General features: G+C 38.3%; 10 protein-coding genes across 20 annotated transcripts; 5 read left to right on the forward strand and 5 right to left on the reverse strand.

The window, feature by feature from the left end:
- Nucleotides 1-3,660: 3,660 nt before the first annotated feature.
- snap47 (synaptosome associated protein 47) lies at nt 3,661-10,083 on the reverse strand. 4 transcript variants are annotated; one of them, XM_026374300.1, is made up of 5 exons: nt 10,025-10,083; nt 8,708-9,229; nt 8,059-8,567; nt 7,606-7,730; nt 3,661-5,116 (listed from the first exon to the last, which is right to left on the reverse strand). In XM_026374300.1, exons 2-5 carry the CDS (start codon nt 9,202-9,204, stop codon nt 4,970-4,972), a joined length of 1,278 nt encoding a protein of 425 aa, XP_026230085.1. In that variant the 5' UTR covers nt 9,205-9,229; nt 10,025-10,083; the 3' UTR covers nt 3,661-4,969. The 4 variants fall into 4 exon arrangements, with proteins under 4 accessions (XP_026230085.1, XP_026230084.1, XP_033182338.1 ...); XM_026374299.1 differs by lacking the exon at nt 10,025-10,083 and adding an exon at nt 9,545-9,575; XM_033326447.1 differs by lacking the exon at nt 10,025-10,083 and adding an exon at nt 9,548-9,570.
- jmjd4 (jumonji domain containing 4) lies at nt 10,031-12,046 on the forward strand. The gene is made up of 6 exons (XM_026374297.2): nt 10,031-10,305; nt 10,412-10,577; nt 10,678-10,803; nt 10,888-11,155; nt 11,265-11,411; nt 11,551-12,046. Exons 1-6 carry the CDS (start codon nt 10,053-10,055, stop codon nt 11,884-11,886), a joined length of 1,296 nt encoding a protein of 431 aa, XP_026230082.1. The 5' UTR covers nt 10,031-10,052; the 3' UTR covers nt 11,887-12,046.
- Nucleotides 12,047-12,089: 43 nt separating this feature from the next.
- Nucleotides 12,090-14,467, reverse strand: iba57 (iron-sulfur cluster assembly factor IBA57). Its single transcript, XM_026374301.1, has 3 exons — nt 13,954-14,467; nt 12,951-13,303; nt 12,090-12,815 (listed from the first exon to the last, which is right to left on the reverse strand). Exons 1-3 carry the CDS (start codon nt 14,301-14,303, stop codon nt 12,424-12,426), a joined length of 1,095 nt encoding a protein of 364 aa, XP_026230086.1. The 5' UTR covers nt 14,304-14,467; the 3' UTR covers nt 12,090-12,423.
- Nucleotides 14,468-15,598: 1,131 nt separating this feature from the next.
- On the reverse strand, nt 15,599-20,535 carry cx47.1 (connexin 47.1). The gene is made up of 2 exons (XM_026373663.1): nt 20,106-20,535; nt 15,599-17,945 (listed from the first exon to the last, which is right to left on the reverse strand). The coding sequence occupies exon 2, from the start codon at nt 17,914-17,916 to the stop codon at nt 16,660-16,662; it is 1,257 nt and encodes a 418-aa protein (XP_026229448.1). The 5' UTR covers nt 17,917-17,945; nt 20,106-20,535; the 3' UTR covers nt 15,599-16,659.
- A 7,870-nt stretch (nt 20,536-28,405) lies between these two features.
- Nucleotides 28,406-32,865, reverse strand: LOC113172295 (5-beta-cholestane-3-alpha,7-alpha-diol 12-alpha-hydroxylase). Of its 2 annotated transcripts, XM_026375199.2 has the most exons (3): nt 32,787-32,865; nt 32,155-32,300; nt 28,406-30,635 (listed from the first exon to the last, which is right to left on the reverse strand). In XM_026375199.2, the coding sequence occupies exon 3, from the start codon at nt 30,502-30,504 to the stop codon at nt 28,972-28,974; it is 1,533 nt and encodes a 510-aa protein (XP_026230984.1). In that variant the 5' UTR covers nt 30,505-30,635; nt 32,155-32,300; nt 32,787-32,865; the 3' UTR covers nt 28,406-28,971. The 2 variants fall into 2 exon arrangements, with proteins under 2 accessions (XP_026230984.1, XP_026230985.1); XM_026375200.2 differs by lacking the exon at nt 32,787-32,865 and having other exon boundaries at nt 32,155-32,309.
- Nucleotides 32,866-33,694: 829 nt separating this feature from the next.
- On the forward strand, nt 33,695-35,587 carry higd1a (HIG1 hypoxia inducible domain family, member 1A). Its single transcript, XM_026375201.1, has 4 exons — nt 33,695-33,843; nt 34,263-34,337; nt 34,521-34,655; nt 34,844-35,587. Exons 2-4 carry the CDS (start codon nt 34,268-34,270, stop codon nt 34,915-34,917), a joined length of 279 nt encoding a protein of 92 aa, XP_026230986.1. The 5' UTR covers nt 33,695-33,843; nt 34,263-34,267; the 3' UTR covers nt 34,918-35,587.
- A 3,256-nt stretch (nt 35,588-38,843) lies between these two features.
- Nucleotides 38,844-46,218, forward strand: ccdc13 (coiled-coil domain containing 13). Of its 7 annotated transcripts, none has more exons than XM_026373689.1 (16): nt 38,844-38,883; nt 38,994-39,096; nt 39,398-39,579; nt 39,756-39,904; nt 39,982-40,124; nt 40,280-40,357; nt 40,449-40,562; nt 40,646-40,750; nt 40,830-41,000; nt 41,090-41,266; nt 41,579-41,779; nt 41,956-42,056; nt 42,319-42,381; nt 42,502-42,630; nt 43,474-43,584; nt 43,748-46,218. In XM_026373689.1, exons 3-16 carry the CDS (start codon nt 39,401-39,403, stop codon nt 43,842-43,844), a joined length of 1,818 nt encoding a protein of 605 aa, XP_026229474.1. In that variant the 5' UTR covers nt 38,844-38,883; nt 38,994-39,096; nt 39,398-39,400; the 3' UTR covers nt 43,845-46,218. The 7 variants fall into 7 exon arrangements, 6 of the variants coding, with proteins under 6 accessions (XP_026229474.1, XP_026229469.1, XP_026229471.1 ...); XR_003299700.1 differs by lacking the exon at nt 38,844-38,883 and having other exon boundaries at nt 38,915-39,096; nt 43,748-45,342; nt 46,004-46,218; XM_026373684.1 differs by lacking the exon at nt 38,844-38,883 and having other exon boundaries at nt 38,915-39,096.
- A 5,285-nt stretch (nt 46,219-51,503) lies between these two features.
- On the forward strand, nt 51,504-62,690 carry tmie (transmembrane inner ear). Its single transcript, XM_026375268.1, has 4 exons — nt 51,504-51,614; nt 55,430-55,547; nt 57,152-57,301; nt 62,395-62,690. The coding sequence occupies exons 1-4, from the start codon at nt 51,504-51,506 to the stop codon at nt 62,688-62,690; spliced, it is 675 nt and encodes a 224-aa protein (XP_026231053.1).
- A 126-nt stretch (nt 62,691-62,816) lies between these two features.
- On the reverse strand, nt 62,817-102,097 carry pth1r (parathyroid hormone 1 receptor). The gene is made up of 13 exons (XM_026375361.1): nt 100,929-102,097; nt 82,254-82,356; nt 76,659-76,769; nt 76,299-76,417; nt 74,649-74,743; nt 72,827-73,013; nt 69,374-69,527; nt 68,908-68,968; nt 67,629-67,695; nt 67,419-67,513; nt 66,879-67,020; nt 66,508-66,549; nt 62,817-66,423 (listed from the first exon to the last, which is right to left on the reverse strand). The coding sequence occupies exons 1-13, from the start codon at nt 100,995-100,997 to the stop codon at nt 66,067-66,069; spliced, it is 1,602 nt and encodes a 533-aa protein (XP_026231146.1). The 5' UTR covers nt 100,998-102,097; the 3' UTR covers nt 62,817-66,066.
- A 10,246-nt stretch (nt 102,098-112,343) lies between these two features.
- Nucleotides 112,344-115,320, forward strand: myl13 (myosin, light chain 13). Its single transcript, XM_026373640.2, has 5 exons — nt 112,344-112,526; nt 114,077-114,104; nt 114,500-114,649; nt 114,886-115,059; nt 115,155-115,320. Exons 1-5 carry the CDS (start codon nt 112,419-112,421, stop codon nt 115,259-115,261), a joined length of 567 nt encoding a protein of 188 aa, XP_026229425.1. The 5' UTR covers nt 112,344-112,418; the 3' UTR covers nt 115,262-115,320.
- Nucleotides 115,321-121,639: the final 6,319 nt, after the last annotated feature.

Consider the following 121,639-nt stretch of genomic DNA (forward strand, 5'->3'; position numbering starts at 1 on the left):
CATCCTTAACTTTAATCAAACCACCAGCCCTGCAGGCTGCACGCTAGTGCAACAACCTCCGCGTGATACATTTTTTTTTCCTATTCTTTTTTTTCAGCTCATGTGATCCAAAGTCATTATAACATAGCAGGTTCCAAGAGGATTTAATGTAAAAATATAAATCCATAGTCTGTCTGCGACTAGCTGGGGGTCTATGCAGTGTGGCATCAGCCGGGTGGGTAATTTATTGTGGGACCTAAGTGTTTCCATTTGCAGTAAGAGCCACTAAAAACAGACTTGCAGAGAGTTTCTGGGGGGCCCACTTGTAAAAGCAGTGATGCGGTTTGAGGTGGTTCATGGCCTGACAACCTGTTTGGGGACATGCACTGTATAGATGGGGTTTTAATGAATTCATAATCCATAGTCATCATAAAAGGGCTCATTTGTGCTCATATACCTTACACAGAGTATGATGCACCTTTAAAGGAGCTTTCCCAAAGAAAATAATAAAAGACCTGCAAAGAATTGTTTTTAGAGTAGAGCAGCCATTTAATTTCTGGAGAAAAAACTAAAAAACATATTTATTATTTAAATAAATGTTGGCATTTGACTCTAAATATACATATACAGACATTAACAAGTGTTAACATCTTCTATCTGACCTAACACAATGTAGATCCAATAATACTGTCCTTACAAGAGGTGCAAAGGTCAGAATGGAATGAATTCTTGTAGTTAATGAATGAAAGCTCACCATCAGCAACTTACTGCTGCCCTCTACTGAATCCAGTGAGCACGCATTGTGAACGGGAATATTATTTATGGAATATTTTCCCACCTCATGGTCAGCAGGACCATCAATTTAAACTGTGTGTTTTTGTAGGTAAGTAGGTATTCCTACACAATGACAGATTTGACAGAAACCAATGAGTCAGCATATAAATGTATAGGAATAAGTCATTATGAACGGTTTGTGTATCGTATCACTTCAAGTAATAATCATGGTGAGGTAGCCAGTTAAACAGTGGAAGCATTTCAGCAGAGTTCAGGTAGATTAAAATGTGGGGTTTTCACCTGGAGTTGATTTGAGACTGATACTACTGTCTAAAACCACATTCCAGTTTGGTTTGGCTGTGTCGTTGTTAACTCTGTCGCCCAGAAATGAGAAAAGTTTGTGAAACAAAAGCCAGAAAACCAAAGTGCGTCTCAAGACCAAAGAAAACATAACAATAAGTGCAAGAGTGCATGATATCATCATGCAGCTCAGCAGCTGGGAAAGTACCACATTAACAGCCACGGAGGGCAAATTCATGCTGTGATAAAAACCAAAGAAAGATCTGAACCCAAACAATGTATGTGATAACACAAACACTGAAATAAAGTAAAGTCAAATGTCCCATATTTACAGGTAAGAGTCTGTGGAGCGAGCTTTATCTTTACTCACAACTGAAAAGAATAACCAAGGAGAAGAGAATGATGATGATGATGTTGAGTGTCATATCACTTTCTTTGGAAACCACATGTACACCCCCTTGTTGGACCCAAGCACCTTCTTTCTAGGAACGTTTTTTCCCAGTTCTAACATTAACCAGCAGGCCTTATTTCCTGAAACCAGAAACTCCCTCAGCAAAAGGAAACACAGCAACACCTGCACTAGTAAGAGACTGGCCAGGACGTGAGTCAAGACTCAGGACATTAGACTCAGACAGTCTAATAGCGTACTAGAAGTGAAATCTCTCTTATACTTTACTTATATTTTCTAGGCCTGCTCTGCATCAACCATTACTTACAAATTAAAGTTATAAACAGTATAACCGATGAAGGGCTCAACACACTGATAAAAAACACATGACCTACATAAATGCACAAAGTTGAAAAGATAGTTACTGCATTATTTACATGATGCAAAATGGTGCAAAATGATTTAAAGTTTCATATATGTTACAGAAACAGCTGAAAAACACATCCCCGGGAATGATGACTCCAGCCTATTTGTACTGCAATCACATGGCTCCATATATTGTGCCTTTTTAGCCCACAGTCTTGGATTGCCTTTTTCCAACAAGAGTTGATTGATTGGCCATCAATGGAGACACGCTCCTTGAATGAGTGTGCTTGCCGCAGAAATATCGAGTAAACAGACTTGGAAGTCAAGGCCAGCAAAATCCCTTGTGTCTCCATCCCATCCGTTAGCAAGGCAAAGCCAGATCTCATGTATCTGTGGTCAGACGAGACCGCCACCACTTCCTCGTATTGCAAGGCTGCTACAAAACCACGCCAATGTGTGCTCCGCTTCCCTAAACTTTTTTAAGGGTTGGAATTCACACAACCATGTGGTGTGCTTCTGGAGTTTGGGAATTCCAAAATCTCATTGTGTATCACTCACGTCAACAGAAATAAACAGCTCAGAGTGAAAACAATTTCAACCCTGCCGGGTGAACTTATTGTAATGGCACAAACAGACTTTTTTTCATCTTGTGTGCTTCCAGTCTCACATCTTTCATGGTGGGCTGTGTTTAATAGAAGTGATAAGTTCACGCTAACTGAGACCAGACTGTTGATTGAGGCTGTCGGTCTTCTTTCAAATCCCTTTATGTCATGCGTCTTCCTGATTCCTAATTGAGCGCTCAGCCACTTGCCAAACCAAACCTGCTCCACTGTTGACATGAAGGAGTCCCCCCTTTTGGTGAAAGCAGCCCGACAGGGGTGGTCAGCTCGTGCCAACAGTCTTGGTGCCAACGGGATGTTATAACAGCAGAGGGAACAAAGTGAGCAACTTCCACACAACAGCATGAACGGCCACTGAAACAGTAATTAACATCCGTTTCTAATTTGCACATTTTGATAATTCTCTGTTTCGACTGGTCACATAGGAGCGCACTATGATGGGCGTTGCCTGTTGACTTTTTGTTAAGGAATAAAGCCTGGTTTGAATTCAGGAAACTCATTTCACTGGCTCTGGATTGTTCCAAACAACTAAACCTAATTTGCTTTCCAGTTAATAAATTATGTTGTTTCGTTGGTTTTAATGGTCATTTTATGCCAAGTTATTATACCCAAGCGTTCTAAGGATTCTAAGTCAATTACTTGTACAAAATCTTCAGCTCGCCTTTTAAAATATTTCCAAGGTACTCATCTCAATGGTGTTAACTGTTAATAAAAGCCTTATTATATTATTTTTAGGGGCTAACAATTCTTAACGAGTGATCCACATTATGTACAGTTGTTATGTACAGTTAAGGATTATGTACTGCCATTTATCTACAATTTATCTTGCAAAACATATGTGCAGAACAGTTAAGCTTATTGTACAAACAGCAGATACAGTACTTTCCAAAGCCTCTTTGAAAAAAAAAGTTGTTGGGAATTGCTTCTGTTAGTTTCTGATTATGGAAACACTTTAAAAGGTAGCTACCTGCAGTTTTGTGAGACGACTGCTGCTGTTTACCACAGCCCTTTGTTTCAGGGGATTAATATATTCCTTACACTAAGGTTCGAGTATAGTGGAACACATGACAAGTGCAGTTGGAAATGCTAATGAGAGAAATCAACCAAAACAATGAGCTCAAAGATTATAGAAATGTTCACAGAGTTAAGGGGGAAGAACAAAGTTAGGTGATAATTGTCTGTGGGTTGAACGAAGCCTATTGTGAATACCTGTACATTAACAATTTGACTGAATGATTATTAAATACCCATCGTGTTGCTTAATTTATTCAAGTTCAACTAACCACTAATTACAAGTTCACATTAATAACAAATCACAACAACAGTACATAATTACTATGTAAGTCAATTCTTTACAGATAATGCAGACTCTGAACCATATCAATTTAAAACAAGGCCTATACAGTACATATACAGTGGTAGATATCTGTAATATTTAAAAACAGAGCAACGTAGTGTTTTGAGTTCTCAAGAGTCCAGGAGCTTAGTCACACATTTAGAGACTTCTGCTACATATTGATAACAATGAGACACTTTGAATTGCTGCAGTACAAAGCAGCAATATTGAGACATGCAACATTAAGCCACAGATGTGCCACTTGTCCACAGAGGACAGGGACATTATCAAAAACACAGATATTAGTGTAATGATGTTGGCAAATTTTATCTGTCAGTCAGTTACTTGAACTATTAGAAGTGATTTTACTGTCTTAGTTAAACACCTTTAGAAGTAGCATGCAGTTTGTTTGAATTACTTCGCTACAAGTGTTGTCATTGTTTTCAGGGTCTGGGAAACTGTACAGTTTTCAGTGTCTCCTCTAATACACGCGGAGTCAGCTTATTATTTTTTTTCCCCTTTCAACTTCACTGGGAGGGAAGGACATGCACTGAGGATTCATGCTATTTTCCCAAATCCCAGTCAGGTGTCACAAGCGATTGTTGGGAGTGACCTGTGCACTGATAAGAATGTGATCCCTCACTGGCTTCCCACCTCGAACAATCCCAAAAGGGTACGACAGTCAGAGCCAAGCCGAAAGCACCAGTATCTGGTGGTGAATCTGAGTGAGCTTCCTCTATGACAATAAGATGCCCGTTATGATTATACATGTTCACCCATTGGACCATTTTTAGACTACATCTTCCCTTTAGACTAAAGTTAAAAGAATCAGTGGTTGAGGAAATATGTTCCCATACTTCAACTCCAAAAGTAAGAAAACAGAAATGTGTTACTCATATAATTAATGCCAATATATATCTGCTCAATGCAGTAGGCTGCACATTCAAAGTCATTATCACCTACGTGCAAATATCATGAACTTTGGTGATAATCTTTAAAGCTAAGTTAACATATCCGTACTTCCCATCAATCACTCACACTGACAGTTGAATCCATGTTATTATATCACCAAACGCAGCAAATAACCTGTTTATAATTACGCAGGTGCCTTTTGCAGTATACTCAAACTATACATATCCAATGGGGACAAAGAGAAAGCTTACAGTGAATTTCTCAGGACCACGTTCATCTGGTCGACTGTCTGAGCTACAGCAGCCTTTTCATACGGCAGGTGTGTTTTTCTATGTGCATGGTGGCTCGGTCCGTGGAGCTTGTCAGGACGTCCAGTACTTCATCCTGCCGTTCCAGCTCCGTCTCTGCCTCGAGGGCAAGGTTCTTCAGCTGCATCAGCATCTACGCACACACATACACAACCAAATGAGTGCACGCTTGTGGAGAATTTATACACGAGCCTCCAGTGAACAAGAACAACTAAGGAGCAAGACACAAATAAAAGAAGATTGAATATTAAAAACTCACAGAAAACTGAGCAGTTGCAGTGGACCACATGTGGAGAGGTGTGAAGATGGGGTCAGTGAGTTAGAGCGAATGTGTGATAGTGAAATAACAACAGATAAAACTGAGAATTTCATTGATTTCATTTTTTCTCTCACATTTGACTATGAATAAAAACACTGTTGTTTAACATCTGCAGATCACATACAATTCAACACCAACCATGATGCAATAACAGCTACTCACACAGCAGATATAAGGTTTTATATAATGTGGTCCTGTATATGAAACTTGAGAAAATATTGAGAGAGAAGTCTTGGCTTGCCTCTTGGGATAACTGATATCATACAATACTGTTTGTTTTCTACTTTCTGAAGGTTTAAGGAATACTGCAACAGTATCTCCATGGCCCCAAAAACTGTGTATGTTATGGTTGATGGAACAACTTAAATACGCTGCAATGTGCCAAGCAAAACCTAATAAACACTCACTCCAAACCCCACCACCATGGTTTCTAAACTAATATTATGTTATGCTACATATGCTCTCACACACACTCACTGACATTATGTCAGTTTTCACTGGCTGTTACATGCAGACATTGCAAATGAGCATAGAAATGACTCCAGACAGCAGTTTGAAAAACAGATAGTATGTCAATACACACTGAGGAGCAACCGTATTTACTGACTAAGGTCTCTGACTTTACTATTTCAGCTAGAAGAACATGACCCAATCACGTCTTAAAGTTAACATTAACAAGAGTGTTGGTGTGTCATAGAAAAACAGAAAACTAATATTTTTAGCTGCTGCTTATACAATGGCTAGAGGGCTTAAGTCATGTAGAAACCCCAAAATTAAACATTTAGGCTGCAACTAATAGAAAAATATATGACTTAAAATTCCTACTGTCTTGTGCATTAGTGAGGTAACTTCAGGACTGTGTTAAGAGACAAACTATACTTGAAATACAAAAAAATTCTTTATCATTCTTAGGTAAACCAGTTTAAAACATTAACAAGTAGGAATTTCCAACCTCAAACAATAATAATTGTATAAAAATGCTGGGACAAAGGGGAGTATTTGCTAACGCACTTAGGTCAGGACATTAAACTGAGTGACCCACAAGTTTCCCCACTACAGATTCTAATCTTCACATGAATTACATTAAGAGCAGGGTGTGTACAGAAGCGTAGCATTTACTCAAAATCGGCGGCCTTTGAAGTCGGAACCATTATCAGCGGTAGAAAATATGCCATTTATGAACGTAATAGACAAGCTGTATGACTCCCCTAATGCTGTTACTGCTATGATATGATTTGTTTGAAAAATGATTACACAGACAGAAACAAACGTAAACCACGGTACATATTATGATATTATGTACAATAATTAACTACATATTAGACATGAAGTCTTGACAATGCCTCACTTAATATGATTTATGCAGTGTACCGGAAAAATAATGAAGTAGGGCTTTTAAGTAACTAATTAAATTTAAAAACTGAAACTAAAGTGGATACAATCTGCAGTTTATGCCAATCATACTTAATTAACTCAACCTCATTGTTGGCTTCAACTTGTGACTGGTGACTATTTATGTGTTTATCTGAGATGTTCTAACTTCTGAGTGTTTACATCATTTTCTGTCTGCCCTTCTATCAGCTAAGCCATCATACATACTTGGCTACATGTAGTATACACTAAGCAAATGAAGCTAATGAAGACTGTAGTCAGTAATTTGTCATCCAGTTTGTCTGTGATGTGTCTCTAAGCACAGTATACAAAAACAAAAGTAGTCTGACCGATGTTTTCCATGAAATGCAACCTGCAATAATGTGTGTCACACACACACACACACACACACACGCACGCACGCACGCACGCACGCACGCACGCACACACACACACACACACACACACACACACACACACACACACACACACACACACACACACAGGCACAAATTGTCTGAATCATATGGCTGAATTTGCGTCATAGTGTAGTTGCTGCCGCCATATCTATAACAGTTTTCTGTGTTGCAAAGTTCTGAATAGAAAGACACTGTACAGTCTGACCAAATGACTGACCATGTTTCTCTTCCTCCATCTTAAAACCAGATGGACTTTGGTTTGTGGTCTCACCAAATAACATTTTAAACACACAGGATGAAAAATAAAAATCATTATGATGAATGGCAGTTTGGAATGTAGCTATCAGAGTAAATGTTACCATGACAGCTGCCAAGTTTAATCTGTTGCCTGCACACACAGACATGGAATTTGTATTACCTGCCATGTATATACAAGTATAAAAAATACAACTGTGACAATAGTCACACACTTGCACAAGCAATGGGATTACAACTTGTCCAATTAGACCTCACCTGTTTAAGTTCCTGGGCCTCAGCCTGACTGACAGATGGCTGGAGAACATGCACCTGCAACTGGGACAGCTCTCCTGCTGGGACCTCCAGTGGGAGCTCTATATCTTGGCACTTCTGCAGCAAACCTGACTCCATGGGTGGAGATGGTGAAAAAGTGCAGAGCGCATATGTTGTTTATGAGAAAACCAGACAGTAAACTTAGAGCACAGCAACTGAGGCAATCAGGGTGAAGTGACTCATCAAAATACATTTCTGTCAAGGAGAGACACCAATAACCATTTCCAAAAGTCATGTGGATGAAATGTTTTTACACGTGGCTGCACATTTAGAAATATACTGAGGTGGAAACATAGAGCTCTAGTGCCACTTAGTGGTCAACTTTATAGTGAGCATGGAAATGACAGTTTATACAAGACTAAAGTGAATTGAAATTGAATTCATTTTGTTCCTTACCTTCATTCCAGTTTGTCCCTTCTTTTTCACATGGAGATGAAACTGGAGTTGCCTTAAAAGCACCGTATTCACTTGTGAACTCCACCTTCTTTTTGTACTGCATCTCTAATACCGACATTGCCTCTGGCATCTTAGCAGACAGGAACCTGAAGCATATATCTGGCCTCCCTATAAACCGCTGCCTAACAGTGATCTCATAAGGACTGTGCACCCGAATTTCATCTATTTCATTACGTTCGAAACGATGAAGAAGCTGGCAGTTTGTGTCTCGCACTTCCAATGAGGACACCAGCACCAACAAGCATCCAGGTTTCAAGTCTGAGTCTCCACCTTTGGACACCACAGCTGGGATGCTTGTGAGCACTTTATTTTTACCAGAGCCCCTGCCAGCTGAAGCAGCAGCAGCAGCTGCAGCTCTTGCAGCATCCTCAGCCTTGGCTTCCTGTTGAGTCTTCCAAGGGAGTTTACCAAAGGGCCACCAGGGGGGAGACTCAAGCTCTGACAAAAGTCTGCAACAGGATAGACAAGGACAGTCATCAACGGTAAGTAAAGCTGTTTTTAATTGTAAATTACTGTGACATAAGCTGAACACAAGATGTCTGAATAATAACCAAACTAAATATAATCCATTTAACAAATAGATTATTACTTATCAGCCACGCCCAGGTCAGAGTCAATCTTCTCCAGTCCCTGCATCATGTTATCAAACTGCTCTCCTTGGTGACTCAGGACTCTGCCAGTGTCCTCCAGTCTTCTCTGGGCTCCTGCAACCAGGTTGATCAACTCTCTGCCTTTAGAGGGTTGAGACTCTGCCCCTCGTGCCTCTGAGCTGGGGGACAGAAGGCGCTCCCTCCAGAAATGTTCCAGCACATTATAAACCACCACTCGGTTCGGTTTCAGGGAACCAAACCAGTGTTTGGTGTTGCCCTCTTCAAGCACTGTGAGGGTGCTGAAGATGAAGCTGGATGACTCCATCTTGATCTCCATGATCCGGGAGAGGGGGAAGCTGACAAGACTCTCCTTGGTCTGGCTGGAGACAAAGCGAACCGTGGTCCTGGTGAGGGACAGGGTGCCATTTTCCCAACGCTTCTCACTGTTGATGTAATAGGAGCCCGGCCAGCTGTGGATGGGGACGTCCCGGTTCATTTTAGAGGAAGATACACTGATTCACCTGGAAGAAGGATAACATCATGTACACACACGTACAGTACAAATACACACAGTAGCTTTGATTTACTTTTACAGAACAAGGACGCTGTATTGACTGATGTATTTGTCCTGATGATTGAAATACTTTCTTAAGAGTGTAATACAGGCAGCAGATGAGCTCTGGTAGCTTTTAGCTGTTTTTATACTCAACAAACCGCTTTACAAGTGTGTCATTATGTCAAAAACCCTTTTAGCTTGTTATATTTGTCCCGGTTAAATTAGATCCGTCCCACACCACATTAATTAACATAATTTTGTTTAGCTGAGCATTAGTTACCACCTAGTCCTCAGTAACGACGGCGATGTTTATTACGGAAGTGACGTCACGAAAGAGTGCGACAGTTTTTGGTGTCCGACTGGAAAATTCTGCTCTCAACAAAAAAAAAAAAAAAAAAGCTGTCGCGACAATTTATTTTTTTAAGGAGTCTTTTTTTCTTGGACAAGATGCTTTTAGAATTAGATAAGACACCGTGCTGTATTAGCATTAAACTACTTGAGACGCTAACGTAGACAAACGTGTCGATAAACAGTAACGACATCATGTGTGCACCGTTGAGGAACCACAAACTGCTTCGCGATGGAGACGTGCAGCGACATGTTACCTAAAAATAGAAGAAATAGGTTCTAGCATGATGCTTTTCAGCCAGTTCGGTTTGGGTTTTGACGGCAAACGCGAAAATATGTGTGCTATGTAGTGTGAAATTTCCTAACACACGTCCGTTTCTTCAGTCCAGACGCTGACAGCTAAGGTCGCTACCTGGTTAGCCGAGGTCCAGTTTCCCATCATGGACAGAGAGGCGTACCGTAACTGCTGCAGCCTGGCCAAAATACCGAGGCAGACGTATGAGCAGTTTTGGTCTTCGCATTTTGTAGATTACATAGATAAGGAGCTGAGCTATTCCAAGTTTTTCAAGAAATACTTGCTTCCCAATCACCCGTGTATGTTTTCAAGACGGTTTACAGAAGATTGGAACTGTAGAAAACAGTGGGTGACTGAGGAAGGAAAGCCTAATTTCCAGAAGCTGCTGCAGGAGTTTGGTAAACATGCCTGTTACTAATGTGTTACCCAACTACACTACATCCTTATGCAGGTGCTGCAATGACTGTCCGTCTTGTGATCTAATGTATTAATTCCTTATCACAGCCGAGACACCTGTTCCTGTTGCAAACTGCAATGCAAAGGAGTACAATGCAAACCCTAAACAGGTTATGCCTTTCAAGGAATTTATTCACTACTGGAAGGAATACATCCAAAATGGGCACTCATCACCTAGAGGATGCCTCTATCTGAAAGACTGGCACATGTCAAGGTGCAGGATTAATATCGATTGATCTAAAAATATGTTTATATGGTATAACATACACAACATGTAACAATCCAAGGTATAAATGTATGTAATTATTCTACAGGGACTCTCCAGAACATCACGTCTACACCACACCAGTCTATTTTTCCTCTGACTGGCTTAATGAATACTGGGATACACTTGAGGTGGATGACTACCGGTTTGTCTACATGGGACCTAAAGGCTCATGGTATGAATAATTCATTACAATAATGATAAAGCCAAATAAAGATGAAAGACATTTTCTTATAATCAGATTTTTCCCACCCACTAGGACCCCGTTCCATGCTGATGTGTTCCGCTCGTACAGTTGGTCAGCAAACATCTGTGGGAGGAAGAAATGGCTCCTGTATCCCCCGGGCCAGGAGGAGTTTTTACGAGACACTCATGGCAACCTCCCGTATGATGTAACGTCAGCAGAACTTCGAGACAGAGGCCTTTATCCACACTTTGAAGAAGCCTGTCAACCTCTTGAGATTATTCAAGAGGCAGGGGAAATAATTTTTGTGCCCAGTGGCTGGCATCATCAAGTTTATAATCTGGTAAGAACTGTAGAGGAAGTGATATCAGAGTGGTAGAGTTAGAGCTAAATTATATATCAACTTATGTACTGTGTTATTGTTACAGTGAAATATAATATTTTTGTTACAGGAGGACACAATCTCCATTAATCACAACTGGTTGAATGGCTGCAACATTGACATCATGTGGCAGTTCCTTCAGAATGAGCTGTCATCTGTTCAAAAAGAGATAGACGAGTGGAGAAACACGATGGATTCATGGCATCAGCACTGCCAGGTACTTTGCAGATAAGACTGTTGCAGACTGTTTCTGTTGCAGAAAATACATTTTATTGTCCAAAAAACATGCCAACATGCTAAAAATATATATTATGACGATGACACACTGTTGTGTGTGTGTGTGTGTTTACTTTCAGGTCATTATGAAGGCCTGCTCTGGTATTGACTATGGGGAATTTGCCTCTTTCCTGAAAATCATTGCTGATAACCGAATGGCTTTCCTGAATGCTTGCTCCTCTGGGGATTCCTCAGATTACCCACAACATCTCTCCGAGACCCTCACCACACTTGGACCTTACCATGCCGCATTTGATCTACAGAGAGTGGCTCACATAATTGAATGTCTACTCTGCAATGAGGACTTTAAGCGACTTGACCATTCAGCAATGACTTTGCAGCCAGACACAATGTTACAGCAAATTCGAGACACCATACAATCCACCAGAGGGCAGCATCTCCTTTACCAAGAATAAGATGTCTCATGTAATTATCACCTGGATTTAGCTTGAAAAGAGAAGTGCCAATTTGTACGAAGCAAAAAAGATGATGATAAGGTTGTTGCTACACTTTTATTTGAGATTGATTGTCTCATGTTGTTTGTGAATGTCTAGAATTTGTTTTTGCACTTAAGGCTGAAATGGCTGAATTAAAAAAAAAAAAAAAAACACAAGTTGAGTGGGTTTTTGTATTGCTACTTTGCATATTTATTCAACAAGCACCAGTACTGTATCACAATTGATATATCCTGCTGTATAGTGCTGTTATAGATCTGTTAAACAACATAAATTCTGATCTAAATGGAACTTTACAAGTAGAGGAAGAATCACCTTAAAATGTTTTCTTACTGGTTTTACTGCAAACAACACAAAACTACTCACAGATATGGATTGGTGCCACACGGGTATTAAGCAATGACAGAGTAACAGACTGTACTTTAGGGTTCTGTCAAAGAGAAGTCTGTCACATGTGATGTGTGTCACGCTTTAGGCAGCTGTAAAACATCCTCCTTTTTAGGTGGTATTTGTGTCTTTGGGCCACCAATCTGGAACAGATGCCTCAAGTGTCACAGTGCGATCATCAGAAGATTTAAACGTCAACTCCTCTTTGGCATGTGCCATGCGGATTAGGCTCAGACCCAGCTCTCCTACCCCAGCTCGGTGCTTCCCAGCTGGCTTGCCCGACTGCGTTTGCAGTGCGACTCCTTCCTCAAGGTCTTGGACTGGAGATGACAAGCGTACGGGCATCAGGCGTTTTCGAACCACTCCAGTGTGATGGGTCCTGGCTGTGAGCTCCTGGCCAATGTAACAGCCCTTGCTAAAGCTGATGCCCTGCATGTAGACAAGATTTGACTCTAGTGGTAGTGCCACCCCGGGAGGAAGATCCTTCACTCCCTCAGGAAGTCCTAGACAACAATGTCAGCAGAGGAAACCAAACTTTTCACAAAATCCAAAGAGAACATGTTCATAGAAATTCATGCTTCTCATGCCATTTATCTTCTAAGACAAATGCGATGTACACTGTGACTGACTGGTCTTACCTATTGCATAGCGATGTCTATGATACTCTTCTGTGTCACCTCTCTCACATGATGCAATGATATCCACGGGGTCAACTTGGCTGTTTGACACCAATCTCCAACCCATTTCTTGAGTTCGTGGATCAGCCTCAAATACCAGAGCCTTTTCAGGGGAGGAAAGCTCAGGTTTACTGGATTGTTCTTGACCTATCTTTTTTTGTTTTGGGAACACCGCCCACACAGAGAGCTCTGGACAGGGTGTAATGTTGGCCTTTCTGCGGATCTTGTACATCTTCAGATGCCTCAGCACCGAGTCCCTAATTGTGGTGTCACACTCCAGGAAAACGCCGTGTTCTGCATCATCTTCTTTCAGACTAAAAGGAAATGTAGACGTCATATTAATAGCTAGGATGTCAATTAGAAATAAACAAGTTGAAAAGATAATTAGATGAAAAAAGAAAACACAGTTTTAAACACTGAAAGAAAACTAGTTATTTGATTGTTTATGGCTCAAATCCAACAGTGTTGACAACTTGCCACTATGAAATTGATCAAAATAAGCTAAAAATAACAATTAATCTGACTTAGAGTACTAGCTTAAAAGGCACAAGGCAGGGTTGTGACTATTGCCATCAAATGAACAGATGCTTCAAAACCACCACAGTATTACACCAGAATTATCTTAATATGTGAAGTTGTGTTATATTTGTTTTACTAGTTTAAGTGTAAATAAGAAAAACTAACCAACCACATAGCCCTAACCCTTACGAACACCATCACACTAATTGGTGAAATGTTCTTTTTCTTTTTTAAATGTATGTTTTCATTCACAGGTTCAGTGTTATTTGACTTTTCTAAAAGTTCCTCAGACAAAGACACCTAAACTTGAAGAGGGTGACAGACTCGCCTCCCATTTCTCGGGCTAACACTGCAGCAGCTGCATCACAGAGATAAGCAGGGAGTCACACCCCTACAGTATGTTTACTGCAAACATGTAGTAATAAGATAGTACAACGTATATTACCTGTACAGCAGGATATCATACAGTGTTCTTCCCTGGACATTTAGCATGTGTGAGTACATGGCTCTGAGGCCAGGCTCCTTCAGCAGCCCCATGTCGTTGGTTATAATCCCCTGAAGAAACGCACTTGTGTCTTGTCCCTGGATTTGAAACAGGGTCCTGTGAGGAAGATGATAACACACAAACTGTGGCGGGACAGCTGCACGGTGAGCCGTGTCCTCACTGTACCTCTTGACCCCGGAGAGAAACGTTGCGCACCGACACCGACCGGTGTATTTTCCGGCGTAAACACCGAGACAGCCGCTGGACGTGAACGCCCCCCTGACCAAACACCAAGCCCCCATGTTGTACATGTCCTACGAGCGTCGGACGTGTCACAGCTAAATGTCTATTCGAGCTGTTTTCGATCAGTGGATCAACACAGCTGACTCCTGCAGCGAGGGCTCCATTTTGAAATCCCACAATGCACCGCTCGATAATATTGGACCACGTGTGTTGTGGCTGTTGTTGAGAGGTGCGTCACTATATCTGACACCTACTGCACAATGTGCACTTCTAAATATCAACTTTAAACTATGCATGTGACTTTTTACTATATTTTGCCGTAACAATAAATAAAAGTCAATAAAGACTTTATAAATAAACTTTGGTGTAGATACCAGAATAGTCTAAGAAAACTACAAACAGTGTAGACAAGGATACCCCAAGCATTCTAACAATTAGAAAATATTTTGTTAACAATTAATAAACACATTAATAACCTTTAATAATGTGTGTGTGAAAATGTTACTGTACCTTTACTAATAATACCTTTAATACTGTTGTACTTGTTTTACTGTTTTCATAGTTAGATCGGTTATGGATCATAACAAGAACCTTTATATAAACGAAGGGAGAAGACTGGTTTTCTGTCATTCATGAATGTTATTCAAGGTATAATACGTGAACTGAAAATTACGAGATTCTGCCTTATTGAGTACTGGGTATGGTGAGATGTCTACTTATCGTACTGATAAGTAAATTAGATAATAGATTATGTTGCTTTATAATAAACCAAGAGATCTTGCACTCATCCAGTGCTGTCACAACAGTAATACTGTCACTTCTATCATTAAAACATGTTAATGTTTGTGGCTCTGTTTTTTGACTTATTCCAATGAAGGTTTGGTTTGACACCCGACACCTGGTGCCAAAGATAGTGGAATGGGTGTTTGTCTCTACCCCTAATCAAGTCACCCTAATAAAAGCATGTGTTATTATATTTGTTATATTTCACTTTTTATTGTTGCAGCTTGTTCTGGAAAAGTGCTGCTTTTATACTTTTACCCTGTTATGGTGTTTTTCTATATTAGAAATCATAAACGCTGTGTGGATTTTTAGATTGTAAAACTTACCACAGATTTAAAACACATTTACTGTGGTTAGTCAGAAGGATCTCTACATGTATTTTCCAAAGCATGAAATACAACTTAATCGGTTTGTATTAAATCCTTTGATTGAAAAAGCACTATAACTTCAAAACAGGGAATTAGACTTCGATAAATGATTTGTGAAACTTTGGTAGCAGTTCCAGAAATACACTTTTGATATTCACAACAGAACTAAGAAACAGGCAGTAACTATTACGCAAGAAAACTGAGGTTTCAAACAAGTTTATTTCTCCATGAATAAAATACTAGAACAGTCTTTAAACATTTGAGGCACTTTGAATTATGGCAACAGTGAAGGCAGGATTAAATATTACTCTGAAACCAATTTTATAAGCGCACTGCTTCAATGACAGACAAATGAAAACACTCATCTTCAGGACAACATGCCTAAATATAAGATAAATGTAAGCTAATTGAGAAGCAAAGGATGGGATTTCTACTGTAGCCTATGTGTACTTTATTTTCCCAGTTGTAAAGCATGCAACATCTGCTTAAGATTGCAGATTGAAGTCCATATTTACTGCAGGAAGTAATCAGGTTCTCTTATTCACTTACCTCTTCTCCTCCAAATGCATGAACTGCAAGGCTTTGGGAAATATAGAATAGATACAGGCTTTGCACGCAATGACCGAAGATCATCACACTGAGCACGTTAACCAGAAAAGCCTAGAGTGACACAGCCCTGTTTCATTATCTTTATCAAAATATTTCACATTTAATCTGCTTCCAGCAACACTCATCCTTTATACATCCAAAAATACTTCCCCAAGTACAGTATTAAGTGTTCATCTTTCCAACAACAATCATCATTCTTCAGAAACTGACTCACTGTGCATTCTTACATAGCATTTTAAAAATTTGGATTGTGGGTACAATCAATTACTTTCAAAGTTAAATTTCCTTCAAATGAATCCAGTTCAGTGGCAGTCAAGGGTAGATCAGATAAATAGCTCGAAGCAGTCTGTTTATACTTTGACTTTTTAGCTGGAATTAGAGATGTGTAACTAAGTAAACACATGTTAACCATGTCCAAAAGCTATATGCAAGCACAAAATGACACAATACAGTAACAAAGAAGATTCATGATACTGGATTTGATACTTTCCTCATGTATGTTTTCTTTTCTAATCCCCAGAACTAAGTCTAATAGTGTAAGGTACTACTTCACTTGATGTGATTGAAATGTTAGTGTGCAAAGGGTAATAGTCCAGCAGTGTCACAGTGCAGTCCTGGAGTCTTTTAAAGTTTTTACTTTTAATTTATTAAAGTAGTTTTATCTCTAAATCCAAACAGAGGTCTTTCCGTTTTTTACAATGGTTGCGGCCTTCTCTGTGGCTGATTTCGGCCTTGCTCCTTGTTTCTCCTGGACTGTATTGACTCGGTTTTGCTCTGCCATAGTTCCCCCAGATACGGGACTACTGGTTCTGGAGGTTTGCTGGTTATTTTTGGTTTGATATGTTTGAAATGCCATATCAAGCTGCTCCTGGGCAACCCTCAGGTGACGGTGCAGGCTTGCCAGATCAGAGGGGATGTTCTCATCCGGGCTGGTGCAGTGCTGCTCCTGGGCCACATTGGCCATGTTCTGCTCGTGGGTGATGAGGCTGTTGGGAATCCTGCTAGGTTTGTCTGTCTTCATCACAAGGTTGTACCCTGGAGGGGAGGCTGGGATGTTGCGAGAGAATGGGTAACCGTAGGGTGTCCGTTGGCCTCGGTTCCTCTTCATGCGAAGAGTATCCCGAAAAGTGCCAATGCCCAAGTGAAGCATCTCACACACGTTAAGCACGAGACAGAGACAGCTTACCACATACATGATGAGGAGAAAGATTGTTTTCTCTGTGGGCCTTGAGATGAAACAGTCCACTCTGTGTGGACAGGGAGCCCTGTTGCATACATAGGATGGGCTAACTCGAAAACCATAAAGGAGATACTGTCCTGCAAGGAAGGCAATTTCAAAAATAGCTCGTGACATGAGTTGAAGAACATAGATTCTCATCAGTCCTTCTTGCATAATTCTTCTGCGGCCATCGTGTTTTTTGGGGTCTTTGCTAGTGGTGCTTACTGGTTCAGGCTTGGCCTCCTGCACTTCCAGTGTTTCCTCATAGATCATAGGCTCAGCATCATCATCTTCCTCCTCCTCTAAGACGTCCTCCAGATGGTGGCTTTCTCTCCATCTCGAGTGAGGAGGTGGCTTTTTTCGGAGCCTTTGATGCTTCCTGCGATCCTCCTCTGACGTTCGGGCTATCTTATGGATTGCATAACCCATGTACATGATAGAAGGAGTGGATATCATGATGATCTGGAAGACCCAGAAGCGAACGTGCGAGAGCGGAGCGAAGGCATCGTAGCACACGTTGTCACAACCCGGCTGCTTGGTGTTGCAGGTGAACTTGGTCTGTTCATCCGAGTAGATGGACTCACCTCCAACTGCTGTGAGCACAATGCGGAAGATGATGAGCACAGTCAGCCACACTTTCCCCACAAAGGTAGAGTGGTTGTGGATCTCTTCCAGGAGACGAGTGAGAAAGCTCCAGCTCATATTGCTCTTCCAAGCTTTTCAACTACAATCTGTAAAGGCAGGAAAAAGAATGGATCAAGATCTCACTGGGGGATCATTAAATTCAGTCACATTGGGTATTACTTTTTTTGTAGTAGTGTTTTAAACATATCTATTACTATTTTACTGTTGTATTCCTAATAGCAAACCCATGTGCTGGTTTTGTTGTACGAGTTTCCCAAATCATATTATTACATCGTCATCTCTTGTTTTATTCAACTTTCAACTTTCACTTAATAACCCAAAGCTATTTAATTTGCTAGCATAGTATTTACATTTACTGAAAACACTGATTTTTGTTTTATTATCATTTCTTATTTTCTTATTTTTTTATTGAGAAACCTACTAATGGTTTTATCTCTAACTCAGTATCGTCCTAAAGCCAACATATGATTTTTATTATCTTGCGTGGCTGTTGTTATTTTGTTTGAGGCTTGTCTTGGTTTTAATTAGCTATCAACTTTACTTTTGAAATAGCTCAGGCTGTTACGGTTCTTCTTGATGTGGATGAGACATTCACTTTCAAATGACTGCACAGCTGAAAACAAACAAAGACTTGTGTTGATTCATGCCAGCAAGTAGAGTGATGTCATTCAATCACTCTGTCCAATCTCCAATCAAACAGACTGAAATACTTTAGTTTGTGAAAGGGTTGAAATGGCAAAAATAGCAAAGGGAAGATTAAAAGAAAAAGAGAAAAACCCTTCATCAACCATGCACGAACCCACCAGCGACAACAGTCATTTTGATTGTAGCTTTGACCCAAGAACACGCTGAACACTACAGAGGTTGACAGATTGAATACACAAAATGAAACTGACAGAACTAATGTACGAAAAGCTCATTCTGGTACCAGAGTGTGCTCCACTTCAGTAACAGAATGTACCCTGTGCGCCTTAACATGTGACTCCAAGAGACACGCATAGGACAACAGATGAACATGAAACGCCACAGCCTCATACTCCTCTCACAGTCAGTCACAACTGACACTGTGAGGTGAATGAAGCTGGGATGAGGCGACAGTGCAGCACTTCTGTCCCTTCATTCATGGGGCAGAGCGTCAGAGTTCATGTTGATCTCGTGACTGCGGCACTGTGTTCCCTGGTGTGGATGTGCCATCTCTCCCGCCATCTGAGTGAACAGGAGAGGCTTGTTACTCTGCCATCAGGCCTCCCCTCCAGATCCAGCACTGCTGACACAGGGGAGGGGTACGGCCACATGGAGGCAGATGGCACCTATGGTGGGCAACTCATTCTGCCCCAGGATGACATGACAGGAGGGCTGTTTCACTTAGGATTCACACTGAAGTTTGAGTTAATCTGCAATAGCATCAACCATGTTCGAACAACAACACTTAAAGGACCTCGCATTGTGTCGGATGATTATGTTGATTATTTGCTATGATACTCATGCTCATATGATGTAATTTTAACAGGGTCACCCTTGAAAAAGAGATAAGAGATTTCTAATTAAAGGAAGACTTGCCTGATGTGTCAAATAAGGAGTGGATTTCATTTAATTATTGCACATGTAAAGCTTAATTTACATACAACTAAATTTAAATATTATTATATATAGTTATAGTTGCATGTAAATTACATTTAAATTAAATACAAAATGTAAACATTTAGACAAAGCAATGCTAGAGATTATATTAGACTCGTGATGTTTTTCCTTAAACTACTGTTCTATACTGTTAAGTATTTGAATTATGATCTTTTCAAAATAGGGAAAATATATACATGTAAATACTTTGAAATACAGCCTCATTTACAATATTAGATAGAGTGGTAGATAGTGTAAATATAAAATATATAAATCATATATATACTTTTTTTTATATTCCACAAATTAGAGAAACTTTTTAACACAGATATATTACACATGAGCGTAAGGTCAGATTTTAAATCAGATACCTTATCATCAATGCTGGTGCAGTCTAATGTATTAATGTATTTTACATTATTTAACTTTCATCTTACATTGTATTTGATATTCTGCCTCTATAGAGGAATAGATCTGTAAGTCTCCGTAACTTGGTTAAGACATCAGACCTCACAAACACCCCACATTTTGACTGATGCAAATCTTTATCCATGATTATTTGTCAGACGTTGAACAGAAACTATCATACAGTTTTATCTAGAAGAAAGTAATTCAGTGAAACCCACCTGGAAAAGTTGCACATGCATTTCCCATCCTGAAGGACTCCTCTGCCCTCTCAACAAATCTCATCCACGCAATACTGGTTCCATCTTAATGTCCTGGCCTTTTTCCGCCTTATTGATAACTTCAAAAAAATGAAAAAAAAAAAAAGCAACAGTGACAAAACTAATTACTCCAGACTTTCTTTTTTATCCTGTTTTCCCACTGTGAGCAGAAGTGAAGTCTCGCTGCTGTGAATGCCTCACATTCTGGCTCATGTCTGGTTTCTATTACACCAGCCTTCTGCCCAAGAAGGAAGTATAAAAAACAGAGAGGCAGAAAAAAATCCTCCTCTGGCAAATGACCCTCATCCAAGGGTTCAGACTTGAGGATATTGTACTGCAGATTGAAATGAACACCCAGCTGAGGGTGCGCATTAATCGCAACGCAGTCAACCCCCCGTCCTCCCCTATGCTCATGTGCAACATTTGTAACACAGATGATGAGGTTCTTTCTCTCTCTCTCTGTCTCTCTTTCTCCTACTTTGTCTTTCTCGCTCTCCCTCCGTGTCTCCATCTACGTGCCTCGGCTTGTTGCAGGTTAATGTTTTCGAGCCTCACAGCCATTTACAAAGCAACAGCAGCCGTTCAGTCTGAAAAATGTACACATGAATGATCACATCGTGCTAGACGCACTTTTGGAAAAATACAAAAGCTAATCTAAAACATCCACACCTCTTCCTGAATCTCTCGCCCTATCTGTCACACACTCTTAGACTCATTCACACACACATAAACCACGATGAATGCACATTAGCAACCTCTATATAATCTGACAATTATGAGAAAACACCTTTGGGAAGTCAAAGCCAGGGATTTTGAGGACAGGAGTGTCACAGAGACATAAACCACCTTGCCTCAGCACAGATCCGCTACAATGGAACCAGCAGGTACGCTCAGTCATATCCAGTGTCATAATATTTAGATCTTCCACCCAGGCAGATGGCCAGATAACAGAGCGGTGGACAGGTTGCACTCTGCACTCCGGCTACATGTCTTTTCCTACTTGATGTTTATACTCGGAGCTTTCACCTCGGCCTGTTGAGCGCAGTAGCGTGTTGTTGCTTCAGGTATGTAATGGATTGTTTCCCATGATGGTAACAACAGCTGTATGTGGACACATGTCTCCCTCTGTTTCTCTCTGTCATACATACGTTTCATTAAATCGTCTTAGTCTGAAATGACACGGTGAAGTACAAATAGGCAGGTATTCCACTCAAAGGAATTTCTCCATGTCTTTATCCAATGTGCCAAACCCTGGTGTGAAGTTGAAGTTGTGAACTACTTTTAATAGAGGACAGATAAATAGGTTAGTGTCTGGCTTGCATTAATGAAATGTGTCTGGTCATTGTCACGGTTACTGTATTATTGTAGTGCTTCTTTCACAAGGCCCTCAATAACCCTTAATTATGACCTGTATACAGATATAAAGCAAGAGTAACGTTCAGCAACATCAGCAAGTGCACAATGAATCAGATCACACTTTCAACTCAGTCACTTTAATAAAAACTAAATATATGTGTGTTTATATATATGTATACACATAGTTTTAGTACATTGTAAGAATATTATTTGTTGTCTAATACATGTCAGAAGGGAGATGTTTTTCCGTTTGAATCTCTTTCTGATTGAGTAATTTACTAAAGAAAGCTCTGGGAGCCAGCCATCTGGGCCTGTAGGACCCATCCTCCACAGGCCTTTGCCTTTAAGGCTCCCCTCTCCGTCTGAAAGAGTAGATGTGGCGTAGCAAGCACCCCTGGTGGAGCAAAAAAGGGGATGCTGCTGGAATGACTAGAGCAGTTTGGAGTTTGGACATGTGCTTTCCCTAAGGGACAGATAAGCACGTGTTTTTAAGTTGCGATGCATTCCTCTCCTTCCAAAATCTTCCCATCTCATCTAAAAGACGCAGATGGCCCAGTCAAGTGAGCATAAGAGTGATTTCAACTCAAAGTCAATTAGAGTTTATGTTCCTCGACAGTTGGTAGAACTCCTGCCTGTGGTTGTGATTCATAATTAGTATCCTAGTTGGATTAAATAGAACATCTTCGATGCCAATAAACACATCTCTTCTAGGGTTTCCCCTCAAAAGGAACCATTACTTTCTCTCTGTTTTTAATGAACCCCACACTATACAAGAAAAAATAAAGGAAAACCCTGTAGAATTGCAAAATCATTATTGAACAAAATGGGCATAAGATTTCACTTTACATAGGGATGTTCATTACACTCTTCTTTCATAATGAATGACACAATTATGTAACAATGCAAATTTTCTACAGCTGGCACACTTGGAAATATACATCTATATTTTTTCAATACAATTATTTTTTTAATTAGCATTCAAATATAAAAGTGCATTCAAATATTTAAATTGCTCAGTTTTTTAAAGCAAAACGAGAAAAAAAGTGCAAATGCCTCAAGAGACAAACCAATGTCTTCTCTTGAACATGGTGTCCCTGTGTCCTCGGACAATTCGGGCTATTCTAGCTTTGGGAAACTGTGGTTCATGTTGATAAATATTGATTGGACATCCCAGAGCCATGAAAATATTACAGTATTCCCCTGTAAGACATTGGTTGACATTGCTCTTGGAACAAGGACTGGCATCATGTGACAGCCGGTTCACAATGTTTAATATTCATTAGGTCACAGTTATATTTAGTATCATATGTAAAATGTAGATTTGGCTTTTTTTCTCCAGGTGTAGTAGCATCTGTGAGATTTTAACAACATAAAAAACTAATCGGGCAGCTTCCAAATCAATACATTGGCACACATGAAGACCCAGTTAATTTTTTTTAGTCCCAGACAGTTTCACCTTCAAGAGGTCACTGGGAGCTCTGAGGGTTTGCAGCTTTGCAGTGATGCAACGAGGAGGAGTGAACATCTCGACAACTCTCCTTGGCCGCCACCAATGTCATCACAAGAGTTTTATCCTCATGTATTCGCTGAATAAAGTTGATGCGAGCAGACTGGGGGCTGTGGAGGTCTGCGTTTATGTAACAGATCAAACTCCACCATGTGACTTGAATGTGCCCCCCCTTAGAGAAAAGAATGACACAAGACACTAGAGCAAAAACATGCAACTTGGTGCTCGGACTCCTCCTCTCTCCCATCTCTCCTACCACTATCATTAAACTGTTCTTACCGAGCTGTGGGGGGTTATCCCACAGGCAGCCTGAGAGTGGTGGCAGTCCCATCTCATTTGTTCATTTTTCTTCCAGTTTCTCAGCCGAGCCTATCCTACCCCAGGGGTGAGCGCGTCCCGTGCCAGTTTTGCTAAGGCTGGACTCCACTGAAGCAACTGAGATGAAAAGCCTCGAGGTGGATGCCGACAACTTCCCTCAGCCACGACTCTGTATCTCCCACTTATGAGCAAAGCAACTTGTCTCAAGTGTGCATTACACAGTTTTAACACTCACAAAACAATGGCAACATATTGACTTTATTAATGGATGTGAGGTCTAATGGTAACATATTCCACACCACAGCTGTACACACAGGTTTTAGTGTTACACCTCTGTGCACATATGCATATTGCCTGTTGTCATCACTCAGTCTAAGCATCACAAAAATAAACACAGAGGACAGCAGAGATGGAATGGCAAGATTTGTTGGATAGCTTTGGAAAAGCTTTCATTTGAGCCAAACTGTGATGAATATTTGTAACCAAGCAAATTTTGAGAGAATTTAGTACTTTGACTGTTGCACGTTGGATTTTTTTGCTGTTATTGTACACGTTGTACACACCAGAACAGAACACAGTACATGTCAATTAGGCATCTCTTTATATATATAAATTATAATATATATATATATATATATATATATATATATATATATATATATATATATAGAGAGAGAGAGAGAGAGAGAGAGAGAGAGAGAGAGAGAGAGAGAGAGAGAGAGAGAGACAGATATATATATATATATATATATATATATATTGATATATAGTAGGTTTCTTTCCTCTTGCTGATGAGTCAAACACACTTAGTTTAAATTTGAACAAAAGCTCAAAGAGTCCCTGAAATTCACATCTTGGAACAATGACCGATAATAATCCACTCACTGGCTGATGAAGTCTTTCATCAGGGCAGTCAAATCCAACACACAACCACATATCCAGATAAACAAAACAATGCTTGAAGGGCTGCAGGATCCTAATCTTTGGCATTATCTTGCTCTAACTTGCCATGTCATGGCCTGATCGGAGGCAGGCCCGGAGCAGCAGTAGACCTAGCCAGGGTCATGTGGACTACCACAGATATGTTTACTGCAGCTCCTCCTTTTTTCCCACATGCCTTAGTGCCTTTGCCCTTCTCCAACTCAGTGAACTCCAGACACTGGAAGCCGTGCTGCAGGACACTCAATGATATAAGCAATATAACCCCTCTTTTTGTCATACACTTATGCAACAAAAAAGCTCGGATCAAAGCCGTGCAAAATGTTGACTGTGTTAACAAACACACTGTTAACTAGCACAGTATATAGAGACATTTTTACTGAGCCTGTGAAAACCAAAGGGAACCTACTGAGCAAAAGGTATTAGCCAGAATAAATAAATAAATAACCTTCAAGGTCAGTGATGATGATGTGATTTATGTATCTAGTCCAATATTTTTGTATTAAATTGAAAAAGAACTTGCTATTTAATACATATTAATCAAGCTTTACTCAAGTGCATACATTAGTCTACAGCGTCTCTACTGTTCTCACTGGTTGTTTTTAGCCACCAGATGGTGATCATGTATTCTCTTAACACAGTCTTCATGAACTTAAATAACATATAGGAAATATGACAGTCTGAGGTGAATGACCCTTCCAGATTGATTATGCCAGACTATCGCTGATAATGGGATCAGTGACCTAGCTGACACAGATCTTAACTGTAGCATGAACATCACAGTTCAGTCCTTTACAATACTACTATTGTAGGGCATTTATGATGTCTGAGTCATGAGTATGGAGACATATTCTGACACAGGTGGTCTTTTTGAGAGTGTGGTACAGAAATCTTAACAACTAAAGATATAGCTAGAAATGGCAGCAGCTACACTTTAACAATTCATTTCACATGTTGGCAGCATACAAAACAGTAGGTGTCAGGACTGCTTTCCTGTTAAAATACCTTAGTCTGTATCAGTGAAATTAACTATTTTATATCCATTTGTAACTCCAAGCTTTTCTCCTGTTTTATAGCATGTAAAACAATGACTTGTTATGTTGTTCAATAATCCATCTTTACCCACATAAAATGCGAAGCCCTAACAGACTGAGAGAACAGTAACCTTATTAGGAACTAAATGTTCCACCGTGCTGCTGTCCACAGGTGGATGAACACACTCTCTCTGTACTCTAGCTGAACCCTCTGTAAGTCGTACGTGCAGATAAAGCCAACAGTTACACGCTACAAACACCTTCAGCAACACCGAAAGGCTCCACGTACCTGTCCATGTGGGTGAAGTCGAAGCATATTCTAAAGTATGTATGTTTCACTGTGGTGCATCCTGGGCAGAGGTCCAGAGGCATCGTTTCACTGCTCAGACTTAGAAGCAGGATGAGAGAGACAATGGGTCATTTTTCTTCAAAACCCCTCACCACCAAGTACAGGCAGGACACTCAGGAGACCAGTATCCTGCCAAAGGCCCCATTGTTCTCCCTTCCATCCGCCTCCATTGCCACGATCACAGACTGTTTATTTATTTTATCCTGGATTAATTCCTACTAGCGCTCATTCATCCAGAAATGTCCAGCGATGTAGTGATGTATCTTTTCGTGTAGCTGTCAGATGTAAGAGATAAAGTGAGATGTTAAATCACTGGTGTGGACATCACAGGGAATTTATTATTATTATATTATTTATAATTTTAAGTCAACAGAGACACCAGAAAATCTTCTTTATTCATCACACATCTTACCTGAGACACAGGTCTAAGGACACTAGTTATCATTGGTTTTATAACTTGCAAAGCTACTGAGGCAGGGTTCATCTAACTTTCTGTGAATTAAATTTTAATTGATTTAATCTTACACTTTTTATGCAGATGTCAAACACTTTAAATAGCTGATGTGTATGAAACGTGCTGACATGACTTGATTCACCAATGGGGAGTAAAAGTAAAAGTTCATGTCCTTGAATGTTGGAGGTCATGTACTAGAGTAACACGTGTAAACAAATCAAACATGGGAACATTTGTGAGACTGGAGCTTATTTGTTAATTTACAATAGACATTTCACAATACAGTATTGTCTAGATAGGATTTAACCCCTTCTGTATCTACTGACTCATTAGTCACATTCATCAAACATATGCTGACCATTAGTTATATGAATAGACATTTTTATGTTGGTGCCAAAGTCGTTTCCTTACAGAGAGAAGCAGGTAGTAAGTAGGGTGAGAGTCCTGATTACACAATGCACATGAATTTATTCCACGTTGTCAACGGAGAATCAAACACTTTATTAAAAGTGAATTATAGTATACGAAGAGTGAGGACTTTGCACTGCCACATTGCAAAAGTAACTGTAGCCACGACATCAGCCTTGCTCAATGTTTCCAGCAAATCTCATCAACTTTTACAACTTTTAGTTTATTATAAATCTGGTTCCTAATTGGAGCAGTGCCCACCAAGCTCATAGGTTAACTTAGCTTTTATCAAACATTGTGTTTCTTTTTTAGCTTTTTATTTTCCATCCATGGTGAATGGTGTTTCTTTTTTTTTTTTGTGCAAAAAGTGAAATTGTGCAATAAACAGATTTGCAACCCAGTTACACAAAATTATATGATCTTGTGGTACAACATGTGTGTGTTATGGTTGGGTTCAGGCACTCACAGTACCGGGTTAAAGCTGGGCAATTTAGACCAACGTGATCTTTCTCTAACCCTGACCAAAGTCTTCTCAACCACACACCGAACTCGGGTCCATGTTTTGTCAGTCCTGTACATTGTAGACACTTCGTCTACCTCAACCACCTCATAGTAACTCATTTTCCCTTTATAGTTGTATAGTTTTATTAAAATCAAATCATTAAATTAAATGCATCTGAAAACAAGCATTTTTTGATTATATTATATTAAATATATATAAACTGAACAAGAAGTTCAGTTTTCATGTCTCAACATCCAGTTCATATAATTATGTTTGCTACAAAAACATAATACAGTTTCAGCTAAGTTGAATAGGAATGTATTTCTCAACCAGGTCCCCCTTTAACCTAATTAAATACAGGTAAACACGTTTATTGGTAAAACTTAAACTTTGTTATTTGTTTAATGACAGGTTTATTGACCTGTCTGTGTGCGTGCCAGTTCCTGACAAGTGATACATCTCGACAAGTCATGGATTGCACCAGTTTAACCTCCTTTGAAAGAGGACCAGATGAAATCAGACCCTGTCCCCTCATTTCAGATTCTCAGTTGGACATGTCAGCACCATAAAACAAGTGAAGTGTAGAAGTGAAATAACATCAGACTTGCAGAAGGTCTGGCACCTTCTTTCTAATCTTAGAAAAAATAAAGAAATGATAATATGTTGTTGAAAGTATTATTCATTTTCTTCAAAGTACTGATTGACACAATAATCAATTTGCACAAACTGTGTGAGATTTATGCAGCCAGCATAACAACACACAGTAAATCATTCAGATATACCAGTAACCATTGATTAGTTGTTCATTTTTGTAGCGGGACTGTTAAAAGGAAGTTACTGATCTTATCGCATGCTGCATAACATAATCAAAAGAGTTATTAACGTGACACGGAGATAGAGGTGTGACAGAACTTGTACTTATTCGTTTTCTTCTTGTTCTTTCTTTTTTTTTTAAAATCAGTTTTTCCTTTAGCAATAAAATAGAATAGCATACAGTAACCCAGCTCATTGATTATCACACTGCAAAGATAAGGATTTTGATTGCTCCTGATTGCTTCAGTGAGTTCAAACTGAGAGGTTGAAATGTGAGTGAAAATGTGGTGTTAAGGTTTAAGAAATGATGCAACAAAGGGAATCCAGATGTTTCCAATTCAAACAAACCAGCCTCCTAGACTCCACCTACCAACTAACTGCAGGAAACGCTGCAGAGCAGAATAGGAAAGCCTGTCTAATAGGGACCATCACAAAATAGAAACACAAAGGCAGTGCTGTCTTTACTGCAGGTTTATTGTTGTGAAGCACATTTTGTTTTTTTTTTTGGTTCCTGGAGTGCAAAAAAAAAAAAAAAACAACTAAATGTTTGCACAAAATCTTACATCAAATAAAATAATAGTGATAAAAAAAAAGGTCAAATCAATTGATCAAACAACTAGACCTCAAATAGTAGAGATAGTGTAATGTATTATCATACAGTGATCTACGTGATAAGCAGGTCTAGTTTTTCACCAGGGAGATAAATGTACAATCCAAATGCATTTTGCACACAGGTTATTGAACAATTACATTGTAAAGAAATATGTATGTTACACTTATATAGATTTATGCAATAAAGAATATTGTATTTTGTGTCAAATCCAGTCTCATTAAATCTAGTTAAAGAAGTGTAAGTCTAGTGACTTTCTAACCATAAACATGACTGAAGCACAAGATAACACCTGTTAGATTACACAAACAAAGGATGGATTTATGTATTTATGCAATATATATGAATAAATGAAATATACATCTATCTACTACTATCATGACAACCAGATAACAGATTGACATCCTAAACAATACATTGCATAAAAGCTTACAAATTAAAATTTATAACAATATGTCTGTAGAGCATTAACAATACAACTGAATGTGGCTCTTTTGTTTTATCGGCTCTCCTTAAATAGCTTCCAAAACACTCTGTTTAATATCTGAGGCGGTATCGAAATGGAACATCTTTTTGGGGCTGCATTGTTCCAAAGCCCCATCGCCTGAAGTCAATTTCAGGTATCTTCTCATCAGGATTCTTCAGCTCAAACTCAAAGTAGACCAACATGAGGAACGCAAACTGTTTGAGTTCATTGGTGGCAAAGAAGCGGCCAGGACACATGGAGACCCCGGCGCCCCAGGGCATGTTATAGTACTTCAACTTCTTCCCTGCTTTGTAAAACTCTGTTTTCTTTTTACCATCTGGATTCAGAAAGCGGTCATATTTGAAGGACTGTGGGTCAGGGTGGATCTCTGGGTCAATGTGAACAACGTAGGGGAACATTGCCATTCTGTCGCCCTTGCGAATGAAGTATTCACGCCCATCAGCCATCTTCAGGGTCATATCCTGGAGCACTGCTCTGGTGAGAAGAGGTGCAGCAGTGAGGCGGAGTGTCTCATCTATAGCGCTGTCAAGGACCGGTGTCTTTGTCAGCATTTCGCGAGTGAGGTTGATCAAAGGGCCACCACGTTGGACTTCCTGTCCAGACTCCCTCAGAACCTTATCTACCTCTTCCTTTACTGCTTTCATGGCTTCTGGGTGTTTCATGAGATAGAGGAGCAGCCAGAATGAAGAGGGGCCTGTGTTGCCCTGTGACGCCCAGAGAAGCACAAACATGTACTTGTTTATCATGGAGTCTTTCATCCCCATCTCCACTCTGGCTTGGTGCATGTCCCACACCCAGCGACTGATGTTGTCCTTGGTCTTCATGTTCTGCACTGACAGAAAATTCCAGAAGAATTTCATTAGCCTCTCAGCTTCTGACTTTTGCCTTGGAGAGAGGATCCCATAGGCCAGGTTGGGGAAGAGTTGGTCATACTTACGAAACTCGTAAAATAAAGCTTCTGATTCAGTTCTGTCTTTCTCTTTGGCTTTTTCCTCACTTTCCCGTGAGTTGTGTGGCACGTTGCCATACAGAGATAAGTAGCCAGCCCTAAAAACAATATTGTAACAGTACATGAACAGTCCGTCATCTATCCAGTCCCTTTGATCTGCAGCGGAGCTGATGTTATGCAACATCAGGTTCTGCAAATTACTCATCATGGCTTGTGTCATTACCTCCAGACCATCCCCCTTCAGATGCTTATTGCTGGAGGTCTGAAGAATGTGGTGTTCATCCTGTACAGCTACATAGCCAAACACTCTGCGCACCAGATGTACAGCAAACTTAGAGAAGTCCAGTTTCTCTCGACTTTCTTTAACAAATGCCCCAAATGACTCAGGATCCTGAAGGAAAGTTATGTAAAACCCTCCGAGCTGCACTGTGAATACATCACCATGCTTTTGCTTCATCCTCTCAAGGAACTTTAATGTGTCCCTGCGAAATTCAAAGACATGGCCCAGCCATGGAATGAGACCTTTATCCAAAGGGGGTTCTCCTGGAAGCCGCTGTCGAAACACCCCAAGAAGATACAACGCTCCTATGAGAGCGGCAAGAAAGGCAAGAAGGATCGGCAGCAGCAGTCCCATGATGGATTGCTTGGAGCACCACTCTGTGACTTAGAGGTAAAGTCGACATCCTGTATAACAGACAGACTTTTGCTCCTCCCTGTGCTTGTGGGATTGGTTGCAGCATTCTGGGAAAATCGTAACTGTTTTCACTGCAGTAACAGTAAAAAAAAGCAAAAGATAAAATTCAGACACACCCCCAAGGATTTGCAGTAATTAATCAGTTTAGTTTCCTTTTCTTTGCAAATCTCTTAGAGAAAGCAGAAGTGTACGGCATGTTTCCCCTTGCAGTTAAATTACTACCATACGGAGAACTGATATATTGCCTCTCAAGTAACTCGGAAACTGTACTGTGGAAAAAGTTCACAGTCTAGAGAAAAATTTAATTAGGAGACACTTTTGCTGTGTAACTCTAACAAGTCAAGCATGTTTGTTTCTGAAAGGAAAATAATTAACCACAAATATGCTCACAGTTTAGCACATTAGGTCTTGCATCATTCAAATATTTACAACCAGTTCCTTGTAATCAAATTATGATAGAAAGCATGAATAATGTAAGTGAGTTACACTTGTGTCACACAGTGCGTTATCACTTCTGGTAGAAGAAGCACACTCACAGTTTGATTAAATCTGACTCACAAAAGGTCAGCAAGTTCTGCACTTTCCAGTTTGTGTTTAGAGCTCAAAAATAAAACAATCTAATACTTTTGCAGCCCCCAAAGTTGTAAAAGAATGCTACGTGCATGCAGCAATATGTTTTAGGTTAGAATAAGTAATAAGTAAGTATAAGTAATAATAAACTTATTTAACTTCAATTTATAGAAGAAATGAAACTAATTCAATTATTTTAGACAAACATGAACAGGATTTAAAAGCAGCAAATGAAGCAAAAGTTATAGTAAAATATATAAATAAAAATCAACGTGATTGTCTGAATAGTGTGTTATTGCCTGGACAAGTGGCGCCACCTACAGGATCTTACTAAAACTGTAAGAAGAGTTGGTGCAAGTTACAAGGTCTGATAAATTACTTAAATTGTTAAATGTCACTGAATAAATATGTACCTACAAATGTTGACATTGATATGCCTTATTAGCAGTGGGAGCAATCAGTTGAAGATACCACCATGCTGGTTCTGACCACCTTCTATACTGTTGTCTGTCCTCTCCACACAACAAACACACATAATTTTTCTTTATGAGGACGTTTGTGTGAACATATAAGGAAAAACAATGTAGGAGTCATTGCGTCCTTAATGTTAAGTAATTTGAACAAATTAACTTGAGGGTTACATTATTCACACTTATCTTATTCTTGTGATTCGTTTTGCTGTTAAGAGCAAAAACATTTTTTAAAACCTATTAAATGAAAAGTATAGATTTGATCTAATATTTTACCCAAAGTAGGCATGTCTGTCTAAAACTACTATAAACCTTCATTGTTTGTATCATAGCTTTACTATGTACAGGCCATACAGGAGGAATGACCTGAGGAACCTGCTTAACAAGAGAAATCCAATCAAGATCCAGCATAGTGAATATAAACATTGACACATAGGGTAAATATTATTGCATGTGATCAAACTGATATATTACTTTGAACATTTTTTATATATACCCAATCTATTTTACATATTTATTTTTACATCAAATTGCAAACACAACATCTTACTTTACTTTTCACCACTGGGTGGAGATGTCTTCTTTCTTCACAGCACGGCTGCATCCCTCTGCTGGTATTGACTCAGCCAGTTTCCTTTTTTAGGAGTACTTTGAATTTCAGCATTATGTTCTGGTCAGTGCCCATGGCACTGAAAACTGAAATGGAGTAAAAAAACGAAGTAAAATGTTAACTTAACAGCAATGTTTACTTCACCTGGTCAGAGAACAATGATTAACAGGAGTGTTAAAATAAGTTATGGACTGTATAGACCCATTAGTATTCAACAAAATGAAAATAAATTAATTGTGTTCTGCTGTCTGGAAGATAAGTAATGGTGGTTTATCTGTTTATATGAATCTACAGTCTGTACAAGGGCCTGGTGTATGGTCAGTGGACACTGATAGTCCATAATTACATAAAGGAAATGCCACAATCTCATTATTGCTTCAAAGCTGTTTTGATGTTGGCCCTCGGGAACAGAAACACTCACATATGCGTGGCGAGCTGCTTTTATTCTGCCAAGTTACTTCTTTAAAATCACACATAAGCAAGATTATCCAGAGCTCAAGTTTTGATCTGTTAAAACAGATCCTGTTTTTTTTCTTTTCCAACCATTGTTGCTTCTACCTGGTTGAACTCACCTGATCCAGGTAATCAGCAGGACAGAGGCTCTGGAGGACCAGGGTTAGCCAGCCCTGCTACAGGACAATAGAATAGAGTTCATACTGCTAATTATGCTGGTGCTTCAATAGTAATATTCTCCATAATAACGATGAGTATAATAATAATAAAAACGACAAAACAATGTCAATAATATAAAATCCAAATTTAAATTTAAAGTTATTCAAAAGTGGGTGGTAAACCTAAATTTGTGTGTCCTCAACTCTCATTACTGTTATAATTATATTATTATTAATAAAGTGCTAATTCTTCATATTATTAATTTTATTCTAATGCTGCCATGGTTACTGCACGTTAGCAAGAAATTCCATCTCAGAGAGTCGCGGGTGAAGCAAGATGATTCACCTCCACCTGCCACCTCCCTCAGATTACATAAGTCATATTGCGTCATTTTAATACGTTTGCACGCTGATAGTTAAACACTGACGCTGAGATGAACACTGCTGGCTGTCACATAAAGAGCGAGAAGCAACGTGCGATATTTAGAGTTTGAACTGCAACGTGACGACAACATTAGCATTCTCGCTTTCATTGTCAAACACTAATCGCTCTTGGAGTCCGATTATCATCTCACATTCGTTTCCTAATCTCTGCTGTTGCTGTACAGTAAGAGTGAATTGTATAACCGGTGCTGCGTTCACAACACATCGGAGAAATTAAAATCGCGCTTTGTGATTTAATAACATTAACTTTATTTGGAACAATACGTAGCCTACTGTTACAAGTGACAGCTCCCGGCTGAGTTCACATGAGGGCTAGATATAACAGAAGCCATAACTTAAAAAAAAAAACTGGAGCTCGTTTTCGAGGCGCATGTCATGGCTAACATGTTCTCCTACGATGTGAACACAACTGTGAAAAACTGCTGATGTCATACCTGCGTGCGCTGGTACTGACGTCACGGGTCGTGCCGGGTCTGTACTTACTTCCTCCCTTCATTACGAACCATCTGCGACTGAAGCCTCACAGTTTCTTTCTTTAGCAGGCAGTTGACTCTCAGACACCATCCTTAAACAGGTAAGATGAAATCTACTACGACGTAATGGAAATGGAAATGTTGCGCAACATCAGCGTTAAAACTGAATGCTCTCCTGGGATTGTTTTATATTCTCTCTAATGCTCTTTGGCCCTTGATCAAAATAACCACTTCAGCAGGCCCGGTCTCTAATTTGTGTTTCATCACGGCATAATGTTTATTGTGTGCTGTAACAAGCAGGAGAAGTAGAGTTAGGAAGGGCTGTGAAAGGATGCCCTTCATGCGTAACCTCTAAGCAGTTCATGTGGCTTTAACATTAGCTTTGAACAGCTAGCAGCTTGAACAGCATTCAAAACAAAAATGGCTCCCCTCCTGCGATCATCACGTTGTTTTGGAAATGCCATTACCTGTGCGAATAAATGTTTTAATAATTATTATTATTTATTTGTTTTTTTTTTAGTCAGGATGTCTGCTTATGATCAGAATGAGTCCAAGTTCATAAGAAAGGCAAAGGAGAATCCATTTGTCCCACTGGGTGAGTGAGTGCACTGTGTTCCCCACATCACATAATGAAGAAAGAGTTGACTCAATTTAAGTTCTGTTATCTGTTTCTGTTATCTAAAATCCATATTTGTTTTTGCCAAACCCACAATTACAGCCTGATTGTGATGCAGCAAGTCATCCATGCTAATTGATGTGTCTGTTTTGCTGTTTGAAGGGATGGCTGGATTCTTTGCCATTGTTGGGTACAGGCTGATGAAAATGAAAAGCCGGGGAGACACAAAAATGTCGGTGCATCTCATCCACATGCGTGTGGCCGCTCAGGGCTTTGTGGTCGGAGCCATGACTCTTGGTGGGTGGTGTCCAGTTTTTCTTTTTTTTATTGACAGGCTGGAGGTTTGTGTGTGTTGAACAAGTCACAGGTGTTTAGGGCTAAAACTATTGCCGCTGTATTTTGCATGGTTAGATTAATACAAGAGCGTGCAGCCATTTTTAAATTGCTGCCATGCAACTTATTGCTCTGTTTCTTTTGTTTTTTAGGAGTGGTGTATTCAATGTACAGACAGTACTTTGGGAAACCCACAGAAGAACAGAAAGCGGTGGAGCACAAGTGACCTTGGATTCTTACACCAATATTTTATCTTCCTTAATATCGCCTCATATTAAGGTGTGTGTGTAGAGAATTTATATTTGCAGATGTGTAATGTCTCTAAATGTACTGTAGCACATAATTTCAAAACCGTCAAGCTACTTCTAGGTCTAACAAACACCAATGGCAGGTACTCTGGCCACTTCTTCTTATCAACTGATGTCATTTTATTTGCCAAATCAAATATTTGTGTACCTTGGCTTGTCTTTTTGAAATGGGCATCCTAGGGCATATGGGCCATCTCAAGCAAGGCTTTCACAACACTTGGATAACAGACAAGGCATGACTTCATTTTCTTATTATTTTAACAATGAGAACACAGTTGGTTCATTCATTAGGTTTGTACAAATTAATTGCAAAGTTCTAGTCCTTTGTCACAATATTGTGATGCACAGGTGTCCAGTATTTCATCACCGCAACTTCACAAGTATTTAAGGGACATAAACCAACTGAGCTATAGCTACAGACTGTAAAGTAACCTATAGAATATTATCATATAGCCTACATTGTGATATACTTTATTAGATGTTTCGCTAAGTTATTCACAAAGTTGAGATGATTTAAAACTTTTGTGCAAGAACATGTCCTTTTGAAAATGTTTATTTTGTCCTTTTGAAAATAAATATGACCAGTTCCGAAATTGTGTCACATTTGTTTTTTGGAACGTTTCAGGGTTGCATTAAAATATATATATGTTATATATATTATATTATAGTCTTTTGTACCATGCACTGACTGCTAGTTTACTTACTAAGTTCTTCTACTGCAGCTAAAATGAATGCAGTTTAACAGAACAGTCCACAGGTCTGTGTAAATAAGAAACATTTGCCAGTACAAGAATTCATACATCATTAAATACAGATTATAAAGTTTTCTAAACAAAACTGAACATTACTGCATTCATAAAGCTGAGATTTATTACAGGATAATTTACTTTCACCACCTAATGAGATGCTAGTTGGTGCATTAATGTGCAATAAGAAATAATAATATATGTTAAATCAAACCTTACTTCTACCTCTAGATAAATGGAAGACATTTACTCCTCCCTTTATAGTACCTTGGCATGTGTCTTAGCAATAAAACAATTTTACAATTTTGAACATTACCCTTCTACTCCTATCAAATAAAACTGCTCTGTAACTGATACATCAATGTTTAATGCATTTAAATACTGTCATACTGTCCCACCCTAAACCAGTACAATCCAGTGAACATGTTAAATCTGTTTGACAAGATGCTCCAAAATGCTGTGTCACCGTTACTTTTAATAAGTGCTTCTCACAACAGAGAACACCAGTAGATTCAGTACATATTATGTAACTTGCATGTAGTGCCTCAGGTTACTTGGTGCACCACGCAAAAATGCAAGTACAGACACCACGACACGTAGCTCTCTAATTAGTATAAACAACACCACAGATCAGTGTATGTAAGCATGACTTTGCAACTATTCTCGAGGTTTGGGAACATGCAGAGGTAACTGTCGAGGGTGTTTTGGAAATGGAGTTCATTTGTTCATTTGAGAGTTGCTACTACTCAGGAGAACAGAAAAATCAAAAAGGCCCAGATTTATTGCACGCACACTAAAGAGACATCAGTGTTCTCAGGGTTTCTAGATGCAATGCTTATATAATGTTTCAGAAAAAAAGAACCCCCTGAAAAGACTATAATAAGAAAAACTATAATAAGAAATCCTATTCTTCTAAACAATGGACTTGACCTGGATAATTACTGCAGTGACTAATATGTTTCAACTGACTACCTTGATGCACCTAATGAGCAGGTTTCTTCACCCAGTAGATTTGATGGATATAATAAAAACTTGGGGGGTGACTTATGTTGGTTCTGATTTAATGTCAGCAGTAGGATACTTCAGTATAAAACTGCATGATGGTGAGGTGATGCGGCTTCACATTAGTCTGAGATTGTAACCAACAGGTTTCTACTAAAATGGTGTGATGGCTCTGTAATAGACACAAAGGTCTGTCTTAATTTATCTGACCTCAAATATCGACCCTCAACTTTCCCTCCACAGTGTGAAATAAGCAACTTTGGGAACCGGTGTTACCCACCCAGAATGACCAACAAGTAGCTCATCCTGTCAGACTTGTCTGATGAACCTGATCTACCCAAGCAACAACAATATTTATTATCTAGTCATGATGACACGTGTGTGAGAACCACCAGGAACTGACTGTCGTCCTCGGGAGCGCACACACTCTGGCAAACATGCATCTTTCAGTTTGTGCGCGTCTACAGCTGCTTTTTAGGATCAAAGTGATAAAAATAGACGCAGCATGTTTTCCCACGGTAATGGAAAAGCGTATTTTGTGTAACTTTGGGCTCTGAAGAAATTGCAAAAACAAAAAGAAACCGCTGCAGTTTAGAGGTCATTAAAAAAAAAAAAGAAAACTTGGAATGAGATGTGAAAAACAAAGTCATTGTTGGCTCTGCACGTGCACGTTGTGCATGCCCTGTTTTGTCTAAGCTAAGTGCACACACCTACTCTGCTGTTTGTGCACATTTTAGCATTGCTGTGTTAAAGTGAAACAACAGCTGCATGTGACTATGTTTATTCTTGTTGGTACAAGTGACATGAAGGGACCTTTACCTACAGACCAAACCACCTGCATGCTCTCCAGCAGCTTTTTGGCAACGAGAAAATAGAATATTACTGCTTATACTGGTCCTATAGCGTTATTCTTTAACTGAAGAGAAGGACTAGATAGTTTATATATTATTTTAAATATAACACCCAGCTACTGAAGCTGGTAAAGTGGATTAGATATTTCATAATTGTATAAATATAGCCCACAGGAGTGAACTTTTAAACTGTCAAACTGAAGAAGAAAAAAGCTGTAAATCAGTAAAATCCCTTTCTGGTGAACTTCATTTTACTATTTCTATTTGTTTTACCTGGTACAATGGATAAGATGGTCAAAAATATTAAAAATATAACCAACAAAAGTTAAATAAATATAATCTGATGCAGGGAAAAACACTATACAACTTTGTATAATGCTGCTCAGAGGTCCTGGCAAGTTCATGAGCAGCAAAGTGCAAAAAAGCACACTGACTTATTATGATGAACGCAAAGGAGAACATTATTTTATATGTAGTGTCTGTCTGTAATGTAAGAGTCTAGATTCAGACATGCATACGTCATAAACATCATGGCGTAGGGAACCTTTACAAAGGTAGAAATGCATGTGCTGTCTCTGAAACTGCTTTGATGATGGCGCAGTTATCTCATTCATAACTAAACTGCTTAATCAAACAAGTCAATCACATTAATATCATGGCTTCTTATGTATCTCATTCTTATCTTATCATCAGATTCTGGCAGTCGCATTTTGGCACCTGGACAACTTCCGGGGTGAAAAAAAGATCTGGGATCGATTAATTAAGGGAGTTATGATGTGCCCATTTCCTGAGTTATCACAATACCTCTATTTATTACTTCTGGTAGAGGAAGAAAAGCTGTTTGTGGAGTGTTTCTCCGCCTTGTGGTCATATTGCTCAATGACAAAGGGTTGTCTTTGATTGCCATTAAAGAAAAAATAATGGGTCCTAAAGCTGTTGTTAAAGTGATATATTTTGCCAAGCATCCTTTCCACCTAATACATCACAAAGTGTGTCAGGAAAATCCCGACAACAATTAATATTATATATGTTTATTTATTTGTCAAGATGTCTCGCACCTTTTGACTTTCTTCTCCATAACTTACAACGTTTAATCCTCTAAAAGCATTAGCCAAATTAGAAAAAAAAATTTATGTGTAACACAAAAGTCCCATTCTTCAATTTAAGTGACGCTCGGCCATGACTGAACGTAGACATCGAGACTTCGTTCATAATCTCGCGAGATCTCGTCCTGAGTGCCGTTGCTGTGGATACAGGAGCGTCGCAGTTAAGGAAGCTGCTCCAGGTCTTCACACTTGTTGTCATTTAGCGTGATGCCGTGCAAAAAAAACTCCCTAATTTATTTACAGATGTGGTATTTGGATAAATGACAGGTGAAGTATTTTCTCTTTACAGCCTTGACGTAGTAGGGACAAGGGCTGGAGTTGTGAGAGTGTACTCTTTCAAGGCAAACACACGATCGGAAACGTCAACGTTATCTTGCTCTGGTAAATTTACAGTAAGTGTGTTTGTGTGTTGAGACTTAGTGTATTGTTATATTCTGTAAAAGTTTAAAGGTTACATCGTTAAGTGCCTTGAGATGACTTTTGTTGTGATTTGGCTGCATAGAAAAGAACTGAATTGAATAGATTTGGGTGTAATTGACGTATAAACAGCCTGCTAGCTACTTTATGAGGAGGGTGATTTGTATTGCTCCTGTTTCCACCATGTTGAGCACAAAGTTAGGACCTTTTTTTAAAGAAGCTGGCTTTTGAAAAAATAGATATGGTGAATACTTTCTTCTTGTATGTATGTAATAGATCATGGAGCATGATGATGGACTGAATGATTTGCGGCTTCAGTTTCAAGCTCTGCAAAAGCAACAGGAGAAGAGAAAACTGGAAAGAAAAAAGCAGAAAGATCCAGATAAGCATAATGACAGTGCTGAAGATGATTTGGGATTATCTAAACAAGGCCTTCTGGTAGACAATCCTGAAGACAGGTGAGAAATGTGTTGTTCTCAGTGACTTAAATTGAGAAAAACTAATATAAAGAGGGAAATATGAATCATCAATCATTAGAATCAATTTTACATAAATAATCTTGTTGAACAAAAGACAATGGTGGTTTTAACTTGCAACGACTCATTTAATCATTTCTCGTCTTATTTATCTGAAGACTGCTGCAGAATGAGAATCAGATTTTGCTAGACCAGCTGAGAGAGCTAAAGGATGAAAATGGTCGTCTCTTCAAACTTCTGAGCGAAAAGGATTTTGAAATTAAACACTTGAGGAAGAAAAGAGAACAAGAAAGACTGGCCTTAGCAGGTACTATATAACACGAAAATTGCCCTGAAGTGCTATATAAACCAGCTCCCTCACGACTCCTCCACTCATCTGTTCAGGTACATCGGGCTTGGCAGGAGATGTAGCAGCCACAAAGATAGTTGAGTTGTCTAAGAAGAATAGAGAACTAACTGTTGAAGTCGAGCGAGAAAAGGTTAAGTCCAAGCAAAGCAGCAACAGGATCAAAGAGCTTGAGAAAGAGGTAACAACATTTTGAGAAATGTAATTTACTTTGATGCAGGTTCATCATTTCAGCATGTGATAATTAGTTTTGAAGTATACATTGTTTAAGCACATGTTTCTTATATTTGTGGAATAATATAACCTATTTCATTAATTTTGTCATTCTTTCTATAGCTGCAGTCAGCTTTGGTGTACTCACCACATGGGCATGATGGAAAGTCACAGCATAAGAGGTCATCTGAGGACAGTGAGGTAATTATTGATGTGAAAATCGTCCTCAAGGCTATTTGTTTTTATTTTTATAACTTGAACTGATGACAACTCAGTCTGTTCACAAACACAGGAAAGTCCACTGGTGAAATCGCTGCATGAGAAATTATCTGCTGCCCAGCTGAAAGTGACTGAGTATCGCAATCAGGTTCAGTCTATAAAACAGGAGTTGAAAGTAGCTCAGAAGGTAGTAACTTTCTTTTTTCATGCTCACACCTAATCATCTGTGACCTATGTATTCTAAAATATGAACTACTGCTGCTGTTGCAGGTTTTGATCAGTGAGGTAGGAGAGGAAGTCAACCTACAGCAACTATTGAGCAGCCCAGGAGGCTTTAGAGGTCGTTCTCAGCAGATACTGGCTCTTCAGACAAGGGTAAGCTGAATTAAAGTGACAGAGTTCTTATAGAGTTAATAAATTCAGCATAAAAAAAGAATTTAGCTTTGGACAACAGGTGCGGGACCTTGAGCAGCAGCTCATCCAAACAACTCAGCGAAGACAGTCAAGTGTCCTAAGTGTAGAGGAAGAGTTCCTGGGCATGGGGGGGCTTCAGAAAACCCCTCCTCGTGATAGGAACGTCAGCTATATTCGCAGCATTGAGAAAGAGAAAAGGGAAGCATTTGAGGTATGTATGCATTCATTTAAAATGGTGTTTACCTCATTGAAATGTCATTGTAATTATAAATGCCCTGCTCTTTATCCCCAACTGCTCAGAGGATGTCAGCTGACTATGAGGCCATCCTAAAAGACCATGAGGATGTGAAGAAAAAACTGGAAGCTGCTAAAGCCAGAAACAAATCTCTGTCTGCTGAAATGAAAACTCTGAAGGTCCAGATTTCTACCCTACTGGAAAAGGGGAAACATGATGATGAGCTTGTGGATGCTCTGCTGGTAAGGACTTAATTAATAATAAAGACATATTGTATCTGCTTTTATATCAGGAAATAAGACATTGTACATTTTACAGCACATCTTTATGTAACAGTAGAAACGTGTATTATTGTTGCTCTGCTCTGTGAACAAATAACATGATTAAAACTTATTGACAGTTTTTGTTTTTCTTAATCACATTGTAAGTTAAATTAAGGTAAAAAAAACAAGAAAGGTTCTTTTGTGATGAGACCATGCTGACACTATTACTGACACTATTACTGTGTTGTTCTCACATCAATACTTGTTCCTAATTTAATCTTCTTCTGTCAGAAACAGCAGACCCAGATGCAGGAGGTGTTGAGGCGGCTCAGCCAACAGCAGAACATACAGAGCAAGGAGAACCAGCAGAGCCCCAGACAACAGCTAAGCAGGGAGTCTTCAGAGAACAGTGTTCTCATCCAGAGTCTTAAGAAGGTGGTTGCTGAGAAGGAGGCAAAAATCAAACAGCTAGAAGAGGAACTTTCTCTTAAGGTAATAGAAGCAAACATACAGTTACATTTTACTTCTTAGCAAACAGTATTAAACTGTATCAACTGTAAAAGTTATGTAATGCTGGATCATTCACTCAATACCTTCGTATAGTGTCACAGATTCACTGTACTGGCTTATCTGCTGTACCATTAAAAAGCTGTTTACACCCCATACAGGAAGATGGCGTGGAAAGACAGTCCAGCCTAAAGACAACCATTGGCAGTTCAGGATTTCCCCCTGAAGAGGGAGACATTACCAAGCAAACAAGGTCTTCAGGGTACGTATGCTAATGATAATCATGCTGAATGATCATTTGATTATAAATGTTTGTAGTTTGCTTTAATGGAATTAGTCATTAAAACTGCAGATCTTGTATTTAAATCTTTAATAATCATCTCTGCTGTTACAATAACACCGTGTTCTAAGACTTATTGTCTGGCAAAAACAGGGTTAATAATTAACTTTTTATAATGAGGATATTCATGTAGTTTGATGTCACACAGCTTTATTAGTGTGTTCTGTCACAAATCCTTTTCCAGTTCAATTTCTAAATTTGGTCATAAACTGGTGCTGCCTGCTGTGGGAAGTAGTATAGAATTCAAGTAAGTGGACATAGAGCTGCTCTAACTTTATCCTGATATAATGTTAGTCATTTATTTATGTGCAGCTGTGAAGTAAATAAAAACAAAAATAGTTTTAATGTTATATCTTTATATTCTCAGGAGTTCGAGTACTTCATGTCCACAGTGTTCAGCTGACGTCAGTGCACTCATGACCCAGTGTAATGAATATAAAATCCTCAGTGAGGAGAAGGACAGACTTCTTGAGCGGGTCAACATCCTACAGACAAAGTAATATACACAATATATTATTTTTTGTTATTGCCATTGTTTTGCTGTAGATGTTTTTTATGTTTTTTTTATTGCTCCTCATTTTCTCAGTGTTGGTTGAATTCACATCTTGGAGAAATGGGAATCTAAAGATATCACTTTGTCTGTAGCTCAGGTTTTATTGATTCTGACAAGAAAAACAGGTAAACTTTATACTTAGTTAGTATCATATAATTTCAGTGTTGTCAGTGGCTTGTAAAACTTTGCCACAACACGAGCATTATGGCACTTTAGTATGAGATAAGGCAGTACACTCAGAGTTTGTTTGCAGTTATAGTTTGCAGTGCTTTAGTGATTCACACAAGGAGCACTGGATCTTTTAGGATTTTTGACATGATTTGCAATTCTGAGATTTTTGTGCATCACAATAATCAAAATCTCCTTTTCTCAAAAGCTGTGAGGGAACACTACATAAAACATTCTGTTACTTTGAAGTCCATTTTACATGCCGGTGTTAAGGCCATGGACACCTATTATTGCTCTCTGAACATTAAGTGTTTCCACGAGTTCTTATTGTTAATTTTTTTTTAAGTTATTTAGTTATTTATTTAAAAGATCTTGACTAAAGGATGCATTTCCCAGGTTATTTTTTAGTTTTCATGCTAAACTCTGTTATTACAACATTTTACTACTGCTAAAATTCTAAACCAAACATTACATGTATTAGGAGTCAAAGAGAACTAACTCAAAGCTGAACAGTAATTCAGTTATTGTGTACATATTTATGTATCTGTATCCATCTGAAGCTTCATTAGTCTATCTGTATAGTGTTGCTCAGTGATTTCCTTTGTTTGAATCTTCCAGAGAGAAAGAATTGAACCACAGGTGTTTAGAGGCAGAACAGAAGTACCAGGAGGAGCGCCGCAGGACAGTAAACCTGGAGCTGCAGCTGGAGAAGACAAATTTAGATTCAAAGTAAACATTGTGCAAGCAACAAGGGTAGAACTGGTGTACCAAGTCTTAGTGACAGCATCATCTGACACTGTCAAGCACATTTCTGTGTTTGCTTTTTTTTTTAAAAATGCTCTGACCTATCTGTTCCTCCCTTATCTGTCTGTTTGTGGCTGTCACAACTCAGTCCCTCAGGAGCAGTACCCAACATCACTAGTGGACAGGAACCTAAGCAACAGGAACTTTCCACACACAAACATCATCTTTTACAACAAGTTGGATGACATTTGTAAACATTTCATTTCTAACTCCGACAGCACTGTGGGTGTCTTGAACAGGTTCCGAAGATAAGTAAGATTTTTGTTTTTCCAACTGTAGGTTTTACACCAGCTGACAGAAATAATGATGCACCGCAGCAGAAACACTGCCTATGGACAGCGCTTGTTCTAACCGTCATGGGAGGGCTGAATGTTCATATTGCTCTTAAATGTAGTCTCCTGGATGGTCACTCAGCTGGAGGTAACAGACGTGCCGAGGGCACCACTAAAGAGCACTCTCCACCACGAACCTGCAGCTCTGCAGTGACGAGATGAGAGAAGTCAAGCATGTTTTCCTGCAGGGTCTGTGACAGCCGAGACAAGACACTAACCAGGGGAACTGGCTGGTCCCTGCTCAACCTCACGTCCAACTGAACCCCACCTTCTCCTGTCACATGTGACGAACAGCAGCCTGCAGGAAACAGGCTGTCTTCTTCTGCCACACAAACCCTATTTGGATCTCTGTCTTTTTCTCCGATTGGACCTTCAAAGAGTTTGTGCATTTGGGTGACCTCAGTTTAGCCACTTGATTACTTTGAGTAAAAGAACTTTCAGCTTTACCCTGATGGCATCAGACAAGTGTTCCCACTGATTGCAGAAATGTTTGACGTTAATAGGATCTCTCCCCCCTGGTTTTGTATCTGGTCTGCTTGTTTTATAAATGTCACTGTCACACTTTATTAAATCAATGTATGTCTTTTTGTCCACTAGCAACCTTAAGTGCAGTCCAGGTGTAGAGAGAAAACAAATGTCTGTTTTTGAAAAATGGTTTTATAAATGAATGACAAATCCAATTCAATCAATGAAGATGGAACAAAATCTTCACCAAAATGTTTTGAATATATTGTTTACCTTCATAGCTTTAACCAAGCTTGCAGTTATGTTTGGCATCAAATGGTTGTACATAAATGTGTGGTAGCAAACACCTCAGTTAAGCTCCCAAAAGTGTTAATATTCCTTCTAAATATTACTGCTAATCATTTCTGACTTGAAACCAGCTATGTGGGAATAGTGGTTGAAAATGAATTCAAACCCATGTTGCACCAACTCACACTGTAATCTTCCATATATTCCCCAGAGCATGTCACACATATGTACAGCATTTGATCTTAGACTACTCATTCAGTGGTTGTGTGGATATGCATTGATTGGTGGGAGGGGCCCCATATTCATACTAAGGTCCAAGTTATTTTCTTCCTATGTAGCCAAAAGGATTTCAGCAGTAACCTCCCTCCTTCTCCTTCCTCTCCACATCACGCTTAATTTAAAACCATGGCTGAGTTAGTGTGCTGCTTCAAATACCGCACTGTGTCTTCCAGGACCCTGTGGGAGATTGGCAGGTCCCCATTGGACTGAGCGAGAAAGTGCCACAAGACAAAAATATCAGAGTTTGGACATGATGAAGAAAGCCTTTATGCTCGTAGTTACAAAAAACAGCTTGTGTTGAATACCTCCTGGATAGAAGGTGAGGCACTCTTTAATGTAAGAGAGGGAGATGTGTCAATGGAGGAACAGAGGAGATACCATAAGCCTTATGTGTACATGACCTGCACTTTGACAAATATGTATCAAATGCAGCAATGTGCGTCAGAAAGGATGTTGGTGGAGCAAATACTTGTCACGGTCCATACCTGCATCCGATTCCAGGGAAAATGTTTAACTTAATAATTTCTTATTTTAATTTGCCGTAACACAGCTTCTCATAAAAAACAAGTCAGATGTAAGCATATAGTGTGGAATATTTTTCCAGTTTAATCTGAAGTTAGTTTTTTTTTTGTAAACATGCGGTACTTGATAGAAACAAGGCCAATATTTAATTGAATTCAAATTTATTGCTGTTTAACACTCATGTCACTAATATCCAGTGTCATTAATAATTAATATGACTTCTCCTGTTGACCTCGGCCATTAAAGAGTGTCATCACTTTCAAATAAATTACACTTCACCAAACAATTTTAATATTGTTTTATGTAGCTGTATTACGCAGAAAGGTGTAGATTTATTCCAAAATGCCCAATAACCCACCAAACCAAACACAAACTTATGTAAACACAGCATACGTAAACAGCCTGACCTATTTGTCATTCCAGGTTTGAATGACTCCTTTCTCCGTCCTTCTCCTCAGAGGTATTCCCTCGTTCTGGACCAATGCTTCCTGCAGACCATTGACTGCATCCAGAAACTAAAGTAAATAGTGGAGCTGTGAACGCAGAGGTTAAAGTTAGACATCGCTATATGAGGGATCTGTGAACTTTACTCAGGCCAGAAAACGGTTTGTGCCTCTATGAGTCCATTCATCTTGTGGTACCTCTCATTTACATGTAATGGAAAGAAAATAAACAGTGGAATCCTAATGTGCTCATTTACAGTAAGGAGAACTACAATAATAACCTTTTACCTTTACTAAGACAGTGGTGAAGCAATGCTGTCAGCTAATTTGCATTGCTGAAATCAAATCAAATGCAACAAGATGAGTAAAATTGCTTCCGACATTGATATCTAAAATTAAGTATGGAGGCGTTCACAACAGTCATCCATAATTTATAGTGATGTGTGGATGATGCGAGCTCTGCCTACAGATTATCTGATCTTGATTTTGATCTGTGCCTCTTGGCCTCTTGTTTAAAACTTTTGAAGTTGTGTTTGGTCATTTTCTTATCTGTGCTTGTAGTTTCCCAATACATATGTTCTGGTGCAGCGAGGCACCATGTCAATATTGCATGCCATTTTTCTTCAGTAGTTTTGGGAAATTTTGTTTATTTTAGTAAGTTTAAATACGAGTGAATTCACTAGATGGCAGTGTGGTTAATCATGTACTGCTTATCAACCACTTTTGTTATGCATTGATGCAACTTAGAGCTGGAAATTGTAATTACACACACATTTTTTCATATGCATAATCTGCTATGAACAGCAGTGCGCATATACGTACACATGCATGTATTCAATGCAGCACACGTTAATTGCCATTATAATGGCCCCATTGTAATGCAGTAGCTCTGTCCTTACAGAGATCTGTATTTAGCAAAGCAGAAATAGATATATATTGTTCTATACATCAATGTAATATAATAGATATCTAATATACAGTATATATCCTCACAGTACAGCATTACTGACACTGTAAGATGTTTAGTATAAAGGCACAGAGAGTTAAGTCAGTCTGAGATGGTGACAGCTTTACTTAGAAAACCTGTAGACAAAATGTACCCCACAGTCTATGCCCCTCACGCACTGCCACTAAAGACTGATTTTCTTCCCCAATCACTGTAGTAACCTAGCTGTCAGTCTTGACTCGTGACTTGCCCTCATCTCACCCCCCACTCCCAATAGTCGAACAGTTTTCACACTCTAAATTGAATTGCTCTTCATGTTCTGTCAAACTCGGAAACAATCGATTTCGTTTTTCAACATTCTGCCTCACAGCTGAATAAAAGAAAAAGCTGCTTTGTTCTAATTGAATATCCAGACTGGTGACATTGTTCCAACGTTAACATACCTAAAAACATTAACGAAGAAAGACAGACAGAATGTATTGATTCATACAACGTATATATTTCTTTATAGCTAACATGAAATGAAAATGTTCTAGAGTTGGAAATATGAACCATCAGATGTATCATGTGTTTGCATTATCACTGGTGCAAATATCCCTAATACTGCAGCAAGCTGACATATAAAATCTTTGTCGCTGACTGCAGCTGCAAGAGGAGCAGTAACAGGGAGTTAAGTTAAGGAAGTTTCTACAAGCATGCCAAGACAATGGAACTGACATTTTGCTCACAAGTGCTATCATGTGCTGCCCTCTGGAGATGTGTGCATGAGCACTACTGATCACAGGCTGCTGATTTTTGTATTTTCATCTTTATCTGATAGTTCACAGTAGAGAGAGATGGAAATAATTGGGAAAAACAAAAGTGGATGGCATGCCAGCTGAGCCACCATGTTGCCCCAGGAGGTTGTCTGTTGCTGCACCCTGAAGAAGCTTAGTCATTCCTGCCTATATTTCTCCTGTAACTGCTTCCTAAAAAATAAACACAGAATGTAGTTCAGCAAAAGAAATCATCATATAGATACATTACACATTTCCAGCACATAGCAGGCATCAATGACAATAAGTGTTTCTCCTATCATCCAGACTTTAGCGCTGTGGATGGTCATAGAATGAAAAAGTCACTCAGGGTTGGAGGAGGCCTTTTGGCTCTGTGTATTGCATTCAGACAAGTAATTTGACTTCAAGTGACTCTAAATTGCCCATGCTGTAGGTGTGAATCTCTATTGGTGAGTTTCCACTGCAGGAACTTTAAGCTACAATTTCCCGTAACTAAAGTATTCCTTTGAGTAGAATTATGCTCCAATATGCTCCAATATGCATTGTGAAGGAGTGCTGTCCGTGCCTCAGGTGCAGTCAAACTCACAGAACAACACTGCTTTTTAACAAAATTCTGTTTGATAAGTATGTTTCGCAGCAGTTTTATTCATTCTAATCTCTTGTCTTGTATAACTGCACTGGAAAAAGTCAGATGAACTGATGAATATAATACAAATCATAAGCCTAATTTATTTATTAAACAAGGTAATTTTCCTCACCTGATATGAAGTGTTTACCACACACATAAGTGGATGAGTACAGAGTCCCATCATTTACATAAAGTATCCACTTTTCATCTGATCCAGTGGGCAAATGTTGCCTATTTTTCAATTTCAGATTTAACCAGGAACATGCTATAGCTTAAATTGCAAATTGTAGTTTTAATTAAACCATAACCTGGAGTTTCACCTCTAGCATGACCACGTCCTTTATAAGGAGAAACGGTTTAGATAATGGCCTTCGCTGCTAACATTAATATTTTATTTTAAAATAAATTACTTGTTATATTCAGCTGGTCTAGTGTGCCAGCCATATAATATTAGCCTACCTACTCTAGTAATTGTCGGCACCTGATTATAATACTGATTTTTGTTTATGGTCACAATAAAGTTTGGACTTTAAACCCATAGATATAGAAATATTATATTATATTCTATATTTCCTTGGTTCCATTTGGTTTCTTTGGTAAGCTAAAATTACAGTTTTAATTAAGAAACACCTCGGAATACAAAGTGTAATAAGCACAGCACCTCACTAACACCTGTGTCTCTATCACTAGTTATTGTGACTTTTAAGGAAAAAATTTAAGGAATAATTTAATTAAAGGAAATTTTGTTTATTGTAAAAAGGCTACATGGCTAGAGCCATGTAACAAATTCCAGCCAGAATTTACAAGCTGGTTTAATAATTAAGTACCATTGTCCCATTTGTGCAGTTATTTTATGATTCATACAGTTTTTTGTTCTCATTTTTTGCATTCTGTGATCGAGGGGGAATCATAAGTACATGGTAATGATACTACATTAAATAAGGTGGCGCACTCACTCAAACATTTCATTAAATGAGTGGGTTCACGAGGTGCTTCACATTTAAAATATTCCAGTTATATAAGGTGGCATGATTGACCTTGGCAAAAACAGACTGTAATAATTGTGATCAGAGGGGGGTGAATTGGCTACCTATGGTCTTCAAACTTATTCTGATTAATACAATATTATTAATAAAATGTCAAGACAAAACATTGTGATCCGACATTGCTGTTTCCTGACACTCCAATTTATTGCATTGTTAACTACCATATAACAAAAACAGAAAGCCAAGCTGAATAACAACACAATTACACAGATGTTTCTCAAATACCACCAGGTTGACTGAGAGATTTAATGACAAAAACTCAAGAAATGATGCTTTCTGCACGATTGCTAGAGTAAACAATACTGCAAAATGCCACCCACTGGACATGATCTAGCTGATGAAGCACATATATAGTGATTGCATTTAACACCCCTGATAATAGCCAATCACTAGGACCTATTTCTGAATGAGGCTGAGGAGAAGAGTTCTCATTATCATCGAAAACCCTCAGGATGAGGCTGCAGGCTGCTAGCATACGTTCCTATTAATCATCATCAGGGAAGTCACATTTGAGTATTCTTCATACTGCATACTAAGTTTATGTTCCTCAATCAATACACACAATGCATAGTGGCCTAGTTTCTATGGTGATTAATGGGTGTTTCCTAGTGTCCTTTTCTGGAAGGAAAATCACTGAACACAAGACATGTCATCAGTGTTAATTAAAGCCTCACCCAGGATCAAAATAAAGGTTGAGCAAATATAACTATAATAGAATATAAATAAATAAATAGAAATATAAATAGAATTCCTTTTTAAAAGGCCTTTTAGACCTACCCAGAGACATGAAGATGATGCTTGTAAGAAGCATCTCTCTGCAGTATGCTTAAGTAATTATTTTTTTTTACAATTGTTTAACTGATGGCCTTATGTAATCTGTAAAGTTTGAATATTTCTAACTATATAAGACACAGTATAACATGTGATGGGACTGAAAACAAAAAGTCAGACTGGCAATATGTCCTGTTGAGTAATGAAAGTGCAACACAGTAATAAATAAATATATAAATGAAAAGCCAGGAAGCATCTAGCCTGGAGCTGGACAAATGTAACATTTGCCTATCTTTACTTTCCACAGCCTCAAGTGAATCCTAATTGTGCTGTTGGATGTGTAGGACATAAAAGCTCCCCTGACAAAGGAATAATCATCTTAATAATATATTCATATTAATAATGTCTTATTGCTGTATCTACAGCTTATTTCTCTAGTTTCCAAGTAGCCATTTATGTGATGTTAGTGCTTCACTCCAGTGTTTTCTGTGGTATTTTCATTTTATATAGGGAAGAGGAAAATAATATTGTCATTGTTCCTATTGTGCTTTTGTATCAAATGGATACAGTGTTGAGTGATTTACACATTGACATTTCATAAGATATGGTGTAAGTGTTTAGAAAGTTATGCATTGTTATAATTTAAATCACAAGCAGCAACATACTGTACATATAAATATATTATACAGCCACATTGCCATGACCAGTTTAGTTTAAAGAATTGTACCATGCAAATTTACACCCGTATTACTCATATTTGAGCATATGTAGCTGTATTCAAGCATCTTCTTTAGGTAAGTGCAAATTGAAAACGGCGGTTCATCATCTTGCTATTCATATTCAAGGGCTGTAGGATTTTTTTTACACTCCAGCCTTTTGAGGTAATAAAGTTGGTGACGCTCACACCCATGTGCTTCACTGTCCTGCGCAGGCCAGCTATGTGGTTAACTGTACTGCCCATCCCCCCACTATGTGTTAACTCCCTGTCCCCGGCAGGATGAGCTGGCTGTAAACCACACCAGGTCTATTAATTAATTAATGTACCCTAACTGCGGGGCTGGCTCCCTTGTTGTAGTGAAGCAGTTTTCAGCTGGCTGCAGTGGTGTCCGCTGGTGTCTTTGGATTGTTGCAGCACTGTGGTAGAAAGGCAAAAGATAGAGGAGCATAGAAGCAGACAAGTGGGGATGGGAGGAAGCCATCAGCATCATAGTCACCATTAATCACACTGGGACATTGTGGTCCTGTTTGGTATACGGCGCCAGTGAAGGCAGGGAGGCAGACAGAGAAAGAGAAAGAGGAAGAGGGAGAGAGGGGGCAGGGTGGCCGCAGGAAGACAGAGGGGTAAAGAATGGTTGGGGATCAGCCCATGTGTCCACCTCAGCTCCTACTGCAGGGCTGGGGAGCAGTGCTGCTGACTCAGTGCTTGTCCTCTGTGTCCTCTCAGATCCCGGATCCTGAGGTAAGAGCCCGATACATCATCATGCCTTCCACAGGTTCTTCTCGGGAATCCTGAGGTTGGATGTTTGCAGGTGTCATTTCAATTGGAGCTTTTACTGTATGTAATCCATGTTTATTGTTTGGTCTCGAGAGCTGTTGCTTTATTTGCCTTACTTGACAAGGTGCGACTAATGCTGAAACCTGATATGTTATATGGATATATCTTACATAAACAGCCAAGCCACATGTTTGTAAATCGCTGCCAACAGGACTATGAATGTCCTGGTATGGCAATTAGTTTTTTTGTGCTCTTGGGAGAATAGAAGAGGGTTACAGGGTTGCAGAAAACAAGACTATTACTGTGACTCTGCCTGCAAAAACAAGGTAATGAAGTAATTATGCTTCATTTATGCTTAAAATAGACAATTGACTCGGTACACTGAAGAAACATGACTAAAACATTTCTTTATAATGATACAAGAAATTACTAACAACAAGCTGTTTCAAAAAACTTTGCTTTGCTGCAAACACTTGAACTAGAAAGTTAGAGAAACTTCCAGACACAAATTCATAGAAACTCAGTAACTAACATAGAGAAGTAAAAGAGAGAGGCTCTATTTTGTGACAGAATATTGTTAAAGTAAATATGATTTTAATACTAGGCAAAATCTATAATTTCAGCATTTGCAGGTGTCAGACACACCTGAGTGCTTGGGTGACATCGATTTTGCTTTCATGTGTCTGTGGTGCATGTGGTGGTTTTGTCTTGGCATAAAAAAACAAACATTGTCTTCAAATATAAGAAAATATAATTTAAACACAGGGGACATAACAATTTGTATGAACCCTCTTTTAGGCACAAACATCAGTGTTAGAGATTTTTGTTTCAGCTGTAGATCATGGCCCTACCAACAGAATAATAACCCAAACACATCTTTCCAAGAATAGATAAGAAGAAAACATTGGACCATTTTGTAGTGGCCTTGCAGAAGTCTGATTAAGAGCTGCACAAAGCACTGAATCCAATGATTACCTCAAAAAGGATGTGCTACAAAATATTAAGGGATTTCAATACTTTGTCCATGTTTTTTCATTTATTTATTGTATTATTTCATACACGTTACATGAAGAAACAAAAGCAATGTGTCTGTTTCATTTCTTATTTATTCTTTATTTATACAGTGAAGTTGGCTGAGCCTACAGCACATGCTCATTTACAGCAACACCCTGTTTACAACTAAAAATAATGATAATAATAATAAAATATTATACAAATGCAAAAATTAGACATAGCCTCAATAAAACATTAACAAACAGAAAGATAATCATTTTATAAAATGATTCTAAAATTATAAAAAAAATATACAGACATAAATGTGCTTCTTTTACTTAATGTTGATGATTATTTTCCACTAATGGCTTTATATATAAATAGAAAGCAATGTTTCTACCGTATCTCCGAGAGACATAATGACAAATGGAATCTATGGGCTTCAAAGTAGAAACAGTGGTGTGTTGATATACAGTGCCCCCATACCACCAAACCAGTCTAAATTGAAATATGGAATCTATTGTAATGGTGTTTAATTTCAGATAAATGTATTTTGCAACACATTAAAAGCGAGCTGTAATTTCTCAGTAAAAGATGGAACAGAGCATACATTTTACAATCAAGACAGCCTTATTTATAAAAATAGTAATCAGAACAGGGTCCAAATTGGATCCTTGTGGAACACCTTTGGTAGGTGGTAGAAATTCTGATTTAGCCACTTTCACCATCCATTACTGGACAGATAGAGTGATGTCTAAACCAGCTGCAGGCAAGACTTTTAACACATGCATAAAAAATTCATATGCAATGTTTCTTATTGTCTAAACCAATGTTCTGAAAATCAAATCTTCAATTAGATATGATTTTGTGAATTTATGGAATAGAAAATAGTGGATTTCACTTTGGCAATATTCACCATATATTAGTAGTAGTTTTTCTTTTTTAAGTGGAAAAGTGTTTGTCACAAATTTGGGTAGATAATGATTAATGTGAGGTAACTTGAGGTCAGTATGCTTCTGAGACCAAAAGAAAATTTAAAGCTTAAAACCACTAATCCTGCCACATAAAATCTCCCCCCAGAAGGAAGGACTAAGCATTACACAATCACTCTGGAAGCAAAAAAATGTGTGCTAAATATCCTCATCAAGGCTTAGCCTTTTTTGGGAGTTTCACAAACAGAGTAAATTCATTCAAACTATTTTCTGTGGAGTTTTTTTTTTTTTTTTTTTTTTTTTTTGCTGTAATTCACAAGCCCTCTTGTGACCTCCTCAGCAGACAAACAGTATAGAGGCCCTGAAGACAGCTTGTCACATTTGGCATGTTGGCTTGTTGATGCCTATCAGATCCAATAAACAGCAAAACAGCCTGTTCTTTTGCCCTGGTGCTTTTTGAATGTTATGGAAAATGACTATTTATGTGCAAATTATATGATTATATTAACATCTGTTAATATTTTAGTGCCAGATTGATTTCTTTGTTAAAAAATAACCCATACGTTGTTATTTGATGCATGTTCAAATAACCTGTGCTATTTCTACCGTAGTAAGCTTATCTCTGCCGCATTATCAGCAGAGGATAAGACATGGTATTTATTGTATCATCAACCTCGCTTATTTTTAGAACAGTTTTCTATTTCACCACATGATACTGTTATCAGTAACGACGGTAAATATCATAAGTGTCCATTTTCAGGTCCCTTGTGTGTTGCTTTATTGCCTAAAGTGTACAGTGTACAAAACAACCTCGTATCATCCAATTAAGGGATCAATGTACAGTAGACAGGGAAAAATCCTCATCTTGATTTTATTAGGGAACTGACACTGCAGGCTCTACCAAAGTAGTGATCCAAACCATTGATCCAACACAAAGACACATACATCCACCGTTTTTATAAGTTATATTCCTCAATCCCCAGCTCTGGACCCAGGTGTTTTGAGACTGGAAAAGTGTTTTTTTTTTTCTGGACACTGTTGACTAAACTTTGTGCAGCATAGAATTAAGACATTTAAGGCAATTGTAAAAGTTCAGAGAAAATGTTTGCGCTGTCTCACACCAGTCACGTTTGCAGACAAATGGACTTGTTGCTGTTGAGTAAGGGCAGGCTTAGGTGGAGACACAGGCACAAAAACCTGTAGGTAATGTGGGTGTTTGTTTTCTTGGCAGCCACTTAAAAATGACTTTTTCACCTCTGAAAACCTGTTTTGTTTCATTTTCATTGTACCAGTGGTTTGAAAAAAAATCTTTAAGTCAGGTGTGTCATTTGATCTCACGGTGCTTTTGTATCCGAGATCTCAGGAACTTTGTGTGAGTTCAGAATAACTAATGAACAGGTCGACCACAATAGCGGAATACAATATGTGATCTTAAGGTTGATTCTTACAGAAGTCAGAAAGGTGATGATGTAAAAGGACAATAGCACAAATATACTTGTGGATACCACTGTGCTGATATGACACTGAAAATACCATTGATGATGTTTTGCCATGTGACACTTGTGTGATAACTGGTGATCAGGGAATCTGTGCCCTTTAAGGACTTCAAATGCTCCTTTCATATCCTAGTTGTGTTAATATATAACTACGGTGTGTATACTAGATATAAATATTGCTCACAGATCAAAGTATCACACAAAAAACTGAGCAATATTATTAAAAGATGTGAAGCTTGAGTTCCTCTAGGAACATGTTTGAGGTTTATTCTCTGTTGTAAAACCTGTAAGTGAAGATTTATTTATGATTTGCAGATACTTTAAGAACATATTTTCTCTCTCTTTTTTTTCCCCACAGCTTTTACCCACAGAACCCCCAAAGAAGCCAGATCCTGTTACTTCAGAAACGGTTGTTTTCTGGGGTCTGCGGTTATGGCAGGTCATTGGCATCTTTTCAATGTTTGTTTTAGCAATTGGTCAGTATACCTCCTGAAATCACTTTGCTTTCACTCTCACAAATCTCCCTTGAAAACACTGTAGCTGTTTAACTGCAGGCAAAACATGTCCATTAAAGCGATTTTTCATCTACATACTGATTATGAAACACAGTGTGATTAGTAGCAATGACAATAATATTATGTAAAAGAAAAAAAAAAAACACTTCTGTGTTTCCAGAAGTGAGTCATCCAATGAATAGCAGCAGCTGAGCATGAATAGAGGTAAAGTCTAAAATGGTCAAATGCAGATGCTTCTAAATTTGAACCAACAAATCGTCTCAAAAATACAATTTATTTTCTCAGGTAATGACAAATCTACCATTGCATTTTGTATTAATTTTCTTTCTATTAATGTTTACTTATTTGCATGCTAATAGCACACAAACAAAGTATAGCTGGCTGATGGGCTTGTTGAGGTATTTTGCCATAAATCAAATAAGACAAATAACAATTTGACCTGATGATAATGCTGGATTAAAAGTCCAATCAAGTTAGTAAAATGAATGAAAATAACATTTATGTAAAATTTTATGGCTATCTATGTGACAGTTGTGAAGATTTTTGACTCAAAACCCAAATGTCAACCTTATGATCACGCGACTGGAAAAGTAAGAGGATCATTACATATACTGAGCCAAAAAAATAGAGAAATCTGACAGGATAGGTGAAACCTTTCTTGGAATTGGAAGAATAGTCAGTGGATCACAGAAGTCATGAATGAAACTGTGTCTGATATTTGCTCAGATCAGTTTGGGCTAAATGTGTGGACTCTCTAAACAAACAACAAACAGACAGACAAACCGAAACCTAAAAACCTGCTAAATGAACAACAGTGGTACCACTGGCTAACAAGGCTTCCAACTTCGTCTCTTTTTTAGAGCCCCTGTGATGGTAGGAAAAATGTTTTGGGATAAAGTTGTAGGATAATGGATGTAGTCATGGATAAAGGAAATATTATTGACTAGTGCTTTGAAACAGGAAATTAACAACAGGCTTCTGACCCCATGAACAGTTGCTGGGCTGTGAAGCAATTTTGATATAGTGTCTGAAACTGTTACTAAAAGGTCCACATTCATACAATGAGCCAAAAAGCATTTTTCTCATAGACTCTTATCGGACATTCAGGAAATTAGCTGGCTCTACAGCAGAAGTTATTGGTCAATGTAGTTCATTTTCTTCTTAATACAACATATAATTTTTTGATTATCTACTGCCCATAGAGGGCTTTGTCACTCTCTCATGTGATGCCATTCTCAATGTCTGGGATTTAACTTAACAATGAAACATAACTATGCATTGTACCAAGCTGCTTGCACAAACTACCCATTGGATCATTTTTAGAAGGACATTTTCTCTGTTCCATACACAATATCTCTGTTTTTCTGGATAATCAAACCCCACAGTTTAATAGCTGCTGCTGGGAATGACAAATAAAACCAAAACTATTCTGATTACCACTTGAGGTAACTTAAATAATTTGTGCAATTTGGGTAAATCTATTTGGGACATCACGAAAAAAATGTTGCAATTAGTAACATGTCATTATCAAATGAAGTCACCAAGTCTGTTTTTGTTTCCCTCAGTTATCACTTTGTGCTGTATATTTAAATGTCGAATCCCAAGAACCAAAAAGGAGATCGAGGCACGACATGCGCAAAGACAGGCTGCCAAGAAATACGCCAACACATTAGAGACAGTGCCACCTCTGAATGAGCTGACTGAGATCCCAGGATGTGAGTACCTTCCTAATATCTTTCTAATATTATCATGACTATATTAAATTGATAATAAGCTCAAGCTATGATGCTGACTGGAGTTTTCCCGGAATCACACAGCTTGTTAGTTACTGAATACAGTAAAACCCTGCAGTTTAAATAACTCGATAGCATTATGCTTCTTAACCTCTTTAAATAAAGACACACCCTAGAGATTTTAAAAGCAGGAGAAACAGCTTTGGTGAGTCACTGTGGATGAGAAGAGTATTCAATGCTAGAATTACAGTTCAAGACTTGCTTCTGTCTGTTCAATTTTAATTTTCACTGGCTCTTGCTTTGACCTCACTAAAATCTCTGCACCTAAAATTCTTTCTTCACGTTAATTTCTCCTGATCTGTTTATTGCTCTGTCATACTAAACTCTTCTCTTCTCTTTTGTACCTCTCTTCCTTCTTCTACTCTACTCTACTCTACTCTACTCTACTCTACTCTACTCTACTCTACTCTCCTCTCCTCTTCTTCCAGCTAATCCTGATGCCTCTGCAGTACAGACAGTTTCTGAGCAGGTCCAATCTCAAAGTGCTAACAACAGCCAGCTCTCAGTAGCTAGGGTCAGCGAGGAACACCCCAGCTCCCTCACTTCGGCAGAGACGGGATAATTTATTTCTCCTTTTCTTTTGCTCTTATCTCAAACACTCTCTCTCTTCGCTGAATGACTTTACATACACTGTACACATGTGTTGGCACTCTATATTTCCCATCCATGCATCTAACAACCACCTCAAATTCAAGCTAATAAAAAAAGACATTCAACTCATTTAGCTCATCACTTTTGAAATGTCTGTCTAGAAAGTAGAGCACAATTTGAATTTTAAAATTCAGCCTACTAGTAAAGTGTGACTACAAAATACTGACTGTACTAATGTACAAATATATCCATATGATTTGATTGTTTAAGGCAGCTTGACTTTTGTAGTTTATACTTTTGTATTTTGTGTGTTTATTAAAACCTTAAAGGTTTAATAGCCATGCACAAATCATGACTTAAAATTCTGCCGCTCTCTTGCTTCACGTATTTATAGGCACATGAAAATATTGTTGGAAAATTCTATTATAAAATCAATCTTCTACTTGTATTGTTATATTGCGTAAGGTCTTAAACCTTACGTTGTAAAGTGCCTTGAGACTTTTGTTGGATTTGGCTCTATACAGTATAAATTAACCAAATTGAATTAAGTAGAATTTAGAAAAACAAAAAAACAACCTAAAAGTTGCAGTAACCAGTGCTAATTGTAATGCATGCTGCATGTAAACATGTTTGTTTGTGCTCTGTTTCTGTTTTCACCCTGTCTATGTTCTTAAAAGATGAACTTTGAGTGATGCAAATCATACACACTGCCTTCTACTAATATTAATTAAATATGATCACGGATGTCACCATCAGATTAAATGTTCTTGTTCTTTCTTCTTTTCTCTCTCTCAGGAATTCGGAGTGTTGCCTTGTCGGTCTTTAAGCTATCTTAATCGCTTAGCTGTGGCTCTTCCAGGTTAAGAATAGTAACAAATACAGACTGATATCTGTTTGGTCCTGTTTCTATTGATATACCATGCATAACATGTACACAAATACATTTATTGGTTATGAAGTTGAAGCATTAAGGCACCATCATACAATTATATATTAGAGTATATTACTAGATCTCACTGCCTTAGAGTGGAGAAAATAATCTGATAAAACTACTGTTGCGAGAGCAACTCAATCTTTAGCGTATTCACAGAGGTTGATCTAATATGCATTTGAGCAACTAATCAACTGTATGACTGGAAGAGGAGCTGAGGCAATGTGATTGCATAAAGTCTAAAGAGCGAGTATGAATGCATTTCTTAGCAACTCTCAACCCCGAACTTGTTCCTAGACTAACTAATGATGAGTATAAATGTACAAGCAAATATGCAAATTACTGCTTTTTCCCAGTGATTATGTTATATTTAGGTCACACTGAGATAAAATATGCAATAACAATGTGACAAACCAAGTCACCTCAAAGGAGGAATATAGAGTGAACACACTGTCGCTGAATATGAAGTAGTGAAGATCTTTTAACAAAATGAAATTCATAATCAAAACTGTTTAAAGTCTCTTTCATAGAGTGGGGGTTTGATTATGCAGAGCAACAATACACCCCCAGAACAATCAGTACAAGTGACACCAAATCTACAGTAAATTCTCCACAATAAAATGCCTTACACTCAACCACTGTATCTCTGTTGTGCATATGTGCATGAATATACTGGATTAGAAACAGTGAGGCCAATTCTTTTAGTTTTGCTGTAGACTGAAAACATTTGAAATTCAAAATCAAGAGATGAATATGAGACTAAAGATCAACATTTCAGCTTCCATTTCCAGATGTTTACATCTGGATCCCATACACAACTTAGAAGACAGCATAGGAACCTTTGATGTCAAACTCAAATGTTTTCCGTCTACAGCAAAAATAAAGGAATTGGATTCACTTTTCCAATACTTTTGGAAGGGAGTATAGATTTTGTGACAATGAAATTGAACTCATACAATAAAATAGGGCCCATTTTTTTAACCACTAAGGTGACATTCTCCATTAAGATTCGATCTTCTCCGCGTCTAAATTTATACGTACTTACTGCACCGTTAAAAGCATCTGAGGCAAAATATGACAAAGAGAAGTTTCCAGTTTCACAGTCAATATCTTCTGCAAAGAGAAAGAAAAAGAAGACACGCTTTTAGACTCTTTTATCCATGTTGTCCATCTTCCTCACACCACCACTTAAAAAAACTCACACTGTGAATCAATCCCTCCTATTTGGCACCTTCAGTCATCGACCATCAACTCTCACCAGACCTGCTTCTTCTACAGTAGAAAGTGCATAATTTCAAGTAGCTGAAAATAAGAAGTTCTCAGTGTCACCGGAGTCTTGGAGCTGTTACAGCAACTCAAACACATTTCTTACACATCTGTCCCCTCTAGCTCTGAGCGGGCAGTGAGGAAAAGGTTGTTTAAGGTTCACGGCACAGCGACTGATGAGTGACGGACTTGCGAAAAGGAATTTGGACTGGTCACAAGTCCTGCTCTGTTCCTCAGGATATGCAAACTTATTTTAATAAATCACGTTGTATCAGTGATGTCAGAGAGACAGTTCCTGAAAAGCAGGCAACATCATTTATGCGATTAGCATTTACAATTTGTCAAGGGAGTATGAACAGTGTACTGTGCCTCTAGCTTCAACAGATACTGTGCCATCTGTTTCTGTGCTGAACCTTTGAGATATAGTGATGGTGTGAGGGTCAAGGCCTTTCACAGAGGGAGATATTGACCTTTAATTATTCCACTACAGTACACTGGGTTGTAAACAGCAGGACACAGGGACAAAGACATGCCAGTCTTTAACGTTTGTAATATAATTTAGTCCTTACAAGTCCTGGCTTTAATCTGTTGTACAGATACACCATCTTTCTGAAGTTTGTCCAAATCAGGCAGGTATACAAAGAAACAAGAAGTAAAAGAAGGAATAGAAGTGATATATGGGGAAAGGCATAAAAGCTAGACAGCTTGTGAATACAGTGAAAACAAACCCACAAAACAGTGATTATTCTAAGTCAGCTGGATTCACCCAATACAAGTAACGTTGAAACCAAAATACATTCAGTCTACTCAGGCCTCTCTAGCAGCGTTTGACATTTGGTGTGTGTTTGTCATTGGTTCCTTGGCTTTAGTTTGTGTATCCAGCGTCTCTGCAGCTTTTGTAGAGCACTGGAAAAACGTTTGCTTTGCTACTGGAAAAACATACAAAAAAAAAAAAGAAAAAAAAAAAAGAGGAGGCTCCGTTTGGCCACAACTGCATGGAGTCTTTGCTTTGAGCAATTTTCACAGTTTTGAAACAATAATGTACCTCCTCAAGTGTACAATCACACCAGTGTTTCATGTTGGTCCATAGCTCAGTCAGGTGTCATTTGTCATTTCATCAACTATTGCCTGAAGATCTTACATGTTTTGAGGACCTGTTGGACCCTGTTAGCTTAGTGTCAGCTTTATTTTACAAAGATTTTATAAACATCTGTAGAAATGTGGGCTGTGTCTTTCAACGCCTTTATAAAAAGTCATTTAAATAAATTAACAGAGGTAGAAATAGAACAAACTGTAATTAGATGTAGCCTTCAACATAAAAAAGCAGTGGGGTCTATTCAATATAGTATATTGTACAAATTTCAGATGTAATTTCACCTACTTACAAGCAGAGCAGATTGAATATGAGTCAGTGAGAATTTAAAGCAATGTTCTGAAATGCTATTACGTGCAATAGTCTCTATCATGCTTGTAGCTGTCTGCGAAATTCAAAGCTACAGCCTACAGCTTGGTTTAGGATACAGACTGGAAACTGGGCTCTGACTGAAGATAAGAAAATTCACCCAACAGCACCTCTCAAACTCAATTACATCACTTTTATTTGATCGGCAGATTATAAGTCAGACTACTTTCGTGGACAGGAGTGCTATTCATTTGTTGTTGTGAAATCTGCACTGGATCGCTCACGTCACCATAATTGTTTGGTATGGATCAAATAAATGAGATGGCCGTCAAGAACGCTTTAGAAGAGCTGGATTTTGTTACATTCAGACAGAGCTGTTTCTAGTTTCTAGTCCTTATGTTAATCTAATGGCTGCTGACTATAGCTTTATATTTACATGACCGAAGTGAGGGTGGCATTGATCTTTTCATCTAGCTCTCATTTCCCAAGATATTAGTAGTAGTAGTGGAAGTAACATTTTATTTTATTATAAATAGGCTTTTCTTTGTGTTTGCTACTTAAATCCCCAACTCCAGTCGACTAACTTTAAGGATCTATTCAACCTTATAGCCTCTGAACTTTTGTTGTTCATTTCTCACCAATTAAGTGCTTCAAACAGTCCTATTAACAGAATAAACAGACCATGCTTATTAGAACAGATAGAAACAGACATGCCTTCATTACATGCAGCCTACTTAGCTGGGCATTTTCCAAAGCAGGACTCTGATGTTACCTGATGTTGCCATATAAAACCTTTAACCTTATTTTTTTCTTGTTTTCCTGAAGCTGCAAAAGCAGAAGAAAAGGAGGAGGTAACAACAGTTTCCGGGAAAGTGGATGCTGATAAAGGAGCAAAGAAGAACAAGGAAGGCAAGAAAGAGGGCAAGGGTGCCAAAGAAGGGAAAGGAGATGAAAAGGAAGCATCAACAAAGAAGGGTGAAAAGGGAGCATCCAAAAAAGAAGACGGGGGAGGAAAAGGGAAGAAATCTGGAGAGAAGGGAGACAAAAAGGAAAAAGAAGACAAAGGAGAAAAAGGAGGCAAAGGAGGCGCTAAAGGGGGAGCAAAGAGAGCTCAAAAGTGAACTCGGACAAACAGTGAAATGGATAACTTCATATTTTTAACTCCAAGCATTTTAGACACATTTTTCTAAAATGAACTTTGTATTGTGTTTAAAATAAACAACAAGCTTATGTTGAAGACATCGGCATCATGGACATTACAATATGAGTACAGTAATTTTATAATTTTATTGAAATATTCACAATTCACTTATGAACAATGGAAACCAGAAAACATCTTCCTATTTTATTCCAAGTTTACACTGATAGCTACAAAGTCCCTATGTCACTAAGGCGTGATGAGAAAGTGAGATGTGTCTTAGAAAACACTGACCACACACTATCTAAAGCATGAAGACAGACTCCACTGAGTACGCTGTGGCACAAGATGAATAAAAAGACAATGAAACAATATTTTTTACTTCCATGAGAGGTATTTGAACATTAGCTCTATGACCTTAACGTACACTTCATTTCAAAACACAATCATTTTACATGATACAATCAGAACAAACTGCTGTATTATATGATACTAAAGTGCTCAAATCATTTTTTTTAAGTGTTTCTAAAATAAAGACGCTCTGATGCTGTCTGACCTTTTAATCAATGAGAATCATCTGGGTTACGCAGCGGTAACATAATGTTTACTTGACAAGTAGTAATAGTGGAGAGCCAGGTTGTATTTAAGGAAGAACCACATCAGTCAGTGGCAGTTTTAAAAGTTGTACATACAGTATTTCACCTCTATTGACAGTATGATATGATTATCAGGTGTTTTCCTCAACCTTAGCCTTTTCCCATCATAATTTCCTGCTGTAGTCCACTCAACATCTAGTCCCAGTCAACATCAATCCCCATGGAAATGTCTCAGAGCTCCACTGCCAACTATTGAGAATTACAACAATTTGGTGAGCCTTGAACAACAGGAAGTTGCCTGGTTCAAATGAGGTTTGCAGATATTTCTAAAATGATTACTTCTTACAAAAAGACACAAAAACATAAATGCATTAGTCATTTTTCAACTCTTTCCTACCAGTCTCTTCAGTCAATCTTTTTCTTGTTTATGCCACTAAAGACAAGCTGTAAATCTCCGCAAGTAGACTGCAATTATTTAATTTAGTTGTTTAAAAGAAAGGTAGAACTCCTGAGCACTGTAGCTAATAATGAACAAATGTTCCTCAAATGAGGTAAATGGTGCATTGTTGGGGACTATTTATAGCTGTGGATTAATACACATTTGCCCTCAGGATGCTGTTTGTGGGACTAATTCTACAGTGTACCTGTTCACTGGAACCCAACAGTGTGATTTACTTATCCTTTAAACAGATGCTTAATAAAAAAAAAAAAACAGTGGAGACAGTGCTAACTACTGCTATCTACTCTTTTAGGTGCAGTGTAAATCCGCTGGATAGACTTGCAGGCACACTGGAGCAGAATGCACATTAATCTTTTAAAACTGAGTCGAAGCACACCCCTTAATAGATCCAGCAACAGGGGTAGCAAATGTGGGGACTGTGAACATGAGTCAGTCAGTGTGCTGCCATCAAAAGCAAAAAACAGCAAGAGGAAGAGTGCGTGCCATCAAACAGTGTTCACCAGATGTAAAAACGTGGGAGCAAATCTTAGCATGGGTCACATATTAGATTAAATCTATGTGAGGTAAAACTCCATGTAGCTGAATCTAATATAAAATCATTAATCATTAATCGGGCATTTACCAAGCAGACAGTCAAGAGAGTCACCAAGTAGCGACTAATTAGATCTTTTATCTCGACTTTCCAGAAAATACCTCTTTTTGGAGACAGGGTGACTTTAAAACCTTTTGGTCACTGTAAACAACATGGTAAATAAAAAATACAATGAAATAAAAAAAAAAAAGTAAAATAACCTTCTCTCTGACAGGACTTCATGCCCCTTCTCTTTGGTACAATAGATTATGTGAACTAACCTTCAAACCCTGCAGGTTAACTGTGGTACAAGTTACAGAGTTTAAAACTTCATGTGGAATACTGAATTAAATGCTAGTTTGAATGCCCTGTCATATGTAAATATATTCACCAGTTTTGTTTTGGACTATGTACATAAAATATTGCAAATGTTCCGTAAACAAACACATGAAAAAACAAATTACATTGAAACATAGTTTTATAACATATTCATACACATATACACTATTAGCTCACAATTAGAATGTATTTCTGATCTTTGTAAACATTGTGACTTATATACATGAAAAAGCAGCAAAACACTGGACCCTTCATTAAAAATTACTGTTATTTCTGCTATAAATTTCTACGTTTTCCTTCATATCTGTAACACCTAGAATTTCAGTCATTTCGTAATTAAACATTTTACTGAATTCTTATTTTAACTAATACTTGACTGGAATGTGATTGTTTTCTGCACTCCTGGATATTTTAATGGGGTCTCCCTCTTTTGGAAAGCTCTAGAGGGAACATTTTTTCAGATTTTCATGAGCTTGTTCTTTACCTCAACTAACACTGAAACCAAAGAATGAGACAATCTTACTTTGGCACCCTGTTGTGTGTTGGTTTGGGTATTTTTAGTGAAAATCTGAATGTGAAACATTCATTTGAAGTCTGTGAAATCTGTTGTAATTAGTAAGCAGTGGATACTGGATATTTCTAAATAGCATAAACTGTACATTTAAGAAAAGAATGCTTAACAGAGCCTTATATAACATGCCAACATCCCCTGGAGAAAAATGCTGACCATGCTAAAACACCACTTTATAAGTATAAAAATAGGTGTGCAACAACAGAGGACTTACCTGAGTACCTTCCCTTTAACACTGAAGTGGATTTAAGTCAATGCAGAACAAATGAGATAACATGCCAGAAAGCATGAACATATGCCTCAAAATAGTAGCGTTAATACTTTTTTTAAGCCAAGCCAACACTAATCGCACTCCATTAATCTGTAAACTTGCCCACACATGTGCCACGAAGTGCACTCACAAACCACCTGGCTTTAAATAGGTTTTTAAGGCTCTTCCTGGTGATTACTGCGACCAATTAACGCCAGTCGTGATTTAGCATTTGCCAATAAAGCAAACACAAAACAAAAAAACAGTTGTGGCAGTGGAGAAGAAATATGAAATGGCAGTCTGTTTTCAGCCTTTTACACATTCACTGTGGCAAGTAGTTGTTGAAAGAGTTAAAACAATTTACCACCAACAACGAGGGTCGTCAGCCCTCAACTAACAGCGACCCAGCTCCTTTACAGTGAGACCTTCTTTGCCGTGTGCCTCATCAGTGAGCCACGCTCACAGGAGACAAAACCTGCAGTGCTGATGCACGCGGCCATCCCCTTCAGACCAGCCTGAGACTGTGTCGTTTGTTTTTCCAGTTTTCATCCCTACACAAACGGCCCTGGAGGTCACATCACTGTCTCATCCTCCACCACGGGCGAAGGCTTCTCATCCTCACAAGGCTGTGTATGAGAAGAATGCTCCTCTTCGGGAATGTGCAGCTCCTGTGCTGACGAAGGTATAGAGTTCTCTGAGATGGAGCCATTCTTCACGTACCCGGGGAGGTTCCTGTGCCCGTTCACAGGCACGGGTCCCAGTCTTGTGGTGAGGTGGAGAGCCAGAGGTCCCCTGGCAGTGACGTTGGTAACACTGGTGTGTGATACCATAGGTCCATAGCTGTAAGTGTTACTGCCGCTTCGAGCTTTTCTTTTGAAGTCAAGAGCCAGAGTCCTCCTGTTCCAGGACTTCTTGATCTCAGCTCGCACCTTTGAAAGAAGAGAAAGACCCTCTTTAGCTGCTTAAAACTTTATCCTGGAGTATTTATTGAAAAAAAAAAAAAGAGTTCTTACCTCCCCGTTGCAAAAGCAATATATTATTGCAACTAAGAATCCCTGGAAAAGAGAAGAAAATGATTTTACTTGTGTCATTCTTGAATTTAGCTGTATGATTGCTATTCCGTATGATATTTTAAATCATCAGTCACCCCTCACCTCCTCTTTATCTAAATGAAAATCTAACCACAAACAACTCTCTCAGGATTGAGCAACTATTAACTAACTGATCCCTGCTCACGTTTTCTTGAGACACTGACTGTGTTTTTGTTGATAAAGACGTGTTAACCCCAAGGTCAATCAGATTTGTTCAACTTGAAAGAACACATTTATGAAGAGCCATCAGAGCTAAATTAGCATTTCTGAGATTTGTACTACAGCAGCTTTACCTGGAAGGAGTTAAACAGCATTTCATAGTGCATCTGGATAAGCCAAGGAACCCCAGACACATCTGTATATGGCATGGCATTGAATATGATGTAGTGGACACCAAACAGTGGCATCAGCACCAGCGTGGACTTCAAAAGTTTTCTGTAATAGTAATAGGACAGTAAGATGTTATAATCTTAACCAAAATACTACATGGTTTCCAAAACCATTTACACATTATGGGGCACAAGCATTTAATTTTTCAGAGTCCACTGATTTATTTAAATAACTGATTAACTGATTAGTCAATAGGCAATTAAATTAAAAAATATATTTATTTATAAGGTTTCAGTAGCAAACATTTCCATCTTTTCTCCAGCAAATCATAATAATTATTGGTATAATAATTGAACACACATTTTGGATGAGTTGTCAGAGAAAGCAAGCAATCTGAAGAATTCTTTGAGAGACAGAAAACTGAACAGGTCACATGATGAGCAAATCCGCAAAAAACAAAAACTTAAATGATAATATAATAATAATAATAATCATGCCAGTACCTGTACTGTTGTCTTGTGTCACACCTTCCTGCATTTGTTTCTCGCAGTTTAGTCGCCAAGACTCTGATGATGTTCAGAAATAATATAAAATTAACCTGGTGAGAAAATAGAAACACAATCATGTAATTAAGTGTTATTGCAATAATAAGGTGTTATATCCAGCAGCTGTGATGCCACAGGTGAAGTGAAACTCTGTGAACATGTACTTACCACTACAGCCACTAGGATAGGCACTTGATATATCCATTTCAAATTGCCTGCGCTTAAGTCCCAACACCTGCAGTAGGTAAACAACAACAAAACAGGGATAAGAGAGATAAGTGCGGAGTAAGCTGCTACATGTGATGATCCAAGATGCAGCTGTCCCAGTGTGGTGTATCTCTAACGATCACTGCCATCATTTTACAAAATGACTGAGTATTTAGATGTAAATTAGACAGGGGATTAACCATTTCTTCCCCCTCGCTTTCAAATGTATCTAACCATTCTACAGTGTCACAAGGAAGCAATATAATAATATGATCATATAATATAATTATTCATACAAATATCTGTATGATATCTAAGTCCTCACAAACTGATGAATTATACCTGGGCTTCACATAAAGGTACTAAAATAATAATAATAATGTTCCTTTTGTAAATTTGTAACAAAAACAGATAAGTTGACATAGTATACTTCATTAACCAGAGCTACGAGTGTCTAAGAGGACACTGAAATCATCTCCTCTGCATATTTTTCTGAAGAATGCGAGTTTTTAGTTGAGAGAACAATAGATTTGTTGACAAAATATGAAATAATATGTAGATAGAGCTTGATTTAGGTTGATTTGAACAAATATGGCATCTGCTATACAGCCGAATGCCTACCATTGCTCTATACGACCAATTGCTGCTGGAGGCACATGTCAGAGGTGCCGTTATTGTCATGCTTGGTTTTCGCCACTAAAAAAGTCTTGTAGTGAGGCAGAACTGCTGTGCTGCTCTATTACTGACTGTGAAGGGAAATGTGGTTTAGTTCCACTGGACAGCTGCTGGATACCAGCTTAGCTGTAAGCTCTAAGCTCCAGTTCTCAGTTCGACCGTGATCCAGGACCAATGTGGTGACAGCAGATAGTGTCAGTCAGAAGGGGTTTGAGGCGCATCCAAGTTAGGTTAGGGCCAGTTTTCTCCCCGGCTAACCGAATCCACTCTAACTCTTTTTTTCTCTGGATTGTCAAAAAAACTAATACAAATATTTTTAAAAACTTCACATCTTTAAATTTCTCTCTTTAAGCCTTCATAATTTGGACCTGTGTATAATGCTGCTGTACCGTCCTGTGTGCACAAGTGTTCCACAAGTTCCACAAACACCGCACAAGAGCAGCAAAATGAAGGTATAGACGCAAACTGTACATAATTATTACACCATTTTTGTTTGCACCTTTACCTCAAGAAACTAATGAGCTTAGTATTTCTCATTTGTATATAATTTGTGCCAGTCACTCACTCTGTGTCTGCAAACATGGCTCTCACAGTTGCCCAAACTGTCACAAACATAGCAGGAACTCCTGAAAGAAAAACAAACAAAAAAAAAACAATATTAAAATGATATTGCCATAACTATTAAAAAAATACTCTAAATCAAGAAAAAAGTAATCATTTACACATATGTGTAGAACCTGGGTTACACAGCATCCACATTGTATGCGCTGTGCTTATGTAAATTACACGCACAGTGTGTACAATGCAGGAACTGTACAGCCCATTTTCATTCATGCATGTTTTTCACACAGTTTCCATTGTCTTCTCTAACTTATTAATCCAACATCAGCAAGGGCACCTCCCCAACTATTTTGCATACTAATTAGGCCATCAAAAATTAAATACTTTAATTAATTTGCTTGGTGTTAAGTCTGTTTAATGAAGTTGTAACTTAGTGCATGCAAACAAAATGCCAGTGAAGCAGAACTCACCCCACCCAATCAGAGTAAATCCCCATAAATACTTTCTGTCCGAGAAGAAGGTCATAAAGATGAGGCTGTGGAGGTAGAGACCCTCAACAAGGATCCAGTAGTAATTGGTTGCCAGGAAGTATAAGAACAAGGTCACAGCCATCTTGCAGCCAATCTATATACAATCAGCAAACAAGGAGAACAGTTCAATTCAATAACAAACAATGGAGAATGTCACACTTTTTGAATGCTTGTTAAAACATATTTCTATTGTATTTTTATTTTCTTTTGTAAAGCTACAGTAGCGCTGCACTAGAGTCAGCAGGAATCCTGTGTATGTCGATGATCAAACTTTGACTTCAGTTACATGTGGCATTTGTGCTAACCATGCAGAAGAGAAAGATATTTCTGATTTAGTTTGCAGGGAGTTGATCTGCCATGTGGAGCCTGTGGAGCCGAGCAAAACTTAAAGAGGCAAATGCAAAACACACCCTTTAAAGCGCAACAACATTTATGCTGCAGTCACACATCATTAAACAGCTGCGAGTGAACAACAGTGTTTGAAAGCCCACTATGCATTCAGTGGTCTTTAGGGAATATTCCACTGGACAGGATCATGCATACTGTATTCCCTGATATGAGCTGAAATACAAAACGCAGCAGCTCATTCAGAAAGCTGCTACCATACAGAGAGTGAGGTCCCAGCTGTTTTTAGAACTTCGCACTAGCTTCTGAGGTGCCAAAACTTGATTTTTAGAATTGGTTTAAAAAGCACGGTATGGTTTTAGCCCAAAATATATTCCTAACTTGCTGATGCATTATGAATCATTCACAGTTCTCAGGTCAGGAAGAGGTTTCCTGACTGTCTCCAGGGTTAAAAACACGGCGATGCAGCAGCCAGTTTTCATGCACAACATATCTGGAACCAATGATCAGAAAACCTGAGCTTGAACCTTTCTGTTTCCTGTCAGTTTCATTCCACCTTCTATTTTTAATCCCCATTTATATCCCTTACTCTGGTTGATGCTGAAATACCTTAACGATTATTAAAGGTTTGCCATGGAAAGGTAAAAACATTTTCATGGTTCCCTGAGGTATCCTCTAACTTTCTATCTATAGCATCAGCAAACTTTTCCACTTTCACTTAAGTCAGCATTTTGTCACAGATTTTCAGTTCCTCACCTCATGCATTTCTTCTGTAGTAGATATACTTCTTTTTAACCTACCCAGGTGTCTACACTGGGTTTTACTCTTGTTCTACTGTACATGTGTAATACCAGCCCAAAGATTATTTTTACTACTATGCTACATGCTTAAATGCTCCAGAGAAATCCACCCAAAAATAAATCTCCCTATTTTCTGCCAAAATACCAAATAAAGAGAGAGAGAGAGAGAGAGAGAGAGAGAGAGAGAGAGAGAGAGAGAGAGAGAGAGAAACACAGATCAATCTATCTTTGGTTACATCAACTAGACTGATCAGTTACTGTTCAAGACACAGCAAAGTCATTTTGTTTTCAGCCTTTTGATACTGTCTCCATCTCACTTCCCACCCATCCCCCTTGCCACTTTGTAATTGGCTGTAGTCCATGTCCTAAGAGTAACCTTTTGGCAGCCAATGTGCTATTGATTTCCACACTGCCCCATCCGATAGCTTTCGCTTTTCCAAGGTGTTCTTGTAGACTTCTAGACTTTGAGCCAGCTAACACTTTCTTCACAGTCTGCGGTTGAAAATGCCCCCAGTGTAGACATGTCCGACTTTGCAGCATGCAAATGCTGCACCCTCTATGTAGACACAATGTTCTTTAGTGAATTAACCTGATAAATAATGTAATGGATAGTTAGACACACAAAAGTATGTAGACACTTATTGTTCCCAGGGGGAGAACATGCAAACTACACACACAAACAAACCTGGCCAACCCATGGATTTAAACCTAGGTCCCTCTTGCTGTGAGACAAAAGTGCTACCACTACACCGCCGTGCTGCCCGTAATGTGAATGCGTCTTCGAGCATTATGTTAGTTGTTGTGTAGACAATCCAGGCATCAGAATTTATACTGAATTCGCAAAACAAGGCAGCGATAACTGGAAAACTGGACGTGTCAGAGCAGTCATCTGCAGATTTGTGTTGCAGTCACAAGTTTTCATTAGTTTTAGACAATGTGAATTTCCCCTGGGCGCCACTGGTTTTTACTGGAAAGCAGTAAAAATCAGAAGACGCGCGTAATGCAAATTATTGATTGAATCAAATTAAAAAAGTAAATAAAAGGCATCCAGGGTCATCATGAGTATCCTAGAAATGTGCGTTAATACACAATGTTGAAAGTGACATATTATCTCATTATAGACTATTACTGCTACTGTGTTTGAGCAGTAGTTAATAAGAAACCATTAGGTTATACAGTACACAGTCTGTGCTTTTGTATTGACAGGACATGTGGAAGTTCCAGGAGCCCACAATGATTTAGTCAGTCATTGATTTGGCTAAAGGCAACCTCCACACTACTATCCAATTTCAGCTCTTGCTGTATTGTTGTGCCATTATTATTTCCGTTCCTCTCTGTTTCTTTAATGACTACCAGTCAATAATCACCGTCTCTGTCTTTTCTTATCCATTTGTATTCTAACAAGCACTCTTGGCCCACAGCTGGGGTTTTGCCACGAGGAAGCATTTCGGGTGCATTTTCCTGCTTTTACTGGAGCGACATTTCTACGATTTGACTTTTTCTATTTCTACGAGCACTATATTTTCTTCAGGAATCAAATAAATGTATAAAGCTGATGACGGTATTCTTGTCACTGAAGCTGAGATTCTTGTCCCCCTCAACCACAGGTTTAACTTTTATCAATTACTTTGGAGATTCTACTGTACTATACAGCACATCCTCATCTCTTAACGTGTAGTGCATCCACAGCACAATTGCCTCTGACTAACACACTATTGGACCACAGACACATAATGCTCCACAACAGAAAGTTTGGCTCTGCTAGCAGTTGAAAGGGGCTTAACCCAAAAATGCAGTTGTAAGAAGGATGCCATTCTTAGGAGGTTCTGCCTGCTACTCTCCTAACAATAAGCCATGTGTTTAATTCACTTTATGATGTCCTAATGACACGCACAATACAGTCTGCAGTCTCAGTGCAATAGAGGATATGTGTCTGCACTGCGACTGTGAAGTGCTGTAAAGTGCCTGAAAAGTACAGGGGTCTGAATGCAACACACACGTACACACAGTATGATGACAAGGATGACATATTCTCGTGTCATTAAGGTGCTACGTGGTTTTTGTTTGTTTTTGTGCATCCAGAAAGTATCTATAGTGCTCCACTTTTTTTTAACCCACATTTATGGAAAATACAGCAGTAAAAAAGTGATAAATATCTTGATTTTTCATTGTTTTGGTATATGCGGTAATTGTTTAAGGACAGATGACAGCATTCTGTAGATGTTTTCAACTAAGATGGTGTACTTACAAACTGTGTTTTGCTGGCTGGTGGTGCTTCAGTGATAGACTTGAGGTCTTCCACTGTGACCCTTTCCATGTTCTCTAAAGCTGATCCAGAGTAGAGCACAAGATCTTTGACAAAAATACTTATAGCTCTTAGCATGTAGGACACAAATAGGTGCATGTGGATGTAGTTCCTGGTGCAGTGCAATCGTCTAGAGGGAAAACAAACAACAGTGGTAAGGTCAAAAGATAGCTCTGCTCCAAATTGTATTTTTGTGTGTGTGCATGTGTGTGTGTGTGTGGGCTGGCACACCTTCGTCTAAGTGTGTTTAAGTATTTTCACACACACAAACAATACTCATCCTAATTAAAGCCAGCTGGATTCCACACTGACTATAACATTCTGGAGATTTAGCGGCTTGAAACACACAAATATTAAATTGCTCAGCTCAAAGTGAGCTGTAAAAACAAAATTGCAAGCATGTGTCGAGAAAGGCATGCAAATTTCCATCCAGACAAGCACAAGTTTATCTGTCAAAAATTCTCCCATAACATCCTGTCTTGGTGTTTATTGTAGAGTGAGCCTTTGAGGTCATGCTCTATTATTGGAATCAAGTTGCTGGATCAATAGCTGTAAAGGCTTTGTCATTACACAGTCAGAAACAAGAGTCAATGATCATATTCGCTGAATATTTATTAGGGTTTTATGACAACTTGAACTTCAACATTTTAAAGTCTCACCAAAATATCTTAAATAATTACTGGACACAGTATCCATTATTGCATTTTGTTCTCTAAAGCCACATTAACGAACTGAATATTTGACAAGCTGCCCTCAGAGACCTATTGTTTTAGGGGCAGAAACTAATCTAGTGTACATTTCCCTGGAGAGAAATATTGAACACATCTGCTAATGTGAAATATCCTTCCTCTCCCTGGAAAACATTTACAAACTCTTCTGTCTAAATGCTGACATGTTGAAGGGGAGACATGGCTGGAGTGCTCCAGAGCACATAGCCAGAATGTCAGATGGGCCCCTGGGATAACTTATTAAACTCATTTGGCCCGTAGATTTCCTGGTGCCAGTTGGGAGCATTCCTAAAACGTTCTGAGTGCCTGCCTGTACAGTGAGTTACGCTGGTGGGAACATTGGCAAACAGCACCTTTACATACATTCTTAATACTCTCAAAATAAGGCAATGTGCCCTGCATTAATTAGCTTCAAACTCCCTTAAAGCACTAAATCATGAGGGGTAAGATAAGGCTGTGGCTGACTGTTTCTTTAAGGGATAAGTAACACACATCCATTTTTGACTTAATAAGTGTGATCCCTCTAAGACTGATGGAATTACAAAATCAAAGCCAAGCTTTGCTTGTTTGTCACCAAAATCTTAAATCAGTTTGAAAATAACAAAGATGCTAAATGTCAGACAACGAGGCATGCATTACTACAAGCCTGGAGGCAGGCATATCATAGTCTGTTAAAAGTCAAAGTAAAAGTCAAAGGTAATGTTTGATGCAAGTGCACACTTCATGTTGTTGCTGTGACACCACATGTAATGCTTTGCCTAATTATGCTGTTAGAGAAAACTGCATGATTTGATGATAAGCCTCTTTATTTCCTCTTTCATGAAATGAATGTGTTATCTGCATCAATGTATGTATGTGACAGTTAAAATGTCATGGTGCGAACGGGCTGTTCATTGTGTCATCACGCCATTAAACACTTAAATTCCCTCTTCTGATCCTATCCGCTGCTGCTCTAATCCAACCCTGTGTCTAAATCTCTCTCGTGAGAATGTTTGTGGTTCAAAAGACTGAATATTCAAGTGACAGCATCAACTCACCGGAAATATCCCAAGATGATGACAGCAACCATCAGTGAGCCCAAAGAAATAGAGTACCCCACTGTGTAGATGAGATAAAGACGGTGAAAGACCTCCTGTTGGAAAAGGACAATGTGTTAGAAGATCAACAGGGCAGCAAAAATGAAGACTTAGAGGAATACAGCATCTAGCCTGAGAGGAAAATATTCTATTCCAGCTACTTTTGCTAACATTACACCATGTTTATTCACCATATTACTTTAGACTACTGATGTTTATTAGAAACAGCATGTTTTCATACAGAGCAAAGGAAATACGCAGACGAACTCTGTTAGTTCCCTTCCCTTAAATGTAGCTTCTATGTGTGTTCTTCACCCTGTTTGAAAATGCATTGCCACTTGGTGACAAAAGTGTCTCTAGTACCTATAACTAACTGATGGAAACAGCATTTGACATGGGTGATGGAGCTGAGAACGGCTGGGTGGGGCAGTTTGATCTTCCAGCCATGACCTGGCAGCCAGAGGACACAGTAAGGACTGCCACTAACCAGACCCTATGTGCGTCAACATGTTGACAGGGCCAACAGCCCCGTGTGATGTAACCAGATACTCCACTGCTGTTATCATTTAGCATCAAGATACTGTGCCAGAAAGACTAGTGTATAAGTTGTGGTGGTGGTCCGCGGTATGGCAGTTGTGCTGTGTGGGGATTTCATTCGTGCACATGTATTTGCCATTAACTGTTCCCTTGGGAGCCCATCAACATAAACATCTGAAGTCAGAAAGACACTGAAGGGTGCTGTGACGAGGTTATGCCCACATCCTCCATATCTCATTCAAATGGTGAATTAAAAACACAGTAAACATTTTTAATAATGGTGATAGTATCCACAGCCTACTGTCCTTTCCTGGTGAGCTTTGAATGGTTTTACAAGAGTGACTATTAAATCTATTATTCTATGCCTTATTCACTGCCAAAATACAAGGTTTGATGTTTCTAGATCATGAGAATGTATATGCTTACTTACTTATACATCAAAATATGTTCTCATACACACATTCATATCTAAGTAATATTTTCCATGTAAAGCCATATGCAGGTCCTAGCTCTATCATATGCTCTATTACATGCAACCATAACTGATTTTCCAACTTTTTTTAAATTTTTTTTTATCAGATTTAGTTATATGCTGATGATACTACTGTATATACATCAAAATCCTCTAACAGGCTTTGCAATGTGACTTTAATATTAAAAAATCCAGTAAAAAAAATATTTTTTATAGGGCTCCTTCTTCTTGATGATATCTTTGACCTTTTGCCTGTGTAGTGTGTATATATATATATATGGTTTCAGTTTGTTGAAGAAAATGGTTCCATGGATTAAATGTGTACAATTAAAGGTGCATTACTCAATTTTAATGTCTTTCTTTTTATTTTCGTGTGAACATCTTAACATTTCATTAAATATGATTAAAGTGTATTTGGACACATGTCTAAGAAAGCATGTGCAGAATGCAAAAAAAAAAAAAAAATCAAAGGGAATTAAATTGCAGGGTAAAACGGTAAACTAGTTTACTCTGGCAGTGCATTCACACAATCTATTCCTCTTCATCATTATGTGGGAAGCCACTGTCAATGAAAATATAAAAGGAAATGAGACAGATCTCACCTTTTCATGGCTATGGTTGCCGTGAAGGAATTTTGCACATTCATTATAATTGGCCCACGTCTTGTTAGTTGTGGTCATCTCCCATGTTCCGTTGTTGTCACATCGACGGTATGCTAGTCCTAGACATAAAAAAAAAAAAAAAATCTAATTTTAATTACAGGGTTTGCCAATTGCTCACTAACACAATCAATTACTCATCCTCTGCTTGTGTTAATTAAACTTGCATAAATGTATAAATTACAAAAGAGATTTCATACGGTGCTGAAGTTACCATTGTTCAGTTGTACCGGCACCCTGGAGGGCAAACCAAACTGAGCTTAAGGGTTTTAATTGCTGACTGTACCCAAAGGCCAGGCTTACCTTTATGGTTAAAGTCATAGATATACTCTGGGCAGGAGGTGGATACAAGCTTTCCCGGACGCCCTTCAGGCCAACAAACAATGCCATCCCATTCTGGTGAGCAGTAACCATCTGTAAAGTAAAAGCAGTGGCGTTAGTGTTGTTGCTGTCACTCCGCTGGTTCCAGCATTATATAGCCATAGCCTTCTACAAGAACAGAGGTACACATGGATTTTGCTGTATATGTACATTTTCTGTTTTTGTGTTTGTTTGTTTGTTTGTTTTTTAAATAAAGAAGAACACGGGTCACCCAAAGAACACACATACTTGCCCACTCCCCATCTATTGTAACATAATTAGGGCTTGCCATCATGGAATTCCCAGAATGCTGACAACAATATGTCCATTGAATCTAGTGTGTTCATTAAATCTTGTTTGTTAGCTGCAGCAGATCTCCATAACGGCTAAATCATACTGTTTTTATGTTGGGGAATTGGTTTCAGTATGGATCTCATTTAAAAGATTCCCTGCAACACTGGATGCATTGTAATAGCCTAAGCAGCCTATTATGTTGAAATAAAAGTGTTATATAGCAAACTGTCTTCTCTCTCTATTTAGATTGTTTTTGACCTAGGTCAAATTCAACTTAATTAAAAATGTATTTTGTGAAATGTGGTGTCTATTCTAATGTCTGTTGTTACTCTTGGGCTCTGTCATTATCTATCTCTTATTATCAGTAATAAAGTATTTGAAAAGCGAACTGTGAAGTGAAGTGTACAGTTGAGCAAATTAAATAAATTGTACACTTTTTGTTTCAACTACAGGGTTGCCAGATTCTAAATGTAGAGGTCTGAGGCTCTAGTGAGAAACTAGTGAACTTTTAAAATGTGAAAAGTTTAGGGATTATTATAATATGGATCTCCTGGTTGCTGACGACGGGTTTTTCGTGAACATCACACAAACCTTGTCATCTATTTTCAGTGTGGGAATGCACTATGTAAAAATTCATCTATACTTAGTTCAGACAAAGAGCTGCAGGTTCAAAGGGGAAAAAACCCTGTTTCGAAGCACAGAGCCCCTTAATTGTCACAGACCTCAACCCTCTGATAGTGGGAGCAAAGTCCTGTTCCCCACAGATTCCTGGCAAAATCCTCACTTATGGCTTGGCATTTATGTTGTATTATTGAAAACATCTGCCCCACTATGACCACTAATAAGTAGCTAAGGATAAAACTGAAACTATCCTCTTTTTTGCAGTACATCCATTATTTTCTCATTCCTGTAATCAAACTTACAAAGAAACATGTGAAGCAATGACGACATTCTTTTTATTTGCCTGTCACTTGGAGCACAAAATTAAAGAGCAGACTGAGCGGAGCTGACTGATTCCTACAGATCTCTGGTGGGAGAAAAACAGCCTTTAGTTTTGAAAATCACGCTGACCACACTGACTGGGAGTAAAAGTAGAATGGCTGCTCACTTTTGCCATAGGTTTTATTACCATAGGACCACCTACCAACAGGCTTAAATTAAACATCCAACACACACACATATACATATAATTTCCCGTAAATTTCTTGACCACGATATAAATATAAACGCAACTACAGTGGGACTTTGGTATTAGTGATGTAACTGGGGGTTTTAATGAGGTTTTCTTTTCTCCCCAACTCATTTGATTCAAACCTGCAGATGTCAAAACATGTATTGCACTTTGTCCTGATACATGCAACCTTTTATAATGATTGCAGATGTTATTCTACACCCATACCACAAGCTTGAAGGCTGAGCTATTTTCACACTGCAAGGCCTGGGGCATTGAACCCACATCCCTCCACTGTCCTCTCTAGGCAAACCTCACTGTTTCCCTCAACGAAACCCTTGTCTCAGCAATGTAACGGAGAAGTTTGTGTATTTAAAGCGCAAATGAGAAATAAAAACAATTCGATAAAATGTTGAAATACAACCAAAATGTGGGTTTCAGCCTCACATGAGACCTAATCCTTTCTCACTGAACCTAGACTTGCATGATTGGTTCATTACAAATCCTACATTTCACAAAGCATTTTAAAAAGTCACCACTCCGCAGCTCCCATAATAGTTCAAGTTAACCACAAGTTTACAGTGCCAGAAAAAAAAAAAAAAGAAACTCTGGGGGTGGTCAGGCGGGAGACAGGCAAGACTAATACAGATGTAAAGCCAAAGTCTAAAAACAAAACAGAACAAAAAAAAAAAAGTGCAGATTCAAGGTCTCACCACATTACAAGAAAAATATGTTCAAAGAAAACAAGAGTGAATTTTGTCCAAGTTCTAATGAAGTATAATATGCTTATATGGGTCATCAGAAAGCAGAAGAAATGCTTTCCCTGAACCAGATCTAAAATCTTGACAGTCTCCATAATTTTACTCTACATCACAGCAAAACCACTACCCCGATTTTAAATGATTTCCACATTACATAATTACAAACAACCATACGAGACTCTTAAGTTCAAATCAAGTTCAAATTAAGTGAAGTCATGGTAATTCATGTGCAGCTCATCTCAAATCAAGCACATTAAATAAGCAAATACGTGCTTATCAAGGCATATAGTACACCGTGGAGCTTTTTCTGTAACGCAATACATTTACTCTGATTCCTTCAACTGTTATGGGATTGAACAGTCATGTGCAACCTTCCAAAAGAGGTCAGAAAAAACCCACCAAATGCAGGATGAGTCACATTTGGTGTGTGCCAGCATCATCAGGTATGCATGTCAGCTCTCATGTGCTGATGTACCCTTAAACAGCACCTTGAGCATTTTGCACACTCTCAGTCAGACATGTCTGATGGGCTTGTTAGAGTCTTATTCAGTCTCAACACCACTGATGTACAGACAGAGAAACATGCGGCTGCAACTACCATTCATATTATTAATAAACCTAGCAGTATATTTTGATAGAATGATTACCAGTTTAGCCTATAATTAAAAATGTCCATCACAAATTAAGGTTTTGTCAGTTTTGGAGATCAATAGTGGTTCAATTGAGTTCTTTTAATAATAATAAAACAAAAAAGTAGCACATACTGGGCCATTTTGCAAACATTTCAGACGATGGAAAGCTTAAAATAAATACGTTACATATTTGAGGAACTACACTTACTCACTGTCTTGCTGTGATGAAGCTGTAGCTACTGAAGCAGCCGGTTAGTTTAATTTAGCACAAACTACTGGAGACATGGGAACACAGGCAGTTGTTTTCACACTGAGTTTTACTATGTAAAAAAAAATTAAAAATAGCAATCTTCAAATGTGTTGGAACTTCAGTCCTTCACCCGCCTCTCTTCTCAACCATCACTCTGGAACAGGGTAAATCTGGACTCATCAGACCACATGATCTTCTTCCATTGCACACTTCTTAACACAGTTTTAGTAATTTCATCAATTTAAACAAAGATGTTTCCTTTGTTTAATTCATGACAGTGTTTTGACCCTTTTGAAACAGATTAACATCTTTTCCACGACCACAGGATGTGTCTTCACAAATGAGAACCTACTCTCTGCATCAGTTAGGGTTAAATAACATTTTGGCAGCTGAAACATAATCATCCGTGCAGTAATTATCCAATGGGAGGCTCCTACCTATTTGCTCAGTTAACTCAGTTCTGAGCATCTTTTCTTTTTTTTGTCCAGCAGTGTATTATGTAAATAAAATAAAAAAACAAAAAAACCCTGCAGCAAACACACTTAGAGGTGGCTGGTGAAGTGTGACAACAGTCTTGCCAGTCACTATATGACATGTCAGGATTGATTAAGCATGACAGTGGTCAGAGGAGTGACACACACTCTGATCTGAGCAAGGCCTAACATTTGACTGACTGTTCTGCTCTGCATTAGCCTCCATGGCCATCCTGTTAAAGGAACTGTGTTGTTATATAAAACCTGGACATCTTAGCCAAGCTGCTTTTTGGCGCCTGCAGTTTTCAATAGTAGCAATTCTGCCATATTTTCTTAAATCCAATTTGAGATTTGCGGGCATTTATCGAAACCATGAAAACATGGGGCGCAGTAAGTACAGGGAACGGTCAACAAAAGCGTTCATGTTCTGAGCCTGGAAGTAAACATTTTTAATTATGTGTTTCATTTACAAGGGGGTATCGTTTGGGGGGTCGAAGAATTTGATGCAACCACAATGCACTGGGGTTCAAGAGAAAATAATATGATTGGTTTGGCTGAGGAATTTCAAAACCTTCCTCCGAACAATCAACTGGGAAAATGACAGAAACCACAATGAGAGACAGTAGATGCTGGGGTCTGCTGGAAAATGGCGCGCTTCAGACACCCATAAATACACAAATACACCCCAGCATTAGCTACGCCTTCAATCCCAGCCTCTGGAAAGCCACAGGGAGGACAAAGGAAACAGAGCACCATTTGCAAATGTAACCATCAATGTTCAATACACAGTTAACTGCCTGGTAAACTGCTTCTAAAAGAGGCCTTTGATTTCACCAGTGAAAGGTAGACACAACTAATCCACGAAATGCAAATCTACCCTGAAACTGTTTTTTCTTTACAAACGAGGCGGTTCTTGTATAGAGTGTATAGATTGAGTATAGAAGTTTGCACAAGTTCAGCTGATTATTCTAATCAACCATCGTATTCCAACAAGTCACATTCAATCAATACATGATGCACTGTCATCACGCTGGTAGTAGCTGTTCTAGTCCTACAGTTCCCGATAATCTTTACTACCTTTAATAATTGATTTATTCCTCTATCACTCCTACCTTCTTATGGCACTTCTCCTTTATCTAATGGCATTCCCTTCTTTGTTCGTGAAGGCTATTTCCAAACTGTGTTCATGAGGTTCGGTTCTGCTTGAAACTGCTTAAAGAAGCAAGTGACTGACCGACAGCTAAGAGTTACCAGAGTGATTGCAGATGTTCTTACAGCAAAACATCTGAGAAGACAAAACATCCTAAACCTTACACAAGATCTGTGAGATTTTCTTACATAGCGATGCTATATGTGGATGTATGGATATCTGTCTGTCAAACCAACGCTTTGATCCATACTAAAATGTCTAAACAAAAGCTGGATGGTTTGCCTTGAAACTTTGTGTAGACATTCATGGCCCTTTGAAGATGATTCGTATTGAGGTTGGTGATCCCATGGCATTTCTTCTAATGGCACCTTGAGGTTGATATTTGTAGTTTTCAGTGAAATATCTGAACAGGTATTGGATGGATCATCATGTAAATTGGCACAGACATTCATGTCCATTATAGTGTCATGTATAAGAACGTTGGTGATCCTCTGACTCTTAATCTGGTCAAATATTATTTTATTTATTTATTAATTTGTGTATTTATTTATCTTAAATTAATACTAGATAAACACTTGTTATACTAATGGCAATGCCTTCAGCCTTAGCCTCCAGCTGTACTTGTACTAATTAACACAGGTTAGCATGCTAACAGGGATAATTAAAAGATATAATAATGACATAAATTATATCTGCTGAGCATCAACATGTCAGCGTTGTTGCTGTTAACATGTTACCATGCTGACATTAGCATTAAGCCCCATTCAGCCAATTGAATGGCTGTACATTTTCATTCTTGATTCTCACCAGGAATCTTGGGCCTTGACTTGATGTTCCCCTCACACTTCCACCGCGCTTTCAACAACAGTCCTATCTGCTCCTCTTTTGTGAGCACATCGTCCGCAAAAACCTGCAGAAATAGACAAATACATGAAGTTAGAGAAATATATTGAATGATAATAACAGCATACTTTACCGATCCCACAGGGGAAAATGTTGTTGGGCAGCTCTCAAAAGGTAGATAATGGTGCAACTACAGGGTTTCAGTGTGTTGTTCATGACACCTCGACATGTGACCTGAAGGAACTGGTCCAACCACTAACCCTGCTTTATTAACTGAGCTACTGCTGCCCAAATATAAAGTATAAATGCTAAAAATATGTAGTTAAAAAGAAGCATCAACACAACAGCACAACAGTTTTACATCTGTCCAAAGATTCTATGTATAAAATCGAAGATTTTAGGTATAAAAGCAAAAAGAATTCCTGCATATTATCAGACTAAACTACAATTAAATGCTCATTTGTGGTCCTATCTGTATCTGAAGTATGTATCTGTCTGTATGGGTCTGACCTTGCTCTTAGAGTAAAAAGGAGCAAAGAGATGCATCACTTAACTTGTATTCAAGCTTGTATTTTATTCTATTCAGATTTCCTTTTTACAGCTGTTTCAATGTTCCCTAAGCACTCTTACCATAGATAGTACCTTGGACAGGCCAATTTAAATCTACAATCCTTCAGTGAAATGTTTCTCACAATGAATAGTGCAATAAAGACATTTCAAAATCAACAGGGCGGCCTGAATGTTAGACAGTTTGTTTTGTATCCGTAGGTTTGTACTTCCACCTCTACAGTCTGCTGTCAAGGTGTTCACAAGCAAGCTGTGTATTTATTTCTGTTCTACCTGTCATGAAGCAAAAAAAGATTAGAAAAGGAGTTTTATTTTTCCCCCTTGACTAAACAGTCTCAGTTTCACTTCTTGTTTATAGTCCCAGCTTGTACTCCTATGATTATATTCATTACGTGGTAACTAATCGGACATGACATGACAAAATGACATTCTATTTCCAACATTTCCTTATACCTTGTATTTTCTCAGCTTTTGAACATTGGATTTAAAAGTGGCATGATACTTCAGGTGTGGTTTTCCAGTGAAGGAAACATTTTCCATTTTAATAGAGCATACTGACTAGCTTGGTGTTTGCCCGCGGATCACTTTTGGGCAATGACAAATGTGACTGTATTGAAAATGACCACATTCATTTTTAACAGAGCGTGACAAGAAAAGTGGAAATGAAAACAAAAAAGAATCAAGCCCAGTGCTAAAACCAAAGCATAGATCACAGTGCAAATCACCAGGATTTTCTACGCTGTCATATAGGGGTTTTCATTGTTTTGAGCTGCACTGCAGCAAAAATGCAATATGTATTCTCACAGTGAAACACAAACTTACATGTATGCCACAGATGCCTGGAGGTACAGCTAAAAAAACTCCCAGTCTTGCTTTTTTGGTTCACTGATGCAGAGCAAACAGTACAAATTAAAGACAGACGTTTACTCAGAGCAGCTGACTCTCTGGCTGCAGTTGCATTTGTCCATTTTTTTCTCAACTCACACATCTGTGTTTTGTGTAAAAAAAATTATTCTGCATTTATATTGCTATACTGCTTCATTTGTGAAGAAGCAATATGCGGTGAAAAACAGAATGAAAAGGGATAAAGAGAGGAGAGGTTAAATGCATACACATATATAATTAATTACCCTTCTAAAATATGTATTGCAGCCATTTTCAAGGCAATGATTTTTTTAAATTAGATATATAAAACAAATTAAAATGTAAGATATGATCAGGGCCTGTTGTAGCTAAAAATTGATGCCACTGTTTGTCCGTGTCTGCCTTATAAATTAAAATTTTGTGAAACATGATTCAGAGGTTCCAAAAGCTAAAAGCCATTTCAAATACAAAGTGTTTTTCGATGCATTTTTTATGTCTTCTGTGTCCGTGAAATGTCTTTTTTTAAAAGATCATTCTGAACTCTTTAACAGTAACAAACTCACAAGCTTTATCCTTTTAAGGTAGCTTGTAAGTACCTCAAAATGTACTTAAGTACAGTAGTTGAGTAAATGTTCTGATGTTCCATCACTGGAATGTGAGTGTGCAGTTAGTGGAGTAGAAGTACCGGACACTAATCAGTATCTATATTTATAACGTTAGCTACTATAAAAGGCATGAGAACCAGCTATTGCAACAAAGCAAGCTTTTCAGATTTTTCAGATATTTTGAGCCTTCTCTGGTACCTCTGTATAATCTGAAATAAGCATCTAAGAAACTTCTAAGTCTGCATGCTGACACAGGGAGTCATTTGGGAACGAAAGCCGTGTATACATTGTCTCTGGTGTTAAAATGAAACTGTAAATACCAAGCAGTCGTCGGTTTGCTGCACACAAAACCATAATACCACAATCCATCAATATTTTCACTACTTTCAGGCCTGAAATAAGGATGTCCAGTCTGGGAGATGAATAAGGTTACAGAATGAAGACGTTTATGGCTTTGCACAGTAAACAACCACAGATGGAACAACATTTGACCACAGGCGAACAAGGATAGATACTACCTGTTTACTGTACTTACTATGCCAATATAGAATATTCCACTGACAGCTACTGAGACATTAACTCTATTTTCATCTGAAAAACTGGCTGGTATTACTTCAGGTGAAAGCGTAACCAACAGGAAACCAGAGATAGCGAGTCTGGACGCTAACTGCTCTAAAAGGAGAAGTGTCTTTACCATCACTGTATCAACATAGTATACAGAACTTGGACATTTTTGGAACAGATTTGTTAGTTTTTATTGCATGAATGAGAATAAACCATGTAGCAATATATATTTTATGCTATACTTTGAACTTGCAGGGTGCGTATCTGTCACAGCTTGTTTTATTCATCTCTTTTCTACAAACCTGGGAAGATTTTGCTACACATTAAGAACAAACGTCTTAACCTTTCCAGTGCTGTTTGAGCCCCTGTGAAACATTAAACTAAAACGAGGCATAGAGTTTCTGAGTTTATTTTCTTTTTCAAAAACTAGAAGAATTTCTCCTTCATGTGCAGACTCCTGCTCACAAGGACATAGAAGAGTATCATTTACCATTTTAAGAAGAGAATCGTGGGTAATAAGTGCGCCCCCTGATTATTTCTGAAAACTATTCCTCTTCCACTGGCTTGTGTCCAAACCTCCAAAGTAAACACAACTCTCACAGGGAGAAACATGGATATTCTTATTTACAGCATTTCATTCAAAATACAGTATTCTTTTTGTTAAATCTTTTTTGACTGTGTGCCAAAATGAAAATTAGAAAAATACACACCATATAAATATGTGTGTTTTCATCACTGGTCGCTAGAATCTACAGTAAACTCCACTCGGATAAACCACAAGTGTCTATTTGTCTTCACAAACTGTGGCTTGATGACTTAAACTGCAGCTCTCTGCAAGTATATAAGACCAATATTGAGAGAACTGTATTTAGGCTGGTGTGTAAAGACGGTGTTGAACCACTATGACTACCACCACTGACATTACACAGTATCTGACTGTAGGTACATTTGCAGATCAGTTTTGGTTTTCCTATTTGAGCATTTGGTTACTGATAATTTTAGTATGTTATATTTAGTTATAACAGATTCATTAGTTTTGTGCCGCAGATGAATATCCTCAGTATTAAGTTGCTGATGTTTAACATTTAATAAAAAAAATGAAGAAATGGAGTCATGTGGATAGACGTCATGCATACATTGAGTGGAGACACTGGGTTTCCGGTACATTACCAACAGTCTTGATTATGGACAGCCGTAGCTGTTTTCTTTTTCTTTTTTCAAGAAGGCTGTGGTTGACCAAAGTCATTTCCTGAAATTCCCTAAAGTGAATCAGAGAGTCAAATGTTGTAGCTCGTGAGGTAGACTTTTTTTTTTTTTAAAGCCTGAATCATTTTTTAAAAATCATTTATTTTCATAAAACTATCTAGAAAGTTTAAACCAACCGCAAAATTTGCTGAGTTCATCAGCGTGTAATTATGTGTTATAAGTCAACAATGGATTTTGAGTTAGTATAGTCCTGTAGTAGTAATTTGACTGTAGACGAACGGTTATGTGCTGCGGATATTTAAAGCAGAAATGTGTTTAGAAAAGATTAAGAGTTCAAATTAATTAAATGTAGCTCACTGTTCCCTCCTAAACAAAGATATAATTATTGTAAATGACTCTGCATTTGTGATTGTTAGCAAAGCATCCCTGTAGAATGAATGATATTAGGTATACGGTGTGGACCAAAAATCAAATAGCTCATTATCCTGAAGTTCCTCGATTGAAGATGTATTAAAAATAAACAATTCAACAAAACTCTTACATAAGATGCTCAAGTCAAAGAATTTCAGGTTGAAAATGTTTTCATAATTGGAATATATTTGCAAAACAAGTTTTTTTTTAAATGTATTTATGAGTAATGTGTCAGGAGATAAGTTCATTTGAAAACTGAAGGGTAAGCTTGCTGGTGAGACTAGGGGACCACTGAGAGTGAAGCTGACAGCGCTGACTCTGCTCAGTCAATCACTGGCTAAAAGCCGTAACAACAGTCCTCTCTGTCACTCCCGAATTATATTTCATTTTTATCAATTCTAAAGATTCTCATGTTCTAGTGCTGTTCTAGTTCTCATGCTGCATTATTCAAACAAAGTCTCATCATGTCACACATACATACAGTACAGTATAGTATCTAAATGAAAAAAAAAAAGTTGCTGCAGTTTTCTTTGTATTCATTATAATTTGCTATTCATATTGGACGTGGTCAACCACAGCCTTCTTACTGTTACAAAGTAAGGGTGCATCATGACAGATGCTAATTCAAGCTACATGTAATCTTCATTTATATCATTATTTCTTACTGTAACATGTCTTAGAGTGGGTGATAAGTAAATGTAACATAATGTAATTAAAAAAAACACAAAGAATCTTTAACTAACTATTACATGTTGTTTACACAAGTGATTGGAGGAGGGTCAACTGTGTTTAGTAGAAACACATCGGTGCACACTGTCATATTTCAGTGTTTTGAGATGGGGTTTTTTTTTGTCAACCTAAAACCCCTGATTTCGATTCTGGTAGTTTTTTTGGCTGGAAAAACAAACCATATTAATTTCCTCTATCACTTCAGAGTAATCCAATAATGCTCCTCTCTGTTAGCTGATCTGTCAGCGAGGATGAGATTTTGAGGTAAATAGTCGTTTAAAGTGAGACTTTTCTTTCCGAATCACACTTCGTCACATGCTTGATAGATAATATACCGATAATATTTACTCTGTGCGCTGTAAAGCACCTCTATTATGGGACTACAGTTGAATGTTTGTTTTATGTACTTGTTTTGGTCATTTGCCATTCTTTACACCATGAGCTAACATTCACTTCCTTGTTGTTGGCATATATTCAAAATTTGATCCCAAGGGCTTTTCGACTTTCCTGTACTTTTTTTTTCTTCTCAAAATACGGGGGTCTAGAAAATTATAACTCCGCTGAATTTTGTTTTTAATGGTCTGTCCACTATCTGGAAAAAACATGAATATGTTACTTTTGACATATTGCACCGCATGAATGTTTTAGCGGATGAGGTTCCTGGATATTATAAACTCTATGAGTCAGTGCCACTCCTCTTCAACTGTGCAATTTGCATTTGATGATAAAAACCACAAACCACAAGACTGGTTGTCCTTTGGAAATGCTTGCAAACCACACTCTGACTTAAAGCAGCATTTAGTTCCTAATTATACCCTGCTCTGGTCGTAAGCTTGAAGAACAGCACTTTTGTCCTTGATGGAAACATTGTGTGTGCTCTGAGAAGCAGTATACATCTCATGAAGCCCAGAGAGGGGTTGTGTGTGTTATTCTCTAAATTAAAAGGGAACTTTACGCTGTTATAGAAGTGATTTAATACACAAAGTATGGGCCAATAAAACAATGCGAATGCAGCATTTTAACATCAAACACTGACAAATATGCCACAAATAACACTCAGTGCACATTACAATTGGTTGAATATGGTCATTTCATATATATATATATATAAAAAATGTAAATAGTTTTTCAACTATATGTTGCATCTAGAAAATATTTTTTCAAATGGGACAGAAAAATTAATTTTTATTACACAGACCGTAGCATTAATAGCTTGTGGTATCATCTCAGTTACAACTTGGCAAAGTTAGCAGTAACTCAGGCTCAATAAAGCAGTTAAAGAAAAAAATATGCAATGATGCAAACATTCACACATAATATTGTACACTGAAAAAGTGACTTCAGCCAGTGAAAACAGAATTTCTGGGTAGGTCAGTCTAATCACATAGCTGGAAATTGCCTTGTAATTGTGAAAAGAAATAGATGAGGTTGCAGAATGTAGGGCTCTACAATATTTATTAAGATGGACAGCAGGTATGGCATAATGGACTCATCAATTTTTAAACAAGACTTCAAACTACACACCACTGCAACACATAAACACAATGAACCTTAAAATGTCTGAAAGCTTTCCAAAGGTCATGTGTTTATATAAAAGGTTTCATACACGAATGATGACAAAAAACTGTCAGGTCGTGTGGCTTTAGTGGTTTAGGTAGAGAGTGCAGTATTCAAAAGTTAGTTTCCGTTCATTCAGTCGTTCAGTCATCATCATCTTCACTGCTGCCACCAATTTTCTAGTTTTAGCTGTTAATTAATGCATTTAATCCATTTAATTTGAAGAACTATGTTGTTCAAATGAATTGGGGGACTTGATCTCACTGTCAACATTATAATTAGATGCCTGCATCGAGTTTCTCAATTCACATGTCGCTTGTTTAACATCGTAAAGCCAGAGTGTCATTACAGACATTTTCACAAGTCAAAATGGATGTCGGCGTCAACCACCAGCAAGCCATGAGCATTTTTGGCATGCAGATCAATGCAGTTGCACAAGCCTGAGCCTATATGTCACGAAGTCATGTAAACAGACAGACAACCCTATGTAAGCACAAATCTTTCATCCTCATTTGTACATAAATAAACTGACACAATTACAACATAGGCTCATACAGACTTTACTTGGACTTTGTACCAGGGAGCTTACAGGATAAAAGGTTTGACACTACAACCAGCAATAGTGAGGACTTGGTAATGCCTTTTGGGCTCACCAATGGCCCTACAATCTTCCAGGCACTTGTCAATGTCTTCTAATATGATCACCAAGTTTGTTTTTGAACCAATGACATTGAGAACTGGAAATTACTGATGGTAAAACTCACCCTGAGGGATTTGCACAACTAACTAGAGGGGACAGTTTTTTGTCTGAACTGACCATAAAAATCTTTAGCATCTCCGCTCTACAAAGACACTTTACCCATGCCGAGCACACTGGGTGCTTTTCAACCTCTCCCTGTCCAATCTCCTTGGAATCAAGAACGGGAAACCAGTTGCTCCCACCACTTCAGTAAAGATAAGGAGGATTCAACCATTGACCTCATTTTGCTGCTGTCTGTTTATCTCCAGGCAACTAGGCTATAGACTGAGCGGTAGGTTCTCACCAAACTGGCAAACACGCCCACTTCCTCCAGTTGCCTGGTCACTCATCTGTTTCTCCCTGCTGTGCTCTGACCTAGAGTTATGCTTGTTTCTACTGTCACACAAGTATGTGGTGCACCACGACCCTTGTCTAAACCACCTCCTTCTGGTCTCTTGCAACCAGAGTGACTTTGACTGTGGACTCTGGATGTGCATTTATGATAGAAAAGATAGGCTGGCCTTATTTTGTGCATGCTTGTACCACTAAGTCACCTTGTGAGTCCACCATCTTTTCTACCTACCTGCTTGTTGTCGTCTTCATCCGCCCCACCACCTGTGTGAGCTCCAGGATTGCTTTGAGCTGATATTACCAATGATCTCCTAAGCCATACCCTCTTCCACCACGACCAACTGGCTTCATTTTTTGACTTTACAATAAACCATCTCAACCAAACCTTTGGTGTTTGTATATTTCTGAAAACTCTACAATCCTTACATCAACACAAGTCAGCAATTGACTTTAACAACATAATATTGAAATTAAAGACGATGAACCAGAACACTTTGTGGAAGGTAACATACCACACACACTAAACATTTAGATGCGACATGGTGGGAGATACTGTAGCAAGAGATCTGACCAGTTTTCAGTTTTTATTTAAATCAAAAGCCAAGGTGACACTTGCTCTTCCCGACCTTAAGAACCTGATGAAAATAATTTCTCCAGCAACTATGCTCTTTGCCATTACCAGACAGAGCCATGCCCAACACTGCAATCAGTGCTGTGGATGTAGTTTAACATCTGAGTGAAGATGGAGCAGAGTATAAAAAGGTGACACATGCAGAGGGAAACACTCCAAGCAATCAGCCCCTTTTCCACTGTTACACCAAGCAGCCTGCTATCTGCTAAGAACTAGGGCAAGGGCACTGTTTGTATAAGACCTCTAATTGTAACTGCCTTCCCAATGAAGCCTCTAAATTGAAGACTAATTAGGCACAGCTTAATCATCCAAGGTGTCTCTCGTTGCCTGCTAATACTCCACCCTTTTGATTTGCTTATTGAAGAGGCTGTCAAAGCTTTTGGATATGGTCACCTTGATTTAAGTGGAACTAAAATCAAAATATGGAAGGACAGCTGTAATTATGACAGTACAACAGACAAGTGTAGGAATCCCACTCTGAGTAATGAACCAACGTTTACAGCCAAATTAGTTAAACATTCATATTTAATTTAATATATTGTATTATATTAATGTTGAACTCAACCACATATTTCCCTTATGCATTGATATTAATAAAGTATGCTAATAAGTACATTATGACATTATGATAAAATTGTATATGCATCTTCATTTAAGGCACTGCCATAAGAAGATGTCTCAGCAAAAATAAAATACATTCACACAACACTCTTGAGGCACAATCAATTAAGGGAGATCAAATAAAAATCAAGCCAGAATTCAATCTACAGATTGCGGTACATGTCATTCCAAAAGTAAACAGCATGGAACAAGTACACACGGTCCTTTTATTTTACTTTAGATTTCTCTGACATATTTAAATATGTGTTATGCGTTCTGTGTTTGCCAGACCACAGAAGATTTAGTTATTAACCACACAGCTAAATTTAAATGATTAAATACATCTACAAGTGTATGAAATAAGGTTTCAAAATAATTATAAAATAAGCAGTACACTGCTCTGAAATGCCAGGGACATGTCCAGTAAAGCTATTGAAAGCAGCAAAGCAGGTATTAAACATAGTGACATGACTCAGTCCACATTCATTTATATCACCAATGCTCTTTTAAACAGTAATTATTTCAATGTTCTTCCTGTAAGCTCTGTTGTCTAAAAACGTCTGCAGCATTCAATCCGTTCTGTTGCACTGTTAGTCCAGACATGTCTGAGCTCTCTGCCACCCGTCGACTCACACATGGATTCAACTTTTCTGTTGAGCCATAATGTTTAGCATGCAGATGCATAGGGCTCATGGGAAATTATATTCTTTAAATGCCACTGTAAAACAAAAATTACTAGATAAACAACAGTATAACATTGTTTTTCAAAAAACTCCTAGTAAAACACCTAGTAAGTTACACAACGTAATGAAAAACTATTTGACGGTCTTGCATCAGTTCAGTACTACATAGTTCAGACATTTGTCATGTTTTAAGCAACAGTGCTTTTATATTATCCAAGCTTTAATTAGTTATTTTCACAGTCCTGAGAGTTTGTATAATGTTGTTCTCTTATAAGTCAGATTCTGTTAATCCACTGAATGGGGTGCTGTGCCATGATTAACTACATCACATTATAACAGCATGTAAATTATTTAATGCATGTCTGATCTGTTCATTGTGTACTCCGACTGAGACCTGCAGCTGATCTGTCAGTATGAGCTTCCACTGACTACAAGGTAACTAGTGCTGAGGTCTTTGAACCATGTTTTTATTTGACTAAAAATGACTCATTGGTAAAACGGATAGCCTATAGCAAAAGGCAAACAGTGTGCATGGATGTGAACTGCACAAGTCAATATCACGCAGCCTACTGTAAACACGACGTTGGTCACTGACTATAAATACCACTGAAACACACAACCATCTTTATGCAATGAATGATGAGACAATGACAAGAAGTTTAGCAGTAGAAGTTTAAATACAGAGAATACACTGCATACATTATTTAAAGCAGTGGTGAACTAAAGCAGAACTGATCCTTAGCACATTGTACAGTACCAGGGTTTTTCAACTTTCCCTCATCTGCATAATCAAATCCATCTCAGACAACACAACATCTGTCTTGTCTTTAAACAGACTTTAAACTAAAACCCATACTTTCATAACAAAATTTGAATGAAACTTAATTAAGCAGTAATTAAACAAAATGCAGCACTATACAACACTATAAAGAGAAACTTTAACTTCATATTTGCAGTGACTTCTACTGCAACTGTCTTCATAGTTCATACTCTGTTTGGCTAATGTGTTCAAATGCCATGGAGTTAATGCAGCAATGTCCAGCCAAACCTTGCACTGTTATCTTAAGTTAAATTGGCTGAGATCTCCCCTGTGCTGCAACGTGAGGATTTCTTACTTATTACTTATTACTGGAAAATCTGGAGCTGTGAACTGCACACTTCCAAACCCATAAGCCCCTGAGTTTTGCAATGAAACTAATAAAGGTTCTTTTAAGAAATCTGGACTCCTCTTGGCCATAAGCCATGTGCCAGGGGTGTATTCCTGCCCAAAATCTGAGCTGCTTCCAAATCACGTAAACAACTGGATCTGATGTGTGAAATCCTACTCTACTCAGTCTACCAACTAGTGTTCTTTTTGTCAGCTAAAATGTATCCTTAGTCCTGATATTACAGGTCCGTGTTAGTATTAGTCATACTTAGCCAAACTGATTAGTCTGGGGTAATCTGAATGTTTTTGTTAAATTATGTAACAGAAATGTTAGTCAAAACCAAAAAAACATGCATTTATGTCAAATTTCAACAAACTTCTACATAATATTTAATCAAATGGTCTTAATTTAAAATAAAATATAAGTGAAAAAGATCATTTTTAAGAAACAGCCCTGCAATAGACCGTAGCCTTATAGTGTTTAGTCAGGACTGTGCCAGAGGGTGTATGTGGTGTTTCTCAGTCATCCAGGTCCTGATTATCCCAAAGGTGCTTCTCAGTGGTTACTGGACTTGCTTGAGGCTCATGAAAAGAAAGATGCCAGAAAGGTGTTGATTTTATTCTGTACATGCACACTACTATTTAAATACATTTCTAAAGAAAATATTTGCAACCTCTATGCATACAGCTTAAGTAAGTAGACATCTACCTACTCCCCTCAAGACTGTAACCAAGCCCATAATCAATCTTCTAGGTGATATACTCTGCATTTTAATAACCAGGAGACTTTGCAAATAGATTACACTGAACTGTAACAGTCTAATCTATCAGATTGTCATAGTTTAACATGTAATGTTAGAGGAATACCTTTGGTAGTTGGTTTAATTTGGTTTTAAAAGTTAAGATAAAAAGTCCTGTCAGATTCTATATGATGCACCTTGAGAGTCGATTCATTCGGGAAGCTTTTGTATACATATCTCAAACTCTCCCCTTACCAACAGTGGGGGTAGGGCTGCACACAACCGTCGGTTAAGGGCAAAGGCATCTACATAGCTGAGAATTTCCACATGTCAACTCCACTGGGGCACACTGGGATTCCAAGCATATTGCCTGCAAGGAAGTCTGAACCACAATATTGATACAGCAGGTAACTGATGAAAAAGGACCACATAGGAAACAATCTCATCATAGCACCGGCAATCAATCAGCACATCCAGACTTTCTGAACTGTTGAGTTATATAATATACTACTATTCTTCCACTTCTTGTGTGCAGTACTTGAATGAAAACAATGTTGATATTGGACTTTCTTAAAACCCAGTGAGCAGAAGATAGAAACCAGACCATCCTATCAAAGACTGACAGAGGAGAGACAGCCTATCACTCTGAAATGCGTCAAATATTTGACACATGGTCATGGCTTTAACTAACTCTGAGATGACACCTTCACCATATACAACGTGTCTCAAGTTGTAGCAAGTAAGAGAAGAAGAGAGTTTAAATGGCAAATGTAGTTTACTCAAACGTCTTTGACATTAAATACTGCCTTCTTTGTCAAATCGCTACTCATCAGCTTTTGAAGATGCATCATTCACATGATGACTGAGTAAAAATGAGCCTTAAATGCATAATTAAGTTGTCAAGGCTAAAAAAAATAAAGGCATGAACAGAGCTAACATTGCCACCAACTCAAACTCATAGACTTCACAGCCAAACGGCCGATCTTTATGAATGCTGAAGTTCATAGGGCAGAGGCACGTCATTAAAATATTACCTCTTCAGTGAGGTGTAAAAGTGGTATAGAGTTACACACACTCTAACATTCTTCAAGTGGAAAAGTAAAAAAAAACGAGAGGTCAGTGTAAGTCAAGAAAACAAGCCCTTTCCTGAGTCAAACACAGCTATGGTATAGCCTTACCATGCTGGCGAAACTGAAGACTCTCCTATTAACGCACACATTATGAGTCTGGCATTCTAAAAACTGAGCAATGTGTCAGTCAATACAAAAAAAGATAACCACAGCACAGAGATGTATGAATTTATGAGAGAGAGCTCAAGAAATCAGATTATCTGAGGAATGTTCTCGAATACTGTCAAGTCCTGCAGTGGACTAACGAGCATGCTCATATGTGTGTAGCGATTATCCCACTACAAGTCGACTGTGAGCTGAATCCCATGCTGATCCCAAGTAATTTAGGCAAACTTCTTAAGTAACTGGTGACTCACAAACCGTGTACAGCAGCTGATACAGAGTTACACCTACTTGCTGCTTAAATCCACATTACGTGGTGTAAACTAAATTACAAAACAGGATGTCTCAGCCAACCACATAATCTCATTTGGATGGAAAAATTGTATCTTAACCAAGGTGGGTATAACGTGTATAACACTAGAGTACCTTCTCTCACTTTCTACAGCTTTATAGACGACAGCTGATTTCCATTTCGCGGTCCATCGCACACAAATACATGATACTCTCAAACCTGAGAGTCTAAACATGTTATTTATGGTGTGTTTCAGACTTGATGATGTGATATGTCGCTCAAAGAGCGTGCGCAGTGTCTGTGGACTGTGTCCTCAGAGCTTTACACTTCCTGTGCTAAGGCACTATCCATAACCACACCTCAGACTCAGCTTTAAAAGCTTTCCTGACCTTTTGTCACCGCTTGTACCTGTACCTGTTTATTTACATCTGGCCTGTGGTGGGGAGTCTGTCGAGTGAGGTTTCAGTGTGATTTTCCACACAAACAATGACAATACAGAAGATATGATTATTTTTCACTCCAGAGAAAGGTCACAAACCCCAGACCAGTGGGATAATCCTAGTCTCTATTAGGATAAGTCCTTGTTTAGGGTTTTTTTAGAACCCTATACAGAGTAGCTAGCAACATGTGATCAAAATCCCACAATCAGTATATGCAGATCTCTAATAGTTTATATATTGTATTTTATTACTATTTGGCCACCATCCACAGAAGTAGTAATTTCATTTTTTTCTGTATTATATAAAAAAGACAAGCTGAGAAATGTGAGCATAGCAAACTGGTTGATTACAGCACTTCAGGCTCTATTTTCAGGCATGAGCGTGATATGAGTGCAAACAGGAGGGTGACTGATATTTGGTGATTTCATGAAATACACACATACACACACACTTGTTGCAAAGTTGTCCACATGGTAAAAGTTGGTGGGATACAGTAAGTAATTGTTGGGTGCCTGCAGGAGTGATAACTAATCAAGCATTTTTATCTTCCCTTTAACTGCAGTTGTCTTCTGCAGAACAACCAGCGGATGTGTAATTTCTGTGACAGAGAGAAGAGTTTAAAGTGGATCCAACATGAAAGGTTTTTCTGTGTTGTGGGCTAGCTGGAGACCCACTGCTTGGGAATCGGCTATACCACATGTTAAATTAAATTAGCTTGGAGGAGATAAGATATTTGGTTTCTGCGTTGCTCTTATCCTAGAAGAGCTGCTGCATAATGTGGAAAATGATATCAAACGATCATGCAAAGAGAGAGCCATTCTCATATATCTAGCTCCCTCTACCAGCTTCATCCTTTTATTTAACCTAATTAATTAAACATTTATTTAACCTCCATTTAGGCAGAGTAATAACTATGAGACAATTCAAAACAAGTCCTGGAAATGAAGCACACTCAATAAACATTATTAAAATTCTCCAAGCAGACAGATACTATTAACTGGCTGCTGTACTATTATTATCATCGCTAACAGGTCTCTGCACTTTATTAAGACAGAGAGAGTTCCCTGTTGGATGAAAAATCAGCCCTTCCTTGCATAAGGATTAGTATCAAAGTCAAATGAGCTAACATAGAAATATGTCACAACTACCTTAGGGCTAGTTTCAATCCCACTCTCTGCTTTGTCTGTGACACTGACCAGCGTGACAGCTATCAAACCAAAGACTTGTCAGGCAATAGGGAAGATTTTCAGTAGAAAAAAGCAGCAAAACTAATTTGGTGGATTCAATCATCAGATGGGTAGTCAAGTCAGTACTCCTTGGGCTGGTTCTCCCATGCAAGAGTTCACATTTCTCCAAGCTAAGCAAAAACTGGTCTCCGCGTCCTATGCTGCTAAAGTTAAACTGATTTGATAAAGTAAGAAAATAACTGTGTCAATAGTGAGGGATTCCTTACTGCCATTTTCTGAGCAGTGGAGCCAGCTTTAATTGATTAATTAACAAGCAGGTTACCAGAGAACTGGCCAGTGTCAATACTATAATACACCGTGACGCTTACAAAGCCCAGTGGGGATCGGTTAGAACACGCATGAAAAGTGGATGAAGAGTGCTTAAGAAGATTTTTTCTTTGTGTAGAAAAAACCCTAACCCTAACCCTAACAGTAGCAGATAACAAAACTCATGTCATGTTTTTGTGATGGTCTGAAAATGGGCAACAAATAGTGGATCATTCTTGACACCAACTCTTGCTCTTTGCTTCTTAATCATTGCTGACACACCTCCCACTGCTTCTTTTCTCCCCGTGCGAGCAGTAAAGGTCACAATACGAAGCCTGGCTTGCATCACACACACACATAAACACACACACAATACACAGCCCCTGGTAAAACAACCCTTGAAATACAGAAAACATCCCCAATTGATAATACCTAGTGCATAATCATATGTGGCGTGGGTTTTCCTTTAATAAAAATAAAAAAGGAATGACCTACAGTTGTACATTGAGATTAGCAAATTGGTTGTGGCAGGGCTTTGTTGTTCTCTGTGTCCTAATGATGTCTGTTTGAACAGCCTGAGTAAACATAAAGCATGAAATAATGCAATCAAATAATATAATCTGCTTTTAAACATCACAATTATAAGGTTAAATACCTGGTGGCCATCCATGCTTTTCATAGATGGATTAGGACAAAATATATATTTTCAAAATCTGTGATACTAATTCATTTGAAAAGAAAAGCACACATCATCACAGTAATAAATCATTTTTATGCAAGTGGCCCAGTAGCACTGATCAAAGGTGACGTATGTTACAACAGAGGAGAGCATTATAATGAGGGTTTGTCTACTGTAATTTGCTGAAGATGTGTTTTTCAAATGGAAATGCACAAGCTTTGCATATTATTTGGAAAAACAACTCCACCTTTGTTCATAATCTTGAAAGATAATGAGAAATTACAGCTGAGGGTAGGCAATCATTTTCTTTAGTAATCGAGTCCTGTATAAAATGTGTTGAATTTTGTCACAGTATAGAAAGATAAAATTTATTACAGTCACCTATCACTCAGTCTGTGCCACTCATCATGTTTTACTAAAGGATGTTTGTTGAATAACTCAAAATATAATTAAAAAAATAAATTAAATTGACTCTAGTCTCTGCAGTTTGGTTTAAATTACACAGTCAAATGCAAACTTCAGAAATATAAATTAAAGAGACGCTTCATTTCATACTCATTCAGACGCATACATACTGTACCCACACAAACAGACACGAGTGGAAAGAAATGATCGTAAGCCATGCTGAAGATCAGTCAAAAGGACATGCAAAAATGAATTTCAATATTAAAGCCTGTTTCACAAATGCACCAGCGGTTCATATGAATTAGTGAGATGTTCTCTGCTGCCCCTAATTACCAGAGACAGATTGAGATGAGATTATCCCACACTCTAATCTGTGTTATGAATTCCCATTGAGGATAATTTGGCAGAGATGGATAAAGCTGCACTCAAAGGTTATTCCAAGGAGCATGCAGTGACAAACAAAGAGCAAATGTGAGGCAGGAATGTAGCATGAAAAGCTATGTTTTGTGAGCACTTTATTGCACTTTTCTCTCCTGCTACATCCATTGTGATGGAACTATAGACTATAATCATGATCCCGCGGTTGCAGGTTACGTAATTTAACAAACAAACTGTGAGACAGAAATCTCTCTCCTTTAAGCATTTTCACAGTCCTATATCAGTCATTTCAATTCAGCATTACTTTGACAAATATTATGTGGGAAATTGATGGTTACAAGTATTCAAGTATTCCAGCATAACTACTTAATCTCTGCCACATTGAGGAACTAAGCCGCTGTTTCTCTGGAGAAAAAGTTCTTGGCTAAAGTTGTTATTTTCCACATCTCGTCAAACTAGTCAAAACTGCCTTGTGCACTACAAAACATGACAATCCTTGCAGTCATTTTGTCCAGAGCTGACATAATGTTTGGCTGTGGCAGGCAGATACAGATACAGCTCGAGTCCTCCTGAAGATCCAGACACATGCAAGTCATCACGGAGAAAAACACAGTCATGAGGTAGAAATTAAACGCCCGCTAAGGTTCCTGAAAGCAGTGCTTCCGTTTAATAAATGTAATGACTGAGCGAGTGAGGCAGCGATTCACAACGAACAAAGGCTCTATGAGTTGTCACTGCAGCCTGCCTGCTGAGGTGTAAAACACAATGGAGAAATTCCTTGTATGTCCGTGCCAATTTTCTTCGGATAAAAATGTTGGACAAGGTTGTATTGGTAAATATTTGTATTTATGATACAAGGACATCATTACTTACGCAGAGAGCCTGTGCAAAGTGCCACAACCCTGAAGTTTGACGACTGTATTTTTTCTGTTTTAAAAGCGTTCTATTCTTGTTTCATACAGGGACACAGACTCTCCACTCTTAGCTTTAGCTTTCAGTGAAATCAACGTCCTGTTTGGTCAAAGGTTGGAAAAAAAATTACTTTTTTGTGGAGAGGACGACTACGCAAACACCAAACTTAAAAATGGGTAAACACTATTCACAGACAGAGTCTTATAACGACTGAATGGTGAATCAGCTATAAATATAGAGCTATGTTATAATTGTTTTCCTCTGCCATCTAAACCAATGAGCCTAGAGGTCCACTGCGGTACAGTGATGGACCACATCACTGGGAAAATGCACTGTACCTCAGAGCCTGGGCGAACTGCCTGTTGAATGCACAACAGCTTCAGCCAAAACACACAGAACCAACTTGGTGTGCTGCTCTGTCTGCTCAGTGTGTGTGTGTGTGTGTGTGTGTGTGTGTGTGTGTGTGCACGCAGCAGGCCTCCTGGATACAGCTATGGCAATATTTGAAAGAGCAATTATAAATCACATTGTCGGGGCAAACGTAAATCATTACAGCTGTGACCCAGAAGTGAAATTGTTCAGGTGCTGCTGGAGTTATGAATGAAATATTTACTCTTGATCTGACTGCATAGAATTGCTTCAGCTGCTTCAGGCAGGTGAGAGTTTCGCACAGCTAGGGAAACAATCTGTAGCAAGAGACAAAGCGCTGCTTATTGCTGCAACTAGGTTACCCAGGAGCTGCTTTACACAAGCACTGTGTTGTTGTAAAGTAATTGTCGGAAGACGCTTTTTAATGGAACAACAGTGTAATCATTAATCGCAGCAGCTTATTAGCTTTTCAACCTCCTCAGCCGAGTGAGAAAATTGTGAATGCGTATCAATACACGACCGCAGCTCTTGGAATTTAAACTCACATTCAACTTGTTTGCAATTCAGCCGGCTCAGTAGCAACACAGCAGCTGCAGATAAAGGTGAAGTGTGACAGACGCAGGGCAGCACAGAGACAATTAGAGGTGTGGAGCTGGTGTGATGTTGGACTTCATCCTTCTTCCCTGTGTGTCTTTTAAGTCAGCTTTGACATTTTAAACATCCAAAATCGTTATCACAGCAGACCTTGATTATAATTTGCATGGGCTTTAATGACCAGATAATGTATAAATCAATAGCTGAGAATGGATATTTGCAGGTGTTATCATTGTGAAGGTTAGTCTAGTTAAACGTGCATGTGGCATTTAGTTGTCACCAGCATTTATAGAAAGCAGTCAAAGGAAAATGAAGGGCTAGAACAAGAGCTTCTTCTGCCCACACGGTTTCCACACAGGAGGCACCTCCACCTTATAATTGCCACATCAAATGACATTCAGATTCTTGCACAAGATACATGAAAGCTCGTGAATATATCCATATGACTTACCAGGCATAAACTGCTGAGCAGAGAGATAAGAAGAAAGTCCAGATTGTGGAGCAGATGAGTGGGTCCCATGCCTGATCTGAGGCAACTCTACCTCCAAGACTTCCTTGCAGACGCAGGTGATGCTCGGATGAAATGATTGAATCTGCTTAACTCTCTTCAAAGTGGGTTTTCACTCCATCTGGTCTGGTCGATGCTCACGGCGGCTTGTGAAATCATAACTCTGTAATCGTCTCGCTCAGCCCTCGATTTAATTTCCTATAATCTACTATATACTTGGGCTCAGCCCACTCTCTTTATTTCTCTGCATCTGTCTTTTTTTTTTTTTTTCCTCTTCTGAAATTACATCCACATGTCAGAACTATTTATGTCGCTCTCGCTCTGCGGTGGGAAGTTCAAATGATTCTTTGTAGGGAAGAAACCAACGCTGTATTTTTAGGTCTTTTAAATTTCCCCTCTGACTAACTTAAACACTTCAGTATGGAGCTGTGCGCCTTATGGCTTATTCCAGTCCTCTGTTCCAAAAATCTTAGATCAATGGTGGGCGAAAATAAACCCGAAATCTGTCACTCCATCACCAGTGGCTGTTGAATTTCACAATTTGCTTCCCTCTGACTCATGTCAGCATCAATGCCTTCATCTGCTATCGTGCAGACGTCTGTGCGCCAGCAGGATCCAAGACGCAGTTTACTGTTAACGTTTACCAGTAAATAACAATCTTGTGGCGCAGCCGAGCGCGCAATTACAAACTTTGTTTTAGGTTTGTCTACTTCATTTACGTGAATGGTCTCAATCAAAAGCAGTGTTGTGCTTCACTTTCCTTGGTTACGCTTCTCGTTTACTCACTCATGAAGACACAACATGTAAACGTGTCATTTATGTTACTGTCGAAAATCAAATATAACGCAGCCAAACGTGGCTGATCCACAGCTGGATGTATGAAACTCCTAAACGGACCCTGTTTACTAGCGGTGATGTTAAAAAAAAAACAAAAAAAAAAAAAACAGAGGCTCAGAGAAGGAGAGAAACGCCAACTTGGCTTCAAGAATCTCTACTTACTAGGAAGACAAAGCCAAATTCACCCTGACGGACAGATAAGTCGCAAACTCCTGCGTGTTTTGCGCAGATTTCATGCAAAAAGTTGAAGTTTCTAGTGTTGGCGAGCGTCTCCAGATGTGGCAGGCGGCAGGTCGTGTTCAGCAGCGAGTATGTGGATGGAAAAGGGGGGGCGGAAAGGAGGCAGGTAGGGTGGAGCGTAAAAGCCTCTGATTGGTGCGCACTCTCTTACGTTGGAATAAACCACGACTCCGAAATGACATATTTTCTCACCCCTCAAACAAACTCCACATTCAACAGATCGCAGAGGCTTTGCCAAACCGCCTTTTGCCCCTGCAGTCTCTCAAAAAGTTGCATCTAGTAGGGTTGGATTACTGAGACATAATGCAGAGGATGGACGTTTTCAACTCTGTTGCTGTTTCACTGTAATTTACATTAAAGGTCCAGAAGCGTCTACAAATTGCTGTAACAGCTTTTAAACTTGTCAGTGTGTTTGAAAATGAAACACTGGCTGACTTGCCATGCACCCGCCTAGCATTAAATAAAGGGGAAAAATACCAGTTTTTTTTCCATAGGACAACACTAATAATACTAATACTAATACTACTACTAATATAATAACATCAATCCAAAATACACATTGTTTGCATATTTTATATTTTCTCATTACATCCAGTATCTAAAATAGTGACAGAATAAGGACCAAGTATAAGGCACTGAATACACAGTATGTTTATTTTTGTGGGAGGTCAGTTATACTCCACAGTATTTACTGTCAGATCTCACATGTAGGGAGCATACAACCCACGCATTTGCACAAGTGTGTGTTTTTTCTAAAATATGAAAGAAAAACATTGAAACGTGAAGCGTACAGTTAATAAAACTGAGTTAAGTGTATTATTAGGGAAGTCTCCAGAGCCCAAAATATTACATAGGAGTAAAATTCTGATTATCATCGTTATTATTTGTATTCCCCAAAGTTAAATTATTGATTATTTCTGTTCTATAAAACATGTAGCTCCCCATTTAAAAGGTGGCCTTCCTGCCCCTGAAGCTTCTGTACCCTGCTGCTTTGAGGCCAGCGGTCAGTCCGATGTCCTCTTCAGACCAGCTCAAGTGTAAAGATGTCCGACTGTTTGAATAAAAAACTTTTTCTCAAAAGAGGACACAGGATTGTCCTCTTAATAAATTCTGCCGGCTATGTTCACTTGTTTGCTGGACAATAATGGGAAAAATGCTCTAGATGCTATTATACTGTGTCAACATACTACAATTTAGTTTTTTTGCAGTTGTGATCTCAATAGTGAGGGAGCACTTCACTGTGGCAACACAAGTGAAATGTTCAAGCTGTTAAACCATGCAGGGTCACGCTGATGATTGCTAAATAATTGTGTAATCACTTCACTGGGTTAGAACACACTAAAGCACCCACTAAGCTGCAAACAATACTGTAGCCGGTGTAAAAGCTTTCACCGCTGACATGCAGGCATGAGCTGCTGTCGTCCACTGAGACAACATGTGCATTATCCAATGGAGAGAATACTGTTACAGCATTAGTCATTCACTGCCACATGCTACTGCCACACAGAGTGCAGATGATTTGCCACCAAAGCCGCCCCTCGGCTGCTCACGAGGAATCTGATGTTGCTGACAGTATCATCACACATTTAAACTCGCCAGCACTCAGTACATACAATATGTTATAAATGAGGATGCACATCTACAAAGATATGGGTCTTACCATGCTCAGAAATGACGTAAATATTCAAGACCAGGTTGTTTTTACATGACATACAATACTGTATGTATATAGGTTTGATAGAAATAAGTCATTGAGCACCATCTTAGACATTTTTTGTGTCTATAGATCTCAGTCTGACACTGCAAAACTGTGGAAGCATCTTTTTTATGAAACCATTTTCAGTCGACTGCTTCTTGCATCTTGCAGTCTTTCCACTTAGCAAATGGACTTCTGATAATAGATACAGCTGGTGACATTTGATATTTTTGTTATTGTTAGCAAATTCCAAGAAAAAAAACTAAATCAACATGTGTTACATTTTCTCCCAGTGATTTCTGACTTCACTCCCGTGTTTGTGATATTCAGCCCTTAACCCAATGCTTATGTAAATGTTTGATACTGGGGAAAGTGTATGTGTTATATATACTTTTGAAAAATCTGTTTACTTAGAAACTGTACTTTACACCAGTATTGTTTAAACCAGTACTTCAGTTCTTGCCTGGTCCTACTTTTAGTTGTGCATTTATTGTGCCTGTGAGAGTTTTTGGCAGCAAGGTGGCGTATATGGGTCAAACTCACAATCAATTACAAATCCCATGTTCATTGTAATGAATAAATGTGTCGCCAGGTGCAATTCTGGGGTAAAATGTTTTCACACAACATGGCACATCTATGGCACAGAGGAACACACTCTATCTGGCCCTGGCTATCCGGAAAATAACTGTTACAGGGATCCATTTTGGTCCCAACCATAATTTTCTCATTGTCAACGATATATCTGAATATAACCAGTGTAGTGTAAGCAGACCCTCCTGGGTAAGATCATAAGATGTGGAGGAAAACCATAGAAAGTAGCAAATATGAAGACTTTTATTATAAAGTTTGTTCTGCAATGATTCTGCTACTTCACCGCATTGCAGCTAAAGAAATTATTTGAAAGTCAAATTAGTTAAAAATCCATTTTAATGGAAGTGAAGGACAGCTTACAGGACAGAACTGCCAGGATGCTGCATATAGGATATTCTGTCATTTGCTGTGGGAAAAAAAAGCTATAAAAGCAATGGAAGTTCTTATCTTAGAGTGTGTACTTGATTTTGGTCTGTTGCAATGCTGCTTTCCCAGAAATTAAAGAGAAACACATGGAAAAATAATAAGATTTTTTTTTTTACTTTAACACATGAGGATCATCAGTACTAACACGAGTAGCACCTGCCTCCCCATCTTGTGCATAAACATTCTGCATATGATGAAACACATTGTGTTTGTGCAGCACTCTGTGTATTAATACATTTGTCTTTTTTCCACTTCCCCTTTTTCTCTTTCCTTTTTTTGACTGTGTGCACTCATCTTTCCGAGGTCATGGTATTACTGCGGCAAAACTCTCCACCTTAATCAGCCCAAGCTACGTTTCTATTTTGTGTAGGTTATTCTTGGGCTGCCAGAGAATGAACATTATTAAAGCTGTCACAAACAAATAGCCAGTGTTAAGATGCGTGTGACCATACATTTACTTGTCCACCATGCGAGAGATTGCACCCCACTGTGTCTCCGTGCGAAACTCAAAACACTGTAAGCTGCAGATTAACATGAGAGACCGTGTTCATGCCATATGCATAATCTCCGCTCCATTTCCAATCTGTCAGGGTTTCTCTCACTCTCCTGCTGTCTCTCTAAAAACAGAACCTGCTTCTCTTTCTCTCTGAAAGGTTACATATGCCTTTAAGCCAGTTACTGTATCTTCATGCCACCATCCCTGGATATGGTGCTTATTCCTGGCTGTTGAAATCTTTTTTTTTTCAGTTTGTGACCTTGTCCTGCAGTCTCCGTCATCACATTCATCGCAGAAACAAACCTCTTCTGATCCTTGACATCCATCTGGAATTATTAGTATCCAGTTCTTATAAGTATCCTAAGTGCTTGGCAAATGTCATCCACTGCACACAACAGAGGAGATGAGAGCTCATTAACATAGAGGAAATACTAACCATTTCTTAAGACATAAGAGATGTTAATTCACCGAGCTATTTGTGGCAGCCAGGTTTATTAAATTACATATAATTTTCTTAGAGAAGCCTTGGCAAGCTGCCATCGTACCCTGAACCCCCACTCAATGCTAATTTAGTTGGTAGGTGTTTCTTTTCATGTGTTTGTATGAATTAAGTGATGGGAGTCAGATGTCACCTCTCTCAAAGAAGGGAGAAATTCACGTTCATGCAGGAAGGTGGCCACAAGTTCAAGCCCTAGAAACCGATTCTGTAAGAAACCTATTTTAAAAAAAGAGCTTTTAGCACTCCATCTTATCCTTGTCCTTACATTTACTTTATTTTCATCCCATTCATATCTTTCTGACCCATAAACCAGCTTTTCATTGGGTGTAATTGTCCTTCTTAGCCCACCAAGATGGTTTTCTTTCTTTCAATCTCTGAAAGCCAGTATTATTATTTACTGACATGAAACTCTGTGTCTATGTGATGCATTACCTAAAAGTTGTGTAAAAACACAAGTAGAAATGATGATCATGGCCAGTGTACCCCACCTGGAATTTAAATAACTTTGTATTTTCTTCATGGTAACAAATTTTAGAGCTTCCTTTGTCTCACAACATTTGGTGAAATTCCCTGAAATTCCCCAGAGCAAGCTGTTTCCAGTTGGGTCAGGGTCAGATCATCTTCTCTGAGGTAACACTTGTTGTCAGCTTACCCACGTACGCCTCCCAAAGGTACGCTCCAGAAATAGAGTAAAGTAAAAAATCTGGTCAAAGAAACTTTGTCCCTGACACCTCAAAAAGCCGAGGTCTTTATGACTATAAACCTCAGTATTCCACCTTGACGTCACTTTGTTCAAACATATGGTTCAGAAAGACCTCTGCTAAAACAGCACAATACCATCATTAGGTCACACATGCTTTAGCTTGAAATTAACAAAGAATTTGATTTGAAAGCCAACTGGTGAGGTCTTTAAATGTCACTTCCTTGTTTTGTTTTTGTTCTGTCTTTACTTTTGTTCTTTTTGAATCTCAGATAACGTCCGATTGGAACTGCACAAATCCGCGCTGCCGATGCTTCAATATGTTCTAACTCAAATATAGCACATGCAAAAACATGCAGCACAACTGCAAACACATGTAAAGTACAAAATGTGTTGCAATGTTTGACAGTCAATATTGTCCAGCAGCGTCAACAAATTCCTAAGAAACCAAAGTGTTTTGCAACAAGACAATGGTTAAAAAAAATACATTTAACCAAGACAAAAACAAAGCTGGGGAAGTGTCTTCGTTAAGCCACAGTCCACTAACAAGAAAAAGAGTTTGCACAGCCAAGAGTACTGTAACGGTACAAAACAGCCTCAGAGAAGTCCATGTAGTTGCTGTTTTGGAGATTTGGTTCATATGATCGTTTAACATGACATAATATTCTTAAGACGTCAGATGGAGTTTGTCCAAGTACAGACGTTATAGACAGGATAAAAATATCTTGTCCATGTTGACTTAAGTACTGGAACTGGGACCTTTTCTATAATAGCAGTTTACAAAACAACCTCACTACAGTGTCCCTTTAGTAGCCTGCCCGGTAAAAATGCCAGCTTAGCCATCCTCAGGCAGGTTAAACGTATTTATTAATAAGCTCATGTAGTGGAAAATAACAGTAACAGCGTTGATTAGTGTATCAATAAAAAAAAAACAAACTCTGATCCATTTTCAAAAGTGAAAATTGATTAGGAAATGTACACTAAACTGAATGAAGACTTCATTGCAAGAAGTGGCACACTGTGCGATTTATGCATGATTTTGTTGATGATCAATGAAACGGACACAGGGCGCTGGACTGATCTTAAACAGAGTATTGGACTTCAGCGTTTTAGGAAAAGTACAGTGCAGAAGGGACCATATGACGTGTAAACATAGTTTACATCAGAAGCCCTGGGCTCATCACAGTTTAACTTTGCTCCAGTGCCCTGAAAAGAGATCCAGCTGGTAAACAAATATGATGTGGACAGGGCAGAGTATATCATGTAACTTATCAATGACAAACAGCACCACTGGGGTTAAAGTGAAATGATGAACAGCTGCAACCAGAGGACTGTTTTTTATCTTTAATGCAGTCTCTACACTGTGTAGAGATCACAAGCCAGAATGCAATTTTAAAATAAACTAGTGGTTGTCACAGTGACTTGATGGTTAGCACCATCACCTCGCAGCAAGGGCATTCTGGTGTCTGTGTGCTGGAGAGTGACCGGCTTCTGCTCTGCTGAGTCAAATTCAGAGAACGAATGTCCCAATGAGAATCAATACACATAACGTACCTCAATAAATCTTTTCTGACTTCTCATTGACTCATGAAAGTAAAAAGCAGTTCGATAGGTCTAATGGGACAACATGCTGTCAGGAACAAGGGGGTTTTACTCAAATGAACATGGTGAATCATCTACTGTACCTAATGACAGGATACCTTTATACAAGGTTATCTTGAAAATGTCAAAATTATTTAGTGATGCTGAACGCCAGGGCTCGAGATTCGAGTTCTGTGTGTAAAGCCAAAACAAAAAAACCTCCAGGAAAAACGTAGAAATGGTGCAATGAGGAAAGCAAAAGAGGACAAATCAGTTTAAATGGGGATTCAAAGGAAGACCAAAGGAGGGCACTGTGGCTCAGCTGCTAGCGCCGCTGTTTGAGTTTGCCAGCACAGATGTTGACTTCTTAGGCCTGCAGACTGACATCCTGCTCCTAAATAAATAACACCTCTTCCTCCGTAAGGGTAATCCTTTATGCTTGAACTTTCCACTTCTGAATGCCGCGGATACACGCTGATGATAGAGGTATTTAATTGATTGTGAAAGTATGGAACCAAGAATAGTTAAAGCCAGATCTTAGTAAATTGTATGTTGCCCCCTGGCAACGCACACGCTCAAATACACAAATAACAGGAACAGCATAAAAGTTGTTTATCAAGGCTAAAACATCAATATAAAAAATGTTTTAACTGAAGTCATGCTGAGTCCCTAAACAAGAGTGTTTATATTTATATATCTTTTCTAAATAAGAATTTATGCCAAACAACATGGCAACAGATTCTATGTTGGAGTGAAGCCTGTACAGATTGGCACCACCGGCCCTTATACACACTAAACTGGATACCACATTGAGTTCTAGCTGGACAGGAGACAGTTTAATTACATGCTTGCTCAGTTCACTGACTGCCTTGTGAATTTGATAATGAACACGTCACATCTACCAGGAATCCAGCTGGAATTAATCTCCTTACTAGTATTAACATTGGCGTGGACATGCTATATCCTGAGTGCTGGTAAATTATCACAGTGGAGCAGTGTCGCCACAGCTCCACAGAGAGGTAATACAGAGCCATAGGGGAGTTACGGTCTGTTTATGTAGTTACAGCGTGCCGCATGCACTTAATGCTGCAGTTGATACAAATCTAAATGTAAATAAAAGGATTGGAACCCGATACAGTGTATGGACATTTAGACAATGTGTAAATCAGAATCAGCTTTATTTGCCAAATGTGTTTAATTCTCAGTGTTATTCTCAACATACTCACACACAGTGACAATAACACTAACAAGGAAGATTCACACTGACAAACACAAACAAGCTGGGTAAAGATCACTGCAACATGCAGCTGAACGGGCGCAGCAATTTGAACCATCGTTACGTCAGTGAAGATTAATCCTCGTGCAGTGTGAAAGTTGACCCGTTGTCATGAATTAAACCAAAGCCTGGAATATTTCTTTCTTGAAACAAAAGGTTGGAAAAAAGCCAACTGATTTCAGACCCTTTCACCTTCCACCAACCACCTCCTCCTTCTGAAAATAGGGTTTTCTGTATCCGCCCTAACTGGATTTCACACTTACCCACCATTTCAGCGCATGTAGCAGGTTGAGATACACTGAATTCAGAATGAAACTTCACACTTGATTAATGTTTTTTGGTTTTTTTTTTTTTTTTGTCTGTCTTTCTGACACAGTCTCCCTCCTGGATGGCAACAGTAATATAATTCATTGCACATTTGAATTGCTCTACCATTTATAATTATGTAACAGCCCTGCTTTTATCCAGGTTGTTAAAACACCGTTAAAGAAAAGGCTACAGCTGCACTGAAGGTCGTCTGATGGGTCCTGGTAACAATTGGCATTGTACACAGATTGGAGTCTCTCCAAGGTACATACCAGCTAGACAACGGGCTAACTCCAAAATAGCAAACTGCACTGGTCTTGGATGTTTTAAAAGCTTGACTGTATGTGATTGGTCATATTGTGAATTGTTGCTGAAGCCTGCCAACAGCAATCAGCCAGTGCGATCTGAAGGGGGCATGGCGCTGAGCTATGCCGGGCCATTTATACTCCTACACTGGGAACATGCACTGTTTCCATCTGTGTGTTTCTATGTAAGTTAGCTCCAGCCAGACACTGACAACATAAGTCATGTGCTGTTTGAGAATAATGAGGAACTAACTGCAGCTATCACCTATTATTTCTCCAGTGCGTACTAATCTGGCAATTGTTTTGAGCTTGGATGTGCCGTCTCTTTCATGGCCGACTGGGCGACACTGAGCAAGAGCAGGAGAAGTGGAGCAGGCCTAATTTTTTTTTTTTATTATTGTGGATTCTAGATTACGTCCGGATGTATTCTCATGCATCACCAAGCAGCATCAACCTGCCATCAAAAAAACAAAATAAACTACTTTTGAGTTTTTACAGACAGAGATATTGTCCATATTGCCTCTGACCTCATGCTCACATGTTAATTTTATCCTCTAGTAAGTTCATTAACTGGTGTTAGAGTGATTAAAAATTTGATTATAAATAGTAAATATGAAAACTTAGACACACTGTACAATGAGTGTATGTTTGTGTTGCAGCATTGTGATGATGTAGGCCATGCTTTTATGCACTTCCTGACAATGGGTTTGCCAAAATTCACAATTTGCCACAACATGACTTGATTGGTTGCCACTTGTATCACATGCGATGGGTGGGAGCCCGTGCTTTAAATACAAGCCCAGAGCAGCTGTCGAGGAACATCTTTCAGTGCAAAGATAAGCGGATGTAATGAAAGCTGTATGATTGTTTGCGATAAAACTGTACGATAAAAAAAATAAACACTAGATACATTGATGCAAGATGAATAAAATATGACACATACAGATTCAGACAGAGTCAGCTGGATCGAGCCTGATCAAGCCATTGAAGGTTTTTTCTCTCTATGGATAGGTCATTTTTCATCTTCTCAACATGTCAAGAGATACATAATCAAAATAGATTGCACCACTGGCACATAAATCAAAATGTCCTTCTCAAGCCATACTGAACCTCCCACCACCCACTGTGCACAAATAAAAACAACAACAACAAAACAGAACAAAGACGAAGAGAGTTAGGGATATTTTACTGAGGCGTACAAACCATATTTAATCTTTTAGTAGGACTGTAGAGTGTGAACAAACTGGCTTGGTTCTCCTAATTGTGATAATTATGAATAATGTATGATTCCAGTCTTACCTGCGGTTATTAAATTTTAATTAGCTGTCCTACTGGGACTCCAATAAATGGCACATTCTTCAAAATAATAAACACTCATCTTTTTATTTTTTGTAGTTTTACACACGTGAAGTTTTCAGTAATGCTGGAACAATAGTTAGTAAACATGATAATATTAAATTTTATTGTCACAAACCTACATATAGTATATACAGGTTTAATTTACTGCCAATATTTAAAGCTAAATATTTAAATGTTAAGCCTGGTCTTTGGAGGCTGATCCACTCCAAACCAATATATGAATTAATTGGATGTTTGTTTATTTATACATTATCTTTATTTCATAGCTATGCACAAAACAAAAGCATTCCCCTGCCTCCCACACCGTGTCTCCACTCAAGTGTGAATGGCAGCTTCACAAAGTGGCACTTAGTGTCATCCTGCATTACTTTGTTGACTTCTGTATTCAGCTTTAAGAGAGGCTTGTTCACCTACAGTGCAACAATAGAAATCAGACAGAAACAACACTCGGTGAATCCTGCTTTGTGGTGGATTTGAGTTTAATGCTCTGCAAATCCTTGCGATAAGACCCGATAAATTGTCATCATAAAGGCTTGTCCTGGAACGTCATGTACGTGGTGAATAATGCAATCTCATTGGTTGCCGTTTTGAATAGTAATCAGGGATAATTGGTAGGTATTAAACTTCATCATACAGGACTGTGGCATTGTAATTTAAACAACTTCACCTTCGCTCTTCTCCAGCAATCATCATTTTCTTCATCCCCTCCTCACTAATAAGCACCGCACTCCAGTGAACAAGGTCAAGAATCAAAGATAAGAGAGGTCACGCAAGGTCTCACTTGTGTTGATGGAAATAGCCTGATTAACAACAGGTTGCAGGCTTTCAGCTGATATAGTTTTCCATTATCCATATCACACACACACAAACACACACACACACACACACACACACACACACACACAATAACAATCTTTGTCTTAAATAGAAGCACAAAGGCATATCCTTTTATAGTCCTCCCCCTATTGTTGGCAGTGTGGTTGGGCATTGGAAGGGGGGTGTCGATGACACCTTTGGACAGTGGATAAAGGGACCTAGTCTCTAATGGGCACTGCCACTCAGAGTGCTGGACCTCTCGGCTGTGACAGTCATCCCCTTTTGTCTTCTGAGTGCTTCTAGCAATGGCCCCTAAGAAGAAGGAAGAGCCTAAACCTGCAGCACCAGCAGCCCCCAAACCCCCAGAGCCAGAGCGCCCTAAGACCCCGGAGTTTGACCCTGCATCAGTGACGGTAAACAACATGAACATCAATATTAAGCAGATCTGGGGGATTTTCAATTGTACATTAAGGGGCGCTGTTTTAATTTTTTAACGACAGATGATTATTCACACTGGAATTTAAACTTAAAATCTAAAGATTTATTCATTATAATTGATAAAATATTTATTACAATTAAATTACTATTAATAAGGCTGAAAATTAGATATTATAACACTGTTCAGTGGAAACTAGCTAAGCTGGTGTTTAAAGAGCATCAGAGACCCCATGTGACCTGGACTTGGCAGTGCAAGTAAAACAGGACTCTGCAGTCATCTAAGTGGACCATGGTTAACCTGCCAATTTGTAGTATATCCATATTCATTTTTTTTACTGCTTTACACAATATCTTCCACATACTGTAATAAAACCTCCAACGTAACAAATTGCATTATACAGTTAAAACAACTGTGACTGTTTGGGGAGTTGAGGCAGAGTTGATACCAGACATCATGGAAAGATCTTCTGCTGACTTGGCCCTTTCTCAATGGATAAATGTTTTCCTGGTTGAAGGAGCCGTCATGTTACAATGGAGCTGGTTTAAGCCACAAAATATGATTTTCATTATGTCTGCGAATAGCAGACCACCCACACCATTCCTCCGAGGGCAAAATCGGTGGAAAAACCAGGAGGAAGAAAAATAGAGATAATTATATCCATCGCCATCCATCTTTAAACATGCTTAGATAAGTGTTTAGATGATATTTTACAAAGCTTCACGGAGAGGCCGGGGTTTGGAGACAGAAACTTAGGTCACTTTTTGATCCGACGCCAAAACATACATGGAGTAAAAATAGTCAACATTTGTCATGGGTATTCAGAACAAAGACTTATTTTCAGCCTTAGAACAACACATTAACCATGAGTGCAATGTAGACTGTAAAACGCAGAAGCCGGTTAAGTCTTTAACTGTAAAAAGTATGTGGCTCTAAATAGGTCCATAGCTGCTCTACATCCTTTTGAAATTTCTCATAAAGCCCATTTTAAAAGTAAAGTACTTTTACAAAGTGGAAAAAGGGTGCACATTTTGAACTATACTTGCATTTCACTCAAGCAGCAGTTGACTTAATAGCAGCATCTGTTAATTCAATGAGTTGAGTGATTCAAAATCTACTGTAAAATGATAAAACCTATGCAGACAGGTGGATACAAATATCTAACTTAATCATTAGGCTGTGAATTACTGACCCCACTGGTGTTTATAGCACCAAAGCTTCTTTGTCACACGTCACTTCCAAAAATAAACTTAAGTGATTCTGACAGTAGCTGGAAGCATTTGTTCTGTAATAATGGGGTGTTAGAACCAAGGTCACTCGTAAACAATGACCTGAACAGATGCACGCTGTAACACGAGCTCTTGGAATGACATGAGGAAGGTGGAGGCAAAGTCGGGAGTCGTACCTTAAAGTTTTTCATGTATATTTCCAATTTAATTTCCTATGTTACCACTTGACATGTCAGCTGTACTAATCCCAGAACGATAAGCAGCATCTAACCTCCGTGTTTGCTTTGTCTCCTTTCAGCTGGAATTCACCCCCGAGCAAATTGAGGGTAAGGCAGGGATTGTTGTTACAGTTGTCATTTGTGCTCCGTGGACTGACAGCTATTTATAGTGGGAATAAATGGTTTGTGTGATCGCGTGTGAGAAATGTGCAAACAACAGCTGATGATACAGCAGTTCTGCAATATATAATTTTAACTTCAAGCCATCCACATGAGTTGATTGGAGATGAGGGTGCCTGTCAGTCGAAGTAGTCAAACACCTTAATACCTTAAAGTTTCACTCATTTTAGTTTAGACTCCAGCACATGACCCTTTTATCTTAGCTACGCACCACTTTGCTGCACAATCAACATCTTCAGGGCCTTTGCATGAGTTATTGTATCACAATAACCTGTATATATCTCAAAGCAAGTAACCTACTTTTTCTTTCTTTTTTTCCACAGACTTCAAAGATGCTTTCCAGCTGTTTGATAGGACACCGACCAACGAGATGAAAATCACTTACGCCCAGTGTGGTGACCTGATTAGGGCTTTGGGCCAGAATCCTACAAACGCAGAGATCATGCATGTCCTTGGAAAGCCCAAACCAGAAGGTTGGTCATATGTACAATAACTGTGCTCCATCAGTGATTCCTTTGATGTCTATGTGCACAGTCAGATTAGTGTTAATACTCTGTGTTCATATTATTACGTTGGTTCAAAGGCAGCATCTGTTAAACGCAATGAAAAGTTCAAATAGCGGCCAGGACTGAAGTCTATCCAGCACTTTTTTTACCCTCCCCCCCTTTTTCTACTTTAATAAAATCAGTACTTTCATTATTTTCCGCAGACATGCAGACCAAAATGCTCGACTTTGACCAGTTTCTGCCTATGCACCAATACATTTGCAAGGCAAAGGATCGTGGAACCTTTGAAGACTTTGTGGAGGGTCTGAGGGTGTTTGACAAGGAGGGGAACGGCACAGTCATGGGCGCTGAGCTCAGACATGTTCTGGCAACACTGGGTAAATTGAACAGTCCATTAAGACATTAAGTCTTTTTTCTGTTACAAAACATACAAGATACAAAACTGACAGTTCTCCTTTTTTTTGGACCACAGGTGAAAAGATGAGGGAGGATGAGGTGGAGCAACTAATGCAAAACCAAGAAGACGCTAATGGATGCATAAATTATGAAGCTTTTGTAAAATACATTATGGCATCTTAAAAATACAGATTGACTGGATTCTGGTGCTGCACTGTGCACAATGAAAACAATGAGGATGAGTAATGAGTTTGTTTGTCTGTCTGTATAAAATCTTAGAAAACACAGAACTCCTAAAGGCAGAAGATATTTGTTTTTCTGTAAATCCCATCCTACTTTCCCTACATCTCTGATAGATCTACACTTAATCAATATTTCACCTTGTTTTTCCGACCACTCTGGAGTTGATGCTGTACACACACGAGCGCATGGTCCCAGTTCAAATTGTAGATCACGGTGAATGAATACATTTATTTTGTTGGGGTTATCTTTTTCAAATGATGTTTCTAATTGGTAGTTTAATGCTGGATTCCTCCCACAAGAGTTTTCAATCTTAGTTTTTTGATTGAAAATAGAAATAAGAAGTGATCACAAATAAATGTAAACATGATTATAATTACGTTAAATGTGGTTCAAACACACAAGAAAACATCAAGGGTACATGAAATCACTGAAGCAAAACTAAAATCTAAATCTTATCTCTGCTTCTAAATAACCAAGGCAAAAGAAATGGACAGTAAGATTTTATTACTCTTGGCTACAGTATTGCCTACAGTAAACTTATATTTTATTAAATATATTGACCAATATTTCTTCAATTAAATATTACTGTGCCATTTGGTACACAACAGAAAAACAAATTGAACTGATAAAGAAAAGAAACACGAATCAAATCATAAAGAAACACAAGAATGCAAATATTAATTCTCTATTATTTTGCGTGTGCATTAAAATCAAATGTAAAACAGTTCTAGGTACTGTTAAATGAATGAATGCCAACGAGTGCAGGAAATCTGAAAAGTAGTAGAATTACCTCTCTTTGGCCAAAAGAGAGAGCTGTTGCTTAAAGAATGACGTTCAGTCTAAATACAGGGTCTCAGTACACTGGAGGAGAAAAAAATCGAAATGAATGAAGCATCCTGAAAGCCTGGTTGTGATTTTTAGCACAGATTCAAAGCTCCAGTCATGTTTTCAACATGATAGCAGGATAAACAGCTCATTTATCTCACTAGTGCCACAAAAAAATGAATGTCATTTAAATTCTAATTTCCATTTGACTCCACCACTGGCACAGGTTACATCCTCACTGCTGATGAATCCACATCTTTAAGCACTTGAAAAAGACTCATAATCAATCAGCAATTAACGTAACTGCTTGGAGCATTTTTTCCTCCAAAAATGAAAAACACACATTCACTTGCTTCTTTAAATAACCCCCCTTTTTAAAGCTGTTAAAGTGAAATAGCGTAAACTTCTTACAGAGCTGAACATGATGGATTGGTGTTATTGCACTGTCAGTTGCTGATTTGCCATGTAGCTAGCAGATGGTTGATTGGGGTCATAAAATTACTTTTTTTTAATGCTTAGCTAACATGGAAGTAACTACTGTGACAACACCAACCAATAGTGTATTGTTGTTATGATGTTATCTTTAGGCTGTGTTTCACTGCAGGCTAAAAATAATCATCCATATTCATTTTCCAAAGTAGAGTTAAAGTTAGTAAAATGATGCATATAAGAATATTTTACGCCCAAAATCAGAACATGTGTATGTAAAAGGTGTTGAACAAGGTTTGGCTGCACAGCATTGGTTACCCACTAACTTGTTAGCAGATGCACTAGTTTGGAAGCAAATCCATTCATACAGCTTTGATTCTAGCATGAATGTGATCTTCACTTGAAACACAAATGGCTTTTTCAAGCGCTTCTCCTTCACCGGTCTGCCGACCTTCATCACACCACATCACCTTTGTCAGTCAACTCTCCACTTCCAGCCTCAGTGTCAGGTTATATATTTAGTAATCATTTCTACACAGTCAATTTTCCACTGTACCTTCTGGATGGCACCGGCTTCTGGTTTCTGGGATATTTTTACTCAGCCGCAGAGCTGCAGTAATTCAGTAAACTGGCTCTATCGTAATAAAATCATTTACCTAATGTGATTCTAGGTAAGGAGTAATACTGCTATTTAGCTGCCAGAGGCTGATGCTTGGAAGAAATATAATGCTGAAAGAAAATACGCTTATTGGATTTCTTTGCTTTAGATTGATTGATTTGATTAGAATTATTATTTTAATTTGCATATTTTTAGCTAAATAATGCTAATGAACTCATAAAATGAGCATGTATGACCATACTTTTATCAAGAGCATACAGTAAACTAAATAATGTTTCCCCGAGTGAATAATTGGTTGGGAACACCCTCCCGAAACAATTGTCTTGATGGGATGGTTTTACATGTTGAACATTGTAATTTCTGCATTAAAGTGTGCAATGCATACTGAGTTGCACCAAACAATGAAGCTGTTTTTTTTTTTTGCCATTTTGTGTCTATAGTCAAATGAACAATTGCTGAAGCTTCAGATACTCAACTAGTCTAAAGAAAGACAGTGCTACTGCTTCTTTAATCAGTTTTCAGTTGGGCAAGCCTAATTGCAAAAGCATTTTCTAATGATCACTTAGTCTTTTAAACTGATAAATATGCATTATTATTCTGAGGTAGTACATATTATAAGCATTTTAATTTGACAGTTTTTAGGCCAACAAAATACATAAATCAATAAAAGATTGAATGTTTACCAGTTCAAACTGTATTCCTTGCAGTGTACTAACGGATTTGAAAACAGCATTTAGAACTTTCTCTGTAGTGCTTGGTCTGATTTTTCTGGGGTTGGGCCGAATCAGCCTAATCCCATCTCAAGTTTCATGAACAATCCAACGCTTGAGAGGGTCAGGATTATGTGAGACACATAGAGATTATCATTTCAATATAAAAAGATTCCTCAAATGATAGGTTCAGTTTTTCAAGTGCATCAATTGCTCATATGTTTACAGAAATGGGTTCTTCAGGCTGTAAATATTGTTCCTGTTCAAATTGAAAGGATTCCTTCCAAATGTATTTTAAGAAATTGGGGACAACATTCACAGTTTTGTAACTGTGAAAGTCACATTTCAACCAGTGGTTAATTACAGGCTTTAGCAGTTTACGGTAAAAAAACGATATGGTAAACTTTAGAAAACATTTTTGCACAAAATGGGAACTTTGGATTTTGTCTCTTATCTTTTCCATTAGTGATGCATTAAACGCCAGTAGTAAGGACAAAAGATTAAAGGAGGCAAAAATTGCTCAAATGCGGGAACCTGACTACAGATGATTATAATAAAAAAAAAAAAAACATTTTTTAAACATTTTAAATAACACAACATATTCAAATGGTCAGCTGTGATGATAATGTGAACGACAGATAAAGAGCCAAGGACAAGATCCAGGTACAAGCTGAACTCAAAGGTACAATTTCAAGGTATGTCAATGCCTGATTGCACCATCTGTCGCTTTTTGAGCCACAGTGAACTCAATGAAAAAAGACCCAAGAGGACTCCGCTGTTATATATATATATATATATATATATATATATATATATATATATATATATATATATATATATATATATGTATAATTTCTCTTTTAACAGCGTATGTATGTATATATATATATATATATATATATATATATATATATATATATATATATATATATATATATATATATATATATATATATATATATATATATATATATATATATATACATGTACAGTCACACAACAAAATCCCAAGATTATCTTAGAATTTTGCAGCAGAACACATTAAAAACTCTTAGAAAGCTCTGTCTCAGTCGCAATTATATGTCCTTAAACAGGATAATTACTTTAATGCAGCTAAAGGCACAAAGGAATGGCTACAAACAAAACACTGGGCCCTAATCTAAATCCATTTGAACATGTATGGAAAGAGCTGAAATATGAAGTCTGCAGAAGGCCCCCTTGAAACCTGAGGTAGCTGGAGCAACTCAAGATGAGTGGGCCAAACTACCTGTTGGCAGGTGCAGGAGTCTCATTAACAGCTACTGAAACCACTTGTGCAACAAAATATTAGGTTAAAAGTGCTCAAATTTGTGTCCATCTTATCTTCATGTGCTGCATTATTTAAAATGTTTCTCAGTTTCAAGTTCAGAAGATTCTGGCTCATTCTTTTTCTGTGGAAGGATACCAACACATTTCTGCACGTGTATATTGTTGTGACAAAGATTGTCTAGATTGTTTGGTGGCAGTTTCAGGTTGTCATGTCATTTTTTCTTAACTAATGACTGGTGAACTGTAGCTTAATATAGACACAAGGGAGCCCAGGGAAGACATTAAACAATGAAGTGTAGATGTGCTGCTTCCCTCTTGCCTCTGGTACAGAGCAGAACAACTCTGCTGCTGTTCGTGTTTTATACTGTTGACAACCATCAAAAGTAATGATTGTCACAACGAACCTTTATTAGGCTGCAACAAAGTCCTGGCTGATGCTTGGGGATGTATAACTGATCGTGGGTCCTAAGGGTTCTAGACACAGACAGTAGTTTCTGCTCCACTTCACTCCGTTCCAGCCTGCAATGCATGAATGTACTCTCACATTACAGAACTAAACCGGGACTCTGTCAGGGCATCGCCTCCTCCTTCACTAAAACCTATATTGACAAGTTAGACCATTACGTGCCACAGTGCCAGTGTAGCCTGCTCTATCACTAGAATAATTATTTGACTGAGTCATTACTAGAGTGCTGCATTATTTCCTACAGTGCTGGAGATAAGAGGCATAAGTAGGAAATAAATCAACTAAACAGAACCTATTAGTGCCAACTGTGGTGACTGTCAAACTGGCCAGAGTAACTGAACACATACTGTATGATGTGTATATATATATATATATATATATATATATACATGTATACTCCAACAAAGATCACTGTTGTTTACAAGCACCAACAAAAAAATTAGGTGTTTCACACAAAAAGTCAAAAAGCTAAATATGAATACAAGTTTAATTTAAATCAATATGGTTCCCTTTACATATGCATGTACAAATGTACAAAATATCATTGTACAGTGATGCATCATTTACAGAGACTGTGGATTTCCTCTTGTTCGTAAGGCAGCTTGGGTAGTCCAACATAGAGTCATAAAATCAGTAGGCCAAATGTATTTATGTACAGTTACAAGTTACTCAATCTGACACCACACTGTATTGAATACATTTCATCATGTACAATAAATTATGTAGAAAATAAAGTCATTAAGTCCATTAAGTGGCAATAATATCACAGTAAAGTGTGTAGACAAGAACAAATTCAACATGTTGGTCAACATGGTTTGTCTCTTTGGTGGGTTTGTATTTTCTGTATGAAAATATTTCAAAACTATAATGATCACTTTGTCTTTATGTAACATGACACAGGTTATGAGGGTGATAATTAATTACATTAAAAATGCATTGAAAATGCCAGCTGTAATAATAGTAGTAATATAATATTATATAATACAATTTCTAAAAAACAAACAAAAAAATACAATTATATAATGTATATTTTACAACAACATCTTGAAGGCATATTTTATTTTTGTACAGTACAACACATAAAACACATAATCACAATTTTATAAAGAAATTCAATGTTTTTATTTTCTTTATTTATTTCATTCAAACTTCAGAACTGTAGGTCCGGTGGATTTTGATCCTGTTTTAAGTATCAAATAATATTAAATACAGTAATATAAACACATAAAAAAGCTATAGAACTAAAACTAAAATGAAACAAATATTGTGGAAAAACAAAAGATACATGAGAAGATTAATACCTCATTATATCACTACACTAAACGTAAATCCATAACCAGCAGTTAGCTTAGCATGGCATGGAGTGTAACAAGGTGAGAAACCACGCTCAATATTTAACAACCACCCTGGATCCACATACTAGACCTAAGAGCCCCAAATTAAATTGGATTGGATTAAATCTCTTTAAAATGTGTAAAAACACAAATTTACATTATGTCTAATCATAAATCTGGTGATTTATGATGTGTCTTAAGTTCCAAAAGCCTTTGGACAGAGCCAGGCAAACTCGTTTCCCTTACTTCCAGTCTTCATGCTAAGCTAAGCTTACCAGCTGCTGCCAACATCGACCTTCTTCTCTTATTATCAGCATTCATTTCAAAATTCCAAAACATCCTTTTTTTTTTAAAGCATCCGTAAGAGGCTGTCACCGTATCATGTATGCACCGTATCACCAAAGAAGCCTGCAAGATATGTGCAGTTAAGATGCTACTGCAACAAACACCTGCTGCCATGAAAGAATGAAACACACAGAGGAACATCTGCATCAAAGTGTAGGCTTGGAAAATTATTCAGACTTGTTTGTTTGTGTGATTGTTCTTAATCCTCATTAAAACAAATTGTTTATTCTCCTTTCCTTATCCTTGAAAACAGAAAACATCAGACCATTAGACCAGACATTG

The sequence above is a fragment of the Anabas testudineus genome, chromosome 17, assembly GCF_900324465.2.
Source record: "Anabas testudineus chromosome 17, fAnaTes1.2, whole genome shotgun sequence".
NCBI classification, from domain to species: Eukaryota; Metazoa; Chordata; class Actinopteri; order Anabantiformes; family Anabantidae; genus Anabas; species Anabas testudineus.

What these genes read in the sequence shown, in the direction of transcription:
- ccdc13 (XM_026373684.1), top strand. Translation starts at nt 38,965, where the DNA reads ATGACAGGTGAAGTATTTTCTCTTTACAGCCTTGACGTAGTAGGGACA. An exon ending in AGTTGAAAGTAGCTCAGAAG is followed by an intron (nt 40,563 to 40,645) that starts GTAGTAACTTTC and finishes CTGCTGTTGCAG; the next exon opens with GTTTTGATCAGTGAGGTAGG. An exon ending in AGAAAAGGGAAGCATTTGAG is followed by an intron (nt 41,001 to 41,089) that starts GTATGTATGCAT and finishes CCAACTGCTCAG; the next exon opens with AGGATGTCAGCTGACTATGA.
- snap47 (XM_026374300.1), bottom strand. Translation starts at nt 9,204, where the DNA reads ATGAACCGGGACGTCCCCATCCACAGCTGGCCGGGCTCCTATTACATC. An exon ending in AGGGACAAACTGGAATGAAG is followed by an intron (nt 7,731 to 8,058) that starts GTAAGGAACAAA and finishes CCATGGAGTCAG; the next exon opens with GTTTGCTGCAGAAGTGCCAA. An exon ending in AGGCCCAGGAACTTAAACAG is followed by an intron (nt 5,117 to 7,605) that starts GTGAGGTCTAAT and finishes GTGTGTGCGTAG; the next exon opens with ATGCTGATGCAGCTGAAGAA.
- tmie (XM_026375268.1), top strand. Translation starts at nt 51,504, where the DNA reads ATGGTTGGGGATCAGCCCATGTGTCCACCTCAGCTCCTACTGCAGGGC. An exon ending in CTCAGATCCCGGATCCTGAG is followed by an intron (nt 51,615 to 55,429) that starts GTAAGAGCCCGA and finishes TTTTCCCCACAG; the next exon opens with CTTTTACCCACAGAACCCCC. An exon ending in AATGTTTGTTTTAGCAATTG is followed by an intron (nt 55,548 to 57,151) that starts GTCAGTATACCT and finishes TGTTTCCCTCAG; the next exon opens with TTATCACTTTGTGCTGTATA.
- jmjd4 (XM_026374297.2), top strand. Translation starts at nt 10,053, where the DNA reads ATGGACAGAGAGGCGTACCGTAACTGCTGCAGCCTGGCCAAAATACCG. An exon ending in AAAGACTGGCACATGTCAAG is followed by an intron (nt 10,578 to 10,677) that starts GTGCAGGATTAA and finishes ATTATTCTACAG; the next exon opens with GGACTCTCCAGAACATCACG. An exon ending in CATGGCATCAGCACTGCCAG is followed by an intron (nt 11,412 to 11,550) that starts GTACTTTGCAGA and finishes GTTTACTTTCAG; the next exon opens with GTCATTATGAAGGCCTGCTC.
- LOC113172295 (XM_026375199.2), bottom strand. Translation starts at nt 30,504, where the DNA reads ATGGGACTGCTGCTGCCGATCCTTCTTGCCTTTCTTGCCGCTCTCATA.
- cx47.1 (XM_026373663.1), bottom strand. Translation starts at nt 17,916, where the DNA reads ATGAGCTGGAGCTTTCTCACTCGTCTCCTGGAAGAGATCCACAACCAC.
- higd1a (XM_026375201.1), top strand. Translation starts at nt 34,268, where the DNA reads ATGTCTGCTTATGATCAGAATGAGTCCAAGTTCATAAGAAAGGCAAAG. An exon ending in GAATCCATTTGTCCCACTGG is followed by an intron (nt 34,338 to 34,520) that starts GTGAGTGAGTGC and finishes TGCTGTTTGAAG; the next exon opens with GGATGGCTGGATTCTTTGCC. An exon ending in GGTCGGAGCCATGACTCTTG is followed by an intron (nt 34,656 to 34,843) that starts GTGGGTGGTGTC and finishes TTTGTTTTTTAG; the next exon opens with GAGTGGTGTATTCAATGTAC.
- myl13 (XM_026373640.2), top strand. Translation starts at nt 112,419, where the DNA reads ATGGCCCCTAAGAAGAAGGAAGAGCCTAAACCTGCAGCACCAGCAGCC. An exon ending in TGGAAAGCCCAAACCAGAAG is followed by an intron (nt 114,650 to 114,885) that starts GTTGGTCATATG and finishes TATTTTCCGCAG; the next exon opens with ACATGCAGACCAAAATGCTC. An exon ending in ACATGTTCTGGCAACACTGG is followed by an intron (nt 115,060 to 115,154) that starts GTAAATTGAACA and finishes TTTGGACCACAG; the next exon opens with GTGAAAAGATGAGGGAGGAT.
- pth1r (XM_026375361.1), bottom strand. Translation starts at nt 100,997, where the DNA reads ATGGGACCCACTCATCTGCTCCACAATCTGGACTTTCTTCTTATCTCT. An exon ending in GCAACCATAGCCATGAAAAG is followed by an intron (nt 74,744 to 76,298) that starts GTGAGATCTGTC and finishes CTTTTCCAACAG; the next exon opens with GAGGTCTTTCACCGTCTTTA. An exon ending in GACACAAGACAACAGTACAG is followed by an intron (nt 67,021 to 67,418) that starts GTACTGGCATGA and finishes TTACTATTACAG; the next exon opens with AAAACTTTTGAAGTCCACGC.
- iba57 (XM_026374301.1), bottom strand. Translation starts at nt 14,303, where the DNA reads ATGTACAACATGGGGGCTTGGTGTTTGGTCAGGGGGGCGTTCACGTCC. An exon ending in TATGATATCCTGCTGTACAG is followed by an intron (nt 13,304 to 13,953) that starts GTAATATACGTT and finishes ATTTCCTTTTAG; the next exon opens with TCTGAAAGAAGATGATGCAG. An exon ending in TAGACATCGCTATGCAATAG is followed by an intron (nt 12,816 to 12,950) that starts GTAAGACCAGTC and finishes ATTGTTGTCTAG; the next exon opens with GACTTCCTGAGGGAGTGAAG.